Source organism: Colossoma macropomum, unplaced genomic scaffold, assembly GCF_904425465.1.
Source record: "Colossoma macropomum unplaced genomic scaffold, Colossoma_macropomum, whole genome shotgun sequence".
Taxonomy (NCBI): Eukaryota; Metazoa; Chordata; class Actinopteri; order Characiformes; family Serrasalmidae; genus Colossoma; species Colossoma macropomum.
Genome location: NW_023494805.1, coordinates 30,084,410 through 30,228,588, shown reverse-complemented (window position 1 = coordinate 30,228,588; position 144,179 = coordinate 30,084,410). Strand labels below are relative to the sequence as shown.

Below are 144,179 nucleotides of genomic sequence, written 5' to 3'. Positions count from 1 at the left end.
ATTTGACACCAGGGCTGAACTGTGGCCTGGGAACAGAAAATCACTGCAAATTGTAGAGTTTGAACAAAACTTAAGAGAGCTGATGGGGAGTCAATTAAATATGAGTGATTGGGTGGGAAAGGAGTTGACCTAGCATGTGTTTATGCGTTCGGCATGAAGTGCCTGACCCTATTCCAGTGCTCATTTTTCTTTCAATCAACCCCATCTCCTCTCTCTCTACCTTCTGCCTTCTTCTCCCTTCACTGTTATTGCTCATCAAATCCACCAAGACCTCCATCCTTGCTTCTCTTGCTTCTCCTCCTCCTACCTGTTTTACCTGCTCACCTGCTCACCCTCTTGGCCTCATCATGGCCTGATCCATGGCCCTGGCCCTTGGCGTTGCCGCAACACATGGCGAAGCCAGCCAAGGGTCAACTGTGTCTTATCGAATCGCTGGTAGATATGGCTCCATAATCCGCCTAAGCACAAAAGCACTTGGACTATTATTAGTCCTCTGCCCCCACCCATAGCAAAAGGGCTTGCCCCTAGTGCCTAAGGTGTTGTGGTTTAGATAAGACAATTAGGCTTACAGTATAAGGGCCGAGACTGAGAGGATGGCGCTCACTGTTTTGAGCAACAGCGCCTCCACTGGTCGCTCAACCACATACGCTGCTCAATGTATTGTCAAAAAATAAGTAGATATCCTCTGCTGGCATATGCCCTACATATTTTACTGCACAATCACTGTTTGATTACAGAGTTTAAAATATTATGGCCTGTGCAAAATTTATGGCATATTTTATGTATATATATATATATATATATATATATATATATATGTGTGTGTGCAAATTATTACATATGAATGCTCATTATTCAGCAACTAAAGGAAATTCAATGCAAACTGATTGAACTATTCTTAGGTTATAGAAGTGTGTAATAATACTTTGGGCCTGCCATTTTTAAGGGTAAAGTGTGTTTTCTGTAGAGGACATGTTATTGTGTTTTCACTTAGAAAATCTACAAGACATGTAATTAGACTTGGGGCATTCAAACTTTTGCATGCAACTGTATATGACATTAGAAATGTACAGAGTAATTGTCCATTTAAAAGTCATTTTGCTCTGAAATGTAAAAAATAATGTGCAAAGTAACTACTGGGCTTGAAATCAGAAGCAGAGCTGAGTAAAAGAGAGTCTGCGTGTCGTATATCTAGCTTGTATTCTGCTGGTGAATGCATCCTCCGGATCTAACAGGTTTCTGTTCTGCCTGATCCAATCAGGTAATTGCATTACAGACTGCCCGGCCAGTGACACGACGGGCCTGCACGCATACACACTATTTCCCTTTTACGCTGATCCGAGAGCAGTTTCTTGTAAAGATAAGGGGATTTGAACAGAAGGATTTGAGCAGCAAAAGCTGATCTTAGATCAATGCCACAGCACTCGCAGAATGAGCTGAACGCTGCCAAAACGATGCCGCGCACACACTGCACAGCACGGCTGAACTTTTGACCCTGCCGTGACACAGTCAACTGACTAAACATAGCCCGTGACTGCACGCCAGAGTAAATAATACTATTCACAATGTTTCTTAATCCTGCATGCATATAAAAATATATATATAACTGTCTATGATTGTTGATATTTTCTCTTTTCAAATAAAATATTTAAAAAAATAGAATATTAGAAATTATATCAATAGAAACCATGTATAGTAGGTAATTATATTATATGAAAAGTTTGGTGATATAATAGGGATGCACAATAAGATACATAATATGCATCACAATACTGTATTTTTCTGAGGTTTGATCATTTGAAACAGACAAACAAATCCTATCAAAAAGAGTACAGTGATTTTTGTACAGTGTTTCACAGATGGCACTGCGCTAAATTTAATAAAACGTGATTAGTTATACTCTTTTTGTAATGAAAAATATTTTGTGACACAATATAATGGAATTTATCAATTATTGATAACAATACATTTTATCTTATTGCCCACCCCAATATCTTAGTTTGCAGTATTTCTGTAGATTTCATTTATATTTTATTTCATTTCTGTACAAATTAGGTAGAAAATAGAAGGCAATTTCTTTCAAAAGAGGGATTGTTTGCCTGAAAACAATATACAAATGTGAACTATATATACTTATGTCACAATTAAAATCACTAAACATTTGTTTTAAGCCACAAGAAACAGCAAAGTTAGAGCAGATTACTCGTGTCTCACCACACTTTGTTCACTCATGAGAGGCTCTTCGCTGGCGTCTGCATTACCCTCACTTAGCTCTAGTATGTGCACACAATCATCTCCCTCTCTCCTTCTGGCTCCTTCTCACTCTCTCTTTGTCTTAGTCTTCATCTCCAACACTGCTCAGTGAGCTTCCCAGTGTCCAGACATTACGTTAGTTACGTTAGGCGCTGTCTATCTGGGTGATGTGGACAGTAGCACACAGCACAGGCATTCACTTTCCTCACCAGTCGGGTGATGTGTAGGCTGGAGCTGGAGACATGACGCTAAATCCGCTCCCACTGTACATTCAGTGTTCTTATAATATTTCAGTTTTACATAGGTTTGTTGGGTTAATTCACACCTATTGAATCTCAACATCTACCTACTGAATTATGATTTCTGAGACAAGGCCATCTCATTGTCGGATACCTTTACAATTATTTACAATTGTTCAGCAGTCAGACATAACACATCTAAACAGAATCATAGTCAGAGTCATATCAACACCTCCCAACTCCACTGTTTGTTTTGAAACCACTAGATTTCCTTTCCATACAAACATTTCGTGATGAACTGACTGAATAAAATGGTCCAAAACGACTTGGAATAAAATCTTGTCACATTGGCATGCATTGAATATCACATTTTGGAAATGGTATGAAAAATGATTCCTAAAACAACTTCTGTGCCATTGTTTCTTAACCTCTCCCATGTTTTATATACAGGTGTATCCAAAAGTTCAAACAAGCCCAGTCAAATTACATTTTTTGTTGATTTTCTAAATGAAAATAAGTTAACACACAAACTTAAATATGACATTTTTCTGCAAATTTTAGTGCACAACTTCTATTAGAGGACGTGTTGACCGTGGCGCTCAGGACGACTGTAGATCTATCATACACATTGTTTACAGAACCATCAAGTCAAGCAACTTTTTCCCCAAAGCATCAGCATGACTAGTGGTCTAGATGCCACCAGTGCATTTGTCTGCCCAGCTGACTGAGGCAGGAGGCAGTGAGGGGTCAGCAGGAGGGCATTAGCCTCATAGACAGGCTGATGTTTCAAAACAGAGGTGTTATCCATCAAGCTTAGGACCAATTTTTATGGCATTACCAGCAATAGGGGCACATAGACTGGCTCAGGGTGGTGTGTCAGCCCTTGTTGAAGCTAGAGTTTACCCGATTTAAGAGGCTTTCTATGACCAACACTGCATGGGTCCACTCCCCTACCCAGAGATACTGTCTGTATGCCTTTTGGGGGTAAACAACTGCCAACAAAAGAGTGAGAGGCAGAAATTAACTTTATAAAGGGGCACAGATTTGATTTTCTTTAGTGGAAATTCTGATTTTTGTATGTTGTTAGGTAGGCCTGTTCTCTGCTGAGGTTCATTTTAGTGTCATTCCATTTTAGTGACAATCCACCCTTACAGAAAACTCACACACATTTCATGTGATCGTATATGAAGTGTCTAAAAACGTGTTCATAAGTAAACTTGTGACATCAAAGTGTGACATGTTTTATCTTGAAATGGCTGTGATTACATGTTTTACACTTGTGTTCTTAAGTATGTCTGTGCTGATTCCAGGTTAGTTGGTCTCAGTCTTCAAACAACTGATTAGATATTAAGTGTGGTCATGCTTGGCTGGAACAAAAACCTGCAGCCTCTAAAAGAACATGTCACTTAAGGACATATGATTACTCATGTTAAATTCTTGTGACTCTTCTGTAAACGCAGTGACTTTTTAAAAACACTGTATGGGCTAATTTATAATCTTCAGATAACAACAGTGTCTGTAAAAGTCATGAACCAAATTTCACAAACAGTCTTATGCAAACGTTTTGTTCAATTTCTCAGTAAAAATAAGTAAACACCAATTACGAGGAACAAACCCGAATGTGGCATTTTTCTGCTACTTTTAGTGCACAATTTCTATTTTTGTTCAGTATAACTTTTGCTCACATTTTTTGTTTCATTATTTTTCCCTAATATGTTAAATTCAGCACAAAAACAGTAATTGTGCATTAGAATGTGCAGAAGTGTGTTCTCTTTAGAGGATGTGTTCACTTATTTTCAATTAACAAAACATGTCATTTGACCAGCAGCCCCCAAACTAATGCATACAACTGCACCATCTTCATATTCGCCCAAAATAGAACCTATCAATTTTTTTTTAAGATGGGGGAAATTTTTGCACTCCTATGTAAAATTTCATTGCCATTTTTTAAAACTTCAAACCTTGGTGAGCGGGCCAGACTTTATTCTGCTCATACACTTGAGCACAACTTTTGAGTTCAGTACTACTATCTGCCCTTGAAGTCCAGAACATACCACATAATCAAAGTGCACAGACCCATATGCGCCCACATAATGGACACGCTCAAAACCGCAGCACCTAGTGTCCTTCAAGCTCGGCACATGTGCAAATCCCGGGGTCAATCCTCTTCAAATGAGGTCCAAGGACTTACACAATTATGTCTTCAGTCAGTGTACAGAGATTTAGTAAACATGTTTAATGCTGTTGCTTACCATCTACACATCAGTGCAGGTTTAAAAAAATACAGAGAGATTTTCAAAGGTTGAAAGTCAAGCAGCGACATTGTATATCCAGCATTAAATCACCAATACACAAGAGCAACTTGAGGTAACTGAAGTGAGCCTTGATTTCACGCTCTTTTCTCTCTTTTTCCTGGATTAAAGCAGTTTAAGCGACTCTTCAACCATTAAATCCATGGCTTTATCATGGGTGGACTGAAAACAATAACGGAATGATACAATGTAACAGACAAACTCTCAAAGTGCTCAAAAATGAAGACCACACACATACACACACACACACACACACATACCACTATGATAGCAATTAATTGTTTTAACAAGTAAAATATAGTTTTTATGTTGTTATTACACACTTATAATATAAACATAAACATAAACATAAACAGTTGTATACAAGAATTTTAACACCACTGGACTAATTCCATGTGTTATCGAAGTGAAAATAAGTTCACACATCTTCTACAGAGAACACACTTAAATATGACATTTTCCTGTACATTTCTGTGCACAATTTCTCTATATTTGCTGTATTTAACATTATGGAAAAAATAAAACATAAAATATAAAATGTGTCATAACATTTTTTCCCATATGTTAATTTCAGCAAATGAGCAGTGGTTCTTCATTGAAATGTACAGAAGTGTGCCCTCTGTATAGATGAGGTTAACTTATTTTCTAGAAAATTTACAAATTATGGAATTTGACCAGGGGGTACTGAAAATTCTACTTTTCACTCAAATTTTCATTTAGAAAAGAAATAAAAATGGAAGCATACTAACTTAATACATTTTTGATCTATTTTTATTTTCATGTTTACATCCTCTGATTTGTTAATTTGTTAATAATGTTGCATACTTGTCAAGTCTGTTTAGACAAATATATGAAGAAAGAATCAGTATATGCACAAAGGTAATCAAGAGGCAGTAGGTAAAGCCTGTCCAATTTCAGTGGATTGTGAAAATAAGTAAGTTGAATGTGTTTCTGAACTGCAGAGAGATTACAAGGGGATTTTTTATTATTGTTATTATTTGTATGAGTAATTCAAATGCGCCCCTAAGTCTCTGCTCATATAACAGCAGGAGAAAACAGAGAGGGACAGTCAGGAAAAAGAGACTCAAGACCAACATTTCAGCGGAGCTGAGCAGACCCCACTGCTATAGCTCTAATACAGAACACTTGTTTGATTTGTTGCGTGAAGTGCAGGTGAAAATCCTGCCTGTAAACAGGATTTAAATCTTTTTGTGCATTGACAATTTTTTAATTAATCTCTATCTGTATAGGACTATTGATATTATCTTTCATTGTACCTAACAAAGAACAGAAAAACCTATTAATTTGAAGTACACTCACACTAGAAGCCAATGGAAAGTTGCTGGATTCTGTCAGTACATGTTTTTGAAGAATTCTTCAGTTAAACATATTTGTAAATTAAGCTGTAAAAATATATTTTTTCAGAGATGGGACTTTTTCAGAGGAAAAAGAAGAATTTGTGATAATATGTGACCAACTTTGTGCTTTTTACAGGGTTCTGTCTAAGCCTAAGGCGAGTAACCAGAACTACTTTTTACCATCTCACTCTGGCATTCAAAAGTATTATTAGAGTGTGGCAGAATGTGTAGGTTTAAATCAGCATGATATCTTCACAATTTTCATGTTTTTTTTTTTTATCAACTACTCATTTGTTTCTAATATAAGTGAATTTTGAATCAGTGGATTTGCTGTCTTTTTCTAAGCACAGGGAACAACATGTAACACATGGACTGATTGTGGTAATCGACCATATACTACAGAGGCAGCAGAAAGAGAATAAGTTAAAACATAAGTAACCCTTTAACACTCGTCCATCATATTTACAGAGGAATCATATTTACTGATGAAAAAAGGAAAAGGCCACCAGACTATTTTCAGGTTAATGAGAAACAAAGTGGATCTCACTTGTGCTTTACAGGTAAAGGCACTGTTATAGACTGTTACTCCTCTAAGAAGTAGGCCTATTGCAATAGGACTGGATACTGATGCTTGAGAACAAGATGATTTGTCAAGGCTTCACTTGCCATGCTAGTTTCTTTGCTAAAAAGCTAGTTAATCATCACTGAAGTACGGCTAATGTAAGAGAAAATGCCAGAGAATTCAGCTCTGTCAGCATAAAAGGAACTCAAAGGAATTCCCCCATGAACTCTATGAATCTGTGTACCAAAAGCAACACGGCTCAACTTTATCATCATTCTAAAACAACAGACAATAACATGTGATTTTATCCTATGGTGTATGAGTAGCTCAGTTTAGCAGACTGGACTGTTTTATGAAAACCGGTCGATACGCAGTCTGTGGCCCGGGTTCCCTGCTGTGTTACACTGGAGCGGGGAGCCACCTGCTGGGGAGGGAGGCTGGAGAAAACCCATTCTGAAAGATATTCTCTCATTTATATCTGAGAACAACCATTTGAATGTATCTTATGCATGTCTAATGAGTCTCCACCACTACAGACACCTGTGTGGGTGAACATTATTCTTTGAAGGTTTGATTTAGAATCTGTAGTCATCTGAAAGTAAGTTAGGGAAACACGCTTTACCGCTGCACAACAGGTTAATCTCATTAGGATGCACGGTCATCCATTTCCATGAATGCACACACATGCAGGAAATACAATCATCTGTGTGTATTTATCCTGGCCTCATTGGCTCCTCTCTGGGCTTCTAGGAAGGTTTGAAACAGGGCCGGACTAATCTGTGTTTTATAAACAGTAGAGTTAGAGGATGTTCCCAAACTCATTTATCTCAGTCACGCCTGTGCAGAATCTGTGTGTCTCCTCAGACTCAGGCCTCGGTCTCTCAATCTGATTCTCAACTCTGCTCTCCAGTACCCAGTTAAACAGCAAACAAAGCAAAGATCATACTGTGATACACTGTGATCATACTGTGATACACTGTGATCATACTGTGATACATTACACACACAGTTTACAACTTCCTTTCACTGGACAAAGAAAGAAAGAAAGAAAAGAAGGAAGGAAGAAAGGAAGGAAGTAAGAAAGAAAACCATGAAGAAAGAAAGAAAGAAAGAAGAAAGAAAGGAAAAGAGGGAAAAGAAAATAATAAAGAAAGAAAAAAGCGAGGAAGAAATAAAAGAAAGGAAAGAAGGTAGAACTAAAGAAGGAAGGAAGAAAAAGAAAAAGAAAGGGAAAGATAAAGGGAAAAGAGGGGAAAAAGAAAATAAGAGTGAAAGAAAAAAGGAAGGAAGGAAAAAATAAAAGAAAGGCAAGAAGGTAGAACTAAAAAAAGAAAGAAAGAAAGAAGGACAGAAGGAAAGAAATAAACTAACGAACAAAGAAAGAGCAAAGGGAGGAAGGAAGAAGAGAAATAATGAAAAGAAAGAAAGAAAGAAAGAAAGAAGTCCAGTCTTATCTGCAGAGGGCCGGTGTGGCTGCAGGTTTTCGGTGTAACAAATCAGGAGCTCACTTGACCAGTAAAGCCTGAGGCTGACTGGTTAAAGGAGTAGAGTCAGGTGTGCTCTGCTTGTTTCCTGCCTTAGACATTTATTTTTTACTGTTAATAGATGAATGTATATATCCGTCTATATCTATATATATATATATATATATATATATATATATATATATATATATATATATATATATGTGTGTGTATTCTATATATATAAAATAATAGCCTTATAACATTGTGTTATAACTATAATAGACGTTATTATCGAATATAAAAAATCAATAAATGATCAAATAGCGAATCGCACAGCCGTGTTTACTGTAATAAACTGTAACAGAGGCTCTAATCTGCTCTGTCTGTGATGAGCAGTCTGCTCACTTTTACGGACCGATCCTGGCTCAGACTGCAAAGCGCGCATGCGCAGCTTCCGCCTGCTTCTGAAAGACAGACGAGAGTTTCATAGCAACTTCTCATCAGAGAACAAACCTGCAGCTACACAAACAAACGAAGGTGCTGAGAGGTAAACGAGCAGCAAACCAAGATCAACTGGCAACCCAACAAAAACACGGTAGTCACTCAAATCCTTTTAGGAAGAAAAATACAAAAATTAACGAAGAACAGTTCGAAATGAGCAGAACAGTCGACAGACTAAAGAAGATCTTTTAAACTGAACGAGTTTTACTGCTCCGCGTCCAACTGAACAGCGGGCACGAGCTGAGATTAAACACCAGCCTCGAGTTTGGGTTTATAAAGTTAAATAAAGTCACACTCACTGAGAAACGCCTCATATTAGCTATTCTGAGCGCTGAGACAGAACGACAAGAAGTGGAGAAAAACATTTTGGCTCTTTTGTAACGAAAATGCACGAGGACTTCACATTTCAAATGACAACAAATGACGCCGTATCACAATTACTCAGCAACGCATCCCAACAGTGCGCGCTTCAGTCTGTAAGGCTGATAAGAAAGCAGCCCTGCACACATCTATTTAAATTAAATAAAATAAATAAAATCTAAATAAAATGACCTCTATTCCCAACAAAAAACTGCCTGAACTTCCTGCAGAAAACATTTCCAGAGCGCAGAGAGAGAGAGAGAGAGAGAGAGAGACAGAATCACGGCCAGTGAATATGAATGAGGCTGAATATTAGGCTAGCACTTACTAGCTGTCTAAAAACACATGTAGATTTTAAAAGCCATTCCAGCAAATTGAAAATGCAAATGCTCTCCAGATTCGCCGAGCTCTTTGCTCTAGTATGTGAGGAACGACCCCAAAAGCTTCCCTGTAAATGAAGCACTTTAAAGAACTTTAATTCAGCGTGTTAGCAGAAAAGGCTGCGTGTTTCTAATAGGAATGCTTTCAGGATGCATTGGGAGAAATGAAATATTTTGGCGGGACCTTGAAGCTAAAACTCTGCGGCGCCATCCCACGAAGCTCAAATAATTTGATAAAGTCAATCAAAAAAAGTAAAAAGTGAATCTCCGCATATTTGTGCACTTAGAATTTTCCTCCCACAGGAAAAGAAACGTCCCAAAATCGTTTGCAGTCCGGTTACAATGAAGGCGTTTTTCCCTCAAGGTCTAACATGTAGAAAGTGTGATTTATTGGAGTCTGAGCGCTATGCAGTCATTTCTCTTCTCCCTATATGACTTCTATAAAGCTTTAAAACTGAAAGTTAATAGAGGGAATACGATTTAGATTTCTTGTTTCTAAAAAAAACAGCCTGGCAAACAGTTTTCAGTTTTCATTCAACCTTAAAAAAGGCATTTGTTGTACAGCGCTGAATAAGGTCAAAGGGCAGGAGGTTACTGCAGAACCGCTTCAGTCCAGTTCACACTCTGCCAATCAGACGAGTTTCTGATTCGGTTCTTTCTATTCTAACGAAATAAATTCGACTGGCGTTTTAGTTTTTGTTTTGTTTTGTTTACGGACAGCAGTGTGAAATTAGATTGATCTCAAAGTGAATTGAATTTCGTTTTTTGTTTTGTTTACTTTAGGCGCTCCTGACCTTTTATAACAAGTGAAACTATTATTCCAGTTTATATAACAGCTAAAATAACACGTGGCAGCAAAAATGTGACTTTTGGCTAGAACATCGGCACATTTCGTTCATTTCAAGATTACTGAACAATTGATTAACTCAAGTTTTTATATATGCTATAATTTCTGCCAGAATATCACATTTAAGTTTTTTTTATTATCTTTATTGCATCAGGTTTCTTTCCTGTTAACTGTTTAAAAGCACGTTTGATAGTTTAGGCTTATTTTGAAAATTTTTCATTCAATATTGTGAAATATCCGCTTATTTATCATTCCTATAAATAAAATATATTTACAGCAACAGCCTATACGAGTAAGCTATTGCAATCAAATTAAGTATAAAGTTTAAAGTTTCAGCACCCAGGACAGCGCCCGTAGCTACCAGTTTTAACTCTGCAATTAAAATAAAACAATAATAATACAAATATGCGCTAAAAATAAAAGTAAAATAAAAGTAAAATAAAGAGATCGAAAACGTGTCTCATGTCAAACAGGCTACATATAGACTACTGGAGATCTCCACCAGCGCCACCACGTGGTGAAGAGCTGACCTATCCAGGGGAATGATACTGAAACGACGCTGGAAAAACGACCGCGCTGTTACCCGAAACCACTTTCCGTTTTTGTTGAATGTGAACGGTTAAAAATACGTCTTTTTCCCAAGTGATTTAAAGGACATTAAAGTGAGGATTTACATCTGGCGTTCATCTGGTTACTTGGCTATGGCTCGTCTAGGCGTTTCGGTTCATCATTGTTTGGGAAATTCCTAGCTCATTTGTGATGTTCACATCAGGTGTTCCTTTCCGTGAGGAATCGGGAATTAGACGCACCTGTTCGAGAGTAAGTCTAGTTCGTGCTGCAAAGAAATGAAACACGTAGAAGAAAGTTGGGCCAAAGTCTTTTATGTAAAAGCTCGTTTCATAACTCAGCGAATCTCCTCCTGTAGGGTTCATCAACGATTAATAACGGGTAATAATGAAACTGCTGGGTTTATTGGTGCCAGAAAAACAGTTTGACAGTTTAAAGTGTAGAATACGATCGAAAAAGGAGTTCTGGAGGGAACACATATTGGTGATGATCAAATTTCAGGTTTTCCCCCAACTCAGCCCCCACGCTTCTCTCTCTCTCTCTCTCTCTCTCTCTCTCTCTGATAACTAATAACTCCAAAAAATATTAAAGCTTACGCGTACACTCTTAAAAATGTCTTTCGTGAAGTCAGTGGTTCTAAAGAGAACTATGAAGACTTTGAATGCATAAATGGCTCTTTGCATGTCTGTGAAGGAAAAAACAGTTGTATAAGGTTCTTTAAAGAACCCTTTTAAAAATAGATTCTACATTCAGAAAAAGCTACTGTACATGTACATTTTTGTTCATCAGGATACAAACAATGTAAATGTATCCTCAAAGGTACAACGGTGGTTTTAAGGTCCAATTGTGCACAACTGTGGGAAAGGAACATATTTATACCTTCTCATAACCTGATGTTCTAAAACAGCACGATAAAATAAAAACCTAAAGTGAGGACAGGCTGTGCGGAGTCAATACGACTTAGAAAACTATGACTGCAGTGGATTATGGTTCAATAATGTTCACTAACTAAAGGTACTGATGATGTACTCTTGAGGATACCACCCCCGTGAGAAGAGGGGTACCATTACCTTTTTTTCTGATAGTGTATAGCACTAAAAAGGATTCCACCATTGTTACGAGTCAAAGAACCCTTGTTCATTACTATATAGAACCTGTTTTTGTCTCTATGAGTGCAGAACCCAGTCAGTTTCACTCTCAGAAAAAAAGGTAGTAATCTGTCACTGGGGCAGTACACCTCTTGTCACTGGGGTGGGACCCTCAAGGGTACATCTCGGTACCTTTAGTCAGGGAACATAATTGTACCATAATCCATTGAAATGATATTTTCAATGGTTATATTGACTCCACACACCCCGTCTCGTCTCCAGGCTTTTTATTTTATTGTTCTAATTTAAATCATTAGGTTATGTATTTGCATATGTATTATGAATATGTACAAATACGTACCTTCCCACTGGCAAAAACTTTAAACTTTTGAAGCACACAGCTGGACCTTAAAATCACTGTTGAGGGAACATTTACATTGTTTGTACATTGATGAACGAAAAATGCACCTGCATAGGACCTTTATTTTAGCGTTAAATCAACAGTAACAAAAACGTGTTTAGTGACGTAACTAAAGCAGGGCGTGAGCGTTGTAGGCAATCCTTTATTTTTCTTTTCTTTTTTTGACAGAGATGATCCCCCCATTATCGCCCACTGAGTGAGTACTAATTATGAGTTCAGCGCTTCCACTCTCAGGTGTCCTACATTCACATGTTCTCTTCATTATCGCTTTCTCCTATTTTATCTTTGACCTCCGTAAAACAAATGAACATTCAGTCTCTGTATGCTTCAGATAAAGTCAGATCTCCCTCTTCTCGGAGTCCTCCTCTCTTCTACCACTGGGCTCCTATTTCTCGTGCGAAGGTTGGCTTGGTGTGTAAACAGCGTCCTCTCAAGGCTCGACATTTTTCTGTAGGAACCCCATTAGACCCACTTCAGACAACACCTTCACACTTTTTCCTCTTTGTCTGACTCAACTATCCATCACGGCGTTTCCATATGCGCTCAACTTTTACTCAATCTTCTTGTTTTCTTGACACCCTGATCTTAAACATTGCATTATTGATACGGGTAGTGTCTGCTAGTTTTATTTATTGATGCGTCAAAAGTAATTCAGTCATTAATATGCCTATATACTGTCAAATAATACATAAAGGTTTTCAATTATTGAGGAATTTGACCTTATCAGGCTATAATCACGGGACACTTTTTAGGTCACTGATGCATATTCTAAATATTTAAATCCACAGAGTGAAAAAATCGACTAGGGTGGTTAAACAATGGTTAGTCATTAAAACTACGGCTGTAGCTGAAAGCCTATTGTGAATTCCCGCGTGAAAAAGTGAACACCGCCGATGTGGATTCAGCTAAAATGGCTCGTCATTGCATCACTTTCAGGCAGCGATCCACTGAGGGCTAACAGAGCTCAGGAGGATAAACGGATAGGTTGCTACACTCTTATTTATTTATTTATTTATTTATTTAGGCATCGGTGGTAGTACACAATAGTTCCTCCATCTACGTTTATTAGACGATGACAGACACTAACTAAAATAAAACAAAGCATTCCGCCACCGCACCAGCGACACATGAGCTCCTGATGATCCATCAGCACCTCCAGACCAGGCAGCTTCACTCCAATAACCAGCACAGAGCTGAGGGCGTTCAGCTCCTCACTGAGCGGAGACCCTCAGCGCTCATCGGTGTTGGACTGAATCTGACTCAAACCTGCGTGAAGTGCTATTAAATCAGCCCGTGCGTGTTTATTATTGTATCTGCTCTGGAGCGTTTCTGTTTCATTAACCCAGAGCAGTGCAGACACAGAGATTCCCGTTAATTACCATGAAATATAATTAGATACTGATCACAGTGGACAAGAAAGAGAAAAACAAGAAGAAGAGGAAGAGCAAGAAGAAGAAAAGAAGAAGAAGAAAAATAAGAAGAAGAAGAAGAAGAAAAGGAGGAAAAGAAAAAGAAGGAAAAAAAACTAAAAAGAAGAAAACTAAAAATAGAAGAAGAAGACGAAAAACAAAAAGAAAAAAAACAAAAAGAAGAAAACTAAAAACAGTAGAAGAAGAAGGAGAAGATGAAGAGAAAAAAGAAAAAGAAGTAAATGATAAAAAGACCAAGACGAAAAACAATTTTTAATATATAATGCGAAAAAGAAGAAAAATAAAAGGAAGGGGATGAAAACAAAATCAGAAGACGAAGAAGAAGAAGAAGAGGAAGAAGAAAAAGAATGAAGAAGAAGAAGAATGAAGAATGAATTGTTGTGCTTCCTATCTGTCATGGCCGATAAACCAGAGCAATTACATTTTTATTTTTTTTATTAAAAAAAAATCGATGCAGTCTGAAAACCCTAAAGCTTTAGCAGCTGATCTCTCCGTGCTGTACTCCTCCCTCTCTCTCTCTTTTTTTATCTCTCTATCTAAGTCTCTATCTCCGTCTCTCCCTCCCTTTCTTTCTCTCCCTCCCTCTCTCACCTGAGTCTCGGACAGGTTGAGCTGTCTGGCCAGTTCAGTTCTCTCGCGCCCCACCACGTACTGACAGCGCTGGAACTCCAGCTCGAGCCGGTACAGCTGCTCCGCGGTGAAGGAGGTGCGCGTGCGCTTGGGCCGGTCCAGGTCCAGCCCTTTGGGCAGCACGATCTCCCGGATGGTGCCCTTAGCATCTGCAGAGGAAAAACAGTCAAATAAGTCACAGAAAAATACAGAAAAATCGGTCCAGTGCGCGAGCTTCAGTCCCGATCACAGCAGCAGACTTTTAACTTCATTAGTGAATCTGCAGGTCAGTGTTGGCCGAGTCTACGACCATGAGCGGGACTAAACGATCTACATTTCACTGATTCAGCATTCAGAAGAGAAACAAGTACTAAATAATACAAAATACAAAATAATGATAACTTAAAAAAATCAAGTAACCACACTTAGCAAAAAGGGTCCTGTATAGAACTGAACACAAAAGTGTAACCCTTTTTGTGCCATAAAGAACCATTTTAAAAGAGTTCTTAAAAAAACATATACAATTGGTTGTTCATCACAGAGAAGAATCATTTGAATGCAGAAATGACTATTCATAATTGTAAATATGTAAAAGGTACGTAATAAGACAGTGTAATCAAATATATATATATATATATATATATATATATATATATAGAGAGAGAGAGAGAGAGAGAGAGAGAGAGAGAGATATATATATATATAGAGAGAGAGAGAGAGAGAGAGAGAGGAGAGAGAGAGAGAGAGAGAGAGAGAGAGAGAGAGAGAGAGAGAGAGAGAGAGAGAGAGAGGGAGTTATATATTGCTATATTGCTAAAGCAGCGAAAACTAAAAAAAACTTCTACTCATTGTTTGGTCTTAATGCAATGTTTATTCGCCTAAAGATTTTTCTTACGCCGTCTGTTAAGTCATCTTAAGTGGCCTCTCCTGTAGGGAAAAACATCTTGAATGAATGAATAAATTTCATTTTTCATTTTAATAGAAATGTGAATGACACGCTACAAATAAAGCGCTCGCTTTCTAATAAACGGAGCAAACAGGCCTGAAATCTCCGGGCTTTTTAAACGATGTCTAGCAGATTTAGCTCACAGTCAGCGAACTGAATCTAGCAGCGACCATCCTCAGTGCAGCAGCTCACATTATCACCTGCCCTGACTCATGTGGGGTATACAGGAGTCCTGCATCAGAGCGGGTTATAATTGTCTGTATATACACAATTAAACCACACAAAACAAATCCTAAGTGCGCATGCGCCGTGCCTGTGATTACGCTATAGCTATTTAGAAAAAAGTGCTCGAATCCTGCAGCACTGCTGCTAAATCACTCTCATCACACTGACAGACAAAAATGCCCTTTAAATACATAAATACATTAACTTAATATGATTGCAGTTTGTTTTACGCATGTTGTGTTTTAACAACTGTCCTCACACACATTCACACACACACACACACACACACACACACACACACGCACGCACGCTCCCAACCGGAAAAGAACTGCACGTGCACGTAACAAGACCTGCATGGTTTACTTCATAATAACTGAACGAAATTACATTAGCTCAATATTTAATGTTTTTAGCCAATCACAGCGCACACAGGCCAAACAGTGTACAGTGAGCACACACAGCGCGAACGACGGGTCCAACTGGACAAACACATGTAATAAAACTGTAATAAGTTTCTCCTTATGTTATTACTAGACTATAATATCTAAATAATGATCTAATATCGTGTTTTTAATGACAGCAGAGCTGAGTGCTGCGGTCTCCTCTCCAAACGGAAGGCGAGAGCTCCACCTCTCTGCAGACACCACCAACACGCACTCTCTGTTTTACACTAACTTTAACAGAACAGGCGTTTACACTCTTTATTTAGTTCACTGCATTATTGGAGGAGTCGGTTGTTAATGTTATTGTTGTTGTTGTTTTAATGGCTCCCTCTGAGGAGTGTTAGCCGGGCTGTGACGCAGACGCGCTGACCCCTGGGTGACCCCGCTTTAGCGCTGAGCTTTAAAAACACACTGTGGCTCTGGCTGTGGTGATCGAGATTGAGGCACGAACTCGGTGGCCCAAAACTGCTCCGAAATGCCCCCCAGCACCGGCAGAGAGACCACTCACTGCAGCCATTACTGACCTTCAACTTCCGGCCACCCCCAACAACGAGCTCGGCTAACCGTTCTGCTGCTAACTGCTCATTTAAAACGCATAAAAGCATCAGGACACAGCATTAATACTGACCAAAACACAAACAATAGCCATATTAGACTCACCACATAGTGATATTAGACACATCACAGGTCAGAAGCGGTCTATGTGGCCTATATCACTGGGCATGACTGGACATTCAATTCTATTTTATTTTATGTTTTTCGCTTTCTTTTTATTTTCGTTTTTCGTTTATGTCTGGCTGGACTTTGTTGTGGTGGAGCGTGACTGACCATAGGACAAAACCTCAAACACAGTAGGTTGGGGTTATTTCCAGTAAAATTCAGTACACGGGCAGATAAAACAGCAGTTTTATTTCAGAAAAAAGAGGCCTAGCATTGTGTAAGATCTAGCATGTACACTGTGATTAAATGACCTATAAAACGATTTTTTAAAAGCCATGTTATAAAAAATATGGACACAGTGGATGGACAGAACTTTATATGCCTTTACAGCTGCACGTGCAAACATAAAAAAGCTATTCTGAATGTCTCTGCTCAAATTCATGGTTTATCTATTTGTAGATTTAATAGCAAACAATAACTTAATAATAGTAATCTACGTTAATTTATTTCTACATTTAATAGCAGATCTGAACTTATTAATAATAATCTTCAACCTCTCTGGTGAAACCATATTAGCATCCTGTTGTTACCATTAGCATGTGTAGAGGGGATGACTATAAAAAGACTAGCAAGCAACAGCGTGAAATTAAATCAGTTTCTAAATGTAAAATTTCTAAATGTAAATTTCTCTGTTTGGAAAATGTTTTCTTAATTTATCTAATTCTTGGTATATTTTTGTGAGCAAAATAAAGGGAAAAATATAATTACGTATACCGCAGAAACTGCATGCTGTGGTACTGTATCTGTTTCATTGTCAAAAAAATCTGGAAATAAACACATTGGTGTCGAATAATTTAAAATATTACTATGTTCAGGGAAACAGCAGATGCTATAAGCCTGGTGTTTACTATTTCTGCATAATAGTCGTTCTACTTTTCACTATAATTTCGTGTAATTCACTTCAAATCTCAAAACACACACACACACACGCACACACACACACACACACACACACACACACACACACATACACAGAGAGAGAGAGAGAGAGAGATAGAGAGAGAGAGAGAGAGAGAGAGACTCATGTCTCCAAGAAGAGTGTTTGTTTGCTAACATTATATCACCATCCCTGAACAAAACGTGAACACTCAGCCCTTCAGAATAGAAATATTTTACACTCATTCTCACAATTCCATTTGAAATCCTACTGCACTGTTTAGTATCTGCTCTTCTTTAATTGCACTCTTTTCTTCTGTTTTTTGTCATTTAAATTTACAGTCACATTCGGTTCTAATTCTGCACAGTAAGATCCCCAATTCACACCTACAGTGTTCATTTACGTCCAGCCTGAAACAAAATAAAACTGTAAGAATTTAATGCAGCGCTGGAGAATTATATTTATATTTCTCTGTATATTTTTATTTCGTCAATAAAAAAAAACTACAATATATTTTTCTCAGGTACATATCTCAGATACTCTGAGAAATGCATTATAAAATACAGTAATCATTTTAATCTGCTCATCATCAACAGTTACATGTACTTTAGCTATTATATAATTACGTGCATTATTATTTAGTAATAAGAGAAACCTACATTATGATGTTATACAACAAGTACACGTAATAAAAATAAAACGACAGAAGGGTGACAAAGTAGTACATTTATGACGTGAAGATTCTTGTGGAAGTTATACTTTGTCCTATTTAGTCACAAACACGAACTACATGCTTTCTTTCTGTTGTCAGATTAGCTGTACATGTGCCTACATTAAAACCAGCGGACTAATGTGAGTGCCACACGTAATAACATTACATTTACACGTGTTTACATGAATACTCCACGTAATAGATTTATAATGGCACCTATTAACATTAGTGTTAAAGAATTAAAATTGCACGTTTTAGCAACAATACTACATGTAATAGAATTAATATTGCACGTATTAACATGAATACTGCACATAATAAAATGATAATTACACGTATTAACATTAATACCACATGTAATGGAATTAAAAGTATAAGTAGCTACAACATCTAGTCACAATTTGCAAAGTTTTGAAGAAGATGAAGATCCATATCAGACTATACTTTTAGAGGGCGTATTTTATGTGTCAATTTCAAATTTTGAAATATTTGAATTTTGAAAAAGTTTTGGGCATTTTGTCTATTTTTTTTATTATCATTCCTACTATTATTATTATTATTATTATTATTATTAGCTACATTATATTTACTATATTATTTACTACCACTCATGGTTTACCCCCTCCCCTTCACACGACCAGCACTTCTTCTTCACCACACGTACCTCTGACTAAAATCCTCCTGCAGTAGTCCGGGTCCACTCCTAAAACTTTCTCGTGTCCGTCCTCGCTGGAGGAGGTCGGGGTGGACGCGGAGGTGCCCGGGGTGTCGGCTGAGCTCTGAGCCGGGGACCGGCTGCCCAGCTCGGGCCGGCTCTTACACTCCCTGGCCCGGTCCCGGCACACTGAGCTGGGTGCGCAGTGGTTTCGCTCTTCGGCGACCCCATCGCCCATACTCGTGGCTTGATCAAACATGAAACAAACTGGAGCTTCTGCTGCTGCGCTCAGCTCGGGTTTCTCTCCCAGCTCTTTCAACCTGTGTTCACTTCTTTCGAACTAAAAATGCAGGAGAGGGAAACTTGACCCCCCCTTCCAATAAAAAATGAAAAAAAAAAATAGTAAGAGAGAGAAAAGTCCGGTCAGAGTCCAGCCACGGAGAGCAGTGACTGAGCCCAGCTCGTCCCCGACGCTCTCGGCATGGTCCGCGGTCCAACCTCCCTCCGCACAGCTGTGGAACGACGGGAACCAGAGAACCAAGGAACCGGGGTGCAGGTGCAGGTGGAGAGGGGGGTCCCCTACGGACGAGCCCAAGGACCCTCCTCAGCTACACGCACAGGCGCGCGCACGCATGCACACACGAAAAGAAAATGCATCGCCTATTGTAGCCTACATTGAGTTTTCGAGGCGCTGGGAGGTGCTTCACTGCTTAACCACGTAAGAGGAAGGAAAAGCTGAAGGACGGCGGTCCAGTCAACAAATGCCTTTAACTCGTATCTCCCCCCCAAACCCCCCTGGTACAGTTGTTTCTGGGGTTTTTTTTCTGTCTTTCAAAACCCGTGTCCAGTGAATTTACCCGATGCGGCTCTCTCAGCGGTGCAGCCCTGCTAGGAAGCGCTAAAGCTCTCGGCTGGCGTCAACACTGGGCTAATTTCAGAGCCAATGCTTGGGATTGTATTAGCCAGCTAGCTAGCTAGCTCTTATTATCACTCTTTTTTTGCCCCTCTACACTGGAGCGCGCCAGCTGGTTTAAAAATAAATATCTTATATTTCGATTTGGAGGAGGCTTCGGATGCTTCAGATGTTTCAGATGTTGCTCGCAGCCATTGGTCTGCGCGAGGGGACGGTGTGAACATAAATAATCCTGGCGGCAGGATACGGTTTTAAATTGACCGTCAGTGCCCGCGTCATTTCCGGCGTGTGCGAGCCGGCCCCTGATTGGCTGAGAGAGTGGAGTAAGAGGAGGAGCCCAGGGAGATTAGGGGTGTCAGCGCGCGGGGGAAACCCGGATTAGGGGCTGGGTTTTTAATCCAGCAAACTCTGCCGGCACCAACAGCTTCCAGTGGAACCTTTAACAAAGTTCACAACGTGTGTTTTCTCTTCACGATCGTGTAGGAAAGCCGGCCTTCTGACAACCCAGATACTTTAAAGTGAAGCCATCAACTGCACACACACATCTTTTATACTCTCCTTAGAAAAGCGTTGGTGATTGAGCAGCCATGCATGAGCCCAGAGTCACCATGACCAGTGAAAAGCGTCGACTAAAGGGGTACACCTCCTGAAAAAAAACGGGTACAGGGCACAGGGCAGTCCATTTTTTCCTTACAGTGTATCCCAGTGTACCTGTAAAGTGTTCAGATAGGCCTACATTTTTATCCCCCAAGAAACAAAATATATAAATGTACCCTCGAAGGCAAAACAATGATCTTAAGTTCCAAGAAAAGTGGTGTATTTGTGCATTTACATGACATAACTTTATTAAAAAAAAAGAAAAAAAGAAAAAGAAAATAAAAGGCCTGGAGTCAAGACAATCAGTTTCAAAATACAACTGCATGTGTATACAATTATATTCCTTAACTCAAGACCTACTACGCCAGTGATTGATGGTGACAGGTCAGTTTATTCTTTATCTTTGAGTGTATAAAGCCCCCCAGCATTGAGCTGTGGAGCAGGGGGGCTGCGTTCTCTAGAGTGAAGGAGCTCCATCCTTGAGTTGGAGTGATCTAGAACTAATCATCCAACATCAGTACCTGACCTCACTAATGCTCTTGTGGCTGAATGCAATCAAACCTCACAGCAATGTTCCAACATCTAGTATAAAGCCGCCTCGGAAGACCAATAAAGTGAAGATGAGCTCCCTATGAACGCCCTTGATTTTAGAAAGAAAACGTGAGCTGGTGTCCTCAAACGTTTGGGCGTGTTTGTATAGGTGATAAATGCTCCTGCGTGTGAGCAGGCGTTTAAGTTTGTGTGCATCTGTGGTGGGTGGGGAGAAACACATCAGGGGCTTAAAGCTGGTTGGTTGAAGTGTATGACTATAATTGAGACTGTGTGTTTTTATTGTGTCTTGTGTGTGTTTGTAATTTGTATTGTAATTATTGTGTCTAATGTGCTAATTGCTTACCTCCCTGTGTTTCCCAGCATGTTTGCCTATATTGCATGTTTGACACAGGATGGAAATTAGCTGGCTAAAGCATCTTCTCTGATTTCAGATTCATATTTTTGTTTGCACATGGTCCTGACAAAGTGAATATAATAAACTAAACTGAAAGACAGAGAGTAAACAGCGAGGTGGGGCTGTATTGGCCTCACGCTGAGACTGGGCTCACAGTCAGTTTGTTGATGTGCTGCATTCACTGAAACACTGCGTGTGTTTATTAGAGGGGTTGATGTCTGATTTTTACCCCTAGTCAGTAGGAAAAGTTGTTTCCAATACTGTAAGAAACTAGAACATTGTTATAGTGCTGTGCAGTACATCTGTAATAGTCACCCCCTAAATATTCCTGCAGTACTGTCGTATAATAATCTCTAACATGTTTGTAATATCCTCTATAATAATCACATTTCCTAGAAGACTCTTACAGGAATCCTGTAGAAATTCCTGTAGTATTATTGTAGATCTGTTTCATAAGGATGTGACTTTAGGTACAAAACCATTACATTTGCTTGCACTTACAGAGCAACTTAATGCCCACAGAGCTTCAGGACCAACAGCGCAATTACTGGAAGATTAAACTTAAACTATCGGTTTGGTACAGATGAATGTGTTTTGACTGGAGAAATTGGCTGAACTGTGCGCTATTTGGCACCAAACTGCCTAAAAAGAGACGCTAAGTACAAATATCTAGCATCTAAAGTATAAACGTCATTTTCCTCACGAGTTGGAACACTTTTGTGAGGATTTTACGGCATCAAATTCCTACCCCTGACATTTATTTTAAGAAAACAACAATACTCACAGAAAGACATGTTCGCTTCAGCTGGTAAATCATTTCTGAAGTGCCAGTTTTTTAATAGGCGAGGTCCTCCTTATTTTTGAAAGGCATAAAGCAGCAGTGCTCGTCAATTTTGGTGACAAATGACGGTATTTTAGCCGCAATACATTCATTATTGTGCAGTATTGTGACATTTCTAATATGTACAGCCAGAGATCATTATTGGCCGGTCTCAGCTCCGCGGCGACTGAAAGTTGCCATAATTCACAATCAGCAAAATTAAAACCCTTTATCTAACATCGCAGCCCCATTAGGGCCAACGCAGTGCCATAATTACAGTTTTGCCACTTTCAGCAGTGTTTATCTGCGCAGCGCTGAAATGGCTCATTATTCAATTCAGCCGCTCCACACAGATTAAACTGTGAACGGAATGAATGGAGCTGTCAGTCAGAAAGGCACGGAGGACTCGAGCAACCCCACACACACAGTCAAGAGAGGGCTGATTGCTTCAGCTGCTCACACCTCTCTCTCTCTCCCTCTCTCTCTCTCTCTCATGCTCAAACTGGCCCCCAGCTCTTCATATACAGATCAGTAACCTGTATGTGTACAATATCAACACATATACACACTATACTATGATGATATTGCTACACATTGCAAACGCACCACTGACACGTGAATGTGCGGTGGTTAAAACTGAGCTGCATTATTAGCTGACCACGGCTATTTACGTTTCTTGGCCGTTGTGGATGCGTCGATTCGTTCAAATATTCAGATTTAGTCAAGCTGCTTTTAACACCCAAAACATGTAACGATTTGTTTTACACTCATTTGCATATCGCGATATCAGTGCAGCAATGGCTAATATCGCAATAGTGATAAACAAAGCATATGGTGTATAGCTCTAGTGTATATATTTCTGTTACTGTTTAAATGCCCATTTTCTTTTTTTCTTTTTTTGTCCGCTTAGAACGTTTGTGTATATAACTGTTCATATTTCATTTGTACATGACCATTTCCCAATTTCTCTCTATCCCTTGGAATTAAACAGGCTTGTGCTTCTATACTGAAATATGTAAATGGTCTCTGTTCGGATTGGCTGTCCTGTATTGTGCCTCATTCAAGAAGCAGACCGGGCTCAACACTCCTAACTTCAGTGTAGACAGGCAGGTCTGAATAACAACAGGTTGAAGAGGCAGATATGTGTAAATATGTTTTTTGTGACATCACAGAAACAGTGAATTCAAGCATATTTTGAACGGCACGTTTTGAAACTTCAAAAATGTTTGCAAATTATATCAAATACAGGCCCGTTAATCTGAAATTAATGACGTTTTGTGAAATTGCACTGGTAAAATATATAGTCTAAACAATATCAAACAACACACAAGTTGACTAAAAGAGGAAAAGTTGACAAACTATAATACTTTGTGTGTGTGTGTGTATATATATATATATATAGTGAAACCCTTGTCCTTCATTAGTGAGACCCTATAGAAACATAAACATAAACACTGTTTTTGCACAGTGTTACATATCTGTCATGTCTCTTCATCAGCTCCATGTATGCGCTCTGTGAGCTGAGTTAGGCTACTGCTGACCTTCTGAAGGGTGTCATGATTGCGCTGGGCTCATGGGTGAACATGCAGAAAGAGATATTATTAAATGTGGTGGATGTGTTTAATCTTAGCTTTACTAACAGCTGTCAGAAACTCATCTCTGCAGCGGTGAGAGCAGACTGAGTCCTCTGAGGGTCCGCCTGCCTGTGCTCTGGTCCTTATAAGGGTGTTCGAGGGGCTTCACTCTCTTCGAAGAAGAAGAAGAAGAAGAAGAAGAAGAAGAAGAAAAGAAGAAGATACACTGGTTTAGTAACCAGTCCGCCAACTTTTAGAAGTCTAAACATGAGGCAGTATTCTTCATTATTAGAGTAACTTCGTTATTAAAGAATTCAAGCTTCTCTTGAAGTCATTTGCACTGTTAAAACGTATTAAAAACGTAAAACGTAAAACAATCCGTAATCTTGCACAAGGTCAAAAATGTAACGCGTGGCAAATGAAGAAGAATCGCTCACAATGTAACAGTGTAATAAATAGTAATAACAATCTAGTAAGTTAATAAATTATAAAAAGTATTTTATGATATTTTTCTTCTTTTGTATTACTTCATAGCTGGAATGTAGCAAATTCCACACTACAGCTTTCCATGGTCAAGAAAATAATGCACTGCTGAAAACGTAATTCATTAAGATTTTATAAATATTTAATTAAAACAGAAATGTATGAAGAGGATTTTTTCGCACATTCACTCGCTGAAGTCTCTGAATGGAGAGCCACCTTCACAATGACAAGTGGCGTAAAAATGTATTAATAATTTGAATTTCTGTGTTTTAAAAAGTTCCTTATGCTGGGTAATTTTTAAACGCTTTGAACGGTTAGTAAGGAGCGCAGAAACTTTTCTAAAGTTCTCTGTGACAAAGTTTTGCAGATCGCTCTGAAAGTATTCTGAAGACCTTGGCGACCACAGAGCGCTGGTGAAAACCATTCTTCAGAGCTGAAAGGCTCGTGTTGTCTTGGAACAGGCCAATCCTCCAAAGCCAGGAGGATCTCAGAGAGGTGAGCCGGAGGTCAGTGACAGCTCAGCAGAGCTACAGGTTTGTGACGGCTGAGAGCTCACAGCGCGCTGAACACCTCAGCAGCTCGCAGAGAAAGGGTTCACATCTCTGGCTCATGAAATAAGATGCTGCACAGGAAGCCACGCATCGCCTTCAGCCTTAAACAAGGAATGAGAAACTGTCTCAGAAGTTAAATCCAGAGTCGCACTTGGTACAACTGCGACGCAGCGCACCACCCAAATATTACAGTTAATACAGAGAACAGAGATGTTTTCTATCACTCTGAAAACTGTCTTAGAGAAGATAGATTCGAAACTATTTCAAGAGCAGGAAAAGTGAATATAAAGCAAGATCAAATTTAAATATCAGGAACCCTCGGGGGAATACCAGGCAAATCCAAAAGAGGCTGGACATGTATCTCGACCAAGAATCTGCTTTGTTCTGACTAGTCAAAATAGCACCAAATGCAGGACGCTGGAAACGACACAATTATAAACAGCTCTAACATTATCATTAGTAACAGTGGAGTGAAAACTCCATTCATTATTTTCTATTTTCCGCGGTATTTCCAAGAGAGATTTTATTTCATTCAATTACTTACAGAATTTAACATGACACGGACCTGTTGGAGGTTTTGGCTTTGTTGGTTCAACACTGAGCTTTATTTCTGTGACCACTTACAAAAAACAACTTTAGTATTCATCTGTACTTGAGCTTAAGGGCGAAACTCGATATATATATATATATATATATATATATATATTGTTTTTTGTTTTGAAGTGGAAATTATTTTTGACACGGTTTTGTTGCATTCGCTGTAAATACAAAATGTGCGCAAATTAATTTTTTTAAATCTTATTTTAGAAATTTTGTATCACCCTTATAGCTCCCATTTGAAGACTCTTATCACTGCAGGAAGCGTTATATTACATGTATACCGCCATGGAAGCCTTTTGTTATGCTGTTAGAAGTTTCCCAGCAGAAATGAAGAAATGAGAGATTCCTGAAAGAAAAACTGGATTTTCGGTCAGCATCAAGAATTTTGTGTCGAATTATTTTCTCACAAGGAAAACAGCTGAGGACAGTTATTTGAAAATGCGTCCCACTGTACAGCTGGCTGGAGGTCTCTTCACCGCTCCTACTGTTCTGAATGAGGAACAGTTTCATTTCTTATTTTGTTTTTAAATGTTGCTGATTCCGTCTCAGCTGGACGTTTCGGAAGCGGAGCAATGCGGTTTATCCCCCTGGAGATAAGCGGAGCCCACCCTCAGGAAAAAGACACAGGAATTTCTACAGGATTCCTTTAAGAATCTTACAGTAATTTCAGACAGTTACTATAGTTCACTACAGGATACGTTATGATAAGAAAATGCAGAGATGCTAGGAGGTGAAAATAGAGACGATTACAGAAACCTGTGATTTAGTATTACAGTACTATAGTACTACGTTATTAAATAATAATATCATAGGCATTATACAGCATTCCAGAAATCTTAAACCTGCTTATAGTTTTAGTGTAAATCGTATACAGTATAAAGAGTTGTGGAGCTACATTTGACTTTGGTTTCAAACTCTCAGAATAATAGCCGGCAGGTTCGAGTAAACAGAGACTGCGTATATTCAACAGTCGGAACTAAGAGTCTGTGAGCTATAAGAGGAGAAGACAGAAGCCCTGAATAAATATCAGAGCTATAATGAGCTGCGCTGGACAGCTGGAGAAATTCTTAACATATCGTGGACGGAGAAGCTCGGACCAGCAGCAGCTCTCCATGGTTATATGAGGATAAATCTGGCCATAACATAAAATTATCTGGCTTGACTATGATCTACATGGCTCACTGGAGAAGAGTAAATATAAGAGGATACGAATGACGAAAGGAATGTATAAAAATGGTCTTACCTTCCTGTGAGATTAGACTACTGTATGCCCTTTATCTTCTACTCGAACTAATTGAGCTGTGCGGTAATTACAGCAGTAATAAACACAACTAGTCTATTAGTGTGAACAACAAAAACTTAAACTGTAATATTATTTAGAAATTCTAGTTGACTTTAAATCGTTTACATTGAAAAGAAAAACATCCCGTCTGACTGGAAGCCAGGTTATATTCTGATGGCTGCATCGTTTAGAAACCTTTCACACAGTAAAACAGCTCCACTAGACTGGCTGCTATTACTAAATAGCAGAAAGTCCTTAGGGTTCACCTCATTTTTCAATACCCGCATATAATACATGCACCAAATAAGCCCCCAGTGCGACATAAGGAAGCCCCCTCCTTTGCATTAAACAGTACTTTCTTTCATAGACTCAACTCACCATTGGTCTATCTGGGTATCAGACATTTTCCCATAATGCCAAGTGGCTTAAGGACCAGATCCAGAGGGCTGCAGCCAGATGTCACCCAAACAGAGGGGCACTGGGTCCCAGAACACAGAGACCCAGACACTGTACAACTGATATAACTGATGGGGGCGAACACTGGAGTCAGGCTTAAATGTGTTTTTTTTTTTTTCCCTTCCTCGTCTTCAGTCCACCTGCTAATTACAAACTGCAAAGGACACAAGTGCTGGGCTTCCCTTTAGACGAAAACAAAAGGACTTCCTATAGACTATAAATGGGAACTGCACTGCCAAGCCTTGTTTGAGAAGTTTGTTGAGTTTCAGAGAAATGCATACAAAATGAACCACTTTGGGAGGCACATACATGCTTAGTTTTCCAAGTTTGTCTATTTCAAATGTGCAATTTCAATGTAATGGGCAGATCATCCATTTACATTCGTTCACAAATTTAAAATCATTGAGGGAACATTTTCACTATTCTGTGCTCTCATTCCAGGAGAACCAGAAATGATTCACTTGTCTTCATAATATTCACAATTCACAGCATATATACATTATATACACTCAAAACCGGCAGACATGTAAACACTATGAGCTCACCTCCAGTTTACTGTTCACCTTTTTACTGTTACTGTTTCAAACAGCAGCATCTTTCTGTCCATTCTCACTGTAGAAGTTTTAAGACAGATCAGGAAGCACTATGTGAGCTTACCTGCCATCTGTCCATGGGCCACAGGAAGAAGGAAAAGGCCAAATATCATTTTACTTCAGACATTACAACCTCCTGTCTCACTGGATACAAGCATTTAATAAGTAAACCTTTAAAAACAATTGCTTTACTAATTGGAAATAAACAAAACACACTGGATATTACAGTGACACTCGTAACTTTAGTAATATTTCTTTACACATGTATTGATTTTCCACACAACCCATGCAATGTTGAAAACCATTGGAATACATGCACTTCAAAAGGCAGATTCCACCAATTTTTCTGTATAAATAAATCATTAGGATGTAAACAGTGATTGAGAGTGGTTTGACCTACTGAGTCAGAATTGTTTCCACTGGCGGTGATAGGAACCAGATGTCTGAAGAGCTTAATGCCTCTTATAGCTACCTCACAGAAAGCTATTGATATGAAATTAAATGAAATGGTTATGAATACGCTGCCTGATGCCTGAGACAATGTTTTATGATAGTTTTGTGCTAAAAGGTTTTAGCCTAAAACATATATATTTTTAATCATTTCATGGCAGAGAGGAACACTGCAGGCTGAGCTGAAAATGGATCCCAGAGGAAGCTTATTTTTTCCAGATTTACCACAATTTTACCATCATCATCATCACCATCATCATCATCACCACGATCGCCTCAAAAGGTCATTTCGGTTAGTGAATAAAGTGGCTGTATGTATCATAGACATCATGACCCCTGGTTCCCATCACTACCACTGTAAAGTATCCACAGTCTCTACAATGAACCATTTCACATCAAACTACTTGGACAATTGAATTATGCAGAATAAGTATGTGGAATGCATCGTGAAAAAAAAAAAATTAAAAAGAAAAACATCAGTATTTTTATTAACCTTAGCTTGAGTTGAGTTCTGTACTTCAGCCCAATGTGCTGATCTTCTTCTATTCTTTTAGATTCAAGTAGATGTCCCCTAGTTGAATGCTTGGATGGTCCAGGGAAATGGACAGAGTGTACTGCACAGAAAATTGTCATTCAAGGACTGAGGCATGTACAGTCAACAGTCTTCTTTATTTGATTTAGAAAAGGCCTGTAGACAACACTCAAGGACAAGCAAACGTATTCACGACAGACCCAGGCAGAAAATTTGTGCCCAGCAAATCAAATCTATTTGTTCGCACAGCCAGTTCATTCCAACAAAATTAACACCCACAAAGGCCTCAGATCACAAACACTGTAGAGTGTCTCACTATGAGGAATCAACTCACATGAGCGATTCACGTTCACAGTCAAGAAGCTCAAGCATTAAAACAGACACACTGCGTTTACATTACTAGGCTTCAGTAAGGCTTCAGACATTCTGCATTAACTGGTGACAGACAGATGCTGGAGTCTGGGGCACAAAGGGGTAGAGAGGAGTGGACGAATGGCTTAGGCACTTAGACATATTCAAATTAACATAAGCCACCAAATCAAGATACAAAAATGAATACGTGAATTATTTAAGAGAGTAAGGACAGCCCTTGAAGTGCACCAGATGAAGTTTAATAGGGAATTTCTATAATCTTCTATCTTTCTACTTATTCAAAATAAAAGGCGTGGAGCGGCTCTGGTGAGCAAAGATAATTGACCTGTGCTTGACACTGGAAGCAGTTTTTCCACTTAAAAATTTTCTTCAGAAGAATTTGCCTCACATAAGTAATCTTACAGGTTAAAACAGAAAGGTTCAACAAAAAAAGAAATACATCCCTGTTCACAGTTTCCATTAGACCAGTTGTGTCTCTACTGCTGATTGAAGTGATGGATGTCTTCAACGCTCCTTTAGCTGCTGAGCCACATTTGTGGTCAACAGTGACCCCTACTGAACTGAAGAGGAATTTGGTAATTCACAGTAAGTCCAGGCGCCCCCTGGTGGGCATGACAAAACATGAAACAAAAAAAAAAAAAGAACAAAAGAAAAACCAGGCAGCATAAACTGAAAGCTTAGTAACAAGCATACAAGCAAATAACAGTACATTTGTTCTTTGCTTGGTTCAGAATAGACAAGTATTCAACCATATTATGGAATTAAAAAGAGGACAAAATTGGATTATTGCCTCGCACACGCACACTGAAAACACACACTTTTAATTCCATTGTCATCAAAAAACAATAACTATTGTCATAACCTTCTGCAGGTTTTCCAAAATATGTGGACAGATGAAGAGAAAGCAGAGTGACACTAAACGGTCCTGACTGGGTTCTAGATTGTTGGGCGGATTCCAGAATATGGACTATTCGAGCCCCACCTCCTACCTCCTATTACAGATATGCTGAACTGATAAATGTCTGAGAGGTTTAGCTCATGCGTTTAGTCGAATCCTTGCCAATCACTTTGCTCCGAGTCATACTCGAGTTCAGCTCCAATGCACCGCACCCCCTCTAATAACATCGGCGTCCCATGGTGTCGGTCTGAGAGAGAGAGAAACAGATTGCAGGTTATTGCTGATTCTGTAGTGATAAAACCATCTTAGGGCTTTGCTTCAGGTGTACGTTTCCTCTGCAGTTCTCAAATATGATCTTAAGCCCATGAGAGGCCTCTCAGAATGTTCAGTCAAACTGGTGTATTACTTAGAAAACAATGGAAACGCCTGAATAAAAGAAAGATAGAATGATGTTTTCTCTGAAGTGATTATTGTACCATTCTGCTTAGTGTCATACATAGAACTCCTATATTAAAAACATTATGACCTGGCGGTAGGAACAGTCTCTTCCAGGCCTGCAAAGACTCCTATATACCCAAAATATGCGATGTTACTCATCTCTTTGCAGAACATGAAAATAATGAAAACCACATGCTGTTGCCCATTCAGACTGTGGTCTGCAGTGTCAGTCCAGCTGGAGACAACAGGGAGGATTCACAGAAGAATCCAAAGTAACTGAGACTGTTTATCATCATCACTGACAAAGTAACCAAAAAAAAGAATGTCTTGTTTTAAAATGTTTAAACATTTATATTACACTTATGAATGTATGTGCACAAGTACTTTCATGTATTTATTTTCCAGTGAAACGGTCAGGAAAAAAGCAGAAAACACACACTTAACAGGAAATTAAGCCTAAAAAACTATATATATATCAGATTTTTCATATCATGTCCACTCTTTGCCTTTATTACAGCTTCCACTCTTTTCAGGAGACTCGCCCTCAGTTTTCCAAAGAAATCTGCAGAGATATTTTTCCACACCTCTAAAGTTGAGTGTTAGAAGTTACATTTTCTGCTTCTCATGATCCAAACAATGCCGCAGCCCTTTCTGGACTAAGTGGTTAATGATGACAAATGAATGAATGAATGATCCAAACAATCCCAAACACATTCAGAGATGTTGAGGTCTGGGCTCTGGGGTGGTCAGTCAATTGTTCTGAGAACACCAGCAGCTTCTTTAATGGACCTACAAATGTCCTTTTTTTGTCTATTTCCTTTTCTTAGTAACAGCTTCTTTACAGCTACACGTCATAGTGTTGAGTCTTCTTCTCACAGTGGAAGGATGAACAGAAACACCTGAGGATTTTTTCAGATCTAAAACAAGAGCAAGCTTGATTTTCTCCTCTCTTTCAAAGATGAAAGCTTTAAGTGCTGTTTATCTGATGGTGACAGTTTTGGTGGTCTACCAGGTTTTGCACAGCTGTCTGGAGTCTCATTTTCTCTGTATCTTTTAATCATTACCAATTTTGAAAACTCTTGTTTTTTTAACTAGTTTTCCTTTAACTTAACCTTCCTAATGCAATCTAATATCTTCAGAAATATCTCATGAAAAATAAATAACTATTACTTAATGGCTGTTTTAACCAGAAATTAAATTAATGTCTTGTTTATATGCTTCTCAACAATCATCCATCCTTAAGGTGGATTTCAGAAAATATGACCTGTCATATTCAACCAAAATGACTCAAAATTAGAATACACTTGAAATAAAATCATGATACACTAATGTTCATAAAAGTGTCATAAAACATTTTCTCTGCTCCTGTAAAAAAATACCATTTTTGGAGGTTTTACTACAACAGCAACAATGTTGGATGAAGACAGATCAGGCTGCACTTCAAGTATCAGCAGTGGGGCATCTGTATTAACAGCAGTGCATCAGCACAGACAACTCTCAACAACACTCAAGAAGCACAGGGGAAGTCTGCAGTCCAAAGCCATGTGATTAAACTTAAACGGTACAAAGTTTCTGATGATTTTTATCCATATAGAAGAAAGATGCATAAGCAGCATCTATTTCATGTATTCACATTTTGTAATTCAGTTTATTTAAATATCTATCACATGCTCTCAATAGCAGTTCTACATGATTCTTTTTAGTTAGATTTCACTATTCAAATTCAAAATCGGATGTATTTTCTCTTTAATGACACTGTCCATCTTGCTAAACCTTTTTTAAGCAGAGATGAGTAGTAACTAGTTACATTTACTCAGTCACATGTACTAAAATGTAAGTAGCATTTCAAGGTAAATGTTCTTGGATTTGTACTTTACTGAGCATTTTAAAATGATAACTGAGGCTTAAGCTTTATTATTTATTTTGTACCAATAGTGCATTAAGAAAGACTAGTGTCTAACAATCTTTGGTTCCTATTCATATAAATGTTCAATAAGTTCAGTTCTGTAAGTTACTCAGTATTTAAGTAGTTTTTTGACCTGGCATTTCTGTAATTCTACTCAAGTTGCTTTTGGAAATATATTTTTACTGTTACTGGTGTCATTTTACAAATAGTAACAGTACAAAACAGTAAGTAAGTAAGTGAGTGAGTAAATAAATAAACAAAAGGTCAAATTAACATTTTAACTGGAGTAAGAGTAAGAGCTACTCTACATACACTGTTTTTAGTTCTGCTGATGACTGATTTTTATCCATTGCCTTGTTAAAATGTTATCTGTTCTTTCAATGCACCATGAACTGTTATTATTATTATTATTATTATTATTATTATTATTATTATTATTATCATCATCATCATTATTTTTTATTATTATTACTATTCATTCCAGATTTTCCACATGTAATTGAAAAGCTGGCCAACAGGGGGGAGCAAAAAACAACTATATAAATTCTGACAGTTGACATCTTCATCCGAACTCCTTGCGCATTTTCCATATTTCTGCTGGAGATCACAGAAACAAAAGCTGCAATAAGTATAGAACACTCTGAAGTAACTTCATAGTACAGCTAGAATTATCCTGTCCCTGAAGATGAGGAAAACAAAATCAGGATAGTAAATAAATTTGCCCAAAGTTGCACTAAAAATTAGGTACTTTTTTTTGAGGTTGCATTAAACTGAGCGTTCACATCCAGATTTGGCACCTTGTGCTGTGTCACCTTTTTGTCCATCTGTGTCAAAGTTGTCACTGACTCTTCAAACTGACCTCAAGTTGCTGTTGTACTTATACTTCTGAGCTCCCAGAGAGACAGGAACTCAAATATGTTATCTGGGGACACATTCTTGGTAATTAACAGACAAAAGTTACCTTCTGAGAGGCTGGCTGTGCTACAGAAACCTCAAACTTACCCATAACACGGGCATGAACTTTGACCTTCAGGCACACATCCTCTTTGCTCTCGCTGACTATCAGCATCTCTTCACAGAGCACCCCCTCCTGGTGAGCCATGTACTCGCATGTCACCTTTAGCCCCCCTACAGAGAGAGGTGGGAGAGAGTTAATGCAACATGAGGACGACATGAGGGAGAAAATATGGCTGTGAGAGGTACAGTATGTGACATTTGAGAGTACAAAGAGGAATTAGTGGGAATACAAAGAGGGCTGGGTGGGATAAAGGACAGGGAGGGTAGGTATATATCCCATGTGGAAAAATCTAAACCTCTGTATTCAATTGTCCTCAAAATTTCACAATACGTTTGTCTCTCCTCCAGTATACCTCCAGCCCCCAGTATACTGCACTGCATCATGTTAGTCTATATTATATTACATTCCATTCTTTTCCCTCCCACAGCAAAAGGCCATGTGTACCAAACCCCAGAGTAAGATCAGTTTTTTCACATTTTCAGCTGGACATTAGTATTAGAAATGGGAATTTAGGAACTACTGGCCAAGATAAAAACAACCTCCTTTGGTTATACTTTGGAACGACATGCATTCGAGTTTGTCCAGATGGTCTTCACAATGAAAAGCTCCTTGTCTGATATTTCATAACAACACATCCTACGATTTGTTCAGATGTTTTTCACACTGTGAGAGATGAACCTCAGGGCAGTTGGTGTCACCGAGCAGTCAGACATCACCCTGCATGGAAAAAAACCTCCCACAGGGTTAAACTCATGAATTCAGCTGGCTGCTGCTCCCTTGCAACCATTATAAACAATAAATTCACACGCACGCAGAGCCCCACGCGCACAGCCATACGAAGCGGTGTAATGGAAAATGCCTGAAGCCTGCCAGCTCCCTTGCTAATGTTCCCTAAAACTCGTTCTGAGCCTCAGCCACAGTAAACAGTAGCCTCGCAAATGCACCATAAATGGTTTATTGAATTTAATGGCCCGCAATGAAGAGCATTTGTGCATCTACTTGCTATTGTTTTGTTGCTCATTTGAAACGCTTGGCTTGAATTAACTGAAGGTCAGCCAGCCGAGAGAGCTGTTGATAGATCCTGAAGTGAGCACTGCTCTGCCCGTTACTTGATGACAAATTCTTCCATGCTCAACAGGTGAGCATATGAGTGCTGTACAGGCCCACTATTGTATAAGCCATTCATTAGCACATTCTGTGATAAGTTCTAGTGCGTTCCTCATTACATTTCTGACCTTAAATGTGGGTGGATGTAAATAAACTTAAGTTGTATTCAGAGTGGTTTAATGTGAAACGCTCCAATCCAGAGAAACTTAATAAATCAGAATTATTCACAGTGGTGGTGATGGGAACCAGACATTTGAAGCAACTCTGAAAAGCTACCTCACAGAAAGCTATTACATGAAATGGTTACAAATACACTGGCCAATACCTGAACCACTGTTCTACAATATTCTACAACATTCATGGCAGAGAGGTACATGCACAGTGTCCTAAGTCAAACCAGTCTCAAAAGAAAACATATTTCAGATTTACCACTATTTTACAAATTTGAGACAAGTGTAGGTTCATTAGTCCTTTTGGATAGTAGATGTCTCTGCGTTGTCATCCTCATACCCTGGTTCCTATCACCACCTCAGAAGTCTGAGTTGGTAACTCTCTACAACATACTATTTCATATTAAACCACTCTGAATCACTTTGTTTACATCTCAACAATTGAATTATGCAGAATTTTGGAAAAAATCTGTGTGTCACTGTGAATCAGTAATCATAATGCATTTTCCTTGTGCATCATGATATGTTTCCAAGTGAAACAAAGACATTATTGGTTAATATCATTTTTCAGATTTAATCATTATTTTGATGTAAAATTACAGGAAAAACAACAATTTTGCATTTTTTTATGATACAGCAGATGATAAATCATGCTTAACATGACCAGGGCCATGAACTCACAATGTAAAAAAAAATAAATAAAAAAAAAGGATAGGATAGGACTGGATAGCAATATCTAAATGAGCCATTCCTTGATACAAAGATGAGTCAGTCAGATTGTGCCTGAGTGTACATCAAGAAAAAGATGACACGTATAAAAAGATGTTAAAGAGTGCTGATCTAAAGCTGATTTTTACAATTAAAGGGACGTTGTCAAAGATCAGCAGTCTTGCTTTGAGGTGTTCTCTCAGTCTAACTGAGGTGAAGGTCAAGTACTGAGATGCAACGAACATCCTATCATTTATTCAAGGGCTAAACTGAAATTAAAGCTCATAACATAACAGAATGCCCTGTGTTTCTCTAACCCAAACCACAAAGGCCTGCGTCGTTAGGGACAAAATTCACACTGACAATTTCACACAATTCTGCTCAGTTACAGTTATAACACATCACTGAAATTGAATTATATGCATTAGAAAAGGAACTAAATGAAAAGGGTTATGTATCCAGAAGAATGGAAGCCCTTGGGCTTGGATCACCGTGACAAAACAAGAGGAAGGCAGGGACGTACCGTCAGGGGCCGCTGTAATATCTTTTATCTGGAGGTAAGGGTTGGGCACTGGAGCTGGACACACATCCTTCCCGAGCGCTGGAACCTCCGGCAGTGTAAAGATGATCTCATACCTGTGCTGAGTTTTTAGGAAGCCCACCTGCAGAGAGCACAACAGGAACTGTTTCTGAAAAAAATAGTGGGCCTTTTGATATTTATCACAGAAAAAGGTTCTATTCTGCGAAGTACCGTAATGACAAGAATATCACTGGGCTGCACAATATGTCATTTGCTAATTGTTATCATGATATTAGCTTTCAAAGTGCTAATATCACAGATATGTCTGCAACGTACAAATACATCTGAACTAGAGTGATTCCAACCCTGTTTTCAGAGATCTTCCTTCCTGTGGAGTCCAGGCACAATCTGCCACACCGGCTCCAGCTAATAAGCTTCTTCATAAGTTGGTGTTAGGTAAGATGGGGCAGTACGGTATGGCGTTTTCCACCTATCAGTACAACATTCCTAAACCAGAAACATACAAACCTTCGTCGAGCACCAGCTCACAAAACAGAACCCTGAAATTAGGTGGGGTTCTCTAGAGGCTGATGTTCACATGATGCCAATGACACTTACCAATAAACACAAAAAACAGTAGCAACAATGGGGACATTTCTGATTGACCTTACTGTGCATTTAGTTTTATGAGAGAGTCACAGACAGCAATTTTGGCTAGTTTGCTAGTATTTTTAGAAATGGCTGCCATCTGACTTGACTGACAGCGCATGGTGATTTGGTGATGACTATGTTTGACCAATCAATGGTCTGCACTCGGGATTAGAATGGGCCGGAACCCGGCTGGGACGCAACAGGCTTCTGGCTCAGATTTTGAAAAAAATATCAGTGACTACTCTCACATTTTTCTAAAGTGTGTGCATGAAACAAAGTGTCTGATGAATGCACCTCAAGTTCAGCCTACTGCCTGTTCAGCCAATGTAAAGTCACACTGTAGCAGGGTCTGCCCACTCAGTCTCCATGGTAACACAAGGCAATGCACACAGTGTGTTTAGAATGTGAAAGTTGCCAAAACACTAATCTGCAGTGTCGTTTCACTTTCTAATTTCCTTGAACCTTGGCAGCATTCACTTGGATAACAAGTCTACTCGATATTTTGGGCTATTCATGTTTTTTAATAGAACATTTCCATCATTCTCCCCGTCACCACTATTTTTAACTCTACCAATACATCTTGCATTGGTGCACTTATTACCCCAACAGGAATAATAATAAATACAGCACAGGTACTCTGGCAGGGGGACCGACTAGGATTTTGGGCACCATGAAAAGATATCATATTGGGCCCAACACAGTGTGTGGCCACTAACTAAAGTAGTCACCAACTTTATTATCTTAGGAGTGTGGGGATGGGGAGGCAGGGCTGGTTCATTGGTAAGGGTGTGGGGATGGGGAGGCAGGGCTGGTTCATTGGTAAGGGTGTGGGGATGGGGAGGCAGGGCTGGTTCATTGGTAAGGGTGTGGGTATGGGGATGCAAGGCTGGTTCATTGGCAGGGGTGTGGGGATGGGAAGACAGGGCTGGTTCATTGGTAAGGGCGTGGGAATGGGAAGGCAGGGCTGGTTCATTGGTAAGGGTATGGGGAGGGGGAGACAGAGTTGCTGAGCCTGAAGCCACATCTGTTGGGCCTGGCACCAGGCAGAGGCAGGGATAAATGATGTAGTATAAATTGCTTGCTAAAAGTTGCATGCATTGATTAAATGTCAGCTAAAAAGGAGCACAATGTAAACACTCAGAAATGTTTGTGAAGACATTAAGTAAATTATGTCAGGGGAGAGAAAAGTAGCTTATTTCAGTATGGACAGTATGGGGGTGTGCATATAGAGGCTGTCTGGATTTTACTTATTGGAAAAAACAAGAAAAGAAAAAGAAACCTTTAGAAACCATTTTGCATTTAATGACCGCAACACATTGAAAAAAAGTTGGGACAGGGGCCTGTTTAGCACTGTGTTTCATCACATCTTCTTTTAACAGCACTCTGTAAGCGTTTGCGAACTGAGAAGACTGACTGCTGTAGTTTTGAAAGTTAAATGTTTTCCTATTCTTGCTTGATGTAGGATTTCAGCTGCTCAGCAGTTCAGGGTCTCCTTTGTCGTATTTTTCATTCATAATGCGCCAAATGTTTTCATTGGGTGATAGGTCTGGACTACAGACAGGCCAGTTTTAGACACTTTTACTACAGAGTAGTAAAAACCTGTATATCTCGGTCAACATTAATGGTGCCTTCACAGATGTGACAGAGGTCCTAAAAAGTACTATAACATTAGGTTATTAATCATTTAAACTCTTTATTTAATTGAAAATAGCACAACAACAACAACAAACTAAATGTAGAAATGGAGAACTTTCGTGTTTTAAAAAATACATGCCTATTTTGAATTTTATGCACTGCATTAAAAACAGACATGATTCTGTAGTGGAAATCAGTGCATGGGCTCAGGAACACTTCAGAAAACCACTCTCTGTGAAAACAGTTTGTTGCTGCATCCACAAATACGTGACCATGGTTCTGTAACAGTACAGGACCATGGTACCAAGGAAAAACACCATAAGATGCAGAACTGGAACTCAACTCGGCAGGAAAATAGATCTCCAGGAGGAGGGTTGGTGACCACTGCTGTGACATTGAAAGTTCCATAGTGTGCTAAGAGCATCCTGTCCAATTCCGGAAATGTTTGCATGTCTGGATGACTCTCTTGTTTTGTTCAAAATCACACAAGCCAATCTTTAACCATGGCACATGGTTATCAGGGTTCACGAATGCCTTTTTTTGTATATTACAAGGCATGTTACTCCACAGTAATGATGTAATGTAGAATTTAATCACAACACTAGTATTTTGTCCATGCAGCCCAAGAATCTATAGGGGTAAAAAGAGAAAGAGGGTGGGGTTTGTGAGTCATGACTCATTTGGATATTGAGCACAAACAAATTCCAGAGCGATTCCAAAGTCTCTACAGCAACAGGCGGGTGCAGTCGGCACAAGTTTTGGGCATTATGTCAAGCAGCTGATCAGAGTAAATGGGAGTATGCTTGTGTGTCACCCATGAGGCAGCCACAATCAAAGAAACAACAGAATACCAGTGTGTATGTGAGTGTAATATCAAGTGGGATGTTTCCATGAGAGGACACAGTCTAGTCTGTGTGATATTGGAATGAAACCCAAATTCTAATGCTCAAAAGATGTTTACTCTCTCTGAACAAAACACACTTCAGACTGTGTGTGGAGTTCATCTCAGCCTTTGACTGACATCTACTCTCACTCCCCAGTGTCCAAAAAACTACAAAGCACTCATTCAGTAACACATTAAAAAACTGGCGAGTGTGCCGTGTTGTTGCCAAACACCATATAAGAAAGAACATCACGGAAAGAAAAAGACAGAGACCATGCACAAATCTGACACTGTTAGAGGCAAATACTGTTTACATTTTACACCTAGGTAAATTCAATTCCTAGGTAACACTATTTACATAAGCAAATGCGTTACTTACCTGGATAAATAAAACTTTAGGTATTTTGGCAGCATTCATAAAGCTAGTACCTACATAAGCCTTTCATGGCAACTGACACACAATTATGTAAACACTTATACAGGCCTATTTCGACAAGCATCAGTTATCATAAAGGCTGTGTTTGTCAACTTTAATGTGGTTTTTTGTAAAACTAAGTTTTAAAATTAGCTGCTCTTAATTAAAGCACATCATCTAACGTGCATATATAAAGTAGACTCTCACATTCAAACTACTTTCAAACACTTTATTCATTCGTATAAGTTCGGTCTTGTCTCCCTTTCTGGGCTCAGAAATTGTTCTCGAGAGTAGCCAAGGTCAATCCCTCTGTGTGAGAGCAACCTTTGTCTTCAGAGGTTAAAATGCAAAGTTGGACTACAATACTGCCAATATAATTGCCTAATTTTAGGCTACATATTATTTAATATTATACTCTACAGAATACATTATAAAATGTAATATTTAATATAGATCATGTATAATGAGTGGTAATGAGTACGATGAACTACACATTAACTTCATTTTTTCCTTTTTTGCTTCTTATTTTTAAATGCTAAAAAATCTTAATCTGGTTTCGGTCTCGGACTCGATGCGTCAGGGTCTCTTTCTTGACTCAGACTCTCCTCTAGTCTTTATTAAAACACTTGCACCAGATTTTTGATACAGCATCCAGCGCTACTCTTAACCACAGCATGGACACCTGGATGTCAGATTGTGCAGGCCTGAGGTAGCAGAGTGAGTTAATAAGAGGCATTGAATAAACAGACACGGGTCTGCAGAGATAATGGGTTTAGACTCTGAAAAGGATCTGGCAACCTTGCTCCTGGCCTTCAGAGCAAATGGAGGAGCTTAGAGGAGATAAGAGGGGTTTTGCTCTGGCAGTGAGCTAGCCTCTGGTCTCAAAAAGGTAGTGGTGTGTATGTGTGTGCTCCTCCCTGGATCAGAGCTGCATACCAGCCTGTCCCAATGGGCTTAATTTAACCAATCCATTATAATAATTCACAAAACAGCATAATGATCATCAACTCCTCTCCTAATTTACATTAATCTGAAAGGGGAAAAGGTGCATTTATAAGATGATCTTCATTATAATGGGAGTTTCAATTATTGGCCTTAAACTTGCACTGCAGTAAACTGGCATTAGCCATTTTCAGCACTGTATATTTGTCAACTGATTTTTTAAAAACACACAGAAATTCACCATATTATGTGGCAGTGATGCTACCAGCTGCATTCAAAACCTACATATAGCGACTACTATATCAAAAAATATGCTACATTCCTTGACATATGTGTAATCAATTGCATTACATGTGATGCTGGAAGTGATCTCCGTTTTCTGCCAGAGACATGAAGGGGTACAGGGGTCTGCACCCGGAAGTTGCAAACGGAGGTTAAACGTCGCGACGGCTGTTCAGCGCATACCTCATCGCTCCGAAGCAGGGGCATCCCAGCTTGTTCAAAGCTCCATATACTGAGGAGCACATTGCACGTTGTTTCGTTCAGACTGCTTCCTCCTAGCGAGAGTTATTACAGAATATTCGGGGGAATATTCTTTCAAGTGAATCTCCCTGTATTTTAAAGGCTTATTAGGAACCACTTAAACAGTGCAATTGCCACTCCAGGCATTGTCTCACAAAGCCGCATGGAATCTCATTATGAGAACACACGTCTCAGGACTACTTGTTAAACTTTTGATGCTACAATACGCCACTAAGGGTGTGCTCCATTTAAAACCTGCCCCCTTTTGTAAGACTCTTAATACTGGAGCAGTAATAGCTGGCCCGCTGATTGCAGCTATTCCTGATTGAAATGAACAGCTCGACCAAAACATGCTAACATGAGCAACAATCAGTGGAATCTAGTAACCAACAATTAGTTTCATGTCACTTGCATAATGCTAATTGGAGGAGTTCAATGAGCCGAGTATGAAAATAATGTAAACCATATGCCACTGCCCTCCGACATGCCAACTTTCAGCCCAACAACAAGGCAGACTCTTGAGCAGCTGCCAACAGAGTGCTTCCTACCATCAACACTACAGTGAATAATGGAATTTCTCTTGGCATTGATTCCAGCCCTAAAAAGTCCACAGCATTCCTGACACCATTCCTCAAGTCATTCCAGCATTTTGGATGATGTTGATGGTATTTAGAAACATGACTTTAGTGGATGCTTTGGATTCTTCTGCTAGTCTCCCATGTTTTCTTCAGTTGGGTTGAGATCAAGGCACATATTTATCAGATTAATGATGCTTATTTTTCGTATAATGTTGAATGGAATTATATGAACTAATAAGATATAGACTTAGATCAGCACTTCCAATCAAAGATGAATAATAAAAACATGCTCTTGCCTCTGATCAAGCAGTGGCTTACAGTTCACACTGTTTTCATGCTCACTCACAATTACAATGGTGGTTCTCTGAAGAGGCCACTGCCATCCTAACGGAGACCTCTCCCCTCACTTTACACATGCTTTACATTAGAGGGCTCCAGTTCATTTCCTGGAGATCTAGCTTCCTACAGAGTTCACTTTCAAGCCTGCACAGCATCTCCATGTTTTTCCAGAGGGCCTCTACCAGCAACTCAATTATAAGTTGGAAATATTTCCAGGAGGAGGGTCGGGGACCACAGGTTTGAAATATACACAAAATATACGTGAAGTAAGCAGGATGGTATCATGCTAGGGTTCCCAATCCCAGACACATTTTTGTGTTTTCCCTACTCCAACGCTGACCCATGAGGACACACAAGAAGCTTGTCAATTGGTTCATGGGTTGAATCAGGTGTGCTAGATGAGGGAAAATGGAGTGCCATAACTGGTACTGGAAATCTTTGTTATAAAAGGACCTTAAACCCCAGAATCAGGACCTGTCTTCATTATAATTGAACACATAGACAAGATATATATGGACCATTCAACCACTTAAACTGTAGTCCCACAATACAATAAACACCATCAGGTATTTAGAACTTACATATTTCCAAGGATTATGTTATGATCTATTCAAACCCAAGGCATTAACAGAGATAGTAATAAGCTAAATATATACAAAATTAACATTTATAGTATACTTTCTATTGTGGAGTGTGTGTTCTAAACCCTAACCACTAAATCTAAATTTGTGAAAATATATTTTTTTAAAGATCTCTTTGATTTCTTTGTTGAAATATTTAGATTCATCATGATTTTATGTTTTAAATACAAAAACATTATTCAAGAAATGCCGTCCTACGATTTCATGTCACTATCGAGACACAAACGTGTTTTAGTCCATAGGTGGAGCCTTATTTTAACCACACCCCTGCATTTTAGAGCAGGGAGTGAGACTGCATCCCTGTCCCTCATGGCCACATGGTGAGCAGTTAGATCCCATTGTTATGAAGTAAATCCCAAAGTCTGAAAATCAGTGTTTAACATTAGGAATATATACCACCAAAACACATTTTCTGCAGTTATGTAAACTTCATGTTTTGATAAAAAAAAATATTATGATTTCATGTGTTTTAACCATTCAAGGCTGTGTTTGCTAGTCATGTACTGGCTAGCATTTTTGAGTTATGCTCAAAACTAGCTAAAATTATCATTACCAAAAAACATTTGGAAAAGTTTTAGTAGTATTACGATTGTTTCATTAATGACAAAATGAAACGTTTGATCATTCGTTTTCATAAAATGAACATGATCAATGAATAGTTTCACTCAAAGCAAAAGAATTTTAGTCTGAAGTCCAAATCAGTTAAAAGTCTGAAATGTGTCTACAGCTTTGACAGTTCTATGGAATGATCCACTTAACACACACATAATACCCCTTTTTATTGACTACAAAGGTCTAAATATAAGTCACAGTTTGCATTTGCCTACAGAAAATGATCTCTTAACAATCAGAGAAATCATCTAGTGGAGCTTTCAGCATGAAGTGACCCAAACTCACCTTAACTAGGAAGTTCCCATCTGACTCAGGAATCACCATGACAACAGAGTCGTGCAGTTTCTCGTCGAAGTGCACATGAGAGTGAGCGGTGGCAGCAGCGGCGGCGGCGGCAGTGTTCTCCTCAGCAAAGCGAACGCCCCCCGCTTTAGAGGAAGCTGCAGATTCATTAAGACAAAGAGAATTATTAACACACGCACAGAATCCCACCTGCAGGAGAGACCAGAGCCTTTCTTCACTCTCCCTATACAAACTGATGAGAGTGTAAGGATTCTAAAACACTAAAGAAAAACCAGAAAAAATGTTGTCGTCTTACGTAAAAATCATAAAACATGAAAAATTTTGAACTTTTTTTTTGTTAATTGTTTCTGTCAGAATCTGTGTACATTTTGTACATACAGTTGTATGAAAAGTTTGGGCGTCCCAGGTCAGATTATGTGTCTGGGTGATTTAAGTGAACTTAACACATTCTCTACAGAGAAGGCGCCTGTACATTATTTTATTTCATTCATTTTATTTGCAGAAGTCAACATATCGGGAAAAAACAAAACATAAAAAGTTCTGGCTCATTTTATATTGCATGTTTTATTTTCTTCCAATATGCTCAACTCAGCAAATTAACAGAAATTGTAGAAAATGCCATAAAGTGTGTTCTCTGTAGAGCACGTTAACATTTCACTTAGAACATCAACAAAACATGTAATTAGACCAGAGGTGTTCAAACTTTTGCATACTAATGTATATTTAAAGAGGCTTTTGTGACATGTTGATGTTGACATTTCAGCTTTTGTGGGGGGTGAAATTGAAGCCACGCTATTATAGGTTCTATATGAGGCAGTTTTGTTTAAGCTTTTGTATTGGTTATAGCTCAGCTGCTCTGTTTTTAAAATCATACACAGCCTTTTTTCTCACTTTCTTTTTTTTCCTCACATAGTATGTCTCCAAACGTTCTTAAAAATAGGCTGTGTGTAGGCAGTGCTCTCATTATAAAAACTCCAAAGCACTTTCTAAAAAGCTGAATGGAATGTTCACCAAGTCAGTGAGGAGCCTTTTATAGGATAATTACTCAAATCTAACCTGACACTCTGAAAAGATCTGGCTGCAAACCCCCAGAGGAAAAAAAAAAAAAGAGCGAAGTCCATTATGAAATATTCTTGTCATCTCTTTAGAATTTTTCTAAAGATGTGCAACAGTCCAGAGAATGAAAGGGTTTAAGGAGGGATTATCTCAGCACTTACCAATTTCATCAGTCTCCAGTAATAAACAGACAGAGCTTTACTGTAATCATACTGTAAATGTGGATGTTAAGACAGGATGAGTCCTGAGACCAACACAAGTTTTGTTGCATTTATGTTTATTTGTATTATTTCTAACATTATATAGTGTCTTCATCTGCAAATCAACACTTGCTGCCAAGATACATTTTTTACAATGGTTGTAAAATATATTCTTGGTTGCCTAAGACTTTTGTACAGCACTATATATGCACACACATACAACCATATAGTATATTAAAATTTGTTTGGGCTATTCTAAAGGGTACAATTACAAAACATGAAAAATGATTACAGTATCACACTGGTAAAATTCAGAGAGTAGAAAAGATTCTGTTGTAACAATACAGTCATTTTTTCTTATTTTTTAAGCCCCCTGCCCTATTCCCACCAATGCACAATTTAGTCATCTGCAGTTCCCAGTCCTTGTACGTCTGTCTTCCTATCTCATGACTATACCACCAGTTTACTTTAGATTCATTTCTGCTCAATATTTACATTTGACTTCTAATGCTGGCCTTTTCCCATCCAGAGAGCTATTTCTAGTTCCAGTCCATCAGTGTTTGCTTTTTCATCTTATAATGGTCATGAGTTTGTGAGCACATCATCAGAATGTACCAACCTCAAAGCATCACTGCAGCTAGACAGAAAACTAAACATGAGGCAGTGATGCCCTTTTTTGAGCACCACAACGTGTCTTACAATGACTCATTAGGTATGAGAATAGCTGGAACTGTGCTCTGCCCTGCAATCAATAATAGCTCTGAGGAAGCTGGGAGATTACTCAGGAATTTTTACTTAAAGAGGATTTTTTTTAAATTCTAAACTACAAGAAAACAATGCCTCAGGCACCAGACAGCGCATTCATAACCATTAAATACATTTCTGTAAAGGAACTTTTAGAGGCATTAAAAACACTGGGGACGTTTGGTTCCCATCACCATCACTGTAAACAATTCTGACTCAGTGAGGGTTCCCACAATGTACATTTTATATCAAATCACTCTGAATGACTTTGTTTACATTTTAACAATTGCATTATGGAGAAAATGTTAAAAAAAAATTAAAAATTGGAGGAATTCTCCTTAAATATCAATTACACAAAAATTCAAACTACAACTTTAAAAAGAAAGAAAAGAATCAGAGGAAAACGCAAACTGTGGACACACCTCGCTCCTTTAAATAAGCCACCTAATCAATGGCCTCACTTGATGATAATGCAGTTGTAGGGTTGGCCTAAATAATTGATTACTCAAGTATTAATTCATTACATTAGTATTGCTGTTGGAGCAGTCTTTCCTCATGTCCAATGAAATTAAGAGAGTAAAAATGCGGAAAAAAGTACAACAATAAGAAAAACGTTCCATGCAAAATTTGCAATAAGAGGCTGGTAGATTATTGAAGTATGAGAAGTTTAAATAATTTCAAATATGTCTGAGCACCACTGATCTCAGGCCTTTAAAGGTATTCTCTTTAAATGCCTCACACCACAGCAGATTTCAAGTCATTTGCACCATCATCGGTATATGTTATGTTAATACACTGCTGCAGCCTATTACATCTTTACAACAGTAACAAACAGACTTACAATTCTGGTAAGTTATGAAATGTGAATATTATTGTTTTAAAGGTGGAGAACGAATATACAGGTACTTGTCAGGAAATACCAACAAGTATTTAAAGCTTGTAAAATGCTGTTCAGGTCAGCCCTAAATTGCATCACAAAATGTCTGGGAGTAAAATTAGACACCAGTTCTAATTAGGGCTACTTTTCTAATCTTGTGGAGTCAAATAAAGACAGAGTGATCATCCGCAGATAGAAAACGCCTTAAGTAGGTAACACAGAGGATCCTTCATTCCTTCTCTCAGTACAGAAAAGAAACAGGTAAGTCATCCTGGTGTTATTGTTGAAGAGGTGACTTTAAGAAGCTCTTGGTAGGTTGACAACACAAACAAGGGTGTGCAACAAGGGCACACTACTATACTACATACTGCACACTGCACTAGTATATACTGTACACTGCATGCTACTCTTTATAGTAGTATACAGTATAGTATCCAGTATATGACGAGATCCGTGTGCCATACTACAGGCAAGGGGTGCAATTAGACTGCCAACATCGAGGATTGAGCCAATCAGACCATCTCCAAACCTGCCCTATTTGCCTCAGCCCTCCAATCACAGCTTAGCAACCGCTGAGAGCCACTTTTAAGCTCTTTTTCAGGTCAGGTCTTTAGCAACACGTGTGGATAAATTTTGGTCAAGAGACGTGCCTGCTGAGTTTTGAAAGACACCGTGACAAATGGATTTTGTTTTCTACTCATCTGCAAAGCCTCAAATAAACTTTAAAAATGTCAGCTTTGGGTTTGTCTCCAGTAAACCTGTGTGGTTTCCAAACATACCTGTTTTCCTCCATCTGCAAGTCATTTAATTAATATTACATTCATAGTTGGTAATATGAGCTAGTTTGACCACAATAAGCAGTGTGATTCCACACGGGAACCTGAAAATCCGATGCTGAGCGGACTGTCTGGATGAGACCAACTTTGTTCAGATACTGTTTTTGCCACGTAATCTGTGCTGTACATTAAATGTATTAAATAGACAAACCCACCTTAACATCAGCAGAGAAAGCAGCAGTAGGACAAATCGATTAATTTCATTTATGTATCCATAAAGGACTGAAACCAGGGCTATTTAACTGTTCGAAGCAAACCAGGCGGTTATGTCAGTGGTTATGTCCTCCTTAAATAGCTGCGTGGCATTTTGGGATGCAGTATATCATGGACATTGTTCTGGCCGTGTATGGAAATATTTTGCATACTCAGGAAATTCATTTTGGTCACAAACTACATATTACTTACTCTTTTTGGGCACAATAAGTATGCAAGCAGTACATAGAAGGCTACTTTGAACACAGGCAAGATGTGATGTACAAGCACCCCAAAATATCCCTAACTACACAGCCCTTTCCGTGGTATTCTGTTGATATTGTCTCAATGTTAAAAATAAGAATGATTTACAAATAATAAAACATTGTAGCCAGTCTATTGTTTCACCTGCTTCCACAGTCTACATACTTTTCCATTCCCATATAAAAGGTACTGTTACTTAAGTAATATGACTTTAATTGTAAGTTCATTCTAGTTGTTTTTTACTAGGCTGACTTCTTTGATTTTTCATTTAAAGCTTGTTCACTACAGGGCTACACAGCCCATATTAGAACAATTAAAGCCCAAAAGGCTTCCTTTGGAAAATGTTTGGAAGTTTGCTTATCCATCCTATTATTCTTTATTACACAACTTTTGTTAAATGTGTGAATATTTAAGTAGATCACAGCTCTTACTAGAGCGATTATCTAACAATCCTTACTTTAGAGCTGGTCAAAGCTGTTGAATTAGGAGCCATATTAGGGGCTACTTTCCCCTCATTTGATAATACATTTAATAATAAATTAACATTTTACTTTTTGAAAACATCTAATAAAGCCTACATGGGAACTGAACTCGCTTTGTTAGAGCTACTAATACTTCGCTTTACCAGATGCGTCACAGGACTCCTCACAACGAAAACTACATTGGCTCAGTGAGAAAGCCACTACTTGCATAAATACAACACATATATATGCAGACATCTTGTAACTGATTTCAGTCCAAAGATAAAGTCACACCCGAGCCGTTTTAGATCAACCTATGGTCCTGTCCTCTTCTAGAGAGACTGGACTGTGTCTTTTCATCCACAGGCTGGACCATCACTTTACAACTTCAAAATAAACATTTTTTTATGAAAGTACAGAAAATGATGTGATAAAACTGCGAATCGCAAGACTGCACTGTAATATTTGAAGTAAAAGCTGCTCAATAATACAGAGCACGGAGTATTGTTTATTTATTTCTTTATTTTATGATGATCAGTATCATAATACATGTTTATCTAAGGCTTTTTGTTTTCATGTTGTCTTTCTCTTGCTCCGTTGTTTCTACCTCTATTCTACAATATATTTTACACAATTTATTTTACGGCACACTTTAGATTTGCATCTCACACGTTCTTGCTATCCAATGCATGAGAAGCCAATCAGGAAGTGACACGTTTGACCTTGTCTGGTGCCCACTGAAAACAGCGGGATGACTGGGTTCAGCTTAAATATAATGCCTTGGAGCCATCATTCAAACTACTCAGCTCTCTGTCGCTCGTCGCTAATGCTTGTTCAAACTGAGGTTTTGGGGAACAACCCACAATCATCAGGGCATTTAGGTCGTACAGTAAATGCTGAGAATTTTACTTACATGGTAAGCCACACCCTGGGAACCCTGCAACAGTGACCATGAAATTTAATCTACCACAGCTTATTAATGTCTATTGTTTTAAAAGCAAAGGGAATAAATATTTAGCAGGCTGTTTAACACTGAATTAGTCCTCAGTACGTCTTCTTCCATCAGTTCTCTATCCCAGCCGGCCAGTTATCACCCTGTTAGTCATCGCCGATATCCAATTACATCACTCATTCACCCAGGCCTATCCTCAATGGTACTTTTCAGATGTGCAAGGGGTCATTTAGATTGTCTCAAGAGGAGTTTATATACCACGCCTACAGAATTCCACCAACCACACATGACAAACCCAGAGTGCAACTGGAATTCCAGATTATTCTAAACTGAAGTGCTACAGTTTCTAGTTTTTATTTCAGAGTGTCCCAGAACTCTTTTATAACTTCTTTGGAGCACAGGCTTGACAGTGATCTCGCTATCACTGTGTTCACAGCTGTGCAGTAATCCAGTTAGGCACTCTGGCGTGGAGAGAAGGGCAAGGAAGCTTTGTACTCCATGTGTATGAAGCCTGCTCTTCCCGTACATGCCTTTCACATGCTCATAAATACAGCTTCACTCTTTTTCTTAGATATTTTTTTTTCCCCCATCCCTTTTTATGGCTCTTTTGTGGTGTGTGGTGTGTGCTTTTCCCTCTCCTCCCAGACCTGCCTCACTCCCTGCCTATCTATTCTCTCTTTTGTAAACAGATAAAAATGCTGCAATTCACATAAACGATTCGCTTTTTGGTGCTACTGGATTCTGCTTTTTTGTGTTCGTCCTGTTCCATGCTTAATATCCTGCACAGCAACTTTCAAACTGGGAGTTTTTAAAGGGCCCATATAGCATTGGAGAATTTTAGTCTTTATTTGTAAAATATAGAGCTTTTTACATGTCAGTTAGAATGAATCTTGACTTCTTGTATACATAGCTGCAATTTCACTGTCACCATTTTGGCAGGCAAGTTCTAGTTCATTCAGCAGTACTGTTGTGGTTTGTTACAAGATAAAGCCATACAGCATACAGTTAAAAATGTTTGCACTGGTTTCTTCATCAAACATGTACTGCTTTACTAGCTGCCAAAATTTCATGACAAAGAGACCAAGAGAAACAGTCAAACATGACTTAAAATTAAATCTTTTGCTACCTTAAATGTTAAGAAGGCTTGGCTTCTGCTATAAAGTTACTTTTTTAAGACAGTTAAGTTTTGTTCTGGTTGTGATTATATAACAGTCTTAGGGACACAGTAACAAAAACAGCCTGTTTAGATCTATAGGTTAAAGAAAAGTCAGAAAATGAATATGTAAAAAGAGCATTTTTGGTATTTACAATGACCTAAACATAAGAAAACGAATTAAAAAAAAAGTGGAAAAATAAAACAAAAATTGTAAATTGCAAACTGTGGACTATGGGCACTTTAAGTGAAATCTAAACTCACATGCTCAAGTTGAAATCTTCCTGCTCTGACTGTGCCCTGACCACTGACGCTGTTCATTGACTGCACCTGTGTCTAGATGGTGATACTTTTGTTTGTGTGTATATCATCCCTGTTTGGTCAGAGTCAGTTTACAAAACATTGTGTGTTCAGCTGTATTACCGAGCTATATTTCTGCACTTCCTGTTCTTTACTTCCATACTCGTATGCAAATTACATGCTTGGCTGATAAAAATAAGTTAACACATCCTCTACAGAGAACACACGTCTGCACATTTTAATGCACAATTACTGTTTATTTGCTAAATTTAACACATTGGAAGAAAAAAATGTGTCCTGTGCAAAAATCATGGCACGGTTTAGTTTTTATATTTTATCACAGGAAAAAATAGAAACTGTGCACTAAAATAAACAGAAAAATGCCACATTTAAGTTTGTAGAGGACATGTTCACTTATTTTCAACAAAATATGTCATTTGACCAGGTGTGTTCAAACTTCTACAAACAACCATATGTGTCTCCTACTTCTACATGTTTACAGTGTTGACCTAGTTAACCCAAGTTTTGTTAGACAATTATAGATATTCCTCAGATTATGTCGTCCACTTGTTTTCTGGCCCATGGTCATGATTAAGTTCTGAGTTCTGAGAGAGAGAGAGAGAGAGAGAGAGAGAGAGAGAGAGAGAGAGAGAGAGAGAGAGAGAGAGAGAGAGAGAGAGTGTGAGAGAGAGAGAGAGAGACAGACAGACAGACAGACAGACAGACAGACAGACAGACAGACAGACAGACAGACAGACAGACAACTGAGCACTAAGCATGTCAGTACCCAGGGGTGCAACAGAAGCTCTAAAAAATGATCAGCCTTGCCTCCATCTCATCCTGGTTGCCATGGTAATCACCAATCAGAAAAGCTCTCTGATGTCCATATGTGTCTCCAGAGGACGGCCAGACTGTGAACTCTGCGAGAACAGCTGATAACTGCAATAAGCCGCGTGAAGACGCTGTCTGTGTTGAGCTGCGTGTTGCACTTTTGTTCAGAGCTACAGAGCAATTTTCACTTCAGCTGCGCTTGCCATCAGACGAAAAAGAGCTTCATATTATTTATAATAAGAGACATGCACTCTCTCACTCGCACGCACACACACCAAAGAACAGATCCCCTTCTCTAAAACAGCAAAACCTCGGGCAGCAACGTTAAAAATTCAATTTCTGCCCTACACTGAGCTTTATTGATATCTTTTTTAAGTCGCTTTTTCATGAACAAAAAAAACAGCAGGCCGCCCAAAGGGTGGAAAAGCTGAGTGGCATTTTCAATAGCCTTCAGCTTGATAAAGCTGGATTATTTTTAGAGCGGTTGTTCTTTGTTCTGAGCATTTGGAACTGGCCTTAGCACAATAAAGCACTACTTGGAATGTAATTAGGTATTAGTTCAGTTTTATGAAGCATAGTCAACACTCAGACAGGTACTCAGTCAGAATTCGAGTCAGACAGAGACAATGAGAATACAGTACAACTTGAAGACCTAATTTAGGTGAGAGACAGAGAGACAGAGAGACAGAGAGAGAGAGAGAGAGAGAGAGAGAGAGAGAGAGAGAGAGAGAGAGAGAGAGAGAGAGAGAGACAGACAGACAGACAGACACTCACCTTTTTTGGCAGTTGCCATGCTCATGTCTGTCAAGACTGTACTCAGAGAGAATCCGTCACAGCCTCATGACGACTGTCATCTGGTCCCAAAAACCCTGAGAGAAAGAGAGAAGGAGAGAGAGAGAGTGAAGTTAAAAAGAGGTCATTTGATATTCCTAATAAAACTGGCACAACCTGTTGAGTTAAAGGGGAACCCCACCAATTCTTTAAAATTTCTTAATACTTACTTCAATTGATAAGATGTAAACAAAGGTCATTCAAAGTTGTTGACATGAAATGCTTCGTTTTAGAGAAACTTCCAGAGTATGACTTCTTCACAATGGTGGTGACAGGAACCAGATATCTAAGGAGACATTGTTCTGAAATAAGGTTTCGGTCTAAAATGTATTTTGTAAAACCTATTAATGGAGGAGATGGACATGCAGGACACCGTAAGGCAAAACAGTACCCAAAGAATTTCCCCCATTTAGGTTCAGAAGACACATTTAGGTTCACTGGTTGTTTTGGATAGTAAATAAAATGGTGATATTTGCATTGTAGACATTGTGACCCCTGGTTCCCATCACCACCACTGCTAAGAAACTGTAATCAAGAGTCTGTATAGAAATCTGAATTTCTCTGCAATGAGCCATTTCACATGAAACGACTCAGGACGACTTTTTTCACAACTCAACAATTGAACTGTGCAGAAATGCTGAAAAACTGGAGGAATATCTCTTTAAGGGGAAACATACACTGGTCAAGGCCAAGTGTTTTAAACTGTTTTTGTTTGTTTGCTTGTTTGTTTAACCCTTATAGTTTAACCAGTATCGTCATGGCTCCTAAATAACATAACTGTCTAAGCGGTGGCGCCATCAATCGGAGATTGGGAGTTTGTTCCCTAGTGATGATGCAGTCATCCATGGCTTTAACAGAACTGGTAGTTAATGTTCTCCTCCTCAGTGTGTTACTGGCAGTTGGAAAAGAAAAAAAAGATGTGGTGGCTGATTTAATGTGTCTCAAAGGAATCAAGTGCTAGAGTTCACCCTCCCAGCTGGTAGCATTGTGTGACCGGAGAATACTTAACTAGCGGATAGCAACTAAATTAGGCAGAAAACTGGATAAAAATCCCAAAAAAAAAAAAACACTTAAACTATCATTCAGGTAAAGCACCTACTTTCTTTCTCAGTTATCTCACCATTTCTATGTATTTGTTCAGGTCTCCACTGAAAACAATAATTTAACATTCAGAATAAACAAAAGGAAATAAACATATTCATTAAAAACCCTGAGTTTCATTAGTCTGGCACATGCCAAGCCTGCATTTGTCAGGATAAATCCACTGTTTGGCCGCTTTGACTTTTCATTACTTTTACCCAGCTGTGCTGGACATCACAGCAGGACAGACACCCCACAGTGCTGCAAATTTAAAAACACACAACAACACACTTTAAGAGGATTAGGTTCAAGCAGCACTTAATGGTTCTTAGGCTTTTTTCATTGTTTCATGGAAACTTCCATTCAGCACAAGCAGCCCAACTGCTCCAGTGTGGACCGAGCAGCTGAGCAGAGCAAATGGAAGGTCATGAAGGATAGTTGTGCACTCAGGGGCCAGAGATCAGGCTGAAAACAGACTTGAGAAAGCTGAAATGAAGGTGTTGCACACTACAGAAAACATATCAGGACCGCACAGCACAGTTCTGCTTGCATTTTCAGAGTATTAATATTTTGTGCAGAAGCGCCGGGTGATGAGTCATCTATACCATATCCTCACACTCTGTGACACAGCTTTTCAGTTTCTCTGCAGTCTCAAATCTCCTATACAAGATGGTGCCACTCCAATGACTTAAAAACAAACAGAACAATTTTAAATTGGATCCCACAGTATACAGGAAGCTAGTGTAATAATGCCAAAATGGGAGGAAAGCGGTCCCTTTTTTCGTGCCCATGAGAAGGCAAGCATTTTGGACTAAGTGCAAACGAGCTATTGAGGACTTAATGACACCCAAATACATACGTTTGCAGTAGTCTCAGCAAGATGTAATAAAAGCATAGATGACCTTTTCCAGGTTTTGGGGTGAGAGGAATACCTTAATCTTGGTGGCTGATCTCAGTTGGTAAAAGGAGCTCCTAACAACAGAGTTCATTTGTTTATCAAACCTGAGGTCAGGATCAAAATCAAATATAACCCCAAGGTTCTTTACCTGAGGCTTCACATGCCCCAACAGCCCACCATTAAGAGACTAGGTATGCCTGGAAGAGCCAAAGAGAATCACTTCAGTTTTATCTTCAGTTAATTGGAGAACACTGCCTTCAAACCAACACTTAATTTCACACAAACATTCATTCAGATATCTGAGTGAGCACGGGTCTTCAGGCCGCAAGGGGAGATACGAAAAAAGACAAAAAAAAAGTTGGTTCAAAAAATGAAATAAAACAAAACAAAACAAAAAAAAACAGCCAATTTAACTGTAAATAAATCAAAACTGGAATCAGCCATAAAATTTCATGATCTCTAAGTGATATATAACATTGTGATTTTGACTCATCCTATTTCTTCCTTTTCCCCTCTGCATCTCTCCTTTTCTGTCCTCCGGAGAGGCAGTTTTATTGCCTTTTATTTCTTCACGCCTGGGTCTCATTGGCTGTGACCAAAGGAGGACGAGGAACTGCTGAAGGTTTCTTATAATTCATTTCACGTAGCCAGCAGTGCTCTCGCCAAGCTGAGTGTACAGTAGAGAGACTCGCTCACACTGCTGCATGAGAGAGAGAGAGAGAGAGAGAGAGAGAGAGAGAGAGAGAGAGAGAGAGAGAGAGAAAAAGAAAATGACATTGTGTGTGAGAAAGTGTAAGAAAGTGAGGAGAGAGGGAGAAGTGGAGAGGGAAAAAACAAAGAAAATGAAAGTGAGTGAGAGCGCAAGAAAGTGAGTGAGTGGGGGACATGAAGAGGGGAGAAAGAAAGAAAGAAAATGAGAAAGTGAGACTGTAAGGAAGTGAGAGAGACACAGGAAAAAAGAAATTGTGCAAGAGAGAGAAACAGAGAAACAGAGAGAGAGAGAGAGAGAGAGAGAGAGAGAGAGAGAGAGAGAGAGAGAGAGAGAGAGAGAGAGAGAAGGCAGAGATCCAGAAAGACAGAGAGCAGTACTCCTCCTTACACTGAGAAAGGCAGGAAAACTGCCAGAGTGTCGAATGTTAACAGTGACCAACTGTTAGAACACAGTGTCCACTCAATTAAGGCAACACGGACGCAGATCATGAGCCAATCATCACAGACCAGACGGCTCTCAAACATGAACCAGTCCAGTGTCAGTGATCTCCACACCAAGATCCCCAGAGCATGAGCTCAGTACACCATTAACGGGGTTTAGCTTGAGGTCTTTTCAGGTTGATCATCCTGCATTTATAAGGTAAAAACAGATCAATCACTCTACTCCTCTCTTCTCTTCAGGGCAGTCAGATTACTCTATTGAAGTCTATTAGACCATTTAAAACAATCAATTAAAATCTCCTCAAATCAGTGCTTAGGAACAACAATTTCATTATTAATTAATTTGAATACAATATAAAATTATTAGCAATTAAAATCTTGTTCTTGATGAATCAGAAATTCTTATTTGGCAACTTGCATGATGATGATGCGTAGTTTAAATTCTCCTACTGGTTTCTCTTACAGTAAGAAGCAGAACTCATATATATATATATAGAAAAACAAAGTCTTTTTGAAGTCACCCTAAAATCAAAATGGATATTTTTACATTGTTATTTCATGTTCCTGGTCATATAAAGCATGATTCATCATATCCCATCATCAAGAGACAAAATTGAAGTGAATTTTGATTATGTCACTCTGCACCAGCAGGTGGGGAAAATAATAATGACCAATAAAATGTTTTACTTCCACCAACATGGAGAGAAAATGCTCAGCTAGCTTAGAGACCCTCCCTGATACTTTGTTTCTCTCAGAAATGCCATATGCAAAAAAAAAATCCTTATTTTTGACTTTTAAGAAGTGTTTATCTTTTTTCAATTTTTTCTCCATCTTTGCCAGGCAGTGTAGTTTGTTACCATTGCATTCATTTGTATTCTTTGGCATTATTTAACAATTTTAATGACTAATATTAACTTATTTAAATGACATTGTCAAAATAAGTGGTAAATTAGTCATTTACTAATTTAAATGTTAGTAATAGCCCAATTCCCAACTATTTCACAAACAATGCGGTGTGATCAGTGCTGCCATACAACAACAAAGACACCTGATGCTCAAGTAAGCGATTTGAGTCATCATGTATACTGATTACTGTAGTTCTTGCATCAAAAAGCCATTTCACACTAAAAGCTGACAGACTTCTGCACAACAGACATCTAGATAGTTATATAAGCCATTCCCTTATCAGTCACATCTTCCTCATAATATCACACTCTGTCTCTCTTCTCATACAATGTCGCTCATCTTCTCGCTTTCTCAAACGAGAGAGTTTGAGGGGCAACATGGACAAACCACCACAGTCTGATTCTGACACTTTAAAACACAATGGCAAATGTTATTTCTTTGATAAATGGTTAAAGACTTAGTCGAAAATGTTATTGTAAAAATGACACATTTGTAGTCAGGGGGGCAGTGATATGGGAACTGTGGGCTGATGCTGGTATTACTTATGTACATATCTGCTGAAGCCAATACATAAATACTTATAAAATGTAGAAACTGGGACTAAATGCAGCTGGAATAGCATTATTTTATTTATTTCTGCAGACACAAAAGTAAAACGAATAAAATGCATATATCGTAGCACAGTAATCTAGCGTTGCCTAAACGTTCTGCTCTTGTGAAGTAAATAAGCACATCATCAAATATCAGTTTGAAATACTGAAATATTGCTGCCCAACGCCAATAATTATTTTTAATGCAAATATCCAGTGATGGTGATTTGATTCATGTCATCGTGCATCCTTACTAGGAATGGGCATTTCAGACAAATTTGATATTCAGAAAAAAAACAAATAATAATAATAATAATAATAATAATAATAATAATATCTTTATTTTAAGAGCATTTTTCACACCGGTGACAGCTCAAAGTGCTTTAGATACAGGTGATAATGTTTTGCAGTAACAGACAAAGACAATGCACTATTACTGCACTATTTTTAAACACAGACTACAAATCTATAGCTTTTTAAACAGTACAGGTGTCAGCCAGAAGTCCTCAACGTAAAAAGAAAAAATGCTACTCCTCTGTGTTCACACCTCAGCTAACATTATTGGCACAGCAGCATCATATTTCACCTCATACCTTCTAGCTAGAAAACAGCGAGTATGTTAGCAGCTACTTAACTGACACCAAACATAAATTCATGATGCTGAAAGTTTCATTCCATTAAATCTACATGTGTAGAGCGTAAAATGAGTTTGCTTATTCTTGCTTATTGCTTTCTATGCACTGCAGCTGCTCTCTGTGCTACCCGGTGCCAGAGACCCTCTGCCAGGGCTGCACAGAGCTTCTCCTCCAATGTGCGGTAGCGTTTAGCAGGCTGCAGTAGTCTTTTTACGCTTCCTGCTTTGGAGTAAACTGATAAACTCGGAAACATAAGACACAGGATCTTCACTGCCCTCTGGCAGAGTACAGTTCAGACATCATGGTTCTTATGACAATATATAATGTTAAACAAAAGCTCATTTGCATATTAAACATCCTAATTTACTATGCAATTTTTTTAGCTTTCATAAGTCTTTGAATATCAAAACATTCTGACTCTTTCTTACTGTAGTGTTCTCACACCAAAAAACATTTCACACCAAAAGCTGACGGACTTCTGCACAACAGACTTCACCAAATAGTTATGTAAGGCATTTGTTTATCTGTCACAACTTCTGCGGCATATCACCACATTCCCTTACTTCCTTTGTCAAGTAAAAGAGACGAAATTGTCTGCAGACATTTTGCCAGAGCAGTCCAGCATCTCCTGAATGTTCTGGGGCCATATTACAGGAACATCTTAACTCTGAAATCTTATCTGTTTAGACACCACGACCACTTCAATTAGGACTGAATTTAGGACCACGGCCATTACAGAATAACACTTCTCTAATTCCAGATAAGAAAGCAGTATTACAGAAACATCTTAACTAGACAAGATTTCCTTAATACTGTCCTAACATTGGGTTCCATGTTGATAAAAACTTGTCAGATGAAATATTACAGAGATGGTGGTGAATAATGAGGAAACAGAGTTGAACACGTTTACCAGAGGTGTAATGACTCTGAAACCGAGACTGAAACCACAATGCAAATGCCGACAATACAAAAATGGAACCATGATACACTACTCCCCCCCCCCAACCAGCTGCCCACCTGTTAAGCTCTCATGTTAATTTATGTGACATTATGTTAATCGACCATGTGTTCTGTCCACATTGTCAGTGATTTAATTAAACCCAGAATTTTTTCCACATTTGTTTCTTATTTACCCATCCCCTTATTTACCCAAAAACACAAGGTACTAACTGAAACCATGGCTCAATAACTGAGGTCTGAACCAAACTGTGGATTTGGAGAATTGTTACATCTCTAATGTCTATTATGATGAATAACGTTAGCTCTGCTCGCACACTGATTAAAGCGTTTAGGAAATTGAAACTGCAACTGATTTGCGGGGGCCTTTGTTTAATAGCATGTGGCACTGTCACAATATTCATAACTTTCAGGTTATTGCACTTTAGTTTTGTTTTGACCTTTTTTACATCAGTAATGGTAGCAGTCTAGCAAACTAACTTTTTAACGTTATTTTGATTACATATATACGCTCCAGCTGTGCGCCTATCATCAGTTGCTTGGTAACAGATGTTTCATAAGCTTGAGATAAGATGCTGTAAGGAATGATAAAATTCTTAAATTAAGATAAAATTTGTTTCTGTAATACAACTTTGCAAAATATCTTATACTGACCTTGTCAGATCTTAACTTGGGACAAAAGATAGAAAGTTTCTGTAATACAGCCCCTGGGGTACAATACATTTAACATCAAATATCTGTTTAAAACATTGGTGAAATCTAAAGATCTGTCCAATGCCGATATTTTTTTAACACAAATATCTGCCAACACCAATATGACTGATTTCATTGTGCATGTCTATTTGTCAAATCACTCTAACGTCTTTGATTTGTCAGAGAACACTCAGCAAATCCTCATCAAGCACATCTGAGAATAATCAACATGTTTACCCAGAGCAGCACACAATGGAAATGACTGATTTCTCAGAGGACTCATTTGCTGAATGCATTACTTCGCAGCTTTGCAGCAGGAGAAACACAAACAAACTCAGATGATTTACTCTTTCACCTGCAACAGTAACGACCTTACATCTCACACTCCTACCAATTCCACACTTCAATCACAAGAAGCCTTCCAAACCATGGCAAGAGATACAATACAGACCAATCAGATTCTGCATAATAATACTGTAGGCCCTATATTCAGCATCTGAAAAGTAGGGCAATGTCCTATATACCCTTACAAAGCCAATTTTTAAGCTTTGCACATAAAACCCTTCGGGAGCACCAGCAAAAATTGGCCCATCACATTTAAATACTGTGTAAATCTTGTTCATAGAATGAACGTGAAAGTAGGGCTGCCACTATCGATTATATTAGTAATGAAAGAATCTACAAATTACTTTAATGATTAGTCAAATAATCAACATTTTTTCAATACCTCCTTTTAAAGCACAATTCAGGACAGAGTTCATTTGGATGTACACTAGTCCTAAAGGTACAGTAACAAAACAGCTGGTTTAATTCTGAGGGATAAAGAGGGGCTGGAAAATGGGCAAGTAAAAAATCATTATGATTTTTTTAGTACATACAATCACACAAGTGTTACAAGTGGACGTGAGAGAAAATAAAATGCAATAAGTATGTAGGATATGGGCCCCTTAAGCCTAATCATGGACTAAATTTCTGCATCAATGGAGAATTAACATTGGAAATTCTTCTTAGTCTAGGCAGAGGCTTAATCTGGGCCTTAGAAACTGGCCGTATGTGGAAAATAGCACATATAAATGAGTGTGTCCATCAGGCTCTGTTACTTACCATAAAAGCAGCCTTACATTGCACTTTTCACAATATTTCACAAATCACAGTTTGTGATAGAATTCTTTGATTGTTGTTCTGGTAGGGTCAAAACATTTGGTCCAAAATGTCAAAATGTGACCACAGCCAACATCTAAGAAGCAACTACAAAGGAGTAGCATTCACACAATTTGCCACAGAACTTGGCCAAGGTTACAGCTGCGGTATCTTGTGCAGTGTTACATGCAACAAACATATAAAACTGCTGTTATCACACCGCCTACTTGGGTCACAGGTCCTACAGCGGATTGAATGGACAGCCGAGAAGATCATCGGGGTGTCTTTACCCACCATCGACACCTCCTACCACTAGTGCTGCATCCACAAGGCCGACAGCATTGTGGACGATCCCTCTCACCCCTCTCATGGACTCTTCACCCTCCTGCCATCTGGCAGAACGTACAAAAGCATCCATTCCACCACCTCCAGACTCTGCAACAGCTTCTTCCCTGAGACGGATTGATTACTGGATGCACTGATGCCCCCCAACATCCACATGGACTAATCTTGACCCTGTTGAAAATGTTTGCAGTAGTTCCTCTATAACTCACAGGCTGCTTTGATACCAATCCATGTGTATATATGTATGTGTGCATATGTGATGCCCATTCGCATATATATTTTTCTATATATGTTGTTCTCTCTAGTACTTGTTGTCTTGCATATTTATTGTATATTCTGCACTAAGCTGAACTGCCACGTATCTGCACTCTATGTGGTCCTGTGTAATGCGCTGCTGTTGTGTGTTGCACCAAGGGGACCTGTAGAATGACACTTTGTTCCAATGTATACAAGTTGTGACAATGAAGACCACTTGACTTGTCTAAAGCAGGCTTAAGAGAGAGTAGTAGAACAATTAAAATGTCCGATTAATTACTACCAATTCTTCAGAAGGGATGAATTTACCTGCCAATTTTCTTAAATCAGTTGAGCGCATTTAATCGAGTAATTGTGACAGCTCAACATAAGTATTATCTATTAACAGTCTCAAAAAAGGTGAATGTAGGGTCCGCTGCAATTGAGCAGTTACATGTTTTGTGGAGGTCTCCAAAATGAAAGAAAAAAACGAATTCTTTTGCCACCGAGACACACATGACCACACAGAGGCTTTCCTCAGTTTGGACACCAGACTCCAGGCAGCGCACTTTGCTCCCCCTTTTAATAGTCTGAATCTCATCCATTCAACCTAGGAATGCTACTACTGATTATACTAGTTATCCTGTAACCTACCAGTTATTCTGATGATTAATCAAGAAATCAGAGTCTTTAAAAAAGGCCAAACAACAAAAATGGGTTTAACTGAACAATAAGGAACCATTCAGCTTCTTTCAAAAATTCAAAAATACGTAATTAATAAAAGATAAACCAAGACAGACTTTTAAAGACTACATTAAAAATAAATAAAAACACTACAAAGCCAAATAACAGAGCACTAAAGTTGCATCATCATTCTGTAGTAGAGTGTTGCTATCGTGCACATGGTTCCAAACCAGATACGTTTTTTGTCCAACGTATGTTTCCTCTGAATGTCACTGGACCTTCTAAATTGCAAGATCATTAAGGAGTCAAAATATACATTTTTCTACGTGCGAGCCAACACTGCTACACACTGAATTGACACTGTGAGACCGGCAACCTCACCAGAAAACCCCAGACAAACTAGCAAGCTTTGTCAAATGTGGTAGTTAAGTTGCTTTGGCAGGAGTAGAGCACATTAGAAGTAACTGCATTGGTATATAACACTGATGAAGTTTTATAGTGGACTTACTTTCATGTGACGTGCACATTTCAGTGCACAGCAGCGTTAGCTTGATATTAGCACGGCAGCAGCAAAGTTCATATTTCAACTCCTTAACCTCATAATTCAGAGGATCCAGTGACATTCAGTGAAAAACTGTATGTAGGACAAAGCATATCAGGTTTGGAACCTTTTTGTGTACTACAGAGCACGACAGCACCGTTTTTTTCAAAAACCACATTTTTTTTTAATCATACAGAAATCCAGCAATATTGCCATGACACCACCTACAGAATGATGCACAACTTCAGAGGGCTATGACATGTAAACAGGAGTGTCTATTAGGTTCTGTTTCTTACTGTGAAAGAGTCCAGGAAGAGAACTGCATCATCATCATCATGCAATCAGAAAACTAATCACTGCCGATTCACTGAGTGATAAAATTGAATGAATATTTTTTTTAATCAAGTAATCAAGTTTAAATCAATTAATCATGACAGCTCTAATTAGAGTGAGTAATCAGTTTTCCTTCTGTTAAGGGTTAAAGATTATATTTTCATTAGGAACATATTTTCAGCATTGCTCTCACTTATCACGCACAAGTTGTTTTTCTGTCAAAAGATGGAACAAATGGAGGACAGGGGTCACCTCACTGCATTTCCTCTCTTCCAGTTACGTGTGGCACTCAGTTCAGAAATGACAGCAAAATGGCAATCTGAGGAGGCAGGATAAACTTCCTGCACAAAAAACAATTACAGGCCACCAGACAAATCAGAAACCCTGTCCCAGTGTTTACTGATTTGATAAAAGCTGCTTGTTACTTTGAGCTGTAATTACCAGCAAGAATATAAACAAGTTCAGACAGCCGTCACGCCTCTTTAAAGAAAACAAGACCAGACAAGACCAAGTGAAAGACTAGAACAACTACAAATATCTCCAGTAAGATTTTGCCCATGTCTGCACATGTAATCAGGTGTCTTGTGTCTACCATTGATCTCTAATATCTAGTACAGGGGTCGGCAACCCAAGTGTTAAGAAGATCCATTTTGTCAAGTTTCAACAAAAATCAAACCACCTTGGGAGCCACATGTCCATTTTATCGATGTTCATCTTAAATCCTTCTCTTTGCCTTTTCGTTAGCTGTTAGCTAGGTGAGACTGTTGTCTGCGTTGCTGTGTGACCAGCAGTCTGCACACCAATCTTCAGGGTTAAAGGGTGAATTTAGTGTTAAAACTGTGTTAGAACGATCAGCAGACGTTTATTTTATTACAAAAGAAGGTTATTTTATTTTTACTTAAAAATCTAATTCTGCTGCGGAGCCGCAACAGGGCAGTAAAAGAGCCGCATTCACTCCCGAGCAGCATGTTACCAACCCCTGATCTGGTATAATGAAAGTGCTTATTTAGAAATTCAATATCCATGTGTAGTTCTGGCACTATTTGACGTTTGGCAGTCACCATTGGCCTAAAAGGCAAAATAATGCGTACACACAGGTTGTACTAGTATATGATCTGCCTTACCAGTGAAACAAACAATGAAAATTTCATTCATAGATGAGTACATGAGCCAAACAATACTTAACTCTTTCAAGCCTGAGGGCCTGTATGTGGTCTCACCATTCAATTCCTCACCCTCATAACTACGTAATCTGGATATAAGTTTCATAGAAGCTACTGGACTATTCATGGCAATTACTGCACTACTTAAGACTAATAACTTAAAAATGAACCCAAGTTTGGACAAAAGTCAGTCTTACACACCACATTGTCAGTGCCATCAAACAAACCTTAATCAATTTCTGAGACTGACCTCAGACCAATAATGCAGCCTAACTTTTCCAGCAGTAGTAATAAAAGAAAGGTTATTACATTAAAGTGCAATGAACACACTGCCTAAAGCTCTGGACATTGTTTTGCGATAGTTTTATGTTCAGGTTTTGGCCTAACACTTATTTTTTTTAAACCCTTTCATGGCGGAGAGGTGCATGAAAGGCATTGTAAGACCAAATATGACCTAAAGAAATACTTATAAAACCTCAGAAGACATGTGTAGGGTCACAGGTCGTATTGGATAGAAAATACAATGTTTGTATTCTAGACATTATGACATTGTGACCCCTGGTTCCTATCTTCACCACTGTAAAGAAACCTAAGCCAGCAAGTTTCTCTGTAACTAAGCATTTAACATCAATTTGACAGAATTCCCCTTTAAAACCACAACAAAAGTAGTTTACCATTTTGTTTACTTTCATTTTATGAGGCAGTCATATTCTCAAGGAGAGTTTCTTTCAGACATTTCAATATCCAACAACAGTGGTTCAACCAACCTCAGTGTAGAAGAATTTGCAATTTTTGCAAACAATGCATACCTTCAGAGGATGTACTTGGTTAGGAGTGTGAGACTTCCTATAGTGAGCTCTACTGTGAGCTGCCATTTTGCTGTTTCCAAAATTGCTGATTGTGTTCATGACACCCAAAGACTACGACAAGGAAGGACGTGTCTGTTTTGATGCAGCACTGGATAATGCACATACATTCTTCATTGCCTTGTGTGCAGTAAGAGGAAACCCCATTGCTCGAGTTTTGGATTTGGCTGAATGACTGACCCTTAATCAAACTCGAGCACCATAGAATATCAGAGATTTGCAAAAAAGGTAAGTAAATCAGCCGGTCAATACTACGTTTGAGGCTTCTCGCGAGGATGAAACCGAGAGCTTATTCGAATTTTCCGTTGCACCTTAAATGGTGCAGCAGTTACAGGCGCCAATGAAACTGCTGCACAATTTAAGGTGGAACGGAACATTCGAATAAGAAGAGAACTTCAGCTTCATGCTTCTCGGCAATTGCACCCTAATATAGGGGCTACAGGCAACATTACCGGCAGAAATGCGCATAAAGCATAAAACAGCACTCCTGAAAGAACAAAACAAGCGAAAACTGAACTTATCGTGACTTTTCCTGCAAGCGGTTGAGCTGCGATAAGCTTTCGAGGGAACGCAAACTGCACGTCCCTACGAAGGGCGCGGTAGACATTAAATAAAGACCCTGAATATTCTGCTTTAAACAGAAAGTTGCACTTATATATGCACCATTATATAATATTTGAGTCGTTGCTTTAGGAGAGAACACGTGGACCGACTGTATGCACTTCCACCTGTTTAGCCACCAGTCAGTGTTGCTACAACAGCAGCACGAACCGCCTCGCTGCATCGATTTACAGTGAAACACAGACAGCCTCAGACACCCGAGCCTGGACCACCACACAGGAGTTCATTAGACACATTAGCAGAGCAACTAACGCTGGTTCGTCCTCGGTTATATAATGAATTGATTTTAAACGCAGTTAGCTTGTCCACCATCTATCTGTCTGTCTGTCTGTCTGTCTGTCTGTGTGTGTGTGTGTGTGTGTGTGTCTATTTTAACTGACTGACCTGTTTTTGTCGTTCACTCACGGAGCTTCAGGATCACGACGCTGCTGGATCGTAGCGAACCTGTTAGACATGAAGTTGAGGACTTAGCTACAGAACTAAGGGTGGGCTTCTGAGTCTCCCTCTGCAGATTATCGGAGTGGTGGGTCGCTGGTGTTGACTGATCAAACTGCACCTCTCTCTCTCTCCGCCCTGGCGGTAATTACAACTTCCGCGCACAAGTCACGTGGCCTCAGCTACTAGTAAGTGTACACTGAATTAAAGGGGCACTCCGGCCAAAATTACAAATTTAACCACTGCTGCATCTGTCATAAACGTGCCTACTCGCCTCCTACAATGGTGCCACGATGTCCTCCTGGGACACTGCCTAATTCTGGACACTGTTTTTTCATCTCTCGTTTTACTTTATTTAGTTGCCCTAATAATTCCTGCTGTGCCTTAAAGAGGATATCCTGGGCTTTCCAGTGATGCTGCATGTGTTGAGGTAGGATGCTGACAAATACAGTGTGACAAGGGGGAGTCTTAACTAGTGGGTGGAACTGGATACGACTAAATTTGGGAAAAAATTTTGGAAAAATACTCCCAAAATACGTAACCTCTCTGGTTATATCTTGTATAAATAAAAATAATGCGTGGTCACGACCTAGTAAGGCGTGGGAACAAAATAATTAAGTCGTGGCCACGACTTAGTAAGGCGTTGAAACGAGATCCTAATGCGTGGCCATAGTGGACTTAGTAAGGTATGATCTCATTCCCACGCATTAATAAGGCATGGCCACATATATATATTTTTATATGACGTCACCAGCAGGGCTCCGTACCAAAAAATAAAATAAGTAAAAAAAAAATATGGTACAGAGCTCTACTGGCGACATCTCATATAAATAACAATTATCTGTAGGACATTAGTTAGGCAAGGTTATTAGTAAGGCATTGGAACAGAATCATGCCTTATTAAGCTGAAGTGTTGAAGGATTATCTCATTCCCACACTTTATTCAGTTGTGGCCACACATTAGGATCTCGTTCCCACACATTACTAAGTCGTGGCCCCGACTTAATGATCTCGTTCCCACCTAAGTTGTGGCCACACATTATTTTTATTTTTATGGGATGTCCCCTGCAGGGCTCCGTAGGGATGGTGAGAAATTCCACTTCTTGTTCCCAGAAAATGGCCTCTGTATCAACAGGCACATGTAATGGAAAGAGAAAGGGAAGGTCAATTTTTTTTTTTTTTACTATGAAATTCATATATTTGCTGCCTTTGAGGTTGTTAGAAATTGTTTAATGGGGTGTGAGAGCAGTTTATTTATGTTTGGGATTGAATAATAACCATTTTATGAATGTCCACCATAGTGGACACCAAGATGTTTAAACACTTTTTTAGGAGACAAAACAGAAGCAGGTAAAATTTTGTACAAAATGAATGAGGGAGATTCAGACTTAGATCTATCAGATTCGTCAGATGAGGAAAATGCTGAGGATGAGTTTAAACTTGTTGAAGAAGAGGTAGAGAGCATTGATGAAGAGGCAGGTAGATCAGATGAGATCACAGACACAGACCAACAGGAAAGCCGTCATCCTCTGTGGACCAGGACTAGCACGTATGTTTTAATAAAGTGCTAGGATTACCATACATAATGTTTATCCCCAGTAAAAATCTATATCAACAATGCACTGTGGGACTATAATGGAAGCACAAAGTGCACTTAGCAACAGAAAGGATGGTGAAGTAAATAACTCCTAACAATATTTCTTTGTGATCAAGGTGTTAGATTAATAATAATGCTGTTAATAAAATGTTATTACATTTTTATTCTGCTTTTCCACCATAACAGATTCACACCTGTGCTACTTAGGCCTCCTGATTATCCAGATGAAACCACAATTTGTGCAGATTGGAGTCCAATTCAGTACTTTACCCAATACATTGACGGCAAGGTCTTTGAAGACTTGGCAACATCAAATCAATGGGAACTGCAGACTTTCTCTGAATACCACTCCACAGGAAAGGAAGGTCTTCTTCGGCATATCAGTTCACAGTGCCTGCCTTGGTTATCCCAGAATCAAGATGTTCTGGACCAATAAACAAGGTGCCAATTAAAAGCAACAAAATGACAAAAGACAGGTTGTTCAAGTGGAGAAACTCACTGGAAATTGTCAATGACCTTAATGTGACTGAGGAAACAACTCTTTGACAGAGTGAAGCTGCCTTAGCTTTCCAAAACCAGTAAATCATTCCTTTCACTCGCTGCCCAATCTGACGGTCTGTTCCAGGCAAGCCATACCCAACTGGCTTGAAGGTATCTGTCCTGTGCTGGACTTTGAAATGTTCCAAGGAAAGAATATATTTGATGGCCAAAAATCAGGCATAGGGGCAGCAGCGGTCCTACATATGCTTGAATCTGTTCCTACAGGAAGTCAGCTGTTCTTTGATCAGTACTTCTCATCAGTCAACCTCATTGACGCTTTGCTGGAAAAAGGGCTTTCCAGCTGCTCGAACCATAGTGAAGAACAGTGTGCCAAAGTCATCTCTGCTAACTGGTGGCAAACAATTGTAAAAAAAAAAATAATAAGGGAGAAGAACATCAATGGTGGTGGCCAGAGATAGTCCTGAGCCAGCTATCACAAAATGGTATGACAACAAGCCAGTGCCAACGGCCTCTAGCATACATGGGAAAGATCCTGAAGATGTTCGTACAAGATGGTCCAACAAAGACAAAGCACACATACAAGTGAGAAGACCAGCAGTTATCAAAGAGTACAATGACAACATGAGTGGTGTGGATTTATGTGACTGAATATTGAGCTTTTACAGAATGTCAAGCAGGACCAAAAAAATGGACTACACAAGTGATAGGTCACTTTATTTGATGCTGCCATCACAAAGTCCTGGATCCAGTACAAGCCTGAGAGAAAGAAAAATAATAAATAAGATATCATTATTATTATTACAACTTGTTAAGTTTCACTGTTTAAAATTAAAATCGTCCTGCAGTCCAGAAAAGTGAGAATTGCTATAAAAATTTAAATAATACTTAAAGAGTCTAACTTGTAATACATTTTATATATTCCTAAAAGATAGCAAATCACAAACAAAAGCTAAATTGCAAGACACCTTTTCCTTGGTTCTCACAGAGACTGAAATAATTTAAAGACTGGGTATGATGATGTATCTTGGAGATGGGAGGACATTCATTCACTAGAGAAAAAACAGTGATGGACAAAAAACGCAAGGATACAAAATTGTAGGCCAGAATGTCCCTTTAACTCTCTAAAATGTGAGAGTTACCCTTCTCGGATAAAACAGCGTCGACCAGCACGTGTTGTGTTTTGGATGCTGTTCAGCAGCAATGGGAGCAGTTATGCTGATCTCCACCAAAGCAGCGGTCAGCAGGCAGTGTTGTGATTTGATATCACTGCCCTAAAGCCGAGCTTCACATTAACTACATTCGCGTTGTGAAATGTGGGTCCAGAGCCCAGATGACCACACTGAGGATTGGTGCGGAGAAAAGCAGGAGGGAGAAACACGTTGAGGAACCAAGACTCGAAACGGGAACCCATTTTCCTGGGCGAGGCTGCATAGTGGTATTATTTGCATGACAAAGCCGAATTTGCATTAGGCAACGACAGAACTTCTGCTTTTCTCTTCTGGACGTGCATCGTTTGTAAAATCTTTTGTGTCCGCCCGGCAGGGTGGATGTGAACCGCGCCGGACTCTGGAAAATGAGAGAGTGGAAGGTGAGAATATAACAGCCCGGCTAGCTCAGTCGGTAGAGCATGAGACTCTTAATCTCAGGGTCGTGGGTTCGAGCCCCACGTTGGGCGGTTGCAACTCTTTTTCATAGTCCACAAGGGGGCGTTCAGACACAACACTCCTCACAGTGCACGCTATCGGACATGGATTAAATGCGAACGGTGAAGCACCGTTAAAAAATCTTTTCACTGTGGATCTGGGAAACTGGCCCTATATGTTTCTTCTGAAGTCAAGGCTATTAATAGGGAGATTGCCCCCCTTTACTTCTGTAACAGCCTCTGCTCTTCCGACAAGAGCATTAAGGAGGTCATGTACTAATGATGGATGATTAGTCCTGGATCACTTTAATTCATTTCAACACAGTTCCACTGCTCCACAGCCCAATGCTGGGGAGGTTTATGCCCCCTAAGCAGCCAAAGGCTCACATGTGGCTGTTTGAAAACGATCTGCAATCGTTTTCTGAAGAGATTATACATTCTGTGTGTGCACAATTGAACTCTGTCAGCAAGTGGTGGGCCTTAAAGTAGCCAAATTGACCCTTCAGAATGAGGGTCAGGACACTTTTGGAAATGTATACCCAAACGACACCCAAATGGTTTGGAATTTTTGGGTTTTGGATTGCACATTAAGTCATTATATAAACCATAAGCATAGTCGCAGGAACATGTCCGCTTTTATGTTTGGAAATGCTTGTGAAATGTGCATACTCGCTGCTCCACCATTCGTCTGTATCTCATTTCTAGCTTAATCCTGAGTCTTTTATATTGCCTTTAAATCTCAATCTTCACTTATTGGGACAGACAAATGCACATACATTTAAACATATGACAAATAAAAGAAAACTGTGTAACTTGAGGGCCAAGTATCTTCATAGTTCAAGTAGCCTTTACAGCATTTAATAATACTGTTATTTCAGCTGACCACCATTTTCTGTATTTTCTTGCAAGTTTATTAACAATCATTTTTTCTGAGAAACATGTTCCAGCAAACCTATTACCTTTTAGGGCCTGTAGATGGAGCTATTTAACCTGAAAGCCTGTTCTTCCACTGTCAGGGTCTCAGACCATCATGCATCCAGTTGGTGAGGTCCAAAAGGTGAGTTTCTCCACTGATATTTAGAAAGAAATGACTGCTGTTTTTTGTTGACTTTTCTTTTTACATAGTAGCACTTCTTTTACCTCATAGTAGTCCCACAGTGCCTAATAATATTTGCTGCTGCTGCTGCTTTTCTATTTCTAACACCCCTCTGATTCGGTTGCTACTTGTATTCACAGTCAGTGATGTATCTAGGTCTTCCAGACTAGGTCTAGGAACACCTAGGATTTTGTTACGAAATTGGCCTTGCTTATTGGAAATCAATACATGAGTGGTTGACTCCTCTGTCACTTCATAATTAGGCTGGTGGTTAATCAAATGCATCAGGCCTTCTCTTCAGGCCCTAAAGTTCTAACCAAGAGGAGATTATAGTTATATCTATATATCTTATATCTTAGTTATATCGACCCAGATATGGAGAAAAACAATTCCTATTAGATCATTTTCTTCTGAGTGTTTGAAGAATTTAGCTCTTGTTTCCATCCAAAACTTAACTAGTACTGTAATACATGCAGAGTTTAAATACAAACATGATTCTACTGAATAAAAGTGAACTAAAAATTACAGGCATGGTGCACACATGGGGTCACATCTTGAGTATCTAAAGCTAAGCTAACAGAAACTTTTCACTGCTGTTGTGAAATAAGCTAACTGCAGTTGATGTTGTTAGGTTTGAGAAGCTGAAGCTTGGTCAGGAACTCTGCCTAGAGGGTTAAGGGCATTTTGAGACAAACCCTAGATCTGTTTTCAAAACAAAGTTTGTTCCTGATTGGGCTTGTTTACTAGATGATGAGTCGAGTCTTGTGTGTAGGGAACAGAGTAAACGCTAGAACATGCACGTCTGGACCCTGATAGGAAAACACTCTCCTAGTTAGTGATAGCAGAAACAGTCACAAATGATTCTATGTGGACCCTTGTACTCAAGGCAGAGGTTTCAAAGCAGTTCAAAGCTCACATTCTCTCAATGTCGTCACATCCTAGATGTAGTTCACACCATTCAGATTTACCTGAACTGCTGATTCTTTTGGAAACAAATATAGATTGTGTGCGTCTTATTCCTGTGTATAACTGAAAGAGAACTGTTAGCAACATGGTTATTATTCTTCTTCTTCTTTTTATTATTATTATTATTATTGAGTGCCATTAACACGGCTCTGACTCTTCAGAATGTTCCGTCTTCTGCTTGGGTTTGATTTGGTTGTCTCCATCCATCTTGTTATTGGTTGGCCATTTCCTCTTTTACTTCAACTCTTCCAAGCTGTCTTTTTCAGTCAACTGGCTTTTCTGATAATATGTTCAAAATAGAGCTTCAGTTTGGTTACCTGCGCTTCAAGTGAGAGGTGAGGCTTGATTTAATCAATAGTCCATTTGTTTCTTTGCCATGCAAGGCACGTTCAAAAGCCTTCTTCAGCACCAAAGTCCAAAGGCATCAATATTTTTCCTGTCCTAATTTTTACTGTCCAGCTTTCACATCCATGAAGAAGCACAGAAAAGACCACAGTCGGGTCAATCTTTGTTTGCAGAGACACGTCATTTCATTTGAAGATCTATTCAAGCTCCTTCATTTTGTTCTGCCGAGTGCCAATCTGTCATATTTCTTGACTGCTGGAGTAAAAGCTGGCCGCCACTTCTACATCTTCAATATCAGTGATAAAATTATCAGTCTTTCGTTTTGTCATAACCATGGATTTCTTCATATTGAGCTGAAGCCCCATCTTTTTCACTGTTCTTTAACTTTCCTTATGAGGTCCTTCAGTTCTTCCTGACTTTCCACTAATTGTCGTCATCCACATCCACTTGGAGGTTACTGACGTTTCTTCCAAAAATCTTCAATCCCCAGTCATCTTCCTCCAGTCCTGCTTCTCTTATTACATGTTCAGCAGACACGCTGAATAGGTATGGTGATGGTGGTGATTGCCTCGTTTGCCGATGTGGATCTAGTCTGTTTGTCTTGCTGAACAGTGTGGAGGTTCCACATTGGAACAATGAGATGTTCTTGTTAACGCGTTTTCTGAGGACATTCCTGGCATAATGGCATATATAAATAAGCTAGATTTAGCAGGAATTATTGTTTTTGTGCCTCAATAAAACACTGAGCAAGTTTATGAGGGTGCACAGAAAACATGAATATGTAGTACCAACCAGTGAAGTGAGCTGTCAGTTCAAACTACATATATATATATATATATATATATATATATATATATTTACACGGTTTGCAGCACAACTTTTAGCAAAGCAAAAGGCTTTTTGATGTGCACCAATGTCTGTCTACCATTACTGAAATGCGTTCTTACAGCAAATAAATTAGGAAACGTCAATGAGTTCTTAACGATTTAATCTAATATTCACTTCCACTGTTCAAACCTCACATCCAATCCTATTACAAATACTACTATGAAATCTGTTTTTTACCAGCTCATCAGGGGAGAGCGCGAACGCAGTCCCCCACTACCACAAATTATGCAGTCGAGATTCCCACATTTGAGGAATTCGCAAAGGTCAGCACGGCCTACAGTGCAATGGCCGAGCCTCGCCTTGGGTGAACCACCTTCTTGATCATGGTGTCTCCCCTGCCAGGTAAGTATGAATAACATACCACTTGGGGAGCGGAGCCACCACTGACAGCACGATACACGGAGACGGTGACCGCTCCGTTAATTTCAGAAACAAGAAATAAAACCTAGAAAAACATTACAAACACTGCGCTGCTCACAGTACAGCGTTCGTGCCTGATTATGTTTGTTTTCCTGCAAGAAAAGCGCAGTACGGCGCTTCCCATGATGCACTGCGCGCTGAATATTTAACAAACTGCTCAAACGCGCGGTTTACATTTTAAAATCGGGAAGGTTTACAGCTTTACTCGAGGTGCAGCGGCATCATGTTAAAAAATACAAAGCTGCGGAACATCCGTCTACTTTAGAAAGACAATGGGTCCAGAGTCAGTTTAAGGGGGGCTCCGCCACTTTCTGTTCCTCCGGTTATGCCAGAAGCATGACTGTGAAACGCTGGAGGGCGAAAACGAGAGAGAATGAGGGTGAAAGAGGCTAAACGGCGAAAAATGTAAATGTAATATTTTTCTATTGTTTCATGCAAATTTGTGCTCTAACTTTGTCATTTTGTATGAGTTATCTGTTTAATCACATTCTCTTATTTATCTATTTTTAATCTATTTTCGTTTATTTCATTGTTTGCTATCCTCTACTTCTCCCTGCCTTCACTTCACTAAAACTTATTGTTACTGTGCGCAAAGATTTAATTAAAAAGAGCAAAAATCTGTAGGTGGAAACATTTAAAATAAGACAGCAGTGTTGAAATATTTAAGACACCCTGAGTGTTTTTACCTGAGTAATAAAGAAAAGACAAATTTCAACAAAAGCTTTTGTTTATAAGCACATCTTTTTACCCATCCTGCCAAAAGTCATAGGACGGTGGGGTTTTCTTCAGTCAGATTAAGCCTTGTTGATGAGCACAACATTTACAAGCGTAGAGCCAAAAAAAAGCCACGTGTTTGCTCAGAGAACTGCGTTCACTCTGTTTTTGTTTCCCGTCAGCAGATTCAACACGAACTCAGACACTTCAGAAAACACGAGAGGCGCTCTGACCAGCCTGTCTGTACTGACAGCCTCGGTTTGTGAGGTCGGGAACAACACACAGACAACAACGTCATAAGAAAATAAAATGACAAATTTTAATACAGTGATATGTTCTCTTCATGAGTTACCTTTAAGAATCAGAATCACTTTATTTCGCCATGTTACAAAACCCGGAGTTTGTCTTGGGTGAGTCACACATGTATGACATGTAACACACTGAACAGACCAGACAAGCACACAGACTCTTAACAAGTATTTAACTAAGGGGAAAAAATATAATAAAAAAGAGTAATAAAGGTGTGATGTGAAAGGAGCAAAAGAGATGTGTGAATATCTGTACATGCGCAGATATGAACATCTGTACATATGTAGGTTTGAGTAGAGAAATAATAACTATTATGTACAGAATATTACAGAATGATATGAACATTTGTAAAATTAACATTGTGCTATAGGTTATGATATATTAACAGCATTATGCCAAAGAAGGAGTCATCCTGCAATACAGTAAGGGAGGTTTTATAGAAAAAGTTTTCTAGGTGTCTTTTAGGTTTATTTCATTGTTTCTGTTTACTGTTTTTCTTCCAGGTACACTTTAGGCCTGTTTAAACTCTATTGATGCTTTGATCCAACAGTGCGCTGACAAATGTCTCTGTTATTGTTCCTGTATGTAAAGATTTTATTTCAAAAAAATCTGGAGTGGGAAATGTTTAAGACAGCAGTGAGTGTGTTTACTCAATAATCCAATCATAATCAGATTTCTGCAGTTATATGATTATTCAAATGATAATGTACACAGCATACTCTGATTTCTTAGATCAGATTAAGATCTAGAAATCCGATTAAGAGGGCTGAATTTTTAGCTCAGTAATCGGATTTCTCAGTGCAACTCTTACTCATATATATGTATATATATATATATATATATATATATATATATATATATATCTATCTCAGTCTGCACATGTGCAAAAACAGAAAATAGGCTGACGCTAAAACTGATTACACTCTTGACAAAATGAAGCATTTAAAATTTCTTCATCTTCTAGAGGATGTATGTTCATATTTTCAAGTGGCGCTGCTTTTAAAAAAAAAAGCTGCAGCATGAAGTTTGAGTTTTACATTATGTTTACGTCACGTCTTCTTCTTTGAGTTTATTGGTGGGTAACAGACTGACTCATGTAAACCAAGAGTTTCCCAGTATCTGATTACTCAAGTGCGTGTAAACATGTTGATTGGATTACTGACAAAATCTTTTCTGCAGTAGTCCTATTATTAAGAGCATGTAAACACACTCATTGTTGAAATGCTATTCTGTGTCAAGAGAGCGAGTGCATTTGCCCAAGTAATAAAAAAAAAAATAACAAAACCTCCTTGTTTATAAGCACAATGTTTACTCTTCCTGCCAAAAGTCATAGGACGGTGTTTTTTAAAAATAATAATTCTTGTTTGTAGCCACAACATTTACAAAAGACCCAAAAAAGCCACGTGTTTGCTCAGAGAACTGAGGCTTCACTCACTTTTTGTTTTGCATCTGCAGATTCAACACAGACTCAGACACTTCAGAAAACACAAGAGGCGCTCTGACCAGCCTGTCTGTACTGACAGCCTCATTTTATGAGGTCAGGAACAACACACGATTAAAGATTACAAATAATGTTTTGGTTTAATAAATGTTAAAATAACAAAAATTCATGTTGTTGCTGTTTTCTGGTATTGGGTTATAGCCAGTTTGATGTGCAGTGTCATTAGAAAATAAAATTACGCATTTTAATACAGTAATATATTCTCCTCATAAGTTAAGCTTTCATAGAAAAGTCGACAGCCTGTAGTGCTGGTTTAAGGGTGTTATGGCTGTTTACAGGAGGTTGTAGTCACAGCATAACTGTGTTTGAGGACTCACTGATCTCCCTTCAGCAGCGAGCGGACACAACAACTTCACACGGAGCCTAACGATACTGCCCAACAATTACATTACCAGATAAACAAAGGTCTCTTTTCCACCACAGGGCTGAAGGGCTCTGAGCATGAAGGGTTCCCTTTCCAGTGGCGTTTCCACACAAACACAGTTCGACACAGAACACTTAGCTCATTTTTTTTCAGTTAGCTAACTGTACTCTGGGCCACAGAACCGCTTGGTGGGATGGCGTAATGACGTAGCTATTCACTGTTTGGTTCTATGTTTGTGTGTTATTTCAAACCTGAAAACAATCAAATAAGTTTGCGCAAATAAATGAAAACAGTGCACAATTTTAAATCCACTATTCAAAAACATCAATGCTTTAATCTACTGCCAATTTCTAAATAGTAAATGGCGCTGATAACCAGAGAGAGTAACTGGTAAGCATTAGCTTTGCTAGCATGCTGCCAGCTCTGTTCACTACAGAACAGCAGCCAGTTGCACCAGCTGAACATAAGTTCCATTGTAGCCTAGCTTGAATGTAAACTAGTTTACAAGCTACTAGAATTTAACTGGTTACACCAAGTGACAGTTTCAATGTAGCTTTAAGTTATAACTTAAAATTTACACACACCCTATAGTAGGTGTAAATTCTGCCATAAAAATCAGTTTAAATGGCTGGTCAATTTGATCGATGGGAAACAAAATCAAAATATGCCTCGATTTGCATCGGCAACCATCTCTGCAAAATAGATTACACAAGTCAAAAAGTCAAAATTTATTTGTATAGCGCTTTTTACACAAAGCAGCTTCACAGAAATCCATTAAGGACAAAGTTTTAACATGAAATGTAAATCCTCCAGGTGAGCAAGCCAGTGGCAACAGTGGCAAGGAAAAACTCCCTCAGCTGGGGAAGAAACCCTGGGAGGAACCAAGGCTCACAAGGGGGGACCCATCCTCCTCTGGTCAAACTACCTACAAAATTATTATACTACTAATATTAATAGTAGTAGTAGTAGTAGTAGTAGTAGTAATAATAGTTAGGAGTCCATGAAAACTTCAGTGTAGGGTGGGCAGCTAGTCCAAGGCAGGTGGCGGTAGCTGGGTAAGTGGCAGTGACTGGGGCGTGGGCAGCTGGTCTGAAGCAGGTAGCAGGAGAGCTCAACAGACAATCATCCATCAGTGTCTGGCCGGACAGGTGGGCAGTCGTTTACGTTGTGTTTTCGTCCAACAAAGACAGAAAAGATCACAGAACTCCTAGCCACAGATTTACACAACACACACAAGAACAGAGCCCTGAGTCCTACTTTGTGTCTGGCAATGAGATATCTTGCTACAGGGTCATTCCAAAACCTGGTGGGCGACTCTATTCAAGCACACCAGTCAACTGCACACAGAGGAATAAGAGCAGCTCCATCAGTGCTCAGGCTGTGTGTAACGCTGACCTGTTAACATACAATACACAACACAGATTATTTTTAAAAAATAACTAACATAACTGACATTACCTTTTTGTCATTCAGCAAATTCAAATAGCGATTACATTTGACGCAGCTTTTCTAACATTAACCGATCATTGATAAAGTGCTGTTACAATATTGTGCACGAGAAACCAGTTTAAACGTTATAAAAATCCATACACATAGAAGAGATGGGCACTTTGAAAACACCACTTTATTGTAAAACAGTCTCTTTTTGACTTATAGCTAATACAACCGACACACCTTAAACAAAGTAAATGAGCCTCAAAAAGAGACAAACTAGCAATTTCACTAGTGTGGAGATCATGCCTGTAATGTTTCGGTTTTATGTCAGTGTTACTGATTGGCTGCAGAGAGTGAAAATGTAATTCTGTACGACAATATTTTGATCTACAATCACATTATGCACTACGAGTTAAGATGTACTGTAAGTGTCTGTCGTGCAGCCGAATTCTGAGTCTCTAGTTCTAAACTAACTACACTTAATATAAGGTTTAGGATGGGCTTTACACCCCAACTTACAATCAAACTTTTTTCCGTTCAGCTGGTGCAACTGGTTGCAGGGTCGATTCTGACTTACAAAAGCTTTACTGACACAAATTAAGATGATAGCGACTCAGCTCTAAGGATGTGAAGTCGAGTGGCTGATGTAAGATGGACAGAAAACCAATATTAAACCTGTTCTCTGGTGTCTGGAACTGGAGCCAGAGAACTTGTAAAAGAGGAAATTACCACTCTGAATGTCTTCTGGGTTCCTCAAACTCTAGAGGGCGCTCCCAAGCGAGTCCCAGATGAATGGGTTAAGATGGAGCATTTGAGCAAAATGATAGTTTATAAATGCTCAAACATTTTAATGTAAAAGAATGCATTCATTTTGTGAACACAGAATAGCATAAAACATTTTAACACATTATATTATTAACAGCTTTTGAACTCGAGTTATAGGAATTTAAAGTCGAACAGCCAATGAGCTGCTCCGCTCGCCAACCAATCAAAGCGTTCAGTAGCAGTAATGTTAGCGTCCTGCTGCCCAAAATTCATTTGCTGTAGAAACGGAAACATATAGGTAAGTTTTCTTTGCTTTTTTAGTCAAACGCATTCTTCTACTTTCTAAAATTAAAGGAAAGTTCTGGGCAAGTGTTGAGAAACTATTTAACCTTTTCATTGTTAGCTGTTTAGCTCAATTCACCCCCAGTCATTGAGGACTCACTCGCGGGCACCCTCTGGCGTTTCGCAGTCATGTTTTTGATATAATGGGGGAAATAGGCAGAGGCCAGTGTCCTCATATACTGCCTCTGCTGGAGCCTCCTAGCTAAGCTAATGCTAACTGTCTCTCTCTCCTAGTTAAATTAGCATTGCTGAACTGATCCAAACACCCCATTGCAGGTTCGAATTGACTAACTGGTGCTCTGGTATGACAAGTATAAATGGTAAAAACGTACAACAGCTAACTGCAGCAAAGTCGCCTGATTAACAGTGGAGTGGCAAAAAGCCTAAGTTAGATCAAACCTGTTTTGTAGTGCATTCAGCGGTAGCCCGCTAGGCTAAGCTAACGCGAGTGCACGGTGCCCACCACTGCAGTACGGGCTCGGTTCTGGCGAACATTACCCATTTAGAGGATAAAGACTGGTATCTGAGAGCACAAGTTCGAATGACTGGTGTTGAAATGACAAAAAAATAAAAATATAATTGTTCTGTGGAGCTCTACTCTGCTGGGCAATGCTAATGTAGCTAGATGTCCGGGTACAGGTAAAACCCACCGCAGTACAGGCTGTTTCAGTAACAGCTCAACACCCGTTTGGAGGATAAAGAAGATGAGAGCACGCCGAGAGACTGGAGCTGGAGCGACAGACAGAATTAAACGCGTTGTCTGGTGGGTGTATGGCTTTCAGCCTGTTAGCAGTTAGCTACTCACTCGTTTGTGTAGTTTTCTTGGGTAACATTAGGTCCTGATTCCGATTTAGTGGTACAACAGACCAGAAAAGAATCTATAACCGGTATCATGAGTCCAATCTAGCCTGTAAAAGTTCAATACAACTCTTAAAATTACGGGGCTTAACATAAAACCATTAAAATTTTTCACTCTCTTAAAACGAAACCACTTTCTCTGTTTTTAACCAGTGAGAAGGGGGTGCACCGTTCCCGGAAGTACTGCAATACCAGGTCGATGCGTGGAGCGGACGGAGCAAGCTCCTCTTCCGTCTCCCTGTTCTAAAAATCAATTTAATATGTAGTCCTCATATAGAGGACGTATCAGATATTAAACTGATAAGAACAGATTTTTTCTTTTGAAAGTATTTTATTGTCACCATTCTTATAATTCATACACATACAATTGCATTCCTCACATGAACATAAAAATCTCACATAAAACACACAGTTTTCATATTTTACATGTTGACCATTTCATTGATAAAACACCTTTTAAAAACACTCACGCATAAAAGAACAATAAATAAATAAACTTTGTTTCTTTAAAAGGTTTTCTCAATGATTTTCTAAAAGATTTTTCTCAAAAAGTGTGTGTTTAAAAGTTCATGTAAAAAACACTGTGTAGGTTTAAAAAACATGCAACATATAAAACACCATACTTATTAAAAGCCAATAAATACATTAAAAGGCGTATAAAATGCAATTAAAAGGGTCTCCGTTGTCCAGGACCGGGGTGAGCCTCTATCAAGCTGGCACCACCCTGATCCCCAGAAGTCGCCAGGCTGCTGATTATCTGTTCCAGCGGAGATCCTCTCTCCATGCCCGCTGCTCCACCCTTTGTGGTGTCACATTCTCTTTGGGGGGGCATCTACGGGAGCCAGGGACCGTGGTGGTCTGGACCCCCCTGCGTGCGGCCCCGGCCCCCTCCTCCGAATGGCGGCGCTCGGTGCCCCCTGCAGCGAGGATGTTACCAGCTCATAAATAGCATGCAGTGGCACCGTCACGCGCTTTCCCACCAGCAGGTTGCGGGCGGTCCACAAGGCGGAATTCTTCTGCTGGTAACTTTTCGGTGCCCTGGCCCACCCCGTTCACCGCTAGTCGGTAAACCAGCGGGTGGACCGCCCCTGCCGGCAGGCTCGGGCATTGCAGGGGGCCGATCATGCCCCACAGGTCCCTCGCCACGCTGCACTCCCAGAGCGCATGCCGCACGGTCTCGGGTTCGCCACACCCGGGCCGCGGGCAGATCGGGTTTGTCCCCATGCCCCGGGAGTGCATCACGGCCCTGACCGGGAGGATCTCATGGGCAGCCAACCAGCACAGGTCTTTGTGCTTGTTCTGGAGAGCAGGGTGGGCTGCGTTCTTCCAAACTTGTTTGGCCTCACTTAGTGTGAGGCCGGGAACGGGGCTCACTTCTTCCCGGTCCTGTACAAGAGAGACCATAGACTTTGCATTAGTTAAAATGGTGACATTTTCTTTTTCTAAAAAATATTTCCTTAAAAATTTCTTAATAAAACCATATTCTGGTGGCAGGGTAAAAGACACGGGGGTTCTAAGATCTGGGGTTAAAATGCGTAAACTTTGCAGGTAAGACCCCATCCAGAACCTCGCCATGGCTGCCGTCTTGTTGTCTCTGGATGGGGTCATTGCATACTGCACGTGCAGGGCGATGAACTTGCTTCCTAAAAACAGGTGGGGGTCTGGGAGCCCCTTCCCTCCATTTTCTGGCCTCTTCTTTACCACCTCCCGTCGCAGACGCTCCCATTTGGACCCCCACAGGAAGTAAAACACCGCCCTCTCTAGATCTAAAAGAAAAAAACGTGGAGGACTAAAAACAGAACAAAGGAGTAAAAGCAAGGGTAAAACAACAGCTTTTATTATTAAAATCTTGCCCTCCATTGTCATCTGTCGCAGTCCCCAAAACCCCAGTCTTTGCTTCACTTTCCCTATCATGTCAGTCCAGTTGCCCCGTCCACCACCCTCCTCGTCAAATTTGATCCCTAAAATCCTCATGTCTTTCTCTTTAAAATCCAAGTCCAGGTTCGTCTGTATGTGCCCCCATGGCCCAAAGAGCTGGGCCTCGGACTTGCTCCTATTGAGCTTAGCGCCCGAGGCCCTTCCATACCAGTCAGTCAAGTCCAGTGCTCTTTGGGCCGATAAAACGTCCGAACATAAAAGAGTGACGTCGTCCATGTACAAAGAACAGGTCGCCGTCAGTCCACCTGGCAAGTCTAGTCCTTTGATCCATTTATCCTTTCTCAATATCTGCGCCAGCGGCTCGATGCAAGCAACGAACAGGAGGGGAGATAAAGAACACCCCTGACGGACGCCAGAGCGAATATTTATCGCTTTTGTGAGGTGCCCATTTACCATAATTCTGCTGCTGATGTCCCGATACAGCAGCCCCACCCATTCTATAAACCTCCCTGGGAATCCCATCTTTTGCAGAACCTGAAACAGGAACTGGTGCGAGACCCGATCAAAGGCTTTCTCAAAATCTAAATTTAGTACTAAAAGCCGAATATTTCTGTCTCTCGCAAAACAGATGGCGTCTCGGATCAGCACTAGGCTGTCCGTGATCTTCCTTCCAGGAACGGCGCAGGTTTGATCCGGGTGGATCACGTCCTCTAAAACCGTCGACATTCGTCTTGATAAAACTTTGCTAAAAAGTTTACAATCCACGTTTAAAAGAGTAATTGGTCTCCAGTTTCTTATGTCAGTCTTGTCCCCTTTCTTATGCAGCAAAGAAACTATCCCTATTCTAAAACTGTCCGGGAGTCTGTCAAGTCTTTCAAATTCTTTAAAAACAGTCAGTATGTCATTTGATAAAATGTCCCAGAAGGTGTCATAAAATTCCGCGGGGAGTCCATCCTCTCCCGGGGATTTGCCCCTTTTAAAACCTTTGAGACACTTTTGAATTTCTAAAACTGTAAAATCATCTGTTAAAGCAACATGACTGTTTATTTTTTTATCTATAAAATTTAAGACTTCATTCATCGTTCCTTTATGCACATCTTTTTCCCCATATAAATTCCTGTAAAATTCTTCTACTATGTTTAAAATTTCTTTGTTATTTTCTCCCTCCCTGTCTTCTTCCTTTAACTTTGATATTTTCCCACCCCTTGTTAAAATTTTCTTAAAAAAATATCTTGTGCATTTTTCTCCCTCTTCAACTTCTTGTTCTTTGCTCCTTAAAATGATCCCTTTACTTCTTATTGCTGATAAAACGGACATTTCTCTTTTAACTTGTTTAATTTCTTCATTAAAATAAAGACCTTGGTTTAAAAGGTTAAAACAGGTTTAACAGTTTCTGATATTGAGTTATATCCAGTTTCATAAGCAGCGTCATTAGAAAATAAAATTACTAATTTTAATACAGTGATATGTTCTCCTCATCAGTTACCTTTAAGAATCAGAATCACTTTATTTCACTAAGTATGTTACACAAACACAGTTTCGTCCAACGTGGTTCAAATGACTTCTGCTCTAATTTGGCATTTTTGTATAAATAATCTACTTTATTATACCTTCATTTCCTTTCTTTTATTAATTTTCTTTATTTAGGTTTATTTTATTGTTTCTGTTCACTAGTTTTCTTCCTGAATTCCCATTTGGCCAGTTTGAACTCTACTGATGCTTTGATCCAACAGTGCTTTGACTGATGTCTCTGTTATTAATCCTGCATGTAAAGATTTTATTTGAAAATAAAATAAAATATGGAGAGGGAAGTGTTTAAAAATAAGACTACTGTATGTTCAGAGAGCGAGTGCATTTGCCTTATTGATAATCACAACATTTAGTCTTCCTGCTCAAAGTCATATGACTGTGTTTCGTTTTCTTGTTTTTTTAGAAGCAAGTTCTTGTTTATAAGCACAACATTTACAAGACTCGATCTAAGCTTGTTCAGAAAATTAAAGGCATTCACTTTTTGTTTCCATACGCAATTTCAATACGAACACAAACAATACTATAACCGATAAACAACCCAACGCTTAACCACTTTCTCTGCTTTTAACCAGTGAGAAGGGGGTGCACCGTTCCCGGAAGTACTGCAATACCGGGTCGATGCGTGGAGTGGACGGAGCAAGCCCCTATTCCATCTCCCTGCTCCAAAAATCAATTTAATATATGGTCCCCGGGTAGGGGACGTATCAGATATTAAACTGATAAGAACAGATACTACACTTGATCTTAGCCAAAAGGCCGAGAAGCGATACCGGTGGAAGCTCAGAACAGGCGGGTCATTCTTCCACAAATATAAGACGAGGATGGTGAGCAGAGCTGCTGTCCGCCATCGACAACTTACAGCACGGAATATAATCAAGTCAAACCGCTTCTGTTCAACTCCGAGAGCCAGAAAAGGCACTTTAAACGCTTCTCTACGTCAACACGTCAAAGACGGCGCATGTTAATGAGCTCACCGGCTGGCCAATCAGAAACGAGGATACTCGGTTTTGCGCGCACAGAGTTTACAGAGGAGAAACATATACACACACACACACATATATATATATATATATGAGAGTGAGAGAGCTGAAAGCTGCCTGATCCATGTTCACAAAGTCCTTAACATTATAAAGCGGTGTCTGAGTGGCTAATCTGTAGCTCATGTGGATCACCATGCCAGTCAGTTCTGCCAGTATATCAGTGAGGCTAAGAGCTACAGATCAGACAGAATCAAGAAACACAGACAGGAAAGCACGTTTAACTACAGAAACGGGACGCGGCCCAAGACCAACATCTCTTATCATCCCTCCTTGTCCACTTGCACCGTTAGCCTTAGCTGTTAGCTATTTTTGCACGCATTTAAAGCTGGACAGATCCCGGACACAATAATACATTCAAAAATATTAAGAGTGCCCTGTAATTCAGACACAAAAGAAGTTCACAGACACACATTCTCACCTTCAAAAGCATAGAAGACCCTTAGCAGTGTAGCTAACAAACAGCTAGCAGTGATGAAGGCAGGGCCTTTTAAAAACCATCAGCAGAAAACTTGTTTCAGTTGACCAATGAGCTCCATAGCTGTCTCTCTCCTTACCTGAGCTTATTCCCTCAGCGTTAACTTGATAGTTTAGGCCCCATGTGTCAAAGACAAGGCCCGCAGAGCCAAGTCAGGCCCGTGACACGGTCCTATTCAGCCTGCGAAATTATTAAAATTTCCTATACTTATTGGCCCCTTTCACCCTGAGATGCACTACAGTCCCCAGCATGCACTGCAACATAGTGTGCGTTCTGGCCCCCTTCCCCCAACAACAATCTGTGGGCCAGCAGTTACCTAAAAAGAAAAGAGGCCGGGTGTCTAGTTCAAGAAAACAGGCAGTTCAAAGAGGACACCTAAAACAATGTATTTTTTATTTAGAATTGTTCTTGAATAAGTATTCAATGCCTTTTTTTTCTGTTGTAGTTTTGGCATATTTTGAATAAACAATGGTCCGTTGGGGTCGTGGCAAAATGTCAAGTAAACATGAAATAAAAACACAGCTGGCCCACTTATTTGCTGAGATTTTTAAATATGGCCCTTTCAGAGGCTGAGTTTGACACCCCTGGTTTAGGTGTTGTACGAATATGTTTTAGACACCTCCAATAAGCTGTCATAGTGGCTAAATGGTACCACCAGCTTTCCTAGCACAGCTGACGCAATGGTGCAGGGATACCTACTGCTTGAAGGAGTTTCTGTGTGTGGGCCAGGGCAGTGGCCTGGTTCAGCAGCTCCTGTGGAGGTTTGGTGAAGACCATTTTTTTTTCTCCCAATAGTAACAGGCCTCTTTGGTCACCACCAGTACAGCCTGTTGACGTTTTGCAGGGGCATCTGGGTTGACAATGCAGAGAACTAGGGTAGCCATCTTTAGTTGTAGTTAAAAACGCCTAGATACAGTAACATTAAGGAGATTTTTTGATAATGTGAAAAATTTTTGTAAGTCAAAGATTTTAAGTAATAATTTTAATCATAACTAATGATATTATGCTGTATGGCTCACACTGGGCAGCTCTCCCTGTGTGTGTGTGTTTGACCCTGACTATGTGGTAAGTGCCAAGTAGGCCTGATTGGGTCAAAAGCTGGGGCCTGGAGAACCGCACGCACACAAAGATCCTGTTTGTACTATATACTATTAAGAATGTCTTTAAGAGGAGAAACAAACATATCAGTTGTAACCACATTAATGGTTGATAGTTAATTACACTATGCTGTGTTCGTTCTCTCTCTCTGTGCAGGCCTGTGTGTGCAGGCAAGGCCTCTCTGTACGGGCTTGGGCCTTGTCCTGGAGTACTACATATGTTTCTACCAGGCCTGGGAAAGGCTGCTCAGTACTACCTTGAACATGAACTGTAACTATGATAGGGCCACTTGGCCATTGTTTGGGAGTCTCGGCCTGCACGCACACACAGAGAGAGACCTAGTTTAATTCTGGCCGGCGCACAAACACAGATCTAGTTTGGACCATAACTATTTTTTACCCATTTCATGTACAAAACATATATTTTAACACTTCATTGTTCAGTCACAATTAGGAATAACGTGTTAAGTCACAATTAAGGGATAATCAATAGATTTTAACTTACTTTTTACTCTCTTGACCAATGAAAAAAAAGAATAAGTGAACTGATGTGATGTAATCATGAACATAGCCCCTTAAAGTGTGTTTTAACTTATAGATAATGGTAGTCAAATGTAATAACTCAAGGCCAGTGGTTATTATTTTATGTAATGGTACATTATTGAATTGAAATGAACTGAATGGCTAATAAGGGATGACATGGCACCTTTAGAAGGAAAACAAGGGTGTTTGTCACAGAAGGCCAAGGCTAACTGAAAAAAACGAAGTGTATGTAAAAAGTACTGAACTGTTAGATATAATAGGAACCCAGTTTAGTCAGAGTTGCATGTAAAAGTAAGACAGATCAGGTGAGATGAGGTAATGAGGGTGGGTAAAATCTCCAAAGCAGTATAAAAAGGGCTGATTTTTTTTCCTGTTTTTTTACTTGCGGCCCTGGACTACTCAAGTCAACGCTTTCATTTGCAAAGCCATAATTTTTAATAAAAGATTGGACCTTTCTCTGACATTCTTGGTGTTTGTTTTCTGTTTTGTATCAGACAAAGTTTTATTTCTGAATTAGAAACATGCAGAAATAACAATGACATTCGGGGTTGGAAGAAGTATTCAGATCCTTTATTTGAGTAAAAGTGCATTAAAAATCCTACTTATGTAAAAGTACATAAGTGTTAGAGGCAAAATGTACTTAAAGTATTAAAGTAAAAGTACTGGTTTGGTTCCTTTGACTGATATTGTGATATGTGACATCATTAGATTATTAACACTGAAGCATTGGAGTGTAATCAGCATGTTATTGTTGGTGCTGCTGAAGGTGTAGCTGGTTTGAACTACTATATATATATATATATATATACACACACACACACACACACACACACACACACACACACACACACACACACACAGTTTTTTTATGCAGATATACCAGAGAAATCTAAGGGGTTAAATAAACCCTTGAATAAAGCTATACAAGAACAAGAATCTACTTTTTAACTTGAACTTTGAAAAACAATTATTTTTTTACTGTCTAACTAGGTATAATCATTAACTATTTCTTATGTCTAACCTTACTTAAGCAATAAAACACGAGAGGGAGCATGTTATCGCGAAATAACATCACGGCTGTGGCAGCCATAGATCATCACAGCCATGATGTTATTCGCGATAATACACTCCCTCTCGTGTTCTATTGCTTTTATACAACAATTAAATAAATAAAGTAAGAAATTAATAAATTGGGCCGTGAACGTGGCCTTTAGTATGTTTTCATGTTAGCAGTTCCTTCTGCCAAATTATAGTTCCTTAACAAGCAGCTCATTGCTACGTCAGAGTAACGAGCTCCGCTCACCTGCTGCAAACCCGGCAGTTCGTTCTTCAGCTCCACATACAGACCAACTGACAGTTTGGGAATTTAGTGTAGTCTCATCATCAGAGTCTGACCAAATCGGCTATCGGTCAAATGTGATCTTAAAAGTATCCATTTTCTGTTTGTGCGTAAAGTAAGAAGTAAAAACGTTCAAATGGCGTGTCTCCTACAGCTGTCAAAGTCGTTGCTTAGCAACAACGTCTCAACGGAGTGATGCACGTCACTTCTATCACAGAGAAACGTTAGATTTTTCTAACCTTTGGGTTTTCGCCCAACATTATCATAGACGGTATTTGTCTCAAGCCTAGGTAACCACTCGGGTCTTCCCATTGTTTAATGGGAACTCTCCACGAGCAGTTCCAAATGCCATCCTCGTCCAAAACTTTCATAGGTGGGCTTTTCACGGAGCAGAATCTAGCCAGCCATGTAGCAATGTCCTCTCCAGTTACAGTTTCACTGAACATTCTGACAATTACCACCTTGTGAGAATTGTATAAGGTTGAGAAACTTTCTAACATGGGAAACTGGTCCTTGACTGACTCATATCTTGCATAGAAATCCTTTAACAGGGAAGCGGAATGGAAACTAACATCAAAACCTTTATTCCCAGGCAAAGATAAACAATTCAAATCATGGGGTGTGAAGCCGAGGGTCTTTTGGATCAGCTTCCTTGAGAAATCCAGCCTTGACATCCCAAGGAGCCGACCCTCTACCTCCTGAAATAATAGGCGCACACTATGGTGCCTCCGCACGCCGGCACGAGCAGCCGACATGCTTGGAGGCACCTGGTGGCCGCTAAAACCACTAAAACAATAAATAGAACAATAAATAACTAAAAGAACCTAAAAGAAGAAAGAAGATAATATTGCACTTACCTTGTTGATGTCGGCTTCTTCTGATGGCCTTGGTGGACAGTCAACCTGCAGAAAAGCCAAATGCGTCCCGCAGTAGGTCTGAGATAGGCCTACCTGAGACCAACTCACACCAACCAAAGACGAGTACAATACACTCTTGAATGCTTAGGACCAAGGTCACAAAGACCAAGACCGGGGCACACTCAAGAGTTGATCGCTGTCTTAGCCAGAGGGCTGATGAAGTGCAGCACCTGATAAGAACAGATAATACACTTGATCTTAGCCAAAAGGCACAGAGGCGTTTAACAGTTTCTGATATTGAGTTATATCCAGTTTCATAAGCAGCGTCATTAGAAAATAAAATTACTAATTTTAATACAGTGATATGTTCTCCTCATCAGTTACCTTTAAGAATCAGAATCACTTTATTTCACTAAGTATGTTACACAAACACAGTTTCGTCCAACGTGGTTCAAATGACTTCTGCTCTAATTTGGCATTTTTGTATAAATAATCTACTTTATTATACCTTCATTTCCTTTCTTTTATTAATTTTCTTTATTTAGGTTTATTTTATTGTTTCTGTTCACTAGTTTTCTTCCTGAATTCCCATTTGGCCAGTTTGAACTCTACTGATGCTTTGATCCAACAGTGCTTTGACTGATGTCTCTGTTATTAATCCTGCATGTAAAGATTTTATTTGAAAATAAAATAAAATATGGAGAGGGAAGTGTTTAAAAATAAGACTACTGTATGTTCAGAGAGCGAGTGCATTTGCCTTATTGATAATCACAACATTTAGTCTTCCTGCTCAAAGTCATATGACTGTGTTTCGTTTTCTTGTTTTTTTAGAAGCAAGTTCTTGTTTATAAGCACAACATTTACAAGACTCGATCTAAGCTTGTTCAGAAAATTAAAGGCATTCACTTTTTGTTTCCATACGCAATTTCAATACGAACACAAACAATACTATAACCAATAAACAACCCAACGCTTAACCACTTTCTCTGTTTTTAACCAGTGAGAAGGGGGTGCACCATTCCCGGAAGTACTGCAATACCGGGTCGATGCGTGGAGTGGACGGAGCAAGCCCCTATTCCATCTCCCTGCTCCAAAAATCAATTTAATATATGGTCCCCGGGTAGGGGACGTATCAGATATTAAACTGATAAGAACAGATACTACACTTGATCTTAGCCAAAAGGCCGAGAAGCGATACCGGTGAAAGCTCAGAACAGGCGGGTCATTCTTCCACAAATATAAGACGAGGATGGTGAGCAGAGCTGCTGTCCGCCATCGACAACTTACAGCACGGAATATAATCAAGTCAAACCGCTTCTGTTCAACTCCGAGAGCCAGAAAAGGCACTTTAAACGCTTCTCTACGTCAACACGTCAAAGACGGCGCATGTTAATGAGCTCACCGGCTGGCCAATCAGAAACGAGGATACTCGGTTTTGCGCGCAGAGTTTACAGCACGGTTTTACTAAACTCACCTTGAAACGTACAAAACATTCAGTCCACAGAATCAACATATATCGGACTAAATACACTAAAGGACGACGTTAAATGGTCCGTTTTATGTAAGTTGACCTCTCAGCGGCCAAACGTGGTACTGCAGGGAGAAAATATCACTGAGTCAGAGTCTCTCAGAAACGGAGAGGACTGATAACACGAGGTGTCGATTTACAAGTATCAGCGGATCTATTTTAGACATTGTGCTCGTTACGTAAACGAAATAAACAAGTTGGTAGGTGGGCAGACAGACTGACAGACAGGGCCTGCTTCTTACCGCGGTCAAACAAGCATAATCAAACAGGAATACAGCTGATCAAAAGTTCAAACACAGTTGAACTACAACATTTAAGCTTTTAATGCAACAGAAAGGAACAGACACATATGACCTATGTATTATAAACGAGTTTCTTCCTTGAATGTGTAAGCTGCCTGATTCCAGTTTTCATTTTTTTATTAAATCAGGTTTCCTTTAAAGTGTATGAAAGTTAAATGGAAAAGACTGCAAATAAGACAATGACTATCCAGCATAGACGATGTAAAGTTCTTTTTGACCACCTTCCTTATTGCCCATACTGGTGGTATATAATTATATATTACCTTTGTTCCCCATGCAAAATTAGTACTACTCATCCTAGTCCTGTGGTCATTCTAACTATTCTAACCTCTGATGAAGGACCAGAGCAGGTGTGCCCAACCATGGTCCTGTTGGTCTGTTGTCCTACGAAGTTTAGCTCCAACTCTAGTCCAACACACCTGGTCTAAGCCATGAAGATTAAATATTAGAGCCAGATGTGTTGAAACCGAACTCTCCGGGGCAGGCAGTAAATCTCAAGCTTCTTCTTCAGTGGTCAGGTTGTGACCACAGAGCTGCTCTTGGCTGGATATTTTTTGGTGGTTGTCCACGCTCAACCTAGCAGTGACACTAACATGTGTATTTAAAAAACAAAAAAAAAAATCACATCAGCATGACTCTGTCTGATATACGCCCTTAAACATTACACACACTGCCATGTCAGTGTCACTGCTGACAACAGACCACCATCCAAATAATATCCGGTCATCAGCTGTTCTATGATGGTCCCTTTCCATCGAAGTCATGTTTATTAACAGATGAGTGCAGATACACTTTAGGTGTGCACACTGTACTGACATAAAAAGTGCTGCACTATAGCAGACATTAAAACTTTTCCACTGAAATGCCAACATGATCTCTGAGCAGAGCCAAATAAAACAATTAAACAAGTCCTCTAAAAAGGTCAGGTGTACCAACCAAGCTCTTTTTGAGGAGTTTGCTGCAGCCTTTCAATGACGTCATTCTGAAGGAAACAGAAATACAGCATTAAAATTAATCCCTACACAAACGTTACATGTTATTGTTCACATAAGATTTGCTTACTTTATCAGAGCTCAACTCCATGTGAATCACTTAGTTCAGTGAGGAACTTCAACAAATGTATCTTCTGGCACTTTTTTCTTTCTGCTCCACTTTGGTCCCTTATCCATACTGATTCACAGGAGACTGCAAACCAAAGAGTAATGCTTGTTTTTGTCTAACTTCACAACTTGGATTATTCTAGTTCATGTTTAATCTAAATGAAAATACACTCAATACATTTCTTGTTTAAACGGCTCATGTACTGACCTCCGAACTAACTCCAGTGGCACTGCTGCATCCTTTAAACAATAAATGTAAATTGTTCAGTTTTCCAGTAATTAGGTTCCCCTTCTTTGTTTGTACACTCACTGTCCATTTCATCACATAAACCCACCACAGGCATACTCTGCTACAAGAAATAGCTGTACAATACAGCAATCACCCCCAACCCCATCTATCAGGGGAAAAGACCACCATGCATTTATGTTGTTGCAGTCAGGATAAAACCTTGCATCCCCAAAATGGTAACTTTACAAGAAAAAGAAAAAAAAACAAACAAATTCTTAAAGTGGAAATTAATGGAAGAAGATTTTTTTATCCCAGTAATTTCTTGGAACAGTTTTGGAACATTTCTACAGCTCCATTAGTCTAGTTCGACTCCATGTAAAAGCAACAAATTCTACATAATAATTAAAATAAAAAATAAACTAAAATAAAATAAAAATGGAGATAGAAGGCTTTGTCTCGGCAGTGACGATATGTTTAGTGGACCTGATAAAATGGAAAAAGAGTGTAAACACAAGGTAGATGTACCTAATGAACTGGCAACTCTGCGTGAAACTCCACTTTAGCCGTCCAGTTTCAGATACAGGAAAAACACAAGCCCTGTTAGATCAGTGCTACTGCAATGGTGATGTCAATTCCTTACTAATAATTACTATAAACAGAGTTCTTGGCAAGTTCACTGTTGATTTAGGGCCTTAAGTTACCCTTTATTAGTCCCACAACAGGGAAATTCACCTCCCCATTTAACCCTTCTGTGCAGTGAAACACCCACATACACACTAGTGAACACACACACACACACACACACACGACACACGCACACGCACACTAGGGGGCAGTGAGCACACCTGCCCAGAGCGGTGGGCAGCCCTATCCACAGCGCCCGGGGAGCAGTTGGGGGTTGGGTGCCTTGCTTAAGGGCACTTCAGTCATGTCCTGTCAGCTCAGGGGATCAAACCAGCAACCTTCCGGTCACAAGGCTGGTTCCCTAACCTCCTGCTCCCAAAATAAAAATCGACTTTTCCACTCCTTGTGCGCTTCAGTCTAGTTTTTAGAATTATGCTGAATGATACAACAAAACATACAACATTATATTGTCACGACATAAAATGACAAAATAAAATGAACACAATATAAAAGCACAACAAATCAAAAACAAGCAAACTAGCAGCATCAAGCACAAACAAAATAAAAAAAAACAAACTTGTACAATATCTGAAATGCCAATAAAACGAGAAAGTAGTGATTAGTAAATTCGGCTTGGCCTGCATTAAATTGTAAACGGTACAAAACACACAATATTTGATGTTTTACTTGATGAACGGATCATTTTTTTATTGTTTTAACTGGTGCAGCAGTTACATTCTGGCGCCTCAGGCACCATTTAAGGTGAAACAGGATAATTCAAAAAGAAGCTGGCAAACAAGAAGCCGACTTCAGCCTCATAAAAGTTTGGGAGACATTTTACAAAATACTATTCTACTTTTACGCAGAGCAACGCGAGTCTGCATTTTCATAATATTATTTTATCTATTCTAGGACATTAACACATACTGAGACATACCGACAGCCAAGATGATAAAACTTTACTTCAATAAAATGGGCAGGTCATATGTTATCTTAAAGTCATCCATTTTATTAATTTATTAATTTTGTATAAGTACAAAACAACTAAAGCTTGTCCTTACTCGCCGACACGTCAGCAGAGTGACAATGTTTTGGTGTAAAGGCCATGCTGTTATCACAAATATAAACACAGCAAGAACGCTTCACAGCCATTCAGACTGTAACGTTGGGACTTACTGTTGTTTAAGACATAATAAAGAACATGTAGCAAAATAGTAATAATACCACTTTCTTTTGAGAGGTAGCACTTCTTTGCTGTCATCAAAGTCTTGGTCAACACTGGACAGCTGCTGTTTTTTATCGGAATACTGTAGAAATTCATATTAGTATTGATTGCGTTAGTAAGGATTTATAAGTGCAATAAAATCTCTAATTTCAGTTTTCCAAGCATTTTGCATTAAAGAACAACAATATTTAAGACTCTACAAAACAGTAAAGCTAGTTAGCCAGATCCAGTAAGACTGCAAATGTTGTGTGAGAAAAAACACAAAACACCTCAGCTTAATAATCACTGAAATGAAGACCCTTTATCGGAGCCCAAGTAGCTGACGTCCCATCCCTGAGATAATGTGCTGACCCCACGGTACCGCGCTAGGCCCGAGCTAACGTACCAACACGCTAACCGCGAACCAACCCGCTACCTGACGTGCTAACACGCTAACAGCTTAAAAGCATAAAAATAACGAGTTAACAAGCTAAACCAGCCGACATCACATTAATATTTACAGCAAAGAAATTACTTCCACCACATGGTTTACATTACTAACAGATAATCTTACATCACCAACACTAGAGTGTAAGATGTACAGCAGAGACAGTTACCTGTTCAGCTCCTAACAGGAAGGAGGGGAAAGAAAAGCCCACCATCTCTTCGCCTTCAGCGTAGCGACGTCGTCGCTTTCTGTTCACGCATGCGCACATACGCAGACAGAAAAGCAGACCTGTTGACGCCTTTATTGAACCACTTTAACTTCACTGATCTTCATTCAGAGCTACACTTACATCAGTTTCATGTAAATAATGCATTTTAAGTTAACAAGCTCATATTCTTAGTCAGTTGAACACAATTTAGGTAATTAAACTTAACAATGTCCCAGTTTTATTTTTTGAAGCTAAGGGCTCCAAACCAGCTCTGTCAGTAAAAAATGAGCGAGAACTTCAAGCTGGGACCACATCTGAACTGTGATGATACTGACAAAAAAAGTACAGGATGGTGTTTATGATGGTGTTTATATATATATATATATTTTTTCTCTCTTTTCTTACAGGTTACACACGTACATATATAATAACCATATATATAATAACCAGGGGTAGCTGTAAATGGTCACTCATTTGGATTTCCTTTCCTCTGAGTGTGTCAAATTACTGTACTTTTAAAAGAATTTAAAATGCAAATTAATTTAATTCCCACTGCAGTTAGAGGATATAGGCCTGAAACAATATTAGTCAAGGCCTGTTGTTGCTGTTGCAGTTCTTCTTTTTCTTCTTCTTCTTATTATTATTATTACTATGTTAGTATGTTAGCCTAAAAGAAAGGAGGTTATATAAAGGAGCCTTATTTGAGCTGGATTAGTTTTACCAGAGGTGGTAATGCGATGTGTTCAGTGATGTAATTTTGTGCAGGGGAGTATTTCACAAAGCAAAATGTTCCAGTTTAGGGAGAAACTTACGCCTGTCCAATAGGAAAAGAATTGAGGGACATTTCTATTGGACAATCATCATCTTTGAGCTCATCTGGCTAACTGAGAAATCCTGCTTTGTGAAATACAGGTTTTGTCTGGCCCATTCATACAGTATCTGTACATGTTTCCTTTACCATGATAGTCTGAATGTACATGCCTGCAAAAAAAACCCATGTTACAATTACAGAGACTTGTAAAAACTAAAGACATTGCAGGTGAAGACTGGATGTAATCCATGCGGCCCAGAACTTTTGTAATGCACAGGGCATATTAGCATTTTTATATGTGGGCCACTTTTTTTGCTGTTTGCCAGTAGGCAGCAGTGCCATATCTGTGCCAGAAGTGGCCCACATCTGCACGCTATCTGGGTTTGGGGCCTCTGCAACATCTTTAAGGCTCAAATAAGTTATTCAGTATTGTGTGATTCAACCTATTTGACACAAGATAGAATGGATATCGACAGAAATTTTGCCGTAGTGGGTATAACATATAAAACCTGTCATTTAAAAGAAATCGAGGAGGCTGAGGAGACGCTAACTAACGTTAGCGGTAATGTTAGCTAACGTTACCTGTCAACAGAACTCTTAGATAGATAATGCTTTCATTAAAACACTGAAGAGAAAACATCAGGTTTAACTTGAACTTTGAAAAACAGTTATTTTTCTACTGTCTATACACTCTGTGTATAATCATGAACTATTTCTTACGTTTGGTCTTACTGTACGGTCACCGACAGGTCACTTCAGGTCACAGAGAAACGTTAGACTTAACCACAGCAGCAACAATCAAGCATTCAGAAAACATGAGACGTGCTCTGACCAGCCTGTCTGTACTGACGGCCTCGTTCTGGTCGGGAACAACACACAGATAACAACATTTAACGGTTTTATTGAGTTATATCCAGTTTCATAAGCAGCGTCATTAGAAACTAAAATTACTAATTTTAATACAGTGATATGTTCTCTTCATGAGTTACCTTTAGGAATCAGAATCACTTTATTTTGCCAAGTATGTTACACAAACACAGAGTTTGTCTGGGTGAGTCACACATGTATGACATGTAAACACACTGAACAGACCAGACAAGCACACCGACTCAACAAGTGTTTAACTAAGGGGGAAAATACAATAGAGTAATAAAGGTGTGATGAGAAAGGAGTTAAAGAGATGTGTGAATATCTGTACATACACAGATATGAATATCCATACCTATGTAGGTTTGAGTAGAGAAATAACATATACAGAATATTACAGAATGATATGAACATATGGAAAATTAAAAACTAATTCACATGACGGTGTTTTGTTCTTGCTTTTTTTTTCCTGCTAAACTAATCCTAGTTTGTAACCACAACATTTGAAAAGAAAAAAGGCACGTGCTTTTTCAGACAACTGGGCCTTCACTCGCTTTTAGTTTCGCGTTAATAGGTTCTACACTGACTTAACACACTTCTCAAAACCCCAAAACTCAAAACTCAAAACTCTACAACCATATAACAAATCAATACTACAGACTTTGTTTCTGTTTTTAACCAGTGAGAAAGGGATGCACCGTTCCCGGAAGTACTGCAATACCGGGTCGATGCGTGGAGTGGACGGAGCAAGCCCCTATTCCATCTCCCTGCTCCAAAAATCAATTTAATATATGGTCCCCGGGTAGGGGACGTATCAGATATTAAACTGATAAGAACAGATTTTTTCTTTTGAAAGTATTTTATTGTCACCATTCTTATAATTCATACACATACAATTGCATTCTTCACATGAACATAAAAATCTCGCATAAAACACACAGTTTACATGTTGACCATTTCATTGATAAAACACCTTTTAAAAACACTCACGCATAAAAGAAAAAAAACAATAAATAAATAAGCTTTGTTTAAAAGGTTTTCTCAATGATTTTCTAAAAGATTTTTCTCAAGAAGTGTGTGTTTAAAAGTTCATGTAAAAAACACTGTGTAGGTTTAAAAAACATGCAACATATAAAACACCATACTTATTAAAAGCCAATAAATACATTAAAAGGCGTATAAAATGCAATTAAAAGGGTCTCCGTTGTCCAGGACCGGGGTGAGCCTCTATCAAGCTGGCACCACCCTGATCCCCAGAAGTCGCCAGGCTGCTGATTATCTGTTCCAGCGGAGATCCTCTCTCCATGCCCGCTGCTCCACCCTTTGTGGTGTCACATTCTCTTTGGGGGGGCATCTACGGGAGCCAGGGACCGTGGTGGTCTGGACCCCCCTGCGTGCGGCCCCGGCCCCCTCCTCCGAATGGCGGCGCTCGGTGCCCCCTGCAGCGAGGATGTTACCAGCTCATAAATAGCATGCAGTGGCACCGTCACGCGCTTTCCCACCAGCAGGTTGCGGGCGGTCCACAAGGCGGCCTTCACGCTGTTTAGGGTGAGCCAGAGCGCAGTGAATTCTTCTGCTGGTAACTTTTCGGTGCCCTGGCCCACCCCGTTCACCGCTAGCCGGTAAACCAGCGGGTGGACCGCCCCTGCCGGCAGGCTCGGGCATTGCAGGGGGCCGATCATGCCCCACAGGTCCCTCGCCACGCTGCACTCCCAGAGCGCATGCCGCACGGTCTCGGGTTCGCCACACCCGGGCCGCGGGCAGATCGGGTTTGTCCCCATGCCCCGGGAGTGCATCACGGCCCTGACCGGGAGGATCTCATGGGCAGCCAACCAGCACAGGTCTTTGTGCTTGTTCTGGAGAGCAGGGTGGGCTGCGTTCTTCCAAACTTGTTTGGCCTCACTTAGTGTGAGGCCGGGAACGGGGCTCACTTCTTCCCGGTCCTGTACAAGAGAGACCATAGACTTTGCATTAGTTAAAATGGTGACATTTTCTTTTTCTAAAAAATATTTCCTTAAAAATTTCTTAATAAAACCATATTCTGGTGGCAGGGTAAAAGACACGGGGGTTCTAAGATCTGGGGTTAAAATGCGTAAACTTTGCAGGTAAGACCCCATCCAGAACCTCGCCATGGCTGCCGTCTTGTTGTCTCTGGATGGGGTCATTGCATACTGCACGTGCAGGGCGATGAACTTGCTTCCTAAAAACAGGTGGGGGTCTGGGAGCCCCTTCCCTCCATTTTCTGGCCTCTTCTTTACCACCTCCCGTCGCAGACGCTCCCATTTGGACCCCCACAGGAAGTAAAACACCGCCCTCTCTAGATCTAAAAGAAAAAAACGTGGAGGACTAAAAACAGAACAAAGGAGTAAAAGCAAGGGTAAAACAACAGCTTTTATTATTAAAATCTTGCCCTCCATTGTCATCTGTCGCAGTCCCCAAAACCCCAGTCTTTGCTTCACTTTCCCTATCATGTCAGTCCAGTTGCCCCGTCCACCACCCTCCTCGTCAAATTTGATCCCTAAAATCCTCATGTCTTTCTCTTTAAAATCCAAGTCCAGGTTCGTCTGTATGTCCTCCCATGGCCCAAAGAGCTGGGCCTCGGACTTGCTCCTATTGAGCTTAGCGCCCGAGGCCCTTCCATACCAGTCAGTCAAGTCCAGTGCTCTTTGGGCCGATAAAACGTCCGAACATAAAAGCGTGACGTCGTCCATGTACAGAGAACAGGTCGCCGTCAGTCCACCTGGCAAGTCTAGTCCTTTGATCCATTTATCCTTTCTCAATATCTGCGCCAGCGGCTCGATGCAAGCAACGAACAGGAGTGGAGATAAAGAACACCCCTGACGGACGCCAGAGCGAATATTTATCGCTTTCGTAAGGTGCCCATTTACCATAATTCTGCTGCTGATGTCCCGGTACAGCAGCCCCACCCATTCTATAAACCTCCCTGGGAAGCCCATCTTTTGCAGTACCTGAAACAGGAACTGGTGCGAGACCCGATCAAAAGCTTTCTCAAAATCTAAATTTAGTACTAAAAGCCGAATGTTTCTGTCTCTCGCAAAACAGATGGCGTCTCGGATCAGCACTAGGCTGTCCGTGATCTTCCTTCCAGGAACGGCGCAGGTTTGATCCGGGTGGATCACGTCCTCTAAAACCGTCGACATTCGTCTTGATAAAACTTTGCTAAAAAGTTTACAATCCACGTTTAAAAGAGTAATTGGTCTCCAGTTTCTTATGTCAGTCTTGTCCCCTTTCTTATGCAGCAAAGAAACTATCCCTATTCTAAAACTGTCCGGGAGTCTGTCAAGTCTTTCAAATTCTTTAAAAACAGTCAGTATGTCATTTGATAAAATGTCCCAGAAGGTGTCATAAAATTCCGCGGGGAGTCCATCCTCTCCCGGGGATTTGCCCCTTTTAAAACCTTTGAGACACTTTTGAATTTCTAAAACTGTAAAATCATCTGTTAAAGCAACATGACTGTTTATTTTTTTATCTATAAAATTTAAGACTTCATTCATCGTTCCTTTATGCACATCTTTTTCCCCATATAAATTCCTGTAAAATTCTTCTACTATGTTTAAAATTTCTTGGTTATTGTTTCCCTCCCTGTCTTCTTCCTTTAACTTTGATATTTTCCCACCCCTTGTTAAAATTTTCTTAAAAAAATATCTTGTGCATTTTTCTCCCTCTTCAACTTCTTGTTCTTTGCTCCTTAAAATGATCCCTTTACTTCTTATTGCTGATAAAACTGACATTTCTCTTTTAACTTGTTTAATTTCTTCATTAAAATCAAGACCTTGGTTTAAAAGGTTAAAATATCTCTGTAGTCTTTTTTGCAGCCCCACCATGCGCCTCCGCTCTTTGTTCTTCTTGTCTTTCCCAACTTTCTTAAAAAAGTCTTTCGTCCGTCTTTTCACCATCTCCCACCACTGTGCCCGTGAATCGTAGAAGTCCTGAAGGGTCTGCCAGAAGCTGTACTGCTCCCTGTAGCTTTTAACAATCTCTTCATCTTGCAACAGGAAGCAGTTCAGCTTCCACAGCCCTCCCCCTATCGTCACACCTGTGGGAAAGGACAGGGTGCAGGATAGCATGACGTGATCAGAAAAGAATAGAGGAATCAATGTAGCATCTGTAGGCAGGCAATCTCTTGTAAAAATGTAGTCAATTCGGGAGGCCCGGGCTCCATCACCACTAAACCAGGTGAAGCCCTCCTCCTTCGGATGCACTTTTCTGAAACAGTCCACTAGCTTAAAATCTTTTGCTAAACCCTGCAATAAAAGGGACGACTTGTCTAAATTAAAATCATCGCCTGCGTTTTTTCTATCTTTTTTTTCTAAAACACAATTAAAATCCCCTCCCACCACCAAAGGTTCCCTCCCTAAAAGGTGGGGCTGCAGATCTTCTAAAAGTTCGCACCTGTCCTGTTTGTCGTTAAAACCATACACGTTAAGAATTTTAAAATCCCTCCCTAAAAAAGTCAAATGTGCTAAAATCGCCCGCCCTTCCCTCACCACCGTGCTGCCCTTCACCAAGATGTTAGGATTCTTTATTAAAAGGGCGACGCCGTCAGCTTTGTTGTAATGTGAGCCACTCCACAGAGAAGGGCCTGCAGACCACCGCTGCTCCCAGTCTCTGTATGACTGTAAGAATGGCAATGCACACTCCTGTAGTAAAAACACATCTGACTTTACATTACTTAAAAAGGAAAGGATACTTTGTGCTCTTATAGTGGCTCTCACACTTCTGACATTAATGGTCGAGATTGTGAGAGCCATAAGCAGTATGGTTGGGGGAACAGGTTAAAAACTTCTAAAAGATCTTCAAACTTATAATTAAAGGACTACAGAGTTACTTATTAAAAGGGAACACTTAAAATCACGTAATCTCTTGTGAGACCTGTTCCTCCTTAATCTTCACCCTTCTGGGTAAAGGAGGGGGACAGGACTCTCCAGCCCGTGGCCCCACAGAGCCATGCTCTTGTGGGGCTTTAGGCGTGGATGCTTTAAGCTCTATGCTGAGAAAAGATACCTCATTTGGCGAGCCAGTGGGCCACAGCCGATCCAGGTCTTCCGATGAGGAACTCCCTGGATCTTGCGTCGCCCTCTGTTTCTTCTCTGCCAACAAAGGCAGAGGAGATGCTGCCGGTCTCTTCCCAGCTTGAGCATTTGGGAGTGGGGCAGAATCCTCACTCCCATTAGATGGTGGGCCCAGGTCAGGCACTGTTTCTAAAGAGGAGACAGGAGTATCCTCCCTCCCCTCCTGTACTTCTTGGTTTTCTTGGTGGGCGGGTGTGGCCTCCCGTCCCCTCTCCTCGTGCACCTCCTGCTCGTTAGCCTGTCCCACCATCTCTTGGCCAGTCACAGAGGCTGGCTGGGGGTTTGAAATTCCCACCAAAACCTCTGGGGCCGCCCCCTCTCCTCCTTCCTTCTCTTTGTTCCCTTCCACCAAACCCTCTACAGGGGCAGCCATCTTGTTTGCTTTGAGTCTGTTGGCAAATGATTTTGGGCAATTTCTGTAAAGGTGACTGGAGTCCCCACAAAGATTGCACCTCTTGCCATTGGTGCACTCCTCATAGGTGTGCCCAATTTCTTTACACTTTCCACATACAGTTTCTTGGCACGCTTCAGCTAGGTGCCCAAGCTTACCGCATTTGCGGCATAACTTGGGCATACCCTGATAGAAAATGTAGCCACGATTCTGTCCCAGCACTATCATTGAAGGCAAGTGTCTCAAGCCTAGGTAACCGCTCGGGTCTTCCCATTGCTGAATGGGAACTCGCCACGAGCAGTTCCAAATGCCGTCCTCGTCCACCACCTTGACAGGCTGCCCCTTAACCGTGCAGAATCTCCCCAACCATGTACAAATGTCTTCTCCCGTCACTGTTTCATTGAACATTCTAACAATCACTACACGGCGTGAATTGTCAGAAAGTTTCTCAACAGAAAACATGGAGAACTGGGCTTTCACTTCTTCAAACCTAAGCCAGAAACTTCTAAACAAAAGTGCAGACCTAAAGCTTACATCGAATCCCTTGTTGCCAGGCAGAGTCAATATACAATTTATCTCTTCCGGTTTAAAATTCAAGGTTTGTTGGATGAGCTTCCTGGAGAAGTCCAATCTGGACATCCCCAGGAGCTTCCCCTCAACCTCCCGAAAAGAAAATCTTACGCTGTGGTGCCTCCCCATGCCGGCACGAGCAGCCGACATGGTGGAGGCACCAACAGCACACTAAGAACACTAAAATACAGTAAAAAACAATAAATAAACTAAAACCACTAAAAGGCTTACCTTAAGAACGACAATGCCTGGCAACAAGGGGTCCAATCTCCTCTTCAAACAAGCAGAAAAAGGAATCCACGCCTCTCCACGCAGAAATTTCTCTCTGACAGGTAACGACAGGAGCCACTAAACAGGCAACTGTCTCCCCACAGAGAGTCGATCGCAGTCTCGTCCTCTTGATCTTAGCCAAAAGGCCGAGAAGTATTCAGATCCTTTATTTAAATAAAAGTGCATCAAAAATCCTGCTTAAGTAAAAGTATATGAGTGTTAGAGGCCAAATGTACTTAAAGTAAAAGTACTGGTTTGGTTCCTTTGACTGATATCGTGATATGTGACGTCATTAGATTATTAACACTGAAGCATTGGAGTGTAATCAGTATGTTATTGTTGGTGCTGCTGAAGGAGGAGCTGGTTTGAACTACTATATATATATATATATATATATATATATATATATATATATATATATATATATATATATATATACACACACACACACACAGTTTTTTATGCAGATATACCAGAGAAATCTGAGGGGTTAAGTAAACCCTTGAATAAAGCTATACAAGAACAAGAATCTACTTTTTAACTTGAACTTTGAAAAACAATTATTTTTTTACTGTCTAACTGGGTATAATCATTAACTATTTCTTATGTCTAACCTTACTTAAGCAATAAAACACGAGAGGGAGCATGTTATCACGAAATAACATCACGGCTGTGGCAGCCATAGATCATCACAGCCATGATGTTATTCGTGATAACACACTCCCTCTCGTGTTCTATTGCTTTTATACAACAATTAAATAAATAAATAAAGTAAGAAATGAATAAATTGGGCCGTGAATGTGGCATTTAGTATGTTTTCATGTTAGCAGTTCCTTCTGCCAAATTATAGTTCCTTAACAAGCAGCTCGTTGCTACATCAGAGTAACGAGCTCCGCTCACTCGCTGCACAGCCGGCAGTTCGTTCTTCAGCTCCACACAGACCAACTGACAGTTTGGGAATTTAGTGTAGTCTCATCATCAGAGTCTGACCAAATTGGCTATCAGTCAAATGTGATCTTAAAAGTATCCATTTTCTGTTTGTGTGTAGAGTAAGAAGTAAAAACGTTCAAATGGCGTGTCTCCTACAGCTGTCAAAGTCGTTGCTTAGCAACAACGTCTCAACGGAGTGATGCACGTCACTTCTATCACAGAGAAACGTTTTTCTAACCTTTGGGTTTTCGCCCAACATTATCATAGACAGTATTTGTCTCAGGCCTAGGTAACCACTCGGGTCTTCCCATTGTTTAATGGGACCTCTCCACGAGCAGTTCCAAATGCCATCCTCGTCCAAAACTTTCATAGGTGGGCTTTTCACGGAGCAGAATCTAGCCAGCCATGTAGCAATGTCCTCTCCAGTTACAGTTTCATTGAACATTCTGACAATTGCCACCTTGTGAGAATTGTCAGAAAGTTTCTCAACCTTAAACATGGGAAACTGGTCCTTGACTGACTCATATCTTACATAGAAATCTTTTAACAGGGAAGCGGAGCGGAAGCTAACATCAAAACCTTTATTTCCAGGCAATGACAGCAAGCAATTCAAATCGTGGGGTGTGAAGCCGAGGGTCTTTTGGATCAGCTTCCTTGAGAAATCCAACCTTGACATCCCAAGGAGCCGACCCTCTACCTCTTGAAATAACAGGCGGACACTATGGTGCCTCCGCATGCCGGCAAGAGCAGCCGACATGTTTGGAGGCACCTGGTGGCCACTAAAACCACTAAAATAATAAACAGAACAATAAATAACTAAAAGAACCTAAAAGAAGAAAGAAAAGAAAGATAATATTGCACTTACCTTGTTGATGTCGGCTTCTTCTGATGGCCTTGGTGGACAGTCAACCTGCAGAAAAGCCAAATGCGTCCCGCAGTAGGTCTGAGATAGGCCTACCTGAGACCAACTCACACCAACCAAAGACGAGTACAATATACTCTTGAATGCTTAGGACCAAGGTCACAAAGACCAAGACCAGGGCACACTCAAGAGTTGATCGCTGTCTTAGCCAGAGGGCTGATGAAGCACAGCACCTGATAAGAACAGATAATACACTTGATCTTAGCCAAAAGGCACAGAGGCGTTTAACAGTTTCTGATATTGAGTTATATCTAGTTTCATAAGCAGCGTCATTAGAAAATAAAATTACTAATTTTAATACAGTGATATGTTCTCCTCATCAGTTACCTTTAAGAATCAGAATCACTTTATTTCACTAAGTATGTTACACAAACACAGTTTGGTCCAACGTGGTTCAAATGACTTCTGCTCTAATTTGGCATTTTTGTATAAATAATCTACTTTATTATACCTTCATTTCCTTTCTTTTATTAATTTTCTTTATTTAGGTTTATTTTATTGTTTCTGTTCACTAGTTTTCTTCCTGAATTCCCATTTGGCCTGTTTGAACTCTACTGATGCTTTGATCCAACAGTGCTTTGACTAATGTCTCTGTTATTAATCCTGCATGTAAAGATTTTATTTGAAAATAAAATAAAATATGGAGAGGGAAGTGTTTAAAAATAAGACTACTCTATGTTCAGAGAGCGAGTGCATTTGCCTTATTTATAATCACAACATTTAGTTTTCCTGCTCAAAGTCATATGACTGTGTTTCGTTTTCACCTTTTTTTTTTTAGAAGATCTTGTTTATAAGCACAACATTTACAAGACTCGATCCAAACACCCACAAGCTTGTTCAGAAAACTAAAGGCATTCACTCTTTGTTTCCATACGCAATTTCAATACGAACACAAAAAACACTACAACCAATAAACAACCCAGCTTTGAACCACTTTCTCTGTTTTTAACCAGTGAGAAGGGGGTGCACCGTTCCCGGAAGTACTGCAATACCGGGTCGATGCGTGGAGTGGACGGAGCAAGCCCCTATTCCATCTCCCTGCTCCAAAAATCAATTTAATATATGGTCCCCGGGTAGGGGACGTATCAGATATTAAACTGATAAGAACAGATACTACACTTGATCTTAGCCAAAAGGCCGAGAAGCGATACCGGTGGAAGCTCAGAACAGGCGGGTCATTCTTCCACAAATATAAGACGAGGATGGTGAGCAGAGCTGCTGTCCGCCATCGACAACTTACAGCACGGAATATAATTAAGTCAAACCGCTTCTGTTCAACTCTGAGAGCCAGAAAAGGCACTTTAAACGCTTCTCTACGTCAACACGTCAAAGACGGCGCATGTTAATGAGCTCACCGGCTGGCCAATCAGAAACGAGGATACTCGGTTTTGTGCGCACAGAGTTTACAGCACGGTTTTACTAAACTCACCTTGAAACGTACAAAACAGTCCACAGAATCAACATATATCGGACTAAATACACTAAAGGACGACGTTAAATGGTCCGTTTTATGTAAGTTGACCTCTCAGCGGCCAAATGTGGTACTGCAGGGAGAAGATTTCACTGAGTCAGAGTCTCTCAGAGAAACGGAGAGGACTGATAACACGAGGTGTCGATTTACAAGTATCAGCGGATCTATTTTAGACATTGTGCTCGTTATGTAAACGAAATAAACAAGTTGGGGCGAATTCACAACTATATTTATATAGATAGAGAAGGCCTGCTTCTACTGCAGGGTCAAACAAGTCAGTAATACCGCTGATTAAAAGTTCAAACACAGTTTAACGACAACATTTAAGCTTTTAACGCGAGTAAAAGGAACAGACACATCTGCCACATGCATTACAAAATATTTTTTCGCAAACATGTAAGCTGCCTGATCAAAATGTTTAAATTCCTAAAGGGCATGATACCTGACACCATGATACATGGATACATGATATTAAGAGCACCTTGTAATTCAGACACAAAAGAAGCGAATTTCTAACCTTCGAAAGCGCAGAAGATTCTTGGGAAGGTAGCTAACAAACAACTAGCAGTGATGAAGAGTCTTTAAAAACCATCAACAGAAAACCTGTTTCAGTTAAACACTGAGCTCCACAGCTGCCTCTCCTTACCTGAGCTGATTCCTTCAGCGTTGATGGTTTAGGCGATGTCTAAACGTGTTTTAGGCGCCTGCATTAAGCTAATTACTTGTTAGTGATAGTATTAATATTTTAGTAAACTACAATCTTGAGGCACTACGGGTTTCTGCAAAGTCAAGGTCCTTACACTGCCCCAAGATGCCATAGGTCAAAGGTCATGATCTCCATGATCTGACGTTTTTCTTTTCTTATTTCACGTATTGGTAGGCAATATAGCGATAATCGTCCTAATTTAATGGTAAAGTTATCATATACTCTGAATTTTTTTTTGATGGATTTGTGTTTGAGGATTTTTAAATATATTTACATTTAAAAGAATCTACTTTATATTCTGTCGTAGTTTTCGACGTTTCTCATTTTATTTTAGACAAAGAGCAACAGAAAGTGTAGAATAGAGGCAGTGAACAACCTGCAGTTCACATTCTGGTCATCACTGTAATAGTGTCCTCATACCTTCCAGTGTATTTTTCATTTGCAGGCTGGTCTGCATAGCTTAAATGGCTTAGGGATTGTCTTAAGATTTGAAATCTATAATTATTTAATACTGAATATGTTTCTTAAGAAAAACTTTTGGCACGGACAAATATTTATTTAATTTTCTTTTTTGTGTGTGTCTATGAGGACTGTAGTGTGTTTGTTTGGTGATTGTTCTCATCACAGACATCATGTTGCTTGGACAATGATTGTTATTAAAACATTAAAAAGGACTCATTTATGCACTTTTCTAAACTGTCCTACCAGACATGGCGGTGCGACGTATGGTAAAGGAACTGTCTTTCCATAAGTGTAGAACTGGGTGAAAGGGTCACTTTAACTGTTAATTCAGCAACAACAATTGTTTCCTGTTCTGCATCGTTCCTGATCATGATTGGTGACATTGCCTTGGTTTGTTGGCTGATTTGAACGTGACACTGGTGTTTTCTTGTTTTAACATGGTTGTCCAATGCAGTTTTGCCCTAACCGTGTTTGCTGGGATGTAAACAGCACCACTCTTTGACAACATTGTAGCAACGCTCTAAGAAAGTAGACAACATTGTGACAATGTTGTGTGTTTGCTGGGTACAGAGAAGGTAGCAGAAGGTGGAACATCTGGGGTCGGCTTTAGCCATTCGGAATAATTTTCAATTTTCATTCAGTAATTACTGAAATAAGTTGAACGATTCATTTTCTTATTCAGATCCAGGAGACACAATCTCATCCTCATCCTCTGTCTGGGCCTCCCACCTCAATGGTTATATCCTATTATATTTAATGATTATGTTATTCTAGAGTTCCTCTAGAATAACATAATCATTAAATAGCAGATTTAGCACAATTATCTGTTCACTGCCAATCTAGAGCCACTATGGTGCTCGGTCTCATTCCCCCATCTTGATGTCACTCCCCAAGGGCCCTCAGGCAGCTAAGTAATAAAAAAAGAATTTGGTCCCATCAGCTAATCATGTGGGAAGCAAAGGAAGGAACAGGATGCAACAGAAACGGTACAAATTGATCTAGTCTACTGAAAAACAGGACATTAAGTGTCTCAGGAGAGAGAATAAATTTAGTGGGACTGACTATTAAAAAGAAGGACAATCCCAGGACAACTAGGACAGGTGTCAACTATGAACCCATAGTCCAAAGACTATCTGGTGAGTGATGTCTGTGTCCTGTGATTTCATGTTACGAGCTCCTCTGCTTGTATATTGTAGTGATGTCAGTAAGTTTCCACATTGAGTTCTTCATTGTGTCTGTAGAATGAACTGTAGAATGTGTGTCTTTCAGGAACTGTGAATGAGGTTCACTTTGCTCCCTCCTCGTAGACGAGGGTACTCGCTCACTGTTTTCATCACATCTAGTTGTTCTCCTGCAGGTTAAAACATAAAGATAAATATATACAAATGCAGAGAAAGATAAATATATAAGTATCATGTTTACGAAGCAACACGAGTCTATGATTACTTTCAGTTAGTAGTGCCGTGATTAATTGCTGAATTGTTGTCGTTTTCTCAAAGCACAAACAGCATGACTCTTAGTGCACATAGACCATAATGGACGAATTATCATTTCATTATTTACCTTCAAAAACAAGCTTCATGTTCTGTGGCTTCTTTCCGGCCCAGTCACACGCCTCTTCAAGTAAGACTGAGATCCTCTCCATGGGGAATGTAAAAATTTCTTTGGATTTTCCAGCACAAATCACATAGATGTTTTTCTTGTCTGCATCATCAATGTGATCAGGTTTAACAGAAGAAGGGAAGATCGCATCTGTTCTTTGTCTGACGTCTGAAATAGAGAAGTGTGATTGTTCCATGAGACAAACTCTAAGTAGGAGTTATTTAGTGAAGTGAAAAATGGTTTGTTAACTCTACAAAACTTACCTCCAACTTGAATAAATGAAAGGTTGCCTTCATTTACTGAGCTTGCAGGTGAGCTTGAGTCTTCGGCCTGCTGCACATCTGCCACCTCTGTTGGGTGATGTTCCTGCAGAGCATGTACATTCAGTAGGTGTTCATCATAGAGTGGAACTTTGTGAAATCTTGAGGTTTTTATCAAACCTGCTCATAATCTTTTAGTAAATATAATTAGGCCTAGATTTACTCATGATTAGGACATGGGATTGACATTTAGGCCACTAAAATCAGGATTTCTAATATAAAGTCTCAGTCACCTGTCAAAGCTTTTAAAAAGTTTAAGATTAACTTCTTTACTTCTGTAGTTTCTTTCCCTCAGGTCTCACTTCTGATGATCAAAGATCATTTCACCTACTTTAGGTAAAATAACTATGAGCTCAGCTGTTTGTCGTTTTAATATAATTTACTTGACTTCTTGATTTTTAGCATAGAGTTGTGGTTTCAGCGGTGTACAACAGAGAGAGGAACCATAAGTGAAAGTTTCCAGATAGCTTTCTTGCTGCTGTTTCATCAGATAGTGCCAAGGAAGTTGTGGATGTTGCTTTGAATAAGTGTTTATTTTACATCAAGTTCTTCTTGTCAAGATTCTTGTCAGGATTCATGTCTGCGTCAGTGCCTTTTGTCTCCTCACTTTAAAACATGTTAGGGTGTTTACAAGTGTTTCGTGTTTCTTAACCCTTTAAGTGTATACATTTGTTAATATCATTAATCTAGATTTATCAAGAACTAAGAATGTATTGATATTCCTGTTTCTGTGTATTGTAGCCTTGCTCTATTTCTCTGAAAGCTTCATTGAATGACCTTCTCTGTTTGTCTCAGCACTGTAAATGTTAAAGGGTCTATATAATCGAAAAAAAAACAAATTTTCCCCACTTTTTTAAAATAAAGGGGTTTAGTCCATGTGCCAGTCCACATTTTATCCCCATTTTTGTCTTTTTTCTTTTTGCATAATTTGAAAAAAAAACTCCAGTAACCCTCAGCATTGTGTTAACATTTCAAGAGGAATGAAACAACAGAAATGGGCCAAAATTATTCAGGAAAAAAATCCTGTTACATTGACTTCCATTACAAGTTAAAAATGTTTTTTTCTTCTTCTTTAAATTTCACATTCTGGAGATGCAAGGTTTTGTTTTGACAGAGACGATATGTAAATAAAGCTGCAAGACAGCCTGTTTTGAATTCATTGTTTCTCTGAGCTCACCACACCCAACACATTTACATGGATCTGCCTGCTCTGCCAGTAGCAGTTTAGCTCTACCCATTCACTGAAACCCAAGGAGTGTTTCAGCTCTAAAATAAGATTTAGATTTATGTAAAGGTTATGTGGGCAGCCAATCAGAACAGAGATCATTTACATACATCACTTTCAAAGGTGCAGTAACAAAAACAGCCTGTTTAATTCTCGGGGTTTAAGAGGTTAAAATGGTCTTGTAAAAATGAATTATGAATATTTTTGGTACATAAAACCACACAAATATTATGAGTAATTAATTAAATAATTAAAGTAATAAAGGAAAGTAAGAAAGTGTAGGATATGAACCCTTAAACTCTTAATAATGACATCTAAATCTTACCTAGAATGTCTGCAAAAACTATAAGATACGTATAGGATATATATGTAATAGTATTTGTGTAGAATATTTTACTATAATCAAAGAACAGCTTAATGATTTTAACAGCCTTTAACAGTTTAATTCTAAAAAGAAACTGAATATTGTAAATATACAGAACAGAATTGTGAGACTTATTATATTTTACATACCTCACCGAAGATTAAGCTGTATATGATGCCCATGTTTGTGAATAATCTCTTTCAGCCAAGCGTTGTTCTTCTGAACTTGACAACATGAACAATGAAATCACCTTGGTTGGCTGAAGTGTTTATATATTCCTGCAGTTTCACTTTCTTTCACTTTCTCTTGCATTTCCAAAACAATTCCGCCTTTCTTGAAACGTTTAAAATGAGTATGCATACACAATACTTTGTGTAGTCACTGTTTGCTTAGTAGGTGTATAGTTGGAGTCCTGAAAAGCTATGTCGTGTACAAATATGTCACATGCATACATTTATGTAAAGATTATGTGCGCAACTCTTTTAGATTATTCTCAGACTTGCAGTTAACAACTGAATGTGCTTATTGTCACTGTAAAGAAAAACATGTATGTCCAAAATAGTAACTTTACAGGAGAAGGCAAAATTTTTCTAAATTTGAATATAAATTAATGTACAAAGCTTTCGAAGTGGTTGGAGCAGTTCAACTGGTCCGTTCACCATGAAAGTTTCACACAAGGAGACAGGACAGGACAGCTGCCATTATCAAATGATGTATGAAAATAACTATCAGCAAAAATGCAGGAGTTTTTTTGTAGCAACAGTATACTTTTGCCCCAGAGACATTAACGCTAGACTTTTTCTTAGGTTAGAGGTGGTAATAGAGGTGGAGAGCTTGTCTTCACGTGCAATGTGCTGGAATGTGAGGGGTAAAAAAAATTCCATGGGGAAATCACCGATCTAATTGGGAAAAGCTGGGGACTTTCCACAATTATTCATCAATGCCTTCAATGTGTGCATAGGAAAATTTCAGCTTAAGGTGTTTATGCAATCGAGTCCTGACCCACAGGTCTACTACCACTTATATGGGTTTATGTACCAAAAACAGGCATAATTGATTTTTACGTTACCATTTTCCAATCTCTCTTTATCCTTTAGAATTAAACAGGCTGTTTTTGTTACTGCACTTTTGAGACTGATTATATGTAAACAGTCTCTGTCTTGATCGGCTGCTCTGTATTGTGTCTCAATCAAAGGAGCAATATTTAGTTTTCCATTGCATGTGCCCTTTAATACTAAAATAAATGTTTTCATTCATTCATACTCTCACTAAACCACTGCACCAACCAACTATCTTTCCACAGAGTTCCTGTAGAGACCCTAATCTGCTAAATGTGACCCCATGAAACCCTGATCAGCTGGATCAGGTGTATTTGATCAGGCTTGGAGCCCATCTCTGCAGGAAGGTAAATCTCTAGAAAAAGGGTGGTGACCACTGCTCAACATCAATGACCAGACCTCTGAAGGGTCCTCTGATCGTTCTGAAGCAGCTGGTGCAACATTAATTGTACTTAAGACAAGCTTGTGTACACACAAGATGAAGTTGATTGGATTGCTCAGATATTGTGCCTTGGTTAAGATTTAATGTCAGTCTGAATGTCCTGAATAATCTGAATCTGAATAATCAAAATATATCTTTTTTTTTACCTTGTTAGTTCATGTCCTTGGTCAAATTATGCATGATTTATCATTTCATATCATTTAAAAGACACAATTTTCCCATAACTAGAGCTCCCATGTGAATTTAGGGCCCCCTCAAACTTTAATGCATGAGCTCCTTGCTTCAGTGTATTTCTCTTAGCATAATCTGTCACAACATAAGTTTGCTTTTTACTTTGTCATAGCTCTATAATTCCAACTCTTATTTAGCAGCACACAGTAAGCTGTAAATAAACACAATCAAAATGAGTGTATATCTGTCAATATACTGTATGTCAAAACTGTAATCCCTGTGGCTTCTCAAAAGCATATATTGGCTGTCAAAGCAAAATTTTGACTTGTATAGGATGAATGCATTATTCAAAGACCAAATCTCCAGCAAAAGATCATGAAACTCAGTCAATAATTTAGATACTCTTGTTTACACATCACCCAGGCTGAAAGATTGAAGGGGAGGATAAAGCATGGTTTTAGCATACAGAGCGAACACTGCACCACTTTCTACTCCATCTTCATTTCCAAGTTAAACTTGTACATGTCAGAGGTCAAGAAAGCATGACATCTTAACACAAAAACAGAAAGTATGTGCACTATTTATTTATTAGGAAAAAACATGCTGAAATTTGCAGTAGGATATGTGTTTTTTGTTTAGATAGCTCTATAGCATTATTTCCATTCGACAACTGCAGTTATTTTAGCATAAGGTAGTTGTTTAAGCTGATACTTTTATACTTCTACTCAAGAGTTTTTCATCAAAGATTTCCACCAGAGTAGCAATACATTTATGTGAGTGTGAGTTTAGGCTACTCTACATATATATCTACATACATACAGTTACAGAGCTTACATTAGCATAATTGTGAGAATTGGCATCATGTTTATAGTGATAATATAGTGATAGTGTCCTAATATCTTCCAGTGTATTTTTCATCTGCAGACTGGTCTGCATAGTGATGGCTGAGGGATTATCTCAAGTATTGAAACCTATAATGATGTAATATTAAAAATGTTTATTAAGAATGTATTTCTGGCACCTACAAACATATTTAATTTTTGTGTCTCAATGAGGTCTGTAATGTGTTTGGTGTTTGTTCTCTTCACAGACATCATGCTGTTTGGAGAGTGATTGTTACTGAGAAATGAAATAAGAACTTGTTTGTGCTCTTCTTCAAACTATCCCACCAGACATGGCGGTGCGGCCTATGGTAAAGGAACTTGTCTTTCCATAGTTGTGTTTCCATAGCTGGATGAAGGGTCATTTTAACATGATTGCTTGGGATCCTTGACTGAGAGTTACTGATATTTGAGAGGGGCATATGTGAACTCATGTCTTCAGCTCTCTTGGTAATGAGTGACTGGATCTCTTCTGAAAAAACAAATGTTTCTAGCTAGGTGACTTTGAACCATCGAGAATCGACATGGAACTAAAATTACACCTCGTCTTATAGCTCTTCTGATTTATTGACATCTTTTCTACTTTCAAACCAATTTTGAAACAATTCGACGTAACCCTGAATGGATTCCCTGGTGGCTAAGCTGCTGGAAAGTTAAGCTTTGCTTCATAATGAAGTTCTAGTTGCCGTTCATCTTCTGGCTGGTGGAGTCATGTATGAAAATGTCAAAGTGTGAGGATCTCTTTTCATTTGGAAAGGTGCAGAGAACAATTCACAGATGGACAGTATTTATAGTTTGTAAATGTTAATAGGGGCTGGATGAGTGGAATGGAGACCCAGAGAAGACATGATGTTGCTTTAACTGTTTTCTTATGTGTTTGTTCGGCTCTTGTAAGGAAATGCGTGGGCCTCCTTCAAAGCCAACTGCAGTTGGGGGAAAAGGTATATAGGGCAAAATGTACCAGCTTTGGAAGGTACAGAGGGTGCAACCGGGGTGATTTTTGAAAATACCATTCAGTATTCCTATAGACAAAATCAGCTCAGACGCAGATTCTTTACTACAAAACATATAACTTCACACAAATGACACACAACTTCAGACATATTGTCTTATATGGCCACAGCTGTCAGAATCTTGCTAGTTACACATTCTCTCTCTCTCTCGCTCTCTCTCTCTCCCTCCCTCTTTCTCTCTCTCTCTCTCACTCCATTTACAAGTTTGTGAAAAACAAAAAGGTTTTCTCACAGAGCATACAATCAGAGGGATAAAATAGGAAGTATTTTATTTTGTAATAAAATAAAAACAGCTTACAAGAAAATAATAAATTTGACTGTTTTTATTTGTTTTTGTGTTTTTTTGTTAGACATGAGATGCTGAAAACATGCACAATAAATTATATATAAGTATCAACGTTATCTTTTTCAATACATCCAAAATATCCTGGAATATAGCCAATTACACATTGCTGTAATGCACAATATAGTAAACCAACCGTTTTAGTTGTAGTGTTGTTCAAATTCTCAATGATAAATCTTTCCATCGTTCATCAGTCAGTTCACTATACAGCAAATACTGTGGATGAGTTACCAAGTGAAACGTTCCAAACATAGATTGTACATGTATATCTAAGCATGTTTGTTTTTTTTTTAAAGTGGTTAATATGTTTATTAGGCTATCACCATTAAATCAAACTTACATATAATAAAGATTCATCAGTACAATTCAAACTTCATCTCACCCACAACCCATGCACTGGTTTTCGTTAGTTCAAGAGGGGACAAACATTTTGTAAATGCTGGCCTGTCACCAGCAGCAGGCACTGTAAGTCTCTCTGGCACTCTAGCCTATAGTTAGATGTCTGGCCTGTGAGGCTATCTGGTTAGCTATGTCTGTGTCCTGTAATATCATGGTACCAGCTCCTCTGCTTGTATATTGTAGTGATGTCAGTAAAGTTTCCACATTGAGTTCTTCATTTTGTCTGTTGAATGAAATGTAGTATGTGAGTCTTTCAGGAAGCACGAATGAGGTTCACTTTGCTCCCTCTTCGTAGACGAGGGTACTCGCTCACTGTTTTCATCACATCTAGTTGTTCTCCTGCAGGTTAAACATAAAGATAAATACATAAAAGTGCAAAGAAAGATACTTTCAACCAGAAGTGCTGTGATTAAATATTGAATTGCTGTTATTTTCCCGAAGCACAAATAGCATGACTCTCACTGCATATGCACCATAATGAGCGTATTATCATTTCATTATTTACCTTCAAAAACAAGCTTCATATTCTGGGCTTCCTTTCCGGCCCAGTCACACGCCTCTTCAAGCAAGACTGAGATCCTCTCCAAGGGGAATATAAAAAATATTTTGGATTTTCCAGCACAAATAACAACAAAGTTCTTCTTGTCCACATCATAAATGTGATCTAATGTAACAGTTGATTGGACCGCTATCTTCTTTTGTATGTCCATTGTGATGTCTGAAATAGAGAAATCTGATAATTTCACACTGTATTTGGAAAAAAAAACCTCTTATTTGGAGAAATTTTGATCAGTGGAAATTGTAACTTTACTGTTAACTCTACCCAACTTACATTCATTTTGAATTTTCAGAACTTTGTTGATCCCATTTTCTGCACTTTTAGGTGAGCTTTCCAGTGGGCTTGAGTCTTTGGCCTGCTGGACATCTGTCACCTCTGTTGGTGGATGTTTCTGCAAAGCAGGGTTATAAGTCTTTGTCATGAAGTGAGCTTAACTTTTAAAAATCTAGACAGAATAAAATTAGGCCTAGTCTCAGTCACGGTAAGGACACAGTCATGGATTTCTAAAATAAAGGGCCAGTCACATGTAGAGCAGAGGCATTGGCTGTAAAATGTGCATGTGTTCCTTTTTACAATTAGTTTACACATTACAAAGAATTTACACATCAACAAATCGTGCAGTGAAAAAAAGGTTTCCTTTATAATGCCATTATTAAAGTCTTCTCCACATTTCCTCTCTCTCCACATCAGCTATCTCCTCTACATTCCTCCTCTCTAATGTCCTAATAACAGAGAAACATTTTTTCTGTACTTTTCATATTGTGGAGTCGGCATAGAGTAAGACACCAGGAAGGTCGTGATTTCCACCCCGATAGACCAAGCCAAACACAAAAAACTACACCTGCACCCCAACACAAAACAACACAAATAACACATACATACAACTTAAACTCAAGCAACAACAACATAAACAACGATAAACAGTTCTTTTTAGGTGGGCGTGCACCCACCATGAGCCTCTTCTCTGAGGCAGCGCAAGCCAGTAGCGGGTTGCTACAATATATTTTAGGAGCTGAATACTTTTTTGGTGAATCTCTTCTTGCCTAAAACCAAATAATATAAAAGGTCACGCTAAATAAAGAATGATGTTGTGACAGGTCCTATAAAATATAAGGTACTCATTTTTTCTTTATCGGGTTCAGGAAGGACTAGTTTTCAAATAAATGATTTTTTATGGTGATATAAAAATTTATTTGGAGTTCTAACTTAAAAAGGTAAGTAAACTGACTGCCTTACATTTTTTATTTTATTGTACTTCTCACATTTTTCTGTTAAATTACTATTACATGTTCAGTGAACGTCAGAGATTTCAGGTGCTCAGGCATTGTTTAGTAAAATATTTGGGGCTAAAGCCCCGGAAGCCCAGGCCAGGCAACGCCCATGATGTAGAGGCAGAGATCAGACTTACAGCCTAGGTTAGATTTCAAAGCAGCTTTTTTAGTTGTGTAATCACAGTTATTTCCTCAGGACTTCCTTCTGTAGACAAAAGACTGTTGTTCACCCATTTCAAATAAAAATAACTAAAATGACCTGCGATGCTAGAAATCAGTTCTGTAGATGAGTTTTAGTGGTGCACTGTTCTTGCTGATGTCTCATCACTAATGTGGAAGCTGTGCTGAATAAACACTTCCTTTGACTCAGGTTTTCCTACGTCAAGATTTTTTGTACATCAAAACAAAAGTTCACCCAGCCTCTTCAGGCAGATAACGTCAAAGTTTCCGTGTTTGACTTTTAGGGTATTTTAGGGTGTTTGCAAGACTTTGCTTTATTAATTACATGAAAATACACTCATATACTCTCATATATTTGTCTGTTACACTTTGAAATGAAAGGACAAGTACAGATAACATCTTCTGAAAAAAACTGTATCTGTGTATTGGAACCTCCACACAAACACAAACTGAGAACAAACATCTCTGTCTAAGCAATCTTCCAAAAAAACAAATACATATTACCTTAAAGAAGGTCTGCTAAAGGTGGTATTTTAGCAATTTTAAAATGATTTGATAAACTGCAGGTGCTTAAACACAAATGAATATCTATACAACAGAACAGAGCTTAATAAACCAGTGCTCCAAAATGGATTAGCTGAATACATACTATTATTTTACATAATGCCCCTGTACAATATTGTACATGATGCACCTGAAATACTGAGAAAAAATGCTGAATTTGTGAGAAGCTTATTTGTTCTTAAAGATAAAAAGAACTTACCTCATCAGTGGCACAGCTGTTTATGATTCCCATGTTGGATAGTATTTCTCTTTCTCCCAAGTGTCCTGCTTCTCTACTTGAAATCTTGAGCTCAATGAAACACACTGCGATTACTTGAGCCCTTCTATCACTTTTACTTTCTTTTTATCAAGGGATACTCCCGGCTTCGGATTTACCCTGACAATTCCATGCTTTAAACCCCCCAATCCCTAAGGATCCATAAATAACTACACTGATATAACGGAATAATTACTTAATAATTGCCCATAAAAACTGAATAATAAGCTTAAGATTCAAGTTATGAAATGAAATGAGTAGTTAAAATATTCAAACGTACGTAAATGAGTTTGTGACCTGCTAGATATTTATGTAGAATATTTTGTATAGTCAGAGTTTGCTCAGCAGTTTAGGGTCAGTTAGAGCGGAAGTTCTCAACATTTACCACCTCTTTATCACTAGCAAGCGTTGAGGCCCACAGGAAAACAAACATTGAGAAAACCAGACTCTTTTGCTTAAAAATCTCATTTTTGGAAAGTTTTCTACACAGCTATGTTTGGGTGTCTCCCTCTACAATATGTGACGTGATGATCAGTCAACATGGTAGACAATTCACATTGATTCATCAATGCCCTCAATCTAAGGTCTGTAAAGGTTGATTGTTGGTTAATAGCTGCTCATATTGGCAGCTTTAAGCAGAGCAGCCCAAGGGAAGTTCAAACCATCATCATCCCAGGTCATACTACTTGTGTTGGTTGATATAGTAGCACAGGGCACAGTAGTACTACAACATAAGTATCACATGAAATATGCTTTTGAATGTCAAATGTAAAGATGTAAATTATATCAGAATGAGATAAAAGATATCAGGTGGTCCCAATTTGGACATTTTATAAATGCTTCTGTATCTGCATCGGCAGGTGTTCACATGAAAAATATCTGATAATGGCATCAGCGCACAGTTCCCATGTTGGTGCATCCTTAGTCATATATATGTTGATTGATGGGAAAAAAATTCAAATGAGAATTTAATATGTAAAATGGCAATGCAATTTTCAGCAATATCAATCTGTGTCAGACATCATCCAGTGTGTTTTTTTTATTTTCAGACTGGTTTCCATAGTTGTTTGTGAATCTCCACCTGACACACCAAACAAGCCCAACTGAATGTGTGAACAAGACCCTGCATTAATGATGTGCCAGAAAGAAACATACTACATAATTGAAAAGCTGCAAATATACAAAAAGATCAACAAAAGTAAGTTTAAGTGTAACCAACAATCAAACTTACACAACTAAAGGCGTGATATCCAACAAAAATTTAGATTAAAGGCAAAGTCAATCATTCCAGGTTTTTCCTAACAAAAAAAATAAATAAATAAAATAACCGGATACAAACCAAACAACTTTGTGCAAAGAATTGTCAACTGTTGAAATAAAACTGCTCCAATTTAAATATTTCAGCAAGATATACAGACATGACACTCAGAGTCCTTTGTGAAACTTCAGCAACACTTTAGCCTCAAAATTCTCATCAGTGACCCTGGCTCTGTTTGGGGTGAGAATCAGGCCTGAATAATCTCTCCACTGCTGCAGAGCTGTTGTGGCTCCACAACAGAACTAGATTTTTAGGTGCAATACCGTAATGCACACAGTTCTAACACAGTTTTCACAATAAATGGTCTTGGAGTTAATGTATAACTGCTAATTCATCAACCTTTAATGCTGAAGACTGACGCGCAGACAGCTGGTCACACAGCAGTGCAGATAACGAAAAGGCAAAGAGAAAGATTTAAGACGAACATCGATAATTTGGAGATGAATTAACTTATTTGCATTTATAATCACTCAGCTGGTTTCCTCATACGTTTAATCTACAACAACTCGTAAAGATGAGGTCAGCTTCTCGTTCTCCAGCTTCTTGTTCGAATTGTCCTTTATTTATGGTGGAGCTGGACAATTCGAACGAGAAGCTGGAGAATGAGAAGTGACTTCAGCCTCGTAAAAAGTCGAAAATTGAGAGACATTTTACAAGAAACTCGCAGAGAAGTTTCCTGACTGAGGTGTGAGAAAAGCAGCTATAGCTGAGCTAAAGGTTAAAGCAGAGCAAATTAAGTCTGAGTTTGTGTTTATGTTATATTTTTAGCCTGTACCAGCACATCAGTTCATACTGAGACATGTTTACAACCAAGATGGTAAAACGGACATAAAATGTTGTGGCTCCCAAGGTGGTTTCATTTTTGTTGAAAGGACAAAATGGCTCTTCTTAATATTTCGGTTGCGACCCCTGAGCTAAGGTTACTATAGTAAGGGGTGACCAGTGCATAACCGTTTGATCGAACTGTGTGCAGATCACCTGCCTAGTGAACGACCGTGCTCTTTGGTTCACATTTTGTGCGGATTGCCTGAAGCCAGTAGTGAAATTGTATCAAAAGTTTTCGCTATAGCTACACAAAAATTTGTAGGCGCTACAGCTATTACCTACATTTCATAATTCACTGTAGCGGCTACAGCTATTAGCTGCAAAGATTTGTAGCTAAGTACAAAAAGTAGCACACTACTACCCATCCTTGACTGGGACAGTACCCCTCTTGTCACTGGGGTGGGACACTCAAGGGTACATCTCAGTACCTTTTGTCAGGGGACACAATGGTACCCAAATCCATTGAAATTATATTTTCTAAGACTCCACACACCCTGTCTCGTCTCCAGGCTTTTTATTACTCTGTTTTAAATAATTAGATTATGAAAAGGTACAAATATTTTATTTTTTAAAAAATTCATATGGAAAAAAACATATTTAAGGTGTTCAATTGGACCTTAAAACCACTGTTGTACCTTTGAAGGTACATTTACATTGTTTGTTCCTTGATAAACAAAAAATGTACCTGCACAGAACTTTTATTTCTAACAGTGTACTAGTGGAACTAAAACCACTCATCAACATCACTCAGTACAACAAATGTTTCATTGACATCTGTTGACAACTGACACTGTTTACATTTTGAAAAAAGCTTGATGAATAAGGATCCAGAGTGGATGTTGAGTTGATTTAGCTGTTTTCTTCTCTGACTTGTCTCAGATGTTGCACTTGGAAAAGAAGCTTGATAAGCAGCTCCTCGTAAGTCGAGCAAAATTAAACTGTTGACCATGAAGTTTTTTTTTTTATTATAATAACTCTGTCTCTGTTATCTGGAGCACCTTTATCTACTGGCACATTACTCCATGCAGTGATAAGACTCTCTATTGAGTGTTTCTGATGTTTGGCACCCAATTCTTAAAGCCTTACAGATTATTAAAGTATGTCTTTATCTGGTTCAAATTCAATTTAAAATTTCAGTACTTTTAACTTGGTGAGCTGTCAGACAAAACCTATAGCAGTGGCCAAAGTTTAGTTCCAATCTGCATCAAACATGCCGCCTCTCCCTTCATCTAACGCTGATGCATCTGATCAAGCCAAGCAAGGACTCTTGAAGAAGTTAATTAGCTGGCGCAGGTGTGGTATATAGCACTTGGGACTTCCCTCTGCAGGAAGTAGATCTCCAGGACCAGGGTTAGTCAAACTTCCCATTGTTTTTATGTGCTCCTTTTCACACTCCATTATCCAATCTTATCATCTATCTCAGGCTGCCCACTTGTCAGAAGTGTTTATCTAGATAGCACAGTAAGCACGTTTTTGAAAGGTTTTGATGACTAAAAGCCATGGGTATTGTGAATTAACAAAGGCATTTACTTAAGCTATATTACAATCATACACATTTTGGCAGTTTTCCTTTTAAAATGCATTAAAAGCATTGGACAGATTTTGGAACCAGTAGTCCCAACTTTTTAAAAAACCTGGAAGTAGGCTGCTTGAAATGCCTATTGTTTACCACAGCCAGAAAAAGCATAGCCTGGGAAATCTATACCATAATCACTATTCTGAATTAGGCAGAAATGCTGTAAATGTATTTCCCCAGTATTATACACCATAAGCATGAAATGTAAGACACATTACTTTGTATTACTTTAACAATGGAACATAGGGAGTGTGTTTTCGTGAATAACATCACAGCTGTAAGTCAGTAGCAGGGGACAAGCCAAAGGCGAGTACTGCAGATCATCACAACCATGATGTTACATTAACACACAACCTCAAATGTCCTACGGCCTTTATACAACAGATCTGCAAATTAAACAAAAAAAAAGTAAAGCAAAGGAGCCCCAAATATTGTACAAAATGTGCTTTAATACTGGCAATTCATTCCAAAAAAAAAAAAAAACCTTGCCTTTCGCATCACAGATAGAACTGTTGTAAGCGTTTTCAATATTTGCTCTATTAACTTGATTTTGTGTTGTTTTCATCAGTCTGTGAAGCATTTCACAGCCCATCTTCTTTGCCATATTGTACTCTGTTAGCTTCCGGCTAATGCTGGTTTCTTTAGTTGTTCCACCATCACAGCTGCCAACTGAGAAGCTTGCTTAGGGTCAACGACAGCTTTAGCAGTTGATGTAGGCCTGTTGTCACACTCTTCCTCAGAATCTGACCAAAGGGGCTGCTATTTGGCCATTAAATTTAATCTTATAGATGTTATCTGATGTATGTATTTCTGTTGCTGCAGTATAAAGTAAGTTGTCACCTAGCAAGCGGTGCTCAGTGGAATGGTACAATTAATGTGAAAAAAAAACATGCTGTTATCACAAATAACAACATGGGTAGAACTAATAATAATAGAATAATAGAATAAACTAATAATAGAACTAATTTTGTTGTCGGAACAAGTGTCTAAAGTACGATAAAGGAAAATAACAGAAAAATAGCCTAAGGCTTTACTTCAACCTAAAGATATAACCTTCAAAAGATTAGTCATCTGAAGTATAGCAGACAACAGCAGTTAGTGTCCTTGTGGAATGTAACTTTCAAAGTTTAGTGGTGCTGTTTTCTTCTTGTTTGATACAGCTTTCCTATCTGCAAAGTAAAGTCTGTGTCCTGTGACATCACGCAGGAGGAGTATCTGGTCTGAGTAAAGGACTGATGTCCGTAAAGTTGCCATGCTCTGGACCACACTGTGTCTAAAAGACGTAATGCAGGTTGTGTGTCTTTTAGAAAGCACAAATGAGGTTCACTTTGCTTCCCGCCCGTAGACCAGGGTACTCGCTCATTGTTTTCATCACATCCAGGTGTTCACCTGCAGATAAAAATGGAAAAACTAAATATATCAAACTTGGAAAGCCGCCACATAAAGCTAAGCAATATGTAAAAGCTACACTATGTAAGTTTTGGGGATTTGGGCCTCCCTCGTACAGACCTCTGGTGGAAATGTGTAATTGCACACCATGTGTAGGAGAACATTTTGTAACACCTGTTGTGCTTTGGATCCCTTCTCTGAGCACATGAATGTGATGATTGCAAGTGTGTTGGAAGAGTATTCAACAAGAACTCAGTCAAAACTTGGTGAAGGACGTGTCTTCCAAGCATGTAAGTGAATGATCTATCACGGTCATCGTATGTTCATCACTGTAATGCTGATTTTGCATTTGGGACCTAAACATTCAGCTGGTTATTTCTTTTAGCCTGTGCATTAGAAGTTAATATGTAAAGACATATGGCATGGTCCAAAAAACTCCGGCAAAATCCAAGTCAAAGCCTTTAACATTTGAATTACTATTTCAGACACACACCATATTTTAGCATGTTTTTTCTCCTGACTCAGTAACACTTCTTTCAATTTTAGCAAAAATACATAATATTTAAGAAATATATGAATATATTTAAAATAATGATGATGACAATAATGAAGTGTCAGTTTCCAGGTCAGGCCTACACATGTAAATGAGTATTTTCATACTTGTAGAAATAGTATGAATTATTAATTAATTATTAATTATTCAATTAAATGTATTTCTTTAGCATGAATGCATACAGTCTATAAGAGACTTTTATTACTCACCTTCAAAAATAAGTTTCATTCTCTGTGGCTTCTTGTCAGCCCAAACACACGCCTCCTGAAGCAAGACTGAGATCTTCTCTAAGGGGAATGTAAAAAATTCTTTGGATTTTCCAGCACAAATCACATAGATGTTCTTCTTGTCCACATCATCAATGTGATTAAAAGTAATGGTACATGGGAAGATCGCATCTGTCCTTTGTCTGACGTCTGAAACAGAGAAGTGTGATTGTTCCATGAGACAAACTCTGAGTAGGAGTTATTTAGTGAAGTGAAAAATGGTTTGTTAACTCTACAAAACTTACCTCCAACTTGAATAAATGAAAGGTTGCCTTCATTTACTGAGCTTGCAGGTGAGCTTGAGACATCTGTCACCTCTGTTGGGTGATGTTCCTGCAGAGCATGTACATTCAGTAGGTGTTCATCATAGAGTGGAACTTTGTGAAATCTTGAGGTTTTTATCAAACCTGCTCATAATCTTTTAGTAAATATAATTAGGCCTAGATTTACTCATGATTAGGACATGGGATTGACATTTAGGCCACTAAAATCAGGATTTCTAATATGAAGTCTCAGTCACCTCTCAAAGCTTTTAAAAAGTTTAAGATCAACTTTTTCACTTCTGTAGTTTCTTTCCCTCAGGTCTCACTTCTGCTGATCAAAGATCATTTCACCTACTTTAGGTAAAATACCTATGAGCTCAGCTGTTTGTCGTTTTAATATAATTTACTTGGCCTTTTGATTTTTAGCATAGAGTGCTGGAAGAAAGTTTTCAGGGGCGTAAAGCAGAGAGAGACCTGAAAGTTTCCAGGGTGTTTTATTTTTTTGCTAATGTTTCATCAGATACTGCAGAGGAAGAGAAATGTTTATTGTAAGTCAGCTCTGTGGGTTCTTCCTTGTTAGGTTTACAGTTCTAAGTTTTTTGTCAGATGGGCAGAATCAAACTTCCAAATCAGAGTGTTTGATATGTTTTTGAATACATAAAGATCCAATACCATTTCACGTTTCTATTAACGCTTAAGCATAAAAATCTGTTAATAAGTCATAAATCCAGAGTTATCAACAAAAGAAGAATGTGTTGAAATTCTTGTTTGTTCTGTATACAGCACTGTAAACTTTAAAGGGCCTGTATCATGGAAAAAACACTTTTTTTCTCTTTTCCTTTTTTTTTTAAATAAAGTAATAGAGTTTAAATTAGCATGTAAAGATGTTTCAAACATACCATTCACTACCCAGTATTCTTTTTTTTTTTTTACTTTTACATTTTTTGAAAATTTTGAAAACTCTATGCCCTTAACATTGTGTTAACATTTTAAGACGGATTAACCAAAATTGTACAAAATTACTTGGGGAAAAGATCCTGTTATATTGACTTCTATTACAAATTAAAAACATGTCTTCCTACTTCTGTAAAGTTATCATTTTGGAGATACAAGGTTTTGTTCCAACAGTGACAGGGTTACAGATAACAAGAACCAACATATTTATTTAGATCCAGATTCAGCCTATAGCTGTTTAGCGCTTCCCATTCATACTAAAGTTATAAAGGGTGTTGTAGCTCTGAGTACTTTTTGAATGAGGCACAATACAAGACAGCCTATCAGAACAGAGGTCATTTACATATATCAGTTTTAAAAGCACAGTAAGAAAAACAGCCTTTTTAATTCTATAGGACAAAGAGACACAAGAAAGATGTAGGATATGGGTCCTTTAACTCTTAATAATTACCTCTAAATCTTACCCAGTACATCTGCTGAAAAATATAAGATAGGAGATATACTTAGTAGTATTTACATAGAATATTTCACTAATAACACTAGTCAAACAGCTACAGTTTAATAAAGATTTACACTAACAAAAAACTTCAGAACAGAATAGACATATACTAAACTAGTGCACCTAAAGAGATTAAACCAATATTTTACTGGTTTTACAATGTTGTAAACAGAAAAGAGGATTTAGAAAAGTGTCAGATTTGTGAGAAGTTATTGAATATTACATTACACATACCTCACCGAAGATTAAGCTGTATATGTTTCCCATGTTTGTGAATAATCTCTTTCTGCCAAGCGTCCTACTTCTTAACTGCTCAACAGTTACCTTGGTTAGTTGAGGTATTTATATACTTGAAATTTCTTTCTTTCACTTTCACTTGGGTTTCCCCTAACGTTTCTGCCTTCCTTGAACATGCGTGTGAGTATACACATACAACGCTTTAATGTAGTTCTCTGTTTTGCTTGGCAGGTGTTCAGTTAGAGTTTTGACAAGCTAATTCTTTTATAAGATTGTCAAATCTGTCGCAAACAAATTGCAATTTACAAATTAATCTGTTTATAGTTGCGCCACAGAGACGTGAAAACAACACTACATGTTTACAGAGGTTGAAAGTTGAGGTGGAGATCTTATCTTAATGTCATGCTGATCTCACTGGGGAAAGCTGGGGATTTTTCTCATTGACTTGTCAATGCCTTCAATCTGTAATCAGACTTTATATGGGTTGGTGTTCCCTAGCTGAACAAGCATTTGCACTCCTGTTTGAAAGGTACATATTCGCAGGTCTAGGGCAGAGCGCCCGAGGGTGGACTCAAGCAATCTGGCCAAGTTTTTTCATGTATATGCCAGATGTAATGTGTTTTTCTATGTCACTTACTCATTTAACACATAAAAATACAAACTTGTTACCAAAAAAAGTTGTGACGCTGTGAAGAATGCGAATAAAAACAGAATAATATGATGTGCAAATCATTTAATCCCTATATTTATTTGAAAATAGTACAAAGACAACAGATCAAATGTTGAATTTGATGCCAGAAACATTTTGAAAAATGATGTACTTTTTGTGGCAGCTGGAGAAATTCAGTGTGGTTTGGTTCTACTTCTGTGTTGGAGAAGGTCATCTACTCAACCGAGAAGATCACTGGTTGCAATCTGCCCTTCCTCAAGGACCTCTACAGATCCCACAAGACAAGACTGTAACCAGTTCCATCCTCACCTCACTTAGTTCTGGTGAACAGCTAGTTTTATGCTGGTGTAGAGTCACCCCTATAAAACAGCGATCTCTGGGTGGTCTTGAACCACCAACCTTTTGGTTATGGACATCCCACTTGGACCCAGTTTGGACCAGCATTTTAAAGCTGGTCAGGAATTATGGAAAAAAAAAAAACACTCATGGAACTTATCTTTGGGATACGTGCTACATTTTCATGAGGTTTATAAACTCAGTTAAAAGTATTCAAGTACAAATTTTAATGGATTGGTATTTCTCTGAGTATTTTTTATTATGTGTTTACTTCTACTCAAAGACACGCCCTTCATGGTACCACCCAGGTGACAAGAAGGGTACCATTCCAGTAACAGTTCAGTACCTTTTTCTCAGACAGTGTAAGCAGTTTTTTTTTTCTTTCTTTCTTTCTTTTGCAACTCTTGTACTTCTACTCAAGTTGTTGTTCACCAAAGCTTTTTCCCAGAGTAACAAAAATATATTTACTTGAGTGTGGGCTTGGGCTGCTCTGTACACCTGTTTATCAAGTATAGAGGTGTGAAATGTTTATATTTGTTTGACTGTCCCTTGGCTTTACGGTCTTATCAGTTGTCTTTAATGAGTTAATTTGCGGTGTCATGGGCTGCATTCTAAGCACGTACTACTACACTACACATACTATTCTAATGAGCGCACTTCTAATGGTGGTTTGCAGACTTTTTTTTCTTTTTAGTTTGCTAGTATGGGGTTTTGGACGCGGCCATCATTGAGCCCGCCTGTTTTACCCAATCAACACTCGCGTCTTTCAAATTGGGCCCCGAGGTTTATACGAAGCGTCGATGCGGATTAAGTGTCTCCGCTTTCTCGATGTTGCGGTCCATGAAGAGCTTCACGGAGAGACACGGGAAACTGAGCTGCACAGGTCCCTTTTTGTACCGATTGCTGTAGGTTTTGCGGTGTTGAGTTGATGCCTGAGGGGACTGATAGGGTTAAGTGATTTTGATAGTGAATTAAAGTATTGTGGGATTGAAACAGTGATTATATTCTGTAGTGTGTAGAATTATGTGTATTTTAGTTAACATTATTAGCCAAATCAGTTTAAACATTCGCTAACCGTTTCTTGTCCAAAGCTGGCCTGAAGCCTGACGAGAAAGAGAAACATCGGCCGCCATTTTTCACAGCGGTGAAGACGGTTCGCATCGTCAGTTTAATCTGTTCTACTTTCGAGTGATGAGTTTGTGTCGTTGCGTTTATATATTCAGAACTCACTACATTAAGTAGGTTAGTATACGATTCTTTGTTTTAGTAAAGGTAGTGAAACAAGTGTCAACATTTTCAAACGGTTTCTCGCCGAAAGCTTGTTTGAACGTGATAGAGAGAGAGAGAGAGATAATAGCAAGTTTGAGTATCGTGGCGTTTAGATGTAACGCTAACGTAACTGTAGTAAACCAGTGCCGACATTTCTCACAGCGGCGCGGAGGCATTCACGACGGTAAAATCCTATTTTTGTATATTTTTGTGGGAACGTTACCGTGGCGTTTAGTTTCACATGAGTGTAGCTAGCTAGTCGAGTTAATACGCGAGTGTTTAGTTTTGTAGTAAATGCAGGTGTAGCGTTACTAACTAGCTACTTTCTAGCTAACCGTTGTTTGCCTGTAGCTAGCTAACCTAGCTAACGTTAGCTTGAGCCTGATGTTGGGAGAGAGCAGCGGCCGTTATGTGCGGCGGTGAGGAAGTATATTAACACAACTCGGCTGCTTTTTGGAAACGATTTAAATATCATGTGTTTAGTTATTGAAATGTATTAGAGATGTCTAGACAGAGAGCGGCGGTTGTTTGCTACCCTGAGGACAAATACGCAACATATAACTTTAAACATAACCTACTGTTTGCTATTTTGTATACAAAGTTTTTTATGCTAATTTTATAATGTTGCGTTTATTCAGAAAACAGAAAAACTGAAAACAGAAAGGTGAGCCCCCACTTCAGGCCTGTGCCTGGGCTCGGTTGGACAAGAAGAGGTGGGCGATAAGAGTTGACAGCCCGTTTCACGTTACACCAAACCTAGTCGTCGTTGTTTTTCCATACCGGAATTACACAACGTGGTAGCGATTGATATTCACAAGCCCATTGACAATATTGTGGTATCTGTTAGCCTTACCACAGACATTTGCACGTCTAATGTGAGTCCTGTGAGTATTCTCAGTTCTCTCAGCCGGTGACAAAGTGTACTGCCTTGTTAAAATTTCCGCATATATATATATATATATATATATATATATATATATATATATATATATATATATATATATATATATATATGCAGGTAGCTCCATACATAAAATTCAAGGTAGGATATTTCTGTAGTTTAAATCACCTTATAAAAAATACTGCCAGCATTAAAATTATGAAGCTCAAGTTAGTTTATTAGTCGCCAACATCTTGTTTAAATTTCCACCATTTAAGGTGCAGCGAGAAAACTCACACAAGAGGCTGGTGAATAGGAAGCTAACTTCAGCCTTGTATTAAAACTACAGTTAGGTTGATGGTATAAATCACTATCAGAATTTTACTAGCATTAAAAGAATAATTAGGATATTTTGATAGCCTAAATCAACTTATCAGGGTGTAAGTAGTAATATTAAGCTGCACAACAGAGCCTGCCTTTTGTGTGGTGGTCTTTTTTGCCCAAAATTCCCATATTCCCTAGCATGCAATGGAAGAGGCATAATTATTTTTCCTACACAATTTTGCAAAAATTGCAAACCTTTATAGGCTACGCCTACAGTCTAGGTCTGGGGTGTCCAGTCTTTTCCACAAAGGGAAGGCTGCAGGTTTTCCTTTCAAACAAGGTGGAACATACCTGGTTCCTTGCCTGACTGCAGACACACAGGTCATTTGTGGATAAAATTGGACACCCTGGTCAAGATCACAGGTCATTCTGGTTTGCATATGTATATACAGTCAGTAAAGCACAGTGCACTGGATCATGATATTTGAGATTGTGAACAGTGACCATCAGCAGTTTGGTAACACTGTGGCGCAAAATGCAGTATCACCTTATTTGAAGAAATTTTCTCAATGCACAGTATGTATCACACTGTTTTGTTTTTCTGAGGTTTGATCAGTTGGAACAGACAGCAGTGCCACATTGAAAAAATACTATCAAAAACTAGTAGAAAACTTGCACTTTCTTTTTGTAGATGAAAGTAATTTGTGTCATGAGTTTTCACTGGGAGATTTGAGAAGCTTTTTATAAATGATTTAACATGGCTTATGTGGTACTTATATTGATTCAGTTTGACTCTCTGCTAACTGTATTCATTAACATGCTTTTAAAGTAAACTTTAATTTCTCTGTTTTTAGCCTGATAGCTATTAGTGAGGAGGATCTTTTAAGGTAATGCCTGCTCTTCTGGAGAACTGTTTGAGACACCACCGCTGTCTTTCCTGGCAACATTCGTAGTGCTGTACTGGCCGAATGATGTACAACAAGGAATGTAAGTGAAGATGAAGAGAAAATTGAAGGGGTTTTGGTAAATGACACAAGTCAGTACAGAGGACACTAGTATAGTTTATGTTAAGGCTACGTGTCTTTGTCAACCAATTTCCATGTGTGTTATCACTTAGTATTTACCATTAGCAAGTGAGACATAATAAGAAGGCCTGCGTCCCTGGGTGGGCTCGAACCACCAACCTTTCGGTTAACAGCCGAACGCGCTAACCGATTGCGCCACAGAGACAGTGCTGTTGTAGTGTTCTTGTGGGAATGTCAGTCTGATGGTAATTGTCATTATGAGGTTTTTGTAGAACATGTTATAAAATGAATGCATTTACAAGCCACCTTAGAAGAACACTGCAGGTTGTATAACAAAAGAGCCTCCGTCCCTGGGTGGGCTCGAACCACCAACCTTTCGGTTAACAGCCGAACGCGCTAACCGATTGCGCCACAGAGACTGGGGTGTTTCAGTGGCCTTTTAAAAACCCACTTCAGTGTACGAACACTACCAGCCAGCAGGTAAATCTGTATTCTGAAAAGCATAGGAGTGAAGTAGAATATTTGGATTTGTGAAATTATTGTTCCTAGTCTTTCTTAATGAAGCTGTGGATATTGAGTTTTCAGTATGTATCGCAGGGGGATAGGCAGTGAAACAATTCTGACTTCCCATGATTTTAGCTGCGTTTATTCGTACATTTTTTTCTGTGTAGGCTAGTCGAGATTGTTAACATCAGCCGTGAAACTCATTGTTTCAGTGCTTTGGCAATTGTTATGTATACATGATGTATTTGTAGCTTTGTAAAGCCATGTTTCAGCAGTGTGCTAACCAGCCCGGCTAGCTCAGTCGGTAGAGCATGAGACTCTTAATCTCAGGGTCGTGGGTTCGAGCCCCACGTTGGGCGGGATGTATGTCTTTTATTTTTTAAATGATTGACACATATGCCCTTCAAGTGAAACCCCTCAGATGGAAAAGATTAAAGTTTTTCCCAAATTTTTTCTCATAATAAAGAATATACAAACAGGACCGTACACATTCTTTACTGTGTGACTGATCAGTTTTATTTGGGGCTGTCTTGTTCCTAAAAGGGTGGTGTTTATAATAGCAGCATTCCCGTGTTATACTGCATACTGTAAGAAATCAGTCAGCAACCACAATTTCAGTCGGAAAGGCAAGAAACAACATTTTACTATATTCAAATTGATATTGTTTGGCACTCCAGTGCTCTGTGCTTTCCTTCATGTGCTTAGCGTGTCTGTCCATTGAAGTGGACTTCTATTGAGCTAACGGAACAGCTCCGTCTCTGTGGCGCAATCGGTTAGCGCGTTCGGCTGTTAACCGAAAGGTTGGTGGTTCGAGCCCACCCAGGGACGTGTGAAAGTTTTTTGCATACCACTACGTTGTCAAATAACTAAAATTTTATCCTTTTTTTTCAATACAAGAGCCAACACCAATTCTTTCATGATTTTCGTCCTGTTGAAATTTTACCAGCATTTAAAAAGAAAATGACCATTGACCATGAGATAAGGCTAGAAGAACTCTAAGCAAGCAAAGAAAATAATTTTCAAACCACTTCCTTCTTAAAAGCTAAGATCAGCTTTTTCCTACTGTGATAAAGTTACTAAACCCTTCTGAGTAGTGAATATTATAGTCTCTCTGTAAGATTTCCAACCTTTGTAAGAATGCACGGTCAAAATTACTTTGTGATTTTCCATAATTCCCCTATAACAACAATTGTATTTTAGATGTTTTAGACCATATATGTACTTTATGTATACAATCAGTACGGAAGGTACTGATTTTAATATGCATTGGAAGCATGTGCTGTCAGCCCGGCTAGCTCAGTCGGTAGAGCATGAGACTCTTAATCTCAGGGTCGTGGGTTCGAGCCCCACGTTGGGCGTAAGACTTTTCTTGTTTTAGATCTGTGTCAAGAAAGATGTATCAGATCTTTAATTCCTGCTCTACCTTTTCTCTTACTGTTGCTGACAAAAGAATAATTTGGAGGTTGAATAAACTGGTTCACCTTTTAGCTATAGAACAAAGCAGTTGACGTAATCTGCTCTTTATACTGCTGCTCACCCATCCCCCCTTGCTTCCTTCATTGTAAAGATGACCCAGTGCAATTTTAGCCCGTTTTTCAAACTCTCAGTCACAACCACTTTCCCATCGTGGGTGGAGACATGTAGCTTGACATTTTTTGTACTGTTTATGCCTTACTCGTTTATGCCTTACTCTGAATGAATTAAATTATGAAGTATAGACTTTAATATAGTTTTTTTTTTAAATTGTCTTTGTAAAATAGGCTGCAGTGAGACCACATGTAGTTACAGTGCACAGAGTGGCACTCATTTGCTCAGCTTTTGTGGTACACAGCATGTTACTTTGAATGAAACAGGTTTATGTGAAATTGTTAATTGACAGAGCTGTCTGTTAAGGCTGCATTTCACGTAGCATGTCAATCAGACTGAGTCTAGGCTTTGTATGCACACAACGGTCTACTCAAATGTACAGTGTGAGTCACCAAGGAAAAAGATTTCTAAAATCACAGAGTATGTCTAGCTTTATAGGACATTCAGCTACAGCTCAACCAGCCAACAAGATTCCAACAAGATGTGAAACTCAAAATATCTTTAATTCCTGCTTTACATTTTCTCTTACTGTCTGACAAAAGAATCATTTGGAAACTGAATAAACTGGTTATCTGTACACACATGCAAAACAGGTTCAGTTTTTAGCTGTAAAGCAGTTGATGTAATCTGCTCTTTGTCCTGCTGCTTACCCATCCCCCTTGCTTCCTTCCTTGTAAAGACTGTCATGCCGAAGGGAAGGGTGGGGGTTGACGTAGCCTGAAATCACATGGTGTGAAAGCAGTGTTCAGTTCTGTCTCTGTGGCGCAATCGGTTAGCGCGTTCGGCTGTTAACCGAAAGGTTGGTGGTTCGAGCCCACCCAGGGACGGAGTTACATTTTGGTTTATTTGGTTACAGCTTTGTAAAATAAACTAATTAGAAAATGAAAGAAATTTGTAGACTGAACTGTAAGGTGACGAAAATACTACAATCAGTCAGCTAGTCGACTTAAGGCATATAATTCTCCATGCAGATATATGTAAGCATATCTGTGTCATGTCGCAGAGAAGGGGTTCATAGGTAAGCATAGCTCACAGAGGCTACAATATAAATAAATTTCAAGAAAATCAAATGGAGCAGTTTGAGGATCGGCTGGCAGAAGACGTGCCAACATTATGAACATTTAAAAAAAAACTGCCAAATATCGCAAAAACAGTGAAGTGAGTATTAATTCTAGAAAAGACAGGAAAAAACGCTTTCCTCTTGGTTTGCTATGCGTTCTGGTTTGGAGGTTATCCCCTAATGCAGTGTTTCTCCTGCCTGTTCCCGGAAGCCCACTGCCCTGAACATTTTAGTGATTATCCTCCCACTTTAATTCAATAATGGGCTGTTAATAAGCTGATTAGATGGATCAGTTGTGTTGGGAGCAGGGAAAACACTAAAAGTGCAGGGCAGTGGGCCTCCAGGAACAGGGTTGAGAAACACTGCTGTAGTGCACGTTTACGTTACGATCAAGTGTGTTGGCAGACACCTTTGCAAAGGTCTGCACTTGATGCCCCCATGTTTTTAATAATATGCAGAGGCAGGAGTGTAATTCAGCCTTTACAGGGAACATCTCTAGCCTGAAGGCATAAAATGTTGAAAATGTTTATTAATAATGATTTCTGGTGTAAATCTTCATTATTAATCCTCCTTTTAATGGTAATAATGTTGTTCATGATCTTAACGGTTATTAAAAGCAAGCATTGTTCTGAAATAAACCACTGACTAGGCTTATTGGGAATGCAGGTGGGCTTAAAGGTGCCCCTTGTACCCTCTGTTCCTCTTTTTAGCCAAGTCTTTTCTGTTAATTTCATGATTTTTAAATAAATCATATAAAACTTGCTTAAATATGTTAAAACTGAGATTAATTTATTATTTCTTCATACAGACATAAAAACTGGAAAATAGGTTTATTTTAGGGGTGCATCAATCTTGATACTGGTATGAGGTATGAACCCAGTGCGATTTTAGCCCCTTTTTTAATATTTTTGCTTAATGTGAACAGAATGATGGTGCTATGTAGACTTATTGTAAATAGTATTATTTTATTTTTATGTAATTATATGTAGTTTTATACAATACTTTGAGACTGATTCAGCAATTAAATGCTTGTTTTTTTTCCCAAGCTTCCAACTTTCTCTCTATTATCAGGGAGTTAATGTTTAATACTGATTACATCCACACTTGCATATATTTACGTAAGTATGTTTTTAAATTGCATATGTCCATGCCCAGTTAATTTTAATTACAGCAGTTGAAGTTGTTCTGAACAAAAAATTAATTTTTTTTAAACTTAAAACGATAATGAATAGCGCATGATCATTTAGAAACATGAGCAGTGCATTAACATAATCCCTTGAATTAAAATGATAAAATTTAAAGTCCCAAATTTTATTGAAAAAACAGAAAAAACTATTATTCAGTCTCTACATATGTAAAGAAAACAGTGTAGCAAAATTCTAAAATATGTACAATGCACTGCCAGTTTATTAAGCAGGGCAGTGGTGTTATTCACTACACTATCAACCGTTCTAATGTCCAAAGACGGAAAACACTATTGAACCTTTAGCAGTTGTTAATGTTAGATTGATGTTTTATATACAATATTTGGTGTAATATTTTGTGAATAATATACTTTGCACTTCCTCCTTGTACACAGCTTCTCCCAATGCTGCCCAGTTTCTGTTCATAGATAGCAAAAAGAAGTGTTTTGATGTGCTATAGTTACATGATTTACTTGGAGGAGTTTGTGCAAAAAGCCAGGCTGTGTGAGTAGTGCAGTTACTATTTAATGTAGACACTGCCTTTAAAATCAGCTGCATAAGATACATTGCACTCATTTACACTAACAGCTACTTGATTCTAAGTAGGTTATTTATTATGGTGTAAGAATCAGTATTGGCAAGTACTTAAAACACATAGTTTCAGTTTTACATAGTAGCAAAATATGAAAGGGAATAGATCAAACGGGACACTTAAATTAGCCTTCAGCCCTGTTGATATTTGATTACCTAATGTTGTCCATTGAAGAAACAGTAACATCTACAAGTCTACAGTTGTGCAATATGCAAACTGTTTTTCAGTTTGCATATCATATTGAATGGTGATATTATGCCACCTAGTGGACTGCAACAGTTATACTGAGTACAGCAAGCATTCAAAATCATTCAGGTCTTAAAAAGTAACTCAAGTTGGTCTATTTGTTTATTTAAAATCTGTATGTTTAAGATAAAGAGTCAAAGTTGCAGATGGACGCTACCTCACACAGGAATGAATCATAAATCACAGCAAAGTAATTTCAAGTTCATTAGCCCTCACACTATCTTTAGAAGTAGCTAAACAAACGCATGCCTTGGCTGTCTAGTTCTCATTACTTTGACCAAAGCCTTGATCAGTTTGTCTGAGGGGAATATTGTGTGTCTGTAAAACCTGGTACCCCAAATGGAAGCATCCACATTCACAAAACTAAACTCAAAATTGCTACATACACATGCATCTTCAGTGAGTAAACGTCAGTTTTAATTCACATTTGAATTTATACAAAGTGTAACATGTGTTGGGGTCAGAGAGCTTATGTGCAAAAGAAAACAGCAGTTATCTTTAATGACTTCATTGAGCCCCTGTGTCTCCTCAGGAATTTGATGGCTGTCTGGGTCTGTAGCTTTGGCCAGTTTTGTCCAGGGCCAGTTGCATGGCCCAGATGCTGAGAGGTCTCATGTAGGCCAGAGAGCGATAGATTCCCTTCTCACAGTATGCCTCAGGAGTCTGAAAAGCCATTCCTGCTCGTTCCCACACTGTCCGGTAACAACCTTCAGCAGTGTGCAGGCCCTCCTCCAGCATGTCCTAAAAGATAGAGTAAACAGAGAGAACCAGATAGTTAACAAGCAGATACAAGTAATAACTCTAAGAGCATTTTTAATGGCAAGAAATAGAAATGTACTAGGCAAATTTTCAGATGATCTGAAAAATCTCCATACAAAATGTTATTGTTTAAAAATAGCAAAGTAAAATCCTTATAAATTGGTAGGTTTTGGTGTTGGATCAGTCTTGAGTAAATGAGGCTGCTTCAGATGAGCTATCACTGATCACTATCACATCTGATGTCTAGAAGCATAAGTCTTCTTTAAACTCAGTACTAACCTCATAAATCATAGTAGCTGCCAATCCATAGACTACACCAACCCAGACTTCATCTGATTGGATGCTGGAGCGATCAGGCACCCCCTCTGGTCTCATTCCATTCACAGCTCCTATCTGCCCCCCACCAAAGCTCATCACATTAAAATCAAACACAGATTTAAGAGCACTACGGATCTTCTCCTTAGGGAAAGTCTGGGGAAAGAAAGCAGACATTTAAGAACACATCACCGACATACACATCTGTGGTTTAAAATGAAGCTGAAACATATTAGTTGATGTTAGTTAATTGATGCATCTTAAGCTAATAGCTTTATAATAACAGTATTAAAAGATCAGTGGAAACGAGACTGTGACTAGTCTAACAGCTGCACTCACTTTTAACCTTTATTCATGGGTAAGAAAATTACAAATAGAACTAACCTGGAGCTCGTCATTTCCCAGTCCAGATGCCCTCAGGAACCAATAACCTGCACACTGGTCAGACATAATGCTGTTCGACAGGCTTCGCCCGCTGCTGTCATAGTTATAGTACTTGCCTGAGAAAGAGACAGCCACAGGGTGCGTTTCAGTGAAGAATAATACTGCTTGGGTGATCTGACAAGCAAATCACTGTACCAACACCAAAAGTCTTGACCTTGACCAACAGTATCATTTTGCCATTGAGACAGTGCTTGGTAACTCTGCTGCTTTATTCTATGCACAAATTAAACTGGTGCAAAAGAAGCCGTCCACAAGTTCAGCCCATTTTAGACCAGCTAGAAACAATCTGTCAATGGATGACACAAAATAGTGTAGCCTTGAATAGAGGTGGACAACATGCCAAAAATGATCAAAATACTTAAAGAAATCTTCATGATACTCTATGTCACAGTATTTATTTTCTCAGAAATGTTTGAACAGGCAAAAAGCCAGAAATGCCACATTTAACAAATACTATCAAAAACTTACAAATAAAGTACAAATCTTTTTTATTTAACATTTCACATACTGTGTTGCACATCCAATTAAACAAGACTAATTATGCTCTATTTAAGTGCAGTTGGTCAGTGTTTTAGAAGTACTGACAATATCTATGATAAACTCAGAAAAGCTTATTGTGACAAATTGTGATGTAGGTTATCACAATAACAATACATATTGTCAAACTACCCAGCCCTAGCCTAGAATATGGCAGACAACAACAATATAAAATGTACACAATTCAGTTGGTTAAAGGTTTCTGGCCTTGGACATGTTGGGCATCAATAAATTGGTTTCTGGTGAGTAAAAAGTAAAGTCTTTCTAATTGATAAACATCCATACTCACCATTCCACAGTAGCTTATCAAAGGCTGCGCTACCTCGCTCCAAGATGTCTCGGTAGCGTTCGTATACAGAATCACTCTTCAGACGTTGTGCCATCTTACACATTACACAAACAGAGGCTATCCACAGACCCCCGCAGTATGCACTGAAACACACACCAATGGAACTACTGGTTACATTTAAATGGTTTAAAGTCAGTACACTGAGATGCCACATTTTAGCAGACTTTCTGAAATTTTTGATGGGATTTGTAATAATTACGCCTCTGAAATGACCTGTTACATATATTCAGTATTATTCATAACTAACCTGGGTCCTGTCACAGTCCATCCATCGTAAGTCTGGTCAGCATAGCCGGAGTTCTCTATCAGCCCATCCCCATCCTTATCAAACTTCAATTCAGCCTCCATAACTGCCTAGAAATACCAATCAGTGTCCAGTATGCTAAGTGACAGGTGGAACTTCTCTATTAATGATTGTTTTTTCTGTATAGTGTATACATAGTATATAAATAAGCTGATTAGTAAGTAATCCTTAAATCTCATCCTAAACACATCACTGGTTTTCATTTTAAACAAACCTGTCCAGATGACACAGCACTCTGAAACTCACCTGACATATGGGCCACATATCCTGCAGGTACTGTGTATCTTGAGTTAGGTGGTAGTCACGGTAAACCTGTAGAACAAACTTCAAGTTCAGGTCTTTCCAGTCAGCTGTGTCGTAAATCTGGTAAGCATTGAGGTGCGTCCAAGGCTCATCATCTGGTCAGGGAGACAAAAATCGTTACAGTGATTGTCAGAAACATAAAGTTTACACTTTCCACACAACAGACATTCTCAGGGAAGGCAGTTAATTTTAGTGTATTATCTTCTAGATATATCTTGTATGTCTCTGCCTAAAAAGAAATAAAAAAAGAAACATCTTCTGGGCCAGAACTGGACTTACTTCCGTTTAATGTTCTGCATTAGGTCCAGGGCCCAGTTTTCTAAAAATATCATAGGCCTCTTTTTCACTGCAGAGCCAAATAATTCTAACGGCCTAATACCTACACACATACCCACTACAAAACATTTCAAACCCGAAAGCATTCGAATAAATTCAGTTTGCTCAAATAAATGAAAGCAGTGCATGATTTTAAATCCATCATTCAATAAAAATCAAAGCTTCAATCTAAAACCAGTTTCTAAATGTTGAACGGCGCTGCCTGACCAGCTAAAAGAGAGTAGCTGATTAGCGTTAGCTTAGCTAGCATGCTGCCAGCGCTGCTCACCACAGAACAGATTCAATTCTGACTAACAAAAGCTTTACTGACACAAATTTAGATGATACCTGAGAGCACAAATTTGAATGACTAGTGACCGAAAGATGAACAATAAAATTGTTCTGTGGTGCTTCGAGCTGTACCCTGCCGGGCGACACTAATGCTAATGTAGTTATCCGGCTACAGGTGAAACCCACTGCAGTACAGGCTAACAGACAGTAACAGATCCTCAAATACGGTACAATAGATGGAAACAGAAACTGTAATTGGTCTTATGAGTCCGGACCAGCGCAGTACGGCCCTGAGAACCATTTGGCTCGATAGTGAAAAAGTGGCCTATGTTTGAGGCTAGCATATGCTTCCATGTGAAGCCAGCCACTGCTTTTTGTCTTGGACTCCTGGCCTCGAATGTCTGTGGCATCTAAGAGGATCGAACTTGCAAACTTGCACCAACTGAGCCACGCTCAGATGCAGTTTGATGCAAGGGTAAGTTCTAACACCTCCTAAAATGAAAAAGCAGCATTTACCGACCTGGGTCCCCAATGTCATGAGGCACTACATTCTGGGTCTTCACTGCTGAGCATCTACCAGTCATTAGATTCATCCTTTCTGTGGGGTCATGCTGCACCACACTGCCAGCTAGAAAAGGACAGAGAGGGTAAGACAAGGTAATAATAACAACCAGACAATGAAGAGAGATGAAAAAAGATGGATGCAAGAGTTGCAGTTTTTTTTAGGTGTTTCTTCATATATTTACAAAGTATGGCAAAATGATTCCCCTTACCCATATCATACTGCAGACTCAAAGCCAGTTTGGGCCAGAGCATGATGAGTGCAAAAGAAGCATAAAAGTGCACGTCATATGTGTTGTACATCCTGTACTCCTGACCTGGTAAAGAGAGAAAAGCATATTAAACATGGATGTGGAAGATTAACACTTCATTTGCCTGGCCAGAGATCAGGCAGGGTTGTTTCCAGGGAGAGAAAAGCATAACACTTCAGCTTCCCTCTATTTTCATTTACATGCATCAGTACTGCATTCACAACATGTCAATTAAATGATAAATTAGAGTAATAGGTCATTAGTTTAATTCTAGAAACTGGCAAAACCACACAGGCATAATCCATAATCGACCAGTACTCAAAAATTCTTTAGAGATCTGAATTTACTGCCCCAGATCACATACCCCACATCTCTCTCCTGTCTTCTTCTGTTGAATGTGCTACATGCTGTTTTTTAAGTTTGTATGCTTGGAGAGATGCCGGTCAGCGACACAGCAGTGGCAAGTAAAATGTATAAATACAGAGACTTAAAACAGCTCAGTTTGGTTTAAACAAATGGTTTTTCCAAGCATTTCCACTGGTGCCTATTTGTTACATTATAATTTGTATCATCCAGTATGTACCTGTGGTATAGACTTCATGTAACACAAAAGACACTCATCTCAGGTAACTGCACTGATACCAAAATTGTACTAAAATAATACACCATTTTTTTCAACGAAATACTGAAAATAGTCACTCACCCTCTAAATAAGCAAAGCGGCCATACTCCTTGATGATAGGGGGCTGGGCTGGAAGACCACCTTCTTGAGGGCGGAGCCCTCCACTGACATCACAGTCCTCAGGAAGCTCCACCCATACAGTTCCACCATCCACAACAAAGTATAGCTCATTAAATAAAGCTGATTTATACCAGGAAGGAAGAGAACTAAAACAAAGACATACAAAGAGCAAGAGAATCAAGTTTATTCCAGGACAGACTTAATAAAATATGAATTAATTTTACTCAATCCAGATTAGGGAGTTTATAAATGCTTTAAATTATGCACTGTAAATGTATATTAACAAAATCAACTTATTCTGTAGTCTGTAGAATATTTCTAAATAGAAAAATGTGGTTACCTATCTTCCAAAATGGGTCTCTGCCATTCCTCAATGCTCTTCTCCCAGTTTTTGTAGTGTGTAAGTGCGTAGTGAGAGAGAGAAGGGCCTGCGTCCCCTTTGGTGCCATAGTAACGGGTATATCGTCTGAACAAAGGGAAAAAAAAGCATATAACATTGTGCTGTTTCGTAGTAAATACAAAGTCATCAGTTAGTGAAGAACAGATGGCCATGTGCCATCATGAAAGCAATCCAAACACATTCCTTCCATTATTACAGGTGGGTAAAGTAAGAAACTGCAAGTTAGGTATGATACCAATCCTTAAGCAAAGGTATGTTAATTACTTTAATTGCAAACATTGCTTGTGGCAGTACAAAGCATCAGGCAGACCTAGCCAGAAATTCCTGATTGAAATATCCTGCATTATGTGATTGTATATTGGTGTAAAAGGGTGTGTACCTCCTGTGTTCCTTCTCTCTTGAGCCAAAAGTCATTTTTGGCATGTCCCAGGCCAGACTAAACTCTACACTGTTGTGTCCTTGAGCAGCCACAGAGCAGCCCGCTGCCAGTGCAGCTGCCACGGTCTCTCCTTTTTGTGTGGGAGGGCTGGGACCCTCAGGTGAGTCCAACCGGCCATCTTTAATGAAGTCACTCCACAGAGCGCTGCAGGTGCCCTTTGGACTGAATGCAGTCTGATAGCTGATCTCTCTGTCAGACTAAAACACAAAGCATAAAACTATGGAATTGTAACTGCTTTTTGTAGATTATAGTAAATGAAGAGGAATTTCACACATTTTTTCTACATAAATCAATACATAAGATAATAAATGAAGTCACTAAAAGTGGTTTCATGTGAAATGCATAATTCTAGAGAAATTTGGTTTACTCTTTTTCTCCATTACTATAAGAATGGACATCGTTCCAGAGTACATCAAGGCTCTTGGTTTGGGGCTAACTTCAGTCTTGCATATCCTTCATCTTTTGTTTTGTTGTTTATTCTCTCGCCTGCTAGTCAACACTCAGCAGACACATTCCCGCTCACCTAATTATATACGGATAACAAAAACACATTCTGTTTACGCTCGAGTTAAGTGTGATCAAGATCCATCTCTGACCACCTCCGAATGTAGTTTGAGTGATCAGATCATAACCTGCTCACAATGTGCGGTTTGTCCAGCAAACTTTACAGCTGGCACTGTGCATTTGGGCAGGTAGTGTTCTACATCCACCAGATTTGTCCAGAAGCTTAAGTGTGATTCAGCGCTGCAGAGAAATCTTTTCCACTGCTCCACAGTACAATGGCGACATGCTTTACACCTCCCAAGTAGTTTCTTCTGTGATCTTAGGCTTTTTTGGCCATGAACACTCAATCCATGAAGCTCCTGACAAACAGTTTTTTTTTGCTAACATTGCATCCAGAAGCAGTTTGGAATGTGGAGGATATACAGTTGAGGACAGACCATTTAAGTGCATTGTTCTTCAGAACTTGATTGTCTTGTTCAATGAGCCTGTGTGCCCTGGCATGTCATAACTGGTCTGTTCCTACATGTTTAAATTTAACAATTACAGCACTTACTATTGACTGTGTCAGTTCTAGCAAGGCAGATGAACTGACGTGTTGGACATGTGACATCCTACAAGTGCTACACTAAGCCACTGAGCTCTTTAGTACAACCAGTTCTACTGACCATGTTTGTCTATGAAAATTGCATGGCTGCTTGTATGTTTTAATGCACTTCTTAGCTATGGGTGTGGCTGAAAAAGCCAAACCCTACTGATTGTGTTGACATATTTCTGGCCATGCTGTGTATCTGTATAGTTTGTAGCCACAAATCTTTACAACCAGTCAACCTTATAATTCTCTAATTTGCACAGAGAAACTTGAGCCCACCGTTCATACAATCATGTAATGCAGTGCATGTAACCAGAGATTACTCTCCTTGCATGTTTCACATCACACTCAAAATGGTTAAAAGTTGTTACATGACATAGCATTCATGCTTGTTGTCCCCCTGAGTGTCCTGATTATGAAGGTGTGTCACCTGTTTTCGCGCTGCCAGGCATAGAGTGTAAGGATTCACAGAAGTGCAGTGGTGGAGCAAAACCCCAGACACAGACTCTCCCTCCTTTTCCAAGTTGAATGGTTCATTCCAGTGACCCCCGCTTTTATCGTCTTTGTGGCCTGACCCATTGACCATGGTAAACATGATGGAGACATCCAATGCATAGTCATTCTTGTTCTCTATATCCCACACAAACACAGCAACAGGAAGACTGGAGTCCTGCAATCAAGGGTGAGAATTATAGAAAGAGGGCAGTTTGGTTACAGTAAATTAGTGGAGTTTTTTTAATACTTTCTAAAATATTTTAAAATATAAAATATTTTAAATATTTTATGGTAGACTCTTTTTTCCAAGAGCCCGACCAATATAGGACTTTTAAGACTGATACCGATTTCGATATTTGAGGATTTAAAAATCCGATATAATCGATATATCGACCGATATTCTTTTTCTTTGTCAGAAATACATAACAATTTCCCTAACATTTATTATGTGTAATTATTTAAGATCTTCATCAAAACAACATGACAATGCAGTTTAAAAATAAACTCACAACGTTGAGATCTCACACTGTGACATTAGTGTTACGAACACAAACATCCGTCATATTATCATTTACAGAATTTAAATGATTAGCCAGATTACATGCGGGAGCATCTGAACATGGTGTGATACTCATAGCTATATGGAGCTCGTTTTGAGAACCGAATAACATCTCACAGAATATGAATGTGCTCTGCGCTCTAAGAAAACAGTACCATTACAACACACACTACACGTTTGAAAGAGAAGCTAGATAACTTTGTTTGGCTAACTAAGCCATGTGAGATACTTGTTCAGCTCACATTTATTTACATGTCCCCTCTGGTTTAATAATTTCCAATGACTACAATAACTATAGACATGAGAGTCCAAGACACATTAACCATTGCTTCATTTAGGCATGAGGCTTAAGGTGGGTTCCTGATCAAATTTTCCTGTTCCATCTTAAATAGTACAGCATTTACATTCTGGCGCTGTACTGCTGTAACTGCTGCACCATGTAAGGTGGAATGGGAAAATTCAAACAAGAAGCTGGCGAATAAGAAGCTGACTTCAGCTTTGTAATTTAGACAGAATAAGTTAAACGCTAAAGTTTTACCGCTCATTAATGTTTGTTGTTTTCCACTGATAAACACAGCATTAGCTAGCTTTGTGGGTAATCTGATTTAGCAATGAACAATGTTACAAGCTGCTGTAAGCAATGTTGCCAGAGAATTTTTAGAAGTGCCAAGCTAGGGAGAAAAGAGGACCATTGTTTGTTTACTCGATAGAACTGCCACACAGTTTCATAAAAAATCTACAGTAAAGTCGGTCAACAGCTTAGCCTACACCACTCAACTACCATAACGCTAAACATAGGCTAATTTTGATGTTTCCCTGACATCAGCTTTCACGGAACTGCAACAAAAACAGGCATGGCTGACATCAGTGCTGCCAAGCATATTGAGGCTTAGAGGAGACGAGATGTGGATATTTACATTAATTTTTAAGTAATGTATTTCATGTGACAAAAGTGTCCTGTGATGGACTGGCAACCTGTCCAGGTTGTTTCCTGTCTTCTGCCCAATTAATGCTGGGATGGGCTCCAGCACCCTCTCAACTCAGGTCGGCTGACTGTTGTGATTTGTGGGGTGTGTTGCTAACAGGGAAGCTGCAGAGCTTGATGGGCAATGCAATGACAACACTCATAGAATAGTTGAAGGATCTGTCCTCCACTTCTCCATTTCTGTTTTTCTCATTTATTGGCCATTATAAACGCCAATACCAATTTATTTGCAACTGGCTCATATGCCGAATTATCGATCGGGAAGTTTTATTAGCACTTACTATGCTAGTAATTATTCTCTGCTTAACATCTGCAGAAAAGAAAAGTATTTAAAACTAATGTACACAACTTTCTGCTTACCCCAAATCTAGCCAAACAAGTTTAATGTTGCTAACAAGTTTAGCACTATGTAAATTGTATACCTATTACTCACTGAAGGCGTGTGAAGTGTGTGGAAATTTAGACATGCAGTTTAAAAAGTACTAACAGATGGCTATAGCTTCCATTACTTTTTAAGATACATTAGCCTTGTTGGCCCAGTGCAAAACAAAAGAAGCAAACTTTGGAAACCAAACATGTCAAGCTGATTGACTACATTTGGGGTAAGGGAAAACTACAAATTTGATTTTTTTACTTGACTGTTGCATTAAGGTTCTTTAAGTAAGACAAATACTGTACTGTATTTTGGTGAAACTAAAAGTGGAATATTTGACTTTGAAAACACCACCCAGTAATCAGCTAGTTACCTTGTATTCATGTGGAATGACAGGTGACACCTGCCTGCAGGTGAGCGTGACAT

The 144,179-nt window shown here is 39.1% G+C and overlaps 5 protein-coding genes, 1 long non-coding RNA gene, 11 other non-coding genes and 4 pseudogenes across 21 annotated transcripts in view; 6 read left to right on the top strand and 15 right to left on the bottom strand.

Moving 5' to 3' along the window:
• Positions 1–19,230, bottom strand: part of vax2 (ventral anterior homeobox 2) — a 27,093-nt gene extending 7,863 nt beyond the window's left edge. The window contains exons 1-2 of the mRNA XM_036596207.1: positions 18,981–19,230; positions 14,376–14,563 (exon numbers count right to left, since the gene is read on the bottom strand). Coding sequence (XP_036452100.1) covers positions 14,376–14,563; positions 18,981–19,230 — 438 coding nt within the window. The remainder of the gene's footprint in view (positions 1–14,375; positions 14,564–18,980) is intronic.
• Positions 19,231–28,886: 9,656 nt separating this feature from the next.
• On the bottom strand, positions 28,887–65,524 carry cunh20orf27 (chromosome unknown C20orf27 homolog). Of its 2 annotated transcripts, XM_036596211.1 has the most exons (7): positions 65,346–65,524; positions 52,294–52,409; positions 52,067–52,161; positions 43,409–43,563; positions 35,909–36,047; positions 33,385–33,510; positions 28,887–30,285 (listed from the first exon to the last, which is right to left on the bottom strand). In XM_036596211.1, exons 3-7 carry the CDS (start codon positions 52,089–52,091, stop codon positions 30,185–30,187), a joined length of 546 nt encoding a protein of 181 aa, XP_036452104.1. In that variant the 5' UTR covers positions 52,092–52,161; positions 52,294–52,409; positions 65,346–65,524; the 3' UTR covers positions 28,887–30,184. The 2 variants fall into 2 exon arrangements, with proteins under 2 accessions (XP_036452104.1, XP_036452103.1); XM_036596210.1 differs by lacking the exon at positions 52,294–52,409.
• A 3,572-nt stretch (positions 65,525–69,096) lies between these two features.
• Positions 69,097–69,169, top strand: trnak-cuu. The gene has a single exon. It is a non-coding gene; the product is annotated as a tRNA-Lys (tRNA).
• A 986-nt stretch (positions 69,170–70,155) lies between these two features.
• On the top strand, positions 70,156–75,567 carry LOC118825558. 3 transcript variants are annotated; one of them, XR_005008665.1, is made up of 4 exons: positions 70,156–70,193; positions 72,612–72,773; positions 73,748–73,832; positions 75,330–75,567. It is a non-coding gene; the product is annotated as an uncharacterized LOC118825558 (long non-coding RNA). The 3 variants fall into 3 exon arrangements; XR_005008667.1 differs by lacking the exon at positions 73,748–73,832; XR_005008666.1 differs by lacking the exons at positions 70,156–70,193; positions 72,612–72,773 and adding an exon at positions 72,789–73,256 and having other exon boundaries at positions 73,751–73,832.
• LOC118826774 lies at positions 72,617–72,781 on the bottom strand. The gene has a single exon (XR_005008783.1). It is a non-coding gene; the product is annotated as a U1 spliceosomal RNA (small nuclear RNA).
• Positions 75,568–79,296: 3,729 nt separating the features above from the next.
• LOC118826784 lies at positions 79,297–79,468 on the bottom strand (annotated as a pseudogene).
• Positions 79,469–79,891: 423 nt separating this feature from the next.
• LOC118825399 lies at positions 79,892–90,040 on the bottom strand. The gene is made up of 3 exons (XM_036595986.1): positions 89,372–90,040; positions 80,119–80,904; positions 79,892–80,055 (listed from the first exon to the last, which is right to left on the bottom strand). Exons 1-3 carry the CDS (start codon positions 89,388–89,390, stop codon positions 79,892–79,894), a joined length of 969 nt encoding a protein of 322 aa, XP_036451879.1. The 5' UTR covers positions 89,391–90,040.
• On the bottom strand, positions 83,124–83,314 carry LOC118826779. The gene has a single exon (XR_005008787.1). It is a non-coding gene; the product is annotated as a U2 spliceosomal RNA (small nuclear RNA).
• LOC118826787 lies at positions 88,082–88,179 on the bottom strand (annotated as a pseudogene).
• LOC118826781 lies at positions 88,903–89,093 on the bottom strand. Its single transcript, XR_005008789.1, has one exon. It is a non-coding gene; the product is annotated as a U2 spliceosomal RNA (small nuclear RNA).
• A 5,865-nt stretch (positions 90,041–95,905) lies between the features above and the next one.
• On the bottom strand, positions 95,906–96,077 carry LOC118826783 (annotated as a pseudogene).
• On the bottom strand, positions 95,917–104,835 carry LOC118825549. The gene is made up of 3 exons (XM_036596208.1): positions 104,824–104,835; positions 97,343–97,541; positions 95,917–97,161 (listed from the first exon to the last, which is right to left on the bottom strand). The coding sequence occupies exons 2-3, from the start codon at positions 97,499–97,501 to the stop codon at positions 96,550–96,552; spliced, it is 771 nt and encodes a 256-aa protein (XP_036452101.1). The 5' UTR covers positions 97,502–97,541; positions 104,824–104,835; the 3' UTR covers positions 95,917–96,549.
• LOC118826786 lies at positions 103,522–103,619 on the bottom strand (annotated as a pseudogene).
• On the bottom strand, positions 104,353–104,543 carry LOC118826777. Its single transcript, XR_005008785.1, has one exon. It is a non-coding gene; the product is annotated as a U2 spliceosomal RNA (small nuclear RNA).
• Positions 104,836–129,196: 24,361 nt separating the features above from the next.
• Positions 129,197–129,270, bottom strand: trnan-guu. Its single transcript has one exon. It is a non-coding gene; the product is annotated as a tRNA-Asn (tRNA).
• A 140-nt stretch (positions 129,271–129,410) lies between these two features.
• On the bottom strand, positions 129,411–129,484 carry trnan-guu. The gene has a single exon. It is a non-coding gene; the product is annotated as a tRNA-Asn (tRNA).
• A 371-nt stretch (positions 129,485–129,855) lies between these two features.
• Positions 129,856–129,928, top strand: trnak-cuu. The gene has a single exon. It is a non-coding gene; the product is annotated as a tRNA-Lys (tRNA).
• A 395-nt stretch (positions 129,929–130,323) lies between these two features.
• Positions 130,324–130,397, top strand: trnan-guu. The gene has a single exon. It is a non-coding gene; the product is annotated as a tRNA-Asn (tRNA).
• Positions 130,398–130,854: 457 nt separating this feature from the next.
• On the top strand, positions 130,855–130,927 carry trnak-cuu. The gene has a single exon. It is a non-coding gene; the product is annotated as a tRNA-Lys (tRNA).
• Positions 130,928–131,909: 982 nt separating this feature from the next.
• trnan-guu lies at positions 131,910–131,983 on the top strand. Its single transcript has one exon. It is a non-coding gene; the product is annotated as a tRNA-Asn (tRNA).
• A 2,009-nt stretch (positions 131,984–133,992) lies between these two features.
• gba2 (glucosidase, beta (bile acid) 2) overlaps positions 133,993–144,179 on the bottom strand; it is an 18,268-nt gene continuing 8,081 nt past the window's right edge. For both annotated transcript variants that reach the window (XM_036596182.1, XM_036596181.1), the window contains exons 4-16: positions 144,127–144,179; positions 141,772–142,011; positions 140,189–140,445; positions 139,750–139,875; positions 139,371–139,555; positions 138,629–138,733; positions 138,376–138,483; positions 137,193–137,344; positions 136,890–136,996; positions 136,583–136,725; positions 135,697–135,812; positions 135,277–135,468; positions 133,993–134,979 (exon numbers count right to left, since the gene is read on the bottom strand). The exon at positions 144,127–144,179 is cut by the window's right edge and continues 166 nt beyond it. In XM_036596182.1, coding sequence (XP_036452075.1) covers positions 134,767–134,979; positions 135,277–135,468; positions 135,697–135,812; positions 136,583–136,725; positions 136,890–136,996; positions 137,193–137,344; positions 138,376–138,483; positions 138,629–138,733; positions 139,371–139,555; positions 139,750–139,875; positions 140,189–140,445; positions 141,772–142,011; positions 144,127–144,179 — 1,997 coding nt within the window. In that variant the 3' untranslated portion in view covers positions 133,993–134,766. The remainder of the gene's footprint in view (positions 134,980–135,276; positions 135,469–135,696; positions 135,813–136,582; positions 136,726–136,889; positions 136,997–137,192; positions 137,345–138,375; positions 138,484–138,628; positions 138,734–139,370; positions 139,556–139,749; positions 139,876–140,188; positions 140,446–141,771; positions 142,012–144,126) is intronic.

Coding starts and splice junctions, on each gene's coding strand:
- LOC118825549 (XM_036596208.1), bottom strand. CDS start 97,501: ATGGGAGCGTCTGCGACGGGAGGTGGTAAAGAAGAGGCCAGAAAATGG. Junction 97,162..97,342: donor AAGACGGCAGCCATGGCGAG/GTTCTGGATGGG, acceptor TCTCTTGTACAG/GACCGGGAAGAAGTGAGCCC.
- cunh20orf27 (XM_036596211.1), bottom strand. CDS start 52,091: ATGAGCATGGCAACTGCCAAAAAAG. Junction 36,048..43,408: donor ATGGGAACTTCCTAGTTAAG/GTGAGTTTGGGT, acceptor TGCTCTCTGCAG/GTGGGCTTCCTAAAAACTCA. Junction 33,511..35,908: donor TATTACAGCGGCCCCTGACG/GTACGTCCCTGC, acceptor CTCTCTCTGTAG/GGGGGCTAAAGGTGACATGC.
- LOC118825399 (XM_036595986.1), bottom strand. Junction 80,056..80,118: donor GGACCGCCCGCAACCTGCTG/GTGGGAAAGCGC, acceptor TCCTCGCTGCAG/GGGGCACCGAGCGCCGCCAT.